The sequence below is a fragment of the Carassius gibelio genome, chromosome B21 (assembly GCF_023724105.1).
Source record: "Carassius gibelio isolate Cgi1373 ecotype wild population from Czech Republic chromosome B21, carGib1.2-hapl.c, whole genome shotgun sequence".
NCBI classification, from domain to species: domain Eukaryota; kingdom Metazoa; phylum Chordata; class Actinopteri; order Cypriniformes; family Cyprinidae; genus Carassius; species Carassius gibelio.
This window is the reverse complement of record NC_068416.1, coordinates 27,353,498-27,497,676: the sequence shown is the minus strand read 5'-3', so window position 1 is coordinate 27,497,676 and position 144,179 is coordinate 27,353,498. Positions and strand designations below refer to the sequence as shown.

Here is a 144,179-nt window from a genome sequence, read left to right as displayed (position 1 = left end):
AAAGTCATTATGAACATTAACAATAATTTGGGACAAATATAATGTGATTTTATGGTAAAAATATATATATATATAAGGTGCAGTCTGTGGTGCAGCAGGATTTGGAACAGCATCCTGAGCCGCCTCGGACAAATTTTAACTTTAAAATGATGTTGTTTAACAAATCAAATGTTTGCTGAAATATCCACAATAGAAAAACAACACTGCAATAAGAGTGTGTGGTTCAAGATGCGCATGAAAGTTGTGTTAGTTATTACAGCAGAGTATTCTTTCAGATTTATCCTGGGACCAATTTGATTAATATTCAAATAAAGTAATGTGTGATAAAGACAATCAGTACTCTGATGTTGTTGGTTTACAAAATAATTGTAATTTTTTATTTAATTTTTTTTTTGGTTGGGTAGCCTACTTGGGTTTATGTCCCCACCAATGTCAAAAGCAAACATACGCCGATGCACAAATGTTGTGATATTTAGATGAAATTACGAAAATTAGCGTTGCTATTACTCAAAACTGCGGAGATTAAATTTTGTGCCATCTACGATCAAGAGAAAAGCATACCCTCTTTCGATAACTTCCGCATTATCATCTAAAAACATAGGTAAACCAATTAATAATTTTCTGCACAATAAACGAAGATAGGTTATTCATGCATTGTGTTTTGTTTCCTACTGATGTGCGTTATCCACATAAACACGCTTTGATCGATTAAAGTCACTTTTATTTCTATATAGCTACAGCTCAATACATTGTTTCAAAACAGCTTTGCATTGATAAAGGACAATACTAATTCAATGATGCAAACAGAATAAATACTTACAGCTATGTAAATTAAAGTTGGCAAGCCAAAGTAATAAACAGCAGTACAACAATTATACACAAGGGGATATTTCTTCAAATAAACTAAATTTAACAGAAAAATGTATATAGGCCTACTTACGAAATACGATTAGGCTATTACTTGTAGGCCTATTAAATATAAAATACATTTATGATAGGCCTATAAGTATCTCCACCTACTGAGACAAAAATGTTATAATGCAGACGAAAATGAGATTATTAGATTATGATAGAAAATACAAATAATTTAACTAGGTAATGCACAAATAGCTTGTTAAACTCAAGTCTTACCTGATCTCTGCGCCATTCTCTCCAACTCCTTGAAGGTCAACCGAAAGGGAAGGTTAGAATGATGAGGAAATGAAGAAAAAAATAAAAAATAAATCACTACAGTCTCCTGCAGGGGGAGACATGGGCTGGAGCTGTGCTTTGCAGACAAGTCTTACATGTTCATGTAGTTCAAAAATTCATGTAGTTTTATTTTCCTAAAACATTTTGAAAGATTTCATCAAAAATATTATTGAAAATAATTATGTAGCTATGAATATTTATCTCCTTTAGCAAATGTGTAAATGCATAAACTAGATGTGTTTTCTGAATTAAATATATTAGCAACAGTATTATAAATAAAGTGTGTGCATTGTTCACATTATGAATAGACCAGTATTGAAAGTAATTCAAATCTTATGTGCATTTATCTGTACATGCCTGCTGACATTTAATGAACTAAACGCATGTTGTCTGTGCTAAACACCATCGTGAGTTTGGTTTAACACCATCAAAGTTGTTTAGTGTGTTGCTGTGTGTATGTACCATTTGAAGGCTTTTCAGTGATCATTTAGATGTAGTTATGAAACAAAACAATTCATGAAACACCAAAAATGGAGGTAACAGAAAATATCAAACGATTGTTTTAGACATTGTATATTGTGATTGACTTTCCCCGTCTTAACCGTGCCTTTTTGTTATCTGGTTATTAGTTTGTTTACTCCACATGTCATCCTTCATTATCCTTCTTATTTGATTCCCTATTTTTTTTTCTTGTGTTTCCAATCTTGTGCCAGATTGTTGTCTAATGTTCCTGTGTTGCCTGATTGTGCCCTGCCCTGCCCTTCTCTCCTTTTCCTTGTTGTGTTGGTGAACTTTGATTTCCCTTACAGGGTAGTCACGTCTTACAGGAGTCAGGTGGTTCCAAGTCTGGCAGTTATGGAGGTCCCAAGTCCACCCAGCCAGCAATGACATGTGTGGCCCAGATGGGTTAAGTACGGGTTGCATGGTTACTGTGCGGGCAGGGGCTTTGACTGGGTGAAATCAGCAGGTCCCATGTAGGTTTAGGAAGCCCATATGAGCTGATTACATGGGCCCAATAAGGGACAGGCATGGTCCAAGTGGGCATGGGTTTGAAATGAGAACACATATATGGGTCCTGCTTAGCATATTTATGTGCCAAGTTGGGTTTGAACTGGGAAACCATGGGTCCTGCAAGGCAGAGGCGCAAAGTTACTATGTAGGCCTATTGAGTTATGTAATTACTTACTGTACAATTTTTAGTAACTTGTAGTAACTCTACATGTAGGCTAATCAAGCATGTTGAGATTGAGTAATTGTAACTCAGTACATTTCAAGTCATGCTGGTCACCAAAGTCATTTTTGTTAGTCGTGCAGAAAATGAAAAATGTAACTTCCCCAAAATGTAAAAAACATCAAAATAGGTCAAAGTTTACACTGTGTTGAATTATGCTGATTAGTGGACTTTCAGAAAGGTTGCAGGCCTACCGTAACACTTCAAATAATAGTCCAGTCCCAGTCGCCTGTCCCTTGGGGGAGAAACACATATTTAGACAACTAGGGATGCTCGATATTATCGGCCGATATTGGCTTTAAAATTTAATATCGGTAAATATCGGTAACGGTTTTAAGATCCTTACAGAGCCCACTTTAAGCCCATAGGGGCACTCATGGTTGAATCCCGGTGCAGGCCCACTTTAAACCACTTTAAACTACTTTAAAATTTAGGGATCAAAAGAGCCAATGAGCGTTTGAAATCGCTGCCGTAAAACTTGTTGTAAAACTTCTTAACGGCACATTTCTTGTGAATGCAGAAAGTCAGTCTAATGAATCACTTTATGACAGGAGTGTGAGGTGATATCTAACATAAGCTCCATAATAAACAAATACTTACATTCTGGATTTATTCTATCCATAATGTTCTGTCTAACAAGTCTCTGTCTGCTTTTCTCTTGAGATCCACTGGTTTGTGTCTAATTTCCGGCCTCTATTTTTCTAGTTCTCTTGTTTTTTGCTCTTCTGTGGATTCTGATGCTCCAGCAGTTTTCATGTGTTTTCCTTTCAACCCTACATTCAAATCTATTATCACACAAATACAGTTCATTAAAGCCAGCAGTAATAAAGCAACATCATATCATTGACATCAAATCAAATCAATTCCTGATCAATCAGCTGCATGAACTCATTCCTAATAGCTCTGCTGAAGTATTGAATGAGAAGAATTGGATACAATTTTCTCTTCTCACCTCATGTTTGATCCAGTTTGATACATCAGAACGACACTATACAGCTTCGTCTAGATCAAGAGACACTGTAAATGAAGATAATTCTGTATAAAACTCTGATATAATTAGGTGTACATTTATAAAATTGTTAGTACAAAGATCCAAATTGATCAATTGTAAACACAGCAAGCCATTCTTTCTAAACATGCTCTGTGCTTTCATTAGAGCTATACACATTTTGTCATGTTGCTCACATCTGATTGGTCCAATTTCAGTTTGAGATCTAACTGATGTCTGTTGATTGCATCTCAATTTCTTATTCGCTCTGTATAGGTTGCAGCAATGAATAAGAATGAATTTGGGCTTAGTGGAGGGTGGAGGGTCCAGTGATGTCATCATATATAAATCTGAGGCTTTCCTGTCAGAAGACACCGAGCAATCAGAAAGTGAAGAACCACTGTCTGTATAGAGATTCATATACAGTTCAGATCAGATCATGGGGGTCAAAACTATCTTGTTGTCTACTATACTTCAGCATGCATTCACTGCCACCTTTAACGGTAAGAACATCAGTGCAGTTGTGCATGACAGAAGTTTGACTTTTAATTGGTTTTTAACTATGCAGATGAAACCTTGACTGTATTATATTGTGTGTGTAAGGAAGCTTGTTTTTTTTGTAGATTGCTGGTTTAAACTGTGTGATAATCTTTTTCATATAGGCATATTTTGGTATTACATTTACATTTATGCATTGCATTCAGGCTAACAATTTCCTCCTAACGTGTTCCCTGGGATTCGAACCCCCAACCCTGCGCTTGTTAATGCAGTACTCTACCACTTAATATACCCTCATGTCATTCCAAATATGTATGACTTTGTCCTCTGTTAAGTCTATGGTTGCTTAAACAGTTTGATTACCAACATTCTTAAAAACAAAAAACTTTGAATGTCCCACCATTGACAAGTAATGCATGCTATTTTAACTTTTTATGCATGCTAGAAGTTCAGTTCATCCACAAATTAATGTAAAGTCTTGCTGTTTCTGACATTATATTTTACATAATGAGACCATTGCATTTAGGTCACATAATATTTTAATTTCCTGTCAGCACTGGACTCTCAGCAATGCTTTCTATGAGCCTGCATGTCTTAGGGGTTTGCTTTCATCAATATGATCTACATGGAATGAACAGAGAACCAAATGCTATAAAATGGGCACACAGAAAGTGATTCAGCCTAACATTGCAAATGCGACCCAATTCCCTTTAGTAGCTTGTGTTTCACTGATGGTGTTTTGGCCTGTTTGGTTGCAGAGAGCTCTATAAGCAGTAATGAACAGACTGATGTGCCAACTGATGACATCAATTATTCAGTGAAGATTTTAAGGACTGAAGCACAAAGTAGAGGTGTTACACATTACACATTACAAACCCAAAAGATTGTTTAATCTGTGAAACGCAAAGTAAAACTATATTTATACTGTTAACTGAGGAGATTCTGTCCACACCTAAATACGAACACAACAGTTTCTTCATCATATACAGGGAATGTATCTCTTCCCAAGACTTGGATTAAACCGCTCAATTCATATGGATTAGTTGGTAGCACTTTATAATAACTTTCATTAATCATTACCAAGCATTATCTAATGCTTAATGGATCATTAGTTATTATATATTCACATAGAAACATGAAATAATGTGCTTGTTAATGTTTACTAATGTATTTCCATTTTATACTTCAACAAAGAAACTGAGATACATAAATCCTTAATGTGGCAGTGTTTATTCATACAGTATGTCAAGCCTTTGGTAGTTTTTGTTGTTTGTTTCACTTAAAGCCTGCATCAAAACTTTTTATACAGTATAATGTGCCTCACGAGAACTTTCACTGATGGTTTTTGTTATTTTTACAGGTTTTCATCCTCAACTTATAAAAGTACTACAACATTTTGGCAAGCTTTCCAACAGCACTCATCCGAATGTAGAAATATGCACTGTCCCGAACATATTTATTATCTCAGATGAGTCTGTTAACTTCCTCAAAGGCCTGCTGGTCACACGCATCATGCCCTCGTTCTACATCATCTTCCTCTTCATCGGTTTGCCCCTGAACGCTTTGGCCTTCGTCACGTTCACCTGTAAGATTCGAGAGAAGAAACCAGCAGTGATCTACATGACTCACCTGGCGTGTGTGGATCTGCTCTTCACCCTGCTGCTGCCTCTGAAGATCCACTACCAGATGAATGCTTCAGATTGGGTGTTCGGTGAGGCGGCGTGTCGCTTGATCACTGCAGCGTACTACTGCTACATGTACTGCTCCATACTGCTGATGATGTGCACGAGTTTGGACAGACTACTGGCCGTGGCATTTCCCATCGCATCTCTGACCTGGAGGAGTTCAAGGAAAGCCACATGCATATGCATCTTAGTCTGGCTGCTGGCGCTCGCTGGTACCATGCCGCTTCTCTTAGAGAGACAAACACTCAACATTGAGGATGTGGGCGTTACCTGCCATGATGTGCAATATCGCACACAACTGTATGCGTATCAATTCTCCATCCTCTCCTGCCTCTACTTCTTCTTGCCGCTTGTCGTCACCTTAGTGAGCTACTCAACCATCATATATGTGCTGAGTGTAAAATCTAATTCCTTTGCAACATCATCCTCATCTTCAGACATCCGAAGGAGAGCTGTGATTATGACTAGCGCCGTGCTGACAGAGTTTCTCACATGCTTTGCACCAACCAATGGCATCCTGTTGTACCACTGTGTTTATTTAGCTACTGAAAGCCACAGCGGGGATTCTTCATATATTGCTTACCTGTTGTCTGTGTGTGTAGGAAGCTCAAGTGTTTTCCTGGATCCTCTGCTGTACTACTACGGATCGTCTCACTTCAGGAAGAACTTCTGGATTCTAATAAGGTATAGATAGAAAGATACAAAAACCGCAGTGAAGCTTTAAGACAAAACCGTAGGTGTTCTTGCATGTTTCAGGAAGTAGTTCTTCTGAATAACAAACTCAAAAATGTGTATGTGTTTTTGTTCCAGTGCAGCACAAACACCTCTAATCTCATCTCAGTGATTGACTGCAGGTTTGAAATCTTTAGTTTAGGGATTCACATACTTTTTCCGGCTTGCATTGTGAATGTTTACATTTACAGATGTCTCATTGTTTGATTTTTCTTGTCTTAGTCTGTATTTTTGTTATGCATTTCCAGGTTGTTGAACACATTGATAGAATTGAATTATTTCTCTTAACCCAGAGTGTTTGCCAAATTGATTTAATGTTTAACTATAAACCTAAATGAACTTTGTAGTAAATCATCCTTTTGGTCATGATAAAATAATTCCTGGGTAAAATAACAAAATATTTTCCAAAATGCATTATGTTTGTTAATCCATGTCATATTTCACTCTGCAGTTAGCTCTGACGTGATTACAAAAATGTTAAAATTGTTATCTGAAACTCTATGTGATCTACTGATATTATTCATTTCTCATATCTTCTGAATATGACATAAGGCTCCTGAAAAAGTGATCATAAAATTGTGTTATGAAATTAAAATTTTGGACACACCCAAAACATTGTCTCTTTCTAAACTTTCTGACTACAGTATCTCATCCATTGGGCATTGTGGGTTTAATAATGGCACCAAATAGACTCCAAATGGGGGCTGAAGGGTCCTACATACAGAAGATGCTGAACATTTAGAGAGTGAAGACGCACTGTACTGGGGTTCTGTCTGTCTATAGATGGCTTGCAGACGTTAGAAAGGGATTATTTATTAACCTCAAATATTATTAAACCCTGGATGGTTCAATGTTTCAGAAAAAGAAAAAAAAGAGGAACACCATGATTATTGATTGTACTCAAGTCTTTATTTTACATTTGCACACTGAAAAAGTGAAGTGACATACATCCAAGTACGGTGAACCATACTCAGAATTCATGCTCTGAATTTAACCCATCCAAAGTGCACACACACACCTCTTACAATCCTCTCACAAACACAAGGAGTAAGTAAATGTGTTTGTTTTTCCAGATGAAAAATGAAAATAGTACATAGAGATCTTCAGGAGTCACACCCAAACAACCACCATCATTAATAATGTATCTCTTAATAATTTCAATCGATTGAGGCTGAAGGCTTCAGTGATGTCATCATTTTCACACTCACAAATCAAGAACAACACTGCAGCTGTGCTCCATCTTAGGTTCTCAAATTTTACCATTTTAAGTTGTTTTAATGTAACAAAACATCAATCCTATGTAATAAGACAGGGGTAATGTATGTCCTCACCATCCATTTGTATTGTAGTATTCTACACCTAGTATTAATAGATTGGGTTTGAGCTGAAAGACCTGCCCCCATTCCTCCACAGTGATATCCACCTGGAGGTCTCTTTTCCATGCTAAAAGATATGATTGGGAGCCCTCCTTTAGTCCAGATAATAATGCCTTATAAAACAAGGATACCATAGAGTGTTGGGGTTCTGAATAGGTTTTAATTCTTGAATATATGTAACTTCTAATTTTAAGGTATTTAAAAAAGGTTTTTTTTTGTGGAAGATTATATTTTGTAACCAACTGCTGAAAGGTCATGGGTGTTAAAAAAAAAAAGCTGACATAGTATCTTTTTTTATATATTGCGGTTGAATGTGTCTGACCTCTACATAACTTTGGGAAGTTTTAATCGCCTTCCTGATATTAATGATCTTCTCAGAAAATAAGAAAGCAAATTCATTACTTGCTGTATATACATTATTTGCTGTCGAAGAGCATGTTTTCATGGTATGTTTTCAGTCTCTCAACAGTAGCGAAAAGAGTGTTGTTTAAATTGCCGCTGATGAGGTTTGAGAAGAAGGTCTGTCCACATTCAAAGCACGAAGACTGTCTTTATAGATTCTATAGTGAATTTCAAGTTTTTGTCTTCCTCCACATCCGCTCAGCTTTTTTTTTATTGTCTTTTCATACTCTGAACTGCTGTTGATTTTCTCCAAGCTGATTTTTGTCCGCCAGTCTTCTTGCTAATTTTCACTGGAGCTATGTCATCAATAATATCCATAACTTTTGAGTTAAAAGAATCAAGGAGAAGAACAACAGAGTCTGCATAAATTCTTGGTGTTGAAAATATAGTCTTCATAAACAGCACCCTAGTGCAATCATTAATGCATCTCCTTCTGACAAAGACCGATCTAGATTCATTGGCAGCAGAGATCAATATATCAAAGAAAATACAGAAGTGATCAGATAGTGCTACATCCTTAATAACAATGGATGAAATGTTTAGACCCCTACTGATGATTAAATCTAAAGGGTGTTCACATTCGTGTGTGGGTTCATACACATGCTGAATCAGGTCAAAGGTGTTTAAAACAGTTATCATTTATTTTGTAGTTTTGTTTTCTGCATTATCTATGTGAATATTAAAATACCCTGCAATAACAAAACAGTCAAACTCTGAGGAAATCATTGATAACATTTTTGGAGGCCTGTAAATAATGATAAACAGAATGCGTGGAGAACCTTTCAGTACAATCCCTAGATATTCAAAAGACAAGTACTGACTAAATGACACTTGCTTGCATTGATAGACATCTTTAAATAGAGCAGCTACACCTCCACCTCTCCTAAAGTCCTGCAGACACTTAGGAGGGGCTGCTTCATTAAGGACTGTTGCACTGCAGCTGTCTTCTAGCCATGTGTCGTTTCACTAGTTCACGCTTACATATAATTAGCTGAGGTATGGTATGCGTATTTGGCGTGCTGTCCGGGGAAGGGCTCCGAGCTCGGGAATGGCCCGAACCTAGAGTACCCCCCCTTCCCCGTCTATTTATAAAGTGAACTTGAAGTGAGGAGATGGGGTGGAGGAGGGATGGTGATAAACCGTCAATGGATAGAGGTAAGTCAGCGATATTTATACTATGGGATTGATTACTTGATTATGGTCCACCTGTGTTGGTCAGGCTAAATATCTGACGCGCTCCTCCCGAATCTTATTAATAAATTACATTTCACTAGTTCACGCTTACATATAATTGGCTGAGGTATGGTATGCGTATTTGGCGTGCTGTCCGGGGAAGGGCTCCGAGCTCGGGAATGGCCCGAACCTAGAGTACCCCCCAAAAAGGCAAATGTACAAGAGGACAGCCGCCAGTTTAAAGAATGCCCCCCCAAAAGCAGAGTACTGGCGGGGGCTGATTTGGTTTCTGAGAAGTCATCTCATTGGCAGGCTGGAAGGGCCTACGTACTCCGGAGGGAGCGACTTGGGCGTTGGGAGAGTAGGCCCTACCGGCTGCAGCTAGTAAACTATGTGGTTGTTGGCGTCCGGTCGGTAGGGCTCGAGCCGATGCTCAACTGGAGCTTTTTGGCGTTGGAATGGTGAGCCCTACCGGCCGATGAGGAGGAGCAGCGTGGTTGTGGTGCCCGTCGGGTCCTACTGGCTGATAGCCCCTGCTATTCAGTGGGTGAAGGGCCTAACGCTGACCGAGAGGGCCCATGAAGCCTCCGACAGGAGATTGAGACTCAGGATGACGGACGTCTGGGTCCTCTTGGTTTGGCAGATAAAAAGCTTTGGGCTGGCCGACAAGGAGGACTCTGGCGACATTCGAAAGGAGATCCCGATTCACAGCATCGGATGGATGAGACTCACTTGCGGCCTGCAAGCATAGGCCCGGCCGGGAGAACTCTCGTCAGACGTCTGAAGGGAGCACACGCATCAGACGGGTAAGCCTCGCCGGACGGGGAGAGTTGGAAAGGAAACCCGACTGGGAGGACTCTCGCGGCATCCGATGGGGCATTAAACTCAGAACATCGAACGGGTAAGCCTCGCCAGGCGGGGTTAAAAGATGTGAGAGTAGCTGAGGGTAGCTGAGAGTTTTTTTTTTTTTTTTTGCAGGATTTGGCGAGAGGACGAGACTCGTAGCGTCGGACAGTTAAGCCTCGCCTACCGTCAAATGGAAAGGTAAGTTGCGTGGCCGAGAGACTGTTACCGACGTCCGAAGGGAGCACACACATCGAACGGGTAAGCCTCGCCGACCGTAGAGTGGAAACGTAAAGCAAGTCTGTCCAGGAGGCTCCTGCGGGAGCAGACACTGCGTAGCAGTGAGGAGGTATAGGAAAGGCTCCTGCGGGAGCAGACACTGCTGTGGCAGTGAGGAGATATAGGAAAGGCTCCTGCAGAAGCAGACACTGCTACGGCAGTGTGGAGGTACAGGAAAGGCTCCTGTGGGAGCAGACACTGCTGCGGCAGTGAGGAGGTACAGGAAAGGCTACTTGCTTCGGCTGCTGTAGATGTTGGCTGTGGGAAGAGTAAAAAAGGGTTAGTAACATTTGATGGGCAAGCTAAAAATGAATGAGTAGCCTACTGTGTTACCAGCTTAGCAATTGGTTTCCTGATTTGACAATTCCTCAAGCCTTGTCCACATTATTATGTTCCTGTTGGAAAAGCATCTTTCCTCTCATTTGGTCTCTGGGCTCTTGAGACGGTCTCCCGAGCGGATACGTTTCAAATGCTGTTTTCACGTTGTAGTAAGGACTGTGGAAACGGAGGCTTTTGGAAACGATGAAGCATGTTTAGTCTTGTAAGACGTTGTACCGAAAGACATGATTATAGCAGTAACGTTAACCCCTTACCAGTCACCCCCCATTTTTGGCATGGAGACAGAAATTACATACCCAAAATAAAGTTTTTCTGCTCATGACTCTTTCTGACTAGATCCATGATCAACATTTGTCCACGAGCTAACACTTTCGACGTTTACCGTTCAGGAATAGGAATCGTTTTCCTGACATAATTACTAAATAACTGTTGCTGAAATGATGTTTTATCGAAATATTGGTCAAATATCGAAGCCAAAGTCTTTAGACTTTCAATTGATGCACGGTTTATCTAGATCGAGTAAGAGAGTGATGTTTAAAGTGCTGTGAAAGTGAAATGATAATAAACTGGGGCCTTAGGCGATGCTTGCAAGCAAATGGGTTAATAGCAGTTATGTGCTATTCGCTTCTAAGTGGTTTCTAAAGATATTTACTTTAGAGTGTTTTTTTTTTGTATAGTACGGTCCTTAAAAGGCGACAGTAATTTTACTCACACTTGCTATCCTGCGTCAAAACACGAGGGCAGATGCGTTTAGATGAATTTTGAGTGAATGGTGAAATAGGTCCCTAAATGATTTGGTCCTACCAGAAAACTTTCATGGAGATTAACATTTTAAATTAAATTAAGCATTTAGCAGACGCTTTTATCCAGAGATTTACAAGCATTTTTTTTTTTAATCATGGAACTTATGTCTGTATCGTTTCAGTGAGGTTTAAACGTGAGCGGTAAGGGGAATGTAATGCCTTGGCTTCATGGTTAAAGGTGGCATCATCATCCGACGGAACGTTGTATCTGTAGTCCAAATATATGCGCAATCCACACTCCAGATCAGCAGGTGGGGTTTGGGCCCTGGCGTTGTGGAAGTGGCCAGAGAGCTCTTACTGGAGGTGGAGGACCAGCTGGGCCCACAGGCTTTGGTGGTTGTGGGCCTGTCATTTTTTAGTTGATATCTTGGGACTTGCAGCAAAAGAGTGGGAGAGTTTGGTCCCAGCATAAATCAGTTCCTCCATTTTCTGTGAGAAGCTCCGGTGACATGGGCTGTGTCCTTGGTGTTTCCGGTGGCTGTGATATGTTGTCATGGCTTCTCTGGCTGTTTTCCAGAAAGTCTGGAAAAGGACTCAATGCTCTCAATGTCAAATGCAGAAATATTAATCCATACATTTATGACATCAAGGTTGTAATGCTTTATTGGGTGGTTGTTCTGCACGCTTAGTAAACAAACTACAGCTAGTCCAAAATGCAGCAGCAAGAGTTCTTACTAGAACCAGGAAGTATGACCATATTAGCCCGGTCCTGTCAACACTGCACTGGCTCCCTATCAAACATCGTATAGATTTTAAAATATTGCTTATTACTTATAAAGCCCTGAATGGTTTAGCACCTCAGTATTTGAACAAGCTCTTGTTACATTATAGTCCTCCACATCCGCTACGTTCTCAAAACTCTTTGATAATACCTAGAATATCAAAATCAACTGCGGGCGGCAGATCCTTTTCCTACTTGGCGCCTAAATTGTTCGGGAGGCAGACACACTCTAGTGGTTTAAATCTAGATTAAAGACCCATCTCTTTAACCTGGCGTACACATAACACTACTAATATGCTTCTAATATCCAAATCCGTTAAAGGATATTTAGGCTGCATTAATTAGGTAAACCGGAACCGGGAACACTTCCCATAACACCCTATGTCCTTGCTACATCATTCGAAGAATGGCATCTACGCTAATATTAGTCTGTTTCTCTCTTATTCCGAGGTCACTGTGGCCACCAGATCCAGTCTGTATCCAGCTCAGAGGGTCACTGCAGTCACCTGGATCCAGTACGTATCCAGACCAGATGGTGGATCAGCACCTAGAAAGGATCTCTACTGCCCTGAAAGACAGCGGAGACCAGGACAACTAGAGCCCCAGATACAGATCCCCTGTAAAGACCTTGTCTCAGAGGACCACCAGGACAAGACCACAGGAAACAGATGATTCTTCTGCACAATCTGACTTTGCTGCAGCCTGGAATTGAACTACTGGTTTCGTCTGGTCAGAGGAGAACTGGCCCCCAACTGAGCCTGGTTTCTCCCAAGGTTTTTTTCTCCATTCTGTCACCGATGGAGTTTCGGTTCCTTGCCGCTGTCGCCTCTGGCTTGCTTAGTTGGGGTCACTTCATTTACAGCAATATCATTGACTTGATTGCAAATAAATGCAGAAATACTATTTAAACTGAACAGAAATGACATCACTGAATTCAATGATGAACTGCCTTTAACTGTCATTTTGCATTATTGACACACTGTTTTCCTGTGTTTTTCAGTTGCTTTGACAAAATCGGTTTTGATTAAAGCGCTATTTAAATAAAGGTGACTTGACTTGACTTAAATGTTACACTTTTTTTTAGTATGGGAAGCCCCGTTACAAAACTTTCAATTGCTGAATACTGTAAATCAATCATAAACAATGAACATAACAAATTTAGATTTTAATTTTTAAACTATTATTTACAGTATATATTGCAATATCAAACAAGCTGTCAAAATGATCCGTAAAGAGATGAAAAATCAATTTATGTTGTTTGTGGCATAGAGAGCACACTTTCCCTTTTAGCAATCACAGACCTTTCAAATGAATCAATAACCTTTAGTCATATTCTATTTATTTTATTAATTCTTTTTCATTTTAAAGGTCATTTTATGTTTTGTTTTGAAGCCAAATTCAGACCAGACTAATGAAACTCAAGTTTAGACTGACGTCTCATCAGCGTTGGGTTCTGTGTGTGTTTGTGGCGTCTGAACATCTCTGAGATTTTCTCTACAGACCAAAACACACAGAATAGAGTCTGAAAACACTCTCAAACTAATCAAACAGTAAGATATTAACAACCATGGATAGACATATGCATATAAATAAAAGAAATCCACACAGATGATGAACATGAAAGGTAAGTACATCAAAACAAATGTAAGAATAGCAACAGTGAGCACTGAACGGTTTTTTCTGACAGGAGTGGAAGAGGCTTTACAGCTGATTATAGATGATACAGACAATACGATCAGAGGAACAACACTTGTGCTGAGACTGAATAATGACATGTTTGTATTTTGTGAATGCAGGGAACGAAATAATGCACTAACTATAGAAAAAAAAAGCACAAGGATGGAGATTATGATGTAAGAGGGCAGTGAGAAAATACGAGCAGACCAAAGCGGATATTTCAGAGTCAAAATCCCCTCCAGAGCCACCAGCTGATGCAGATGAAAACCACACCAATGTAATCCCAACCAAAACTCACCAAGCGGAATGATAAAGGATCTAAATCTTGTCAGTATACCTGCCAGTATATATAGATGAAGGGGTAATTGTATCAGGTCATTGAGGAGGAGGAGGAGGATGAAGACTGAGATTCGGCCTCTGATCTTTCTATGCAGGTGCAGAAGACGAAAAGCCCAAACCAGAGCTGGAAAACCCACACAAACACTAGTGATGAAGAAGATAATTCTTCTGATATCTGAATCATTAGGGACACTGTTGTCATAATTATCCGTAGGATGATCACTGTATTCATCCACCAAGGTCTGATTTTCACCGTTCATGTTGCTGAAAGAAAAACAGTTTTATATTGGGTGAATGAGTCAGATATTGAGTAATGGTGTGAATAATTGAAAACATAGCTGTTTCATACATTTACAGCATCTTTAATGGAAATGATTTGCTCTAATTAATCTGTCATAGTTAAATCAGAGCTCAGTGAATTTATGTTTTTTAGATTCGATTAAATCTTTTAAAGAAATGTTGAAACTGGCTGAATAGTTCATGTTGAATAGTTCATGAGATATTTTTTGTTTAACCCGTTTCTATTTTCATTTTCACATTATGAGAGAAAAAAAAAACGAAGTCCAGAAACCTACAACACAGCACTGATAAACCTGGCAGATCTTCATTAAGAGAAGTTCTTGTAATATTACTTTCACATTAAAATCTGCATTAAATCAGACAGACGAGAGCTTACCAGAATGAAACTGAAATGTGTTACAGTCGCTGTCTTCAGTTCAGATCACTGTGGTTCAGTTTGTCTCTGTCTCTCAGGAGCTAATGATGTTTCCTCATCAGTCAGCAGTTGGTCGATGGTTAGTGGTTAAAGCTCAGTGTGTCTCTGTTCTCATCTCACAGCACACACTGTTGTTCCAGAATAAGTTTTCCTTGTGAAAAATAAAGACATCAATTGTACATAAAATGTGTACAGGGTACTCGCAGTTAATATAATATTATTAAAATACTTGAGTGTACCTAAAGAGAGACATTTCCATGACTGTTTCTTAACACTCAAAAAAGTTTTCAAACATCAAATTTTCAAACATCAAATTAGGAATATTTCTTTTATAATTTTGTTGTGCCTTATGCCAAGAACACACTACACAGCTGTCAGGCCAATTATCAATGTAATTTGGTCGGTCTGGGTCTGTTTAAGTTGGGCTCAGTTGCTGTTTGCAATAGATGAAGTCCTAGAGCCCTATAATACACTCGGCGCAATGTGACACAAGGTGCAGCACAAGTGTGTTTGCTAGTCTCAGTCCAGTGCCGTTCGCATTTCCCCGTTCAGCATGACGTCATTTAATTAGCAAATGCATTAGCGCCATTTGTGCGGCAATTGGCGTGCTGGTCTAAAAAAGAGGTGTGTTCAGGTGCATTGCTGGCACAATGCTATTTTAAGGAGCAACTCAAACCTGGTCTAAAGTCTGGTGCAATTTTTTTCTTTGTTATTTCAAGAGCGTGTTAGCATAGGCAGCTCCGCAACGCACGCACATGCTGCTTATTAAACACAGGGATGCACAGCAGCACACAAACATGCCAATATTAAAATTTAACCTGTTAACGTGACCCCCCATTATGGGACTCACAGCTGAAAGTGCTCTACCTAACTTATAATTGTAATAGTTTCCTACTTCAGTGGAAAGTCCTGGAGCAATCTAGAAAAGTAATGGGTTAAAAGTCACATCTCATAAGTTTCTATTTCAAATCTGAATAAGATATCATGAAAAATGCTAGAAATGCAGCATTTACAATGAATTACAATGCAAATAAGTGCTGATGTGCTGATGGCCACTTATACAGATGGTAATAACACAAATGTGCCATACAGTAAATAACCCACTCTCTCTATTCATATAGACGCGTTCACTTTGATAGCCGTGATCATGCGGTAATGGCGAGCTGATTTGGGCTGATTTGCACTCAAACAGATGGTAATCATGCAGATACATTCACATTCAACATAAAACACACTCTCACATATATAAAAACGGTTGAAAAATAAAACAAACAAAGAAAAAGGCGATCGCTGTAAGTTCCGCCTCCATCAGCTGACAGGTGCGTCAGAGCACATCACGTCAGGAGAGAGTGCCAAAACTCAAATATACTATCTTTCGCCTATCTTTCATTCACTTTTTTTTCCCGGTGGATCATCTCATTCTGTTTGTGACACTGTACGCTGCAAAACAATGCCATTTTTTACCAACCAAGACGCAGTTTCTGACCGTGAGTTATTCCATGACGGACACAAACAGTTCTGTCGCTGAAGAACTGCAACGTAAACAAAGGAATTATGATCCATATTACAACGTTATTGCTTCGTTGGACTAAACGTGCTTCATGAGATATAGTTCAGTGGACCCTTACCTTTCTAACTAAACCGGGATTTACAGCTTTGGATGTGTTCATGACTCGTTATTACGACGGATCTGGTATGTATAGTTTCCATTGCTCATGTTTTGATGTGTACTGCTTACACAAATGTAGCAAATACAGTCTTTATAAGCTTTATGATATATAGTTTGTCAAGATTAATCTCCAAGATTTAATCTATTCATAAACACTGACATATGTGAGTTGAGGGGCGTTGAGGACGCCCGCGTCGGGTGCTGGCTAACAGTGGATCGCAATGCATACAAATTTTTTGTAGGCTAATTAAATATATATATTTTTCTGTGAATACAAGCCTCTCCGAGGCCTGACACCATGCCCACTGTGTCTGTCGTTTGCTCCTCCCACCACACTGGTGGAGAATGCGGGCAAGGCGGAGCCTAGACAGTGCATTTGGGAAACACCTGATGATGTCACTCCCTCTCGCTCGCAAAAGTTTGCGCAAACCCAGACTGGGACAGAGGAATAACGGAGACGGCCTCCCAGCCACACCAGGGGTAAGTGACTTCTCTTTAATTGTCATTTTACCCTGTGGTTGGTTGAGGCTGTCGACTTAAACCCGGTTTCTCTGTCCCTGTTCCGGCACGGTGCAAGAGGGAGGACTGCCCGGAGAGGAATCCCTGCCCCGCCCACTCCAACTGTTTGGAGCCTGGTTGAGGAAGGTAGCACTCCTGTGTGGGTGGCGCCCTGATGACGGGGATGTCATTAGGGGGTGGAATGTGACAAGTCAGCTGCCTCCTCCCTGATTATCATCGGCACCCCGTCCTAAATTGCCGCCCTTCACCAGGCTCCCAATTGGAGTGGGTGTGTGAGAGAGGAGGGGTGCTGAAGGAGTCAGGACTGGCGGCGTGTGATAGGGCACACCTGAAGGAAATGGAGCCTCATCACTGCCTCTGTTTAAAAGCCCAAGGCGACTCTCCTCGGGAAACCGGTCTCTTCCCCCTGCATGCACACTGGTGTCCTCGTGGGTCCAGGAAGGGTGCGGTCCGGATGAGAACCCCACCCGTTTACACGTCCGTTGTGCCAGGATGCCGGGCCGTCCATCCCCTGCAAGCGCTGCGACCAACAAGAAGGGTGCGGCCACTAGAAGAAGCAGCCACCCCTCAATCCGTCTTGGCACGAGCTCAACTGGCTCTTAAAGAGAATGGAAGGTGGACTCTGATTGGTTTATTGCATGTTACGCCCAAAAAACACCCATTAATCATTTAGAGAATAGGGGCAACCTGTTTAGACCATGCACCTAGGTGCGCTAACTGTTTTTCCGGGTTTCTGGTTCTGTTTTGCGCTTTACACTTTGCGTTTAGATCATTAAAATAGGGCCCCTGTAGTGTGGTGTCTAAAAGATTAGAATCTAAGAAACCATTCAAGAACCAGTCATTGCCATTCATGTTTAACATTTGTGACTGATGCCAATGATTGTATACAGTATGTGTTAACTGTCAAATAACTGTCAAATATCAACTGTCATTATATTTTTTTTTTCTTGATTACATCTTGTGTTTTTTTTTTTGTGTTTTTTTTTTTTGTACATTTTAAGAAACTGTATTTAATAATGAAGTGAGTAATCTACATTATTATTATTTTATGTAGGTACTGTACCAGTGGAGCAGAAGTGGAGAGATTCACTTTTCCAGTGAATGGAAAATTCTTTTTGAAGAATAGCTATGATTTTTATGTCTGTTTTGATGATTCATTTTGAAGAATATTTATGAAGCTAATTATTCTTCATAATGAATTTTAAGAAAAACAAAAAGATTAGAAAAGTATAATTAGACTGCAGTCTATATAGGCCAATAGTTAATAATAATTATATATTTTTAATTTTTATGAGACTTCAGATAAAAATAAAATAATTATTGATAACATCTTTAAAATGAGAGAAATCCCTGACATTTTCATTTATTTTACTTTCTTTGACTGCAGAAAAAACAAAAACAAATATTAAAAACATTTAAATATAGCCATAAATATACTGAATACCTCTGATGTAAACTCATCCCAGAACAAAACCTGCTCCAGTGTGACAGCAGTATATGCATTAAAGAATAAAATAAACAGTATTTACTCCACATTATTCTGAAATAACTTAATGACTTAATGAATTTCCTCGAAAATGAATTTTCCAATAAAATTGAGTATATTCAAACTCCAGACACATGTTGGAGTAAATGAAAAAAATTGTTTGGATAGATGGTTGTTCACACACATATTTTATCTTATAGATCATAAACAGATTTCTTTACCTGTGAGAATGATCAGTCCAAGCAGACACATGTGACACTTATCTGTCAGTCTTTCTCTCGTTCTGTATTTAGAGCTCTTCATTAAAAAACGTCATCAGCTCATCCTGTGGGTGTTAACTTCCTCAAATCTCACCAACTGACCATTTAGCTGCACTTCTCCACACTACACTGAAACTCAACACTGCTATTTTCAAAATTATTCTATTTCACGACCCACCAAAACATTTGAGAAAAACAAAACGGTTACTTAAAAGTTTGATGACAGAAATTAAGTATTTAAGAAAAATAACCATTTTATTTTAGATTTTTATTTTATTTTAAAATTTCACTACTAGTATTTAAGTAAATTTTAGTTTAGAGACATTAAAATATGAAATCTCCACAAAAACGTGAAACAGGCTGACTCCAGTGTACTGTAACTGTTTTGTTGCAGAAAATGCATTCACGATTTATCTGTGTGTTTCGGCGAGAATGGAGCACAGTCCAACACTTTAAAAAAAAAAAAAAAAGCATAAGAAGCAAAGCAGAACTATCTAAAACAGTTTGGAAATAAAAATAATTGAGAAATAGGTTTAAAAAAAATTATAATAAATGAATGTCTCGTTTAAAAAAAAACACTGCATGACATTAAGTTCAGACAGAAATTAATTTTTGCAATGGTTAAATAAATGTTCAGCAATATCTTCAAAATATTTCTGAACTCTGGCAAATTTTTCTCTAAATAGAGATAATACGTCAAGGATTTATTGCAAAATGTTGTACATTTTGTTATGTGGAAATGTTTAGATCTTGTAGTATTACAATTAACCCTGCGTGTGTGCCCTGATGTGCTCACCCTGTACATGTGAAATGCTTTTTTCAAACCGTTTCCCAAACAAAAACAGTGCAGAGTTCAAACAGATGATGGAAATTAATGAACATGGCCTACATGAAAACATTTTCATAACATTCGAATTTTCTGGTGTATGCAATCTCATGCAGAATAGTGTATAGAAGTGAGCAAGTTTTGTCTTTTTAATAATGCGGACCAATTGAAACTTTTAACGACATTGCTCTGACACTGTTATTACCACTCGTGCATGCCCAAGTGACTTTGTGCGACCCAACTTGTTCCATTCTGTGACCCACGAGTGTGTGGGGACTCACAGTTTGAAACCCCCTGCTCTAAAGCATTCAGACTTCCTTTCAAATGCCTCCTCCCACTCCTCTTCCCATGACACTGTTAGCTCCACTAGGATGATCTTCTTTCCTTCTGTGGAGAAAAAAGAGTGGCATCAGATCTTTAGGTAGTATGGAAGACATCTGGGAACTGAAGGCTTCTCTTCAAGTCTAACCTATGATCCCATGCTTGGGCAGACTGCAGGAGGCTTACCTTGGATTTATTGGGTTCTGGTGGCTTTGTCCCCTCCTTGACAAATGTTATACCAGGTGGCAGCTTTCTTTTATGTTGCCATTTCCTGGTCCTCTTCTGCTCTAGGATGTCAGCATTGTCAGTACTCTGTCATGATGCCATCTGTATCTGCCCTGGGCAAGCACAGTCTTACAACATTACAAGATGTGTGCCATTGTACCATTTTGACCACAATTTTGGAAAACAAGTGGAACTAAAATGTAAACCAACAACAGATTTGTGCAAATTTAGATATGTCTGTCAAAATCTGCTCTGCCTCTGTTTGCATACAATCACAGGATTCTCAAGAGGTTGCTGTGTGATGTCTACAGAGAAAATATGTTTTCATGGTAAATATACTTATGTTTGACATCATACATTTATTTCTTTCAAATTAAATAAAATGCTACAAGCCTTAGTAAAAATAGCTGCTCAGGCAGCTCAAACAACAAATTATTATTTCTTACATTAACACATCATCAAGTGTCTTTGCCTATTTTCTTATTTAGCACAAACTGACAGTTAATTAGTCTGTAGTCAACACTCAGGAAAAAGGATAATTTTACAATAAAGGTGGTTCAAAAGGTTCACAACGATGCAATAGAAGAACCATTTTTGGTTCCACAAAGAACTATTCAGTCAAAGTTTCTTAAACAACCATCTCTTTCTACCTTTTCATAATCTGAAGAACCTTCTTTCACTACAAGGAACATTTTGTGACGCAGAAAGATTCTTCAGATGTTAAAGGTTCTTTATGGAACTATTTAGACAACATGGTTCTTCTAAGGCAGCACTATTTTTGGCATCACCTTTGTTTTTAAGAGTGTAGGCCTAGAAATAGAAAGAAGCTGTAGAATCTCTTAAATCACAGCAGATCTGTTTTACATACATAACATAACAGTAATAGTATTAGTTTTAAGAATGCATTTGAACAAACATAAGAATGTAAACATATAAAAATGAATCATCTGGAGTGGAAAATCATGTTCATGATTCTGACTCAAACACTGAAGGTCGGACCCTGAGAGCCGCTAATCACCGCCGAGTCAAAAGCCCTAGATGCATTAGCGGTCAGAAGTTTTGGCACCCTACTCTTAACCTGCCCCTCCAGTCAGTCTCCCGTAAGCTGTCCCCCATTTCATTGGTCCATTTCGCATTTCTAGAGTTATCAGTCCTGTCGTGGTCTGCCTTCATCTCCCTCCTTACCTCCTAATGCTCTCCCTTCTCCCTAAATTAACTCACCTGCTTCTTTCCCCCTTCTTTGCCAGATTATTCCAATATTCTCACGAGCATCCAAGATGTAGGTGTCTTTGTTTCCACAGTAGTTCCCATTTCGATTTGTTTAGGTCAATCCGTTCTTGTCTGTGACTTATATAATGGAGGTCTATGGTCACCACCTCTAAGAGCATGCACAGAGGAGTCCAAATTAAACAATTCCCATCGTAAGTACACATTGATGACCTAAGACACAAAACAAGCGGTTTGTGTAAGAAAACAAACAGTATTTATATCGTTTTTTACCTCTTGTACACAACCACGTCCAACTGATCTGAGGGCGTGATCTGACATTGACAGTATAGCATCTGACTGAAGATCCTGAGTTTTTTCACCCGTTGAAAGGCCAGTCACCTTTCTTTAATCCTGAATCCATTCATTCTTACTTAGTAAGGTTAGCTAGATCTTTGTGTCTGTCAAAACTCTTTTTATTAGCAGTGCGGAAATGCTTAGAACAGAAGTACTTATGCGCACTCATACTCCAGTTGACAAGTTGATAGTCACTATTTTGTGCACATAGTCCATAAAACTGTTTGTTTCAAAGCACTTCAGGGGACCTTTAAAATAGGCAACTTAACTGGTTTTATGTGAGCGTGTGATTAGGGCGAAGTGTATTGTGGGAGCTGAAGTCCAGTGTAAGTGTAACGGTCTGTGTAGTGTGAAAGTCAATGTAACTGAAGAGGGACCTCTGCTGGGGAGTGAAATGAAGGGCAGGCACAGGATTCGTAACAGATAAACTGTGAAAAGAGTGTGTGAGGATAGGTAGAATAAGGTGTTAAATGTAAAAATAGTTAAATGCAACCGCAGGAATAAGTTTGTGGTCCGATCATACGTTAACTATTACAGACAAACGCATTAGACTAATAATAATAATAATATAATAATTCTTTCCACATTTTTATTGAATACATGGAGTAATCATTAAAAGTGCAGCATGGAGAAAGTAAGTGAGCTTTGATTTTACTAACTTGTAGATTCAGCAGCAAAACCATAAAAAATTTTTTTCCGTCGCTGCTTTTAAGACATCTGACCAATTTTGGTTTATCTCTCTCTACAGATCTTTTCAGTCTTGATAGCACAGTTCTTGTTAAGTTATGGCAGCATCTCATTTGGCTCAAGATCAGGACATAATAAAGACGTCCACAGTTTCTTCCACAGTTTCTCCGTGTCATGACTTCCACAGTCTGTCATGACACTGATGCATCTTTACCATATATTTATTATTTTATGATTTCCATCTGTGTAAATAACCATTCATGTTTTTTGACAGTCAAATGTTGCTGTTTTTAATCAATCTCAAATTCATATCACATTTAAAGTCTTTGGAGCACTTGAAAATGATACTGAAAGCTGTCCAAATTTATAAAATATCCATAACATGAAGATAAATCTTGCCTGATATTTGTAGAGAGTATTTTATTCTAAAATTGCAGGTATTTCTATTCCCTCTGTAGAGTCCTTCCTCACTACAACATAAATAAATACAAAATAACCCACTGACCTCTCATTTTACATTTCATTACATACATTGAAATTCATTTTATTTTTTATTTTATTTGTATTTTATGTTATTTTATATACAAATCTTAATTTAGATTGTTTAGAGTGGTACTTGGTTTTGTGTTGGTGCTGTAGTTGACTCTATGGAGATATATTTATAGCTTTAGATTTATGTGGCAGATTGTGGAAATACCAAGATAGTATCTGAACGTGTGAAAACATCAAGTTGCAGTTTAGATTTCAGTGATAGTTATCTCCCGCAGCTCTGAATAGCAAAAACAACCTCATAACAAACAAACTAAATTAAATGAAAGCAGTTTGTGAGAGCAACTGCACACCACTGAAGTGAGAGACTGATGATGTGTGTCAGTGATCATGGACCTTGTTTTGTAGGTTTTCTTCCCAGAGTTTGAGCTGCAAAAGATGAATGTTCAGATGCACCATACTATTAAACAATGATATCATGTTTTCAAACTTAATAATTACATCACATCACATACAGTCTGTGTTAATTTTTCACAGAGTTATTTATCTCCATCATACGTGAGTAAAACCTTCAGTTGGTTGTGAATGAATGACATTATTAATCATCATGTCATGTGTCTGTATCAGAGAGTCTGCAGAAACTGATTAAAGAAATGTAGTTTCTTATCTGAGCACATGTCAGTGTATCTGACTGAGGTCTTCAGTTAGCAGTAAACATTGACCTTAACAGCTGATTATGTACTTGCTTGTGTAGGAGCTGCAGATTTAGAGCTGGTGACTGGAGACGGTGTCTTTGTTTTAGTTGTAAATGATGAAGGGTCAGATACGTCATAGACTACAATCATATTTACTGATTATTATTTAAATATAAATAATTTACTTGGATACTTAATTCAGAATTAGATGTTAACTTTGTTAAACTTGAGCGTATTGTCATGAATCTGATCCAGCCTAAGGACGTCTAGGCTCTGCTACTGCGATGCAATCTTTCTGGCAAAGCCCATGAGGTCTCTTCTGCCTTCTGCCAAACAGACTTATGTCAAGTTCGGTCAGGAGAAGTACACACTTTCTGAGAACCAAGTCACCACATTCAAACAACTTCAAAGGTTGAGAAGTTAAAAAATTGCATCCCTGAAAGTGTGGTAGTTCACTTGAATTAATAAAAAGTAATCTCTGTTGATGATGCTGCTGCGGTATTGGCTGATGAATTTGTACTGACACATAAACATTTTAATAATTCTCTGCATAATGTACACTGTAAAAAATTTCTTGTTGTTTTTACAAAAACTTTTTGGCAGCTGTGGTTGCCAGAATAATTTTGTAAAAATACAGAAAACTGTAAACACATTTACGTCAAAAACTGTTAATTTTACAATATAAAGCTGTAATTTACAAACAAGAAAATGTGAATATAAACCAGTAAATTCAACAACACACAAAATTAAATCTGTTTTGTACCTTGAAAATACTGACAACCACCATAATAATAAAGATGGTACTGTATAAGAGAAAGCCACATGAAGTATCAAAGCTCATCACAAGTAGCTTCACCACAAGCAGAAGTATATATTAACATATAGAAGGTGCACATTTATGGAAACACAAAACACCATCATGGTAACACACGTGATACTTAAATAATGCAAAAAACTTTCATTAAGCAACAGAAGATGTAACATAAAGCTCAAATGTACATAACTGATAACAAGAACTATTTAAAAACATGATTATTTAAACAAAATACTTTCAAACGTGGAGTGTCACGCAGGGAATTCTGGGAATATCAGTTTACAGTTTTAGACTGTAAATTATACATTGATTTGTTCTTTTTTTTACTTCTAAAAGCTGTATAATTAACATAATTTTACTGTAAATTTACATTAAATGCTTTGTTAGATCTTTTACAGTTTTTCCCTGTATATAGTACGGGAACTTACTGTTAACCTATTATCAGTTTTTTTCCGTAGCGTTTTTACAAAATTTTACAGTTAAAATTACACTTATTTTTTACAGTGTAATGTATTCTCAAAATGTTAGTTCTGATAAAGGTACGACCCCTAACTCATCACGCACCAAACCTGTGAAAAAAATAAAGGCAAGAAAGTTTTTTTTTGTTTCTTTATACCCGAGTCACATGATGGCTTGGAAACAGAAAATGGCTGGTGTGAAGCTTAAAACTGCAGCTTTGGTGCACACACACTGTTACTAGTGTGTATCAGCCGTTCTTGTTGGATGGCACTATGTCTCTTTCACCTGACGAAGTGGGAAAGTCACTGAAGATTTTGAGAAACACGGGATCAGTCCAATCTCTGATTTGTGAGAAAGTAACATGGGAGCAAATGTTTTAGTGCACGGAATAGGCAATGAATGTCTTAACCTGCCATTGCAGGTTAAGACTGTAAGATTGGAAGTTTGTGCACAATTACCCGTGGAAGATGTGTCAACCTTATTTTAGGAAATGATCTTGCAGGAGGAGAGGTTTTTCCTAGACCTTTGGTGAGCAGCAATCAGAATGAATGCCCAAAGAAAGAAGTTTGATCTTGTTGATCTCTCCAAGAGTTTTTATTTTATTTTATTTTTTTATTGATTTTAATGTTCAAAGCAGGCGAAAGGAAATACTGCAGAGCCCTGCAAAACAGTTGCTCCTGGGCTGCAGGGCACAGTTAAGAGCTGAGTTTGTGATGACGTGCAATCGGTCTGAAACAAATCATCAACTTGATGACTTTGCAGAATAAACATAACATAATCCTGATCCTAAACTTAACCTTAACCTCAAAGAGAACCTTAAAATTAAAATCCTGCCATCATATACTCTCCCTCAGGTTTGCCCAAACCTGTATGAATGTTTTATTTATTTTTATTTTTATTTTTATTTATTTTTAGGATTAGGGTATTAAGTTATTAAGATATTCTAAAGAATATTGGCATCCAGCAGTTGACAGCAGCCATTGTCTTCTATAGTATGGAGTAAATACAGTGCAAATGCAAGACAGTAACTCATTGGCTGCGTATGCAACATGAACCAATCAGCTTTTGCCGAGTCATTTAACTCTCTGAATATCATCAGATACCATTTCAGGTCCAAATGTGAATGATCTGTGTGCACATCATTTGCTGGGCAGAACTGCATTGTGTTAGATGTTTTATTCTAATATATGGATGATTGACAGCTGAAATCACATTGAATGTTACACTTTTTTATATGGGAAGCCCCGTACAATACTTTAAATTGCTGAATATTGAAATCAATCATAAACAACAAACATGACCATTTAGATTTGACTTTTTTTACATATTATTCATATATTACAATATTAAACAAACTGTCAGAATGATCATTAAAGAGATGGAAACTCAGTTTGTGTTGTTTGTGGCATAGAGAGCACACTTTCACTTTTAGCAATCACAAACCTTTCGAATTAATCAATCTTTAAGTCATATATTATTTATTTTATTAATTCCTTTTCATTATACAGGTCATTTTATGTTTTGTTATGAAGCCAGATTCAGACCTGAGGACTAATGAAACTCAAGTTCAGACTGACGTCTCATCAGCGTTGGGTTCTGTGTGTGTTTGTGGCGTCTGAACATCTCTGAGATTTTGTCTGCAGACCAAAACACACAGAATAGAGTCTGAAATCACTCTCAAACTAATCAAACAGTAAGATATTAACAACCAAGATGGGTCGACATACGGATGTAAAGAAAACAAATCCACCCAGATGATGAACATGAAAGGTAAGTACATCATAACAAATGTAAGAATAGCAACAGTGAGCACTGAACTGCTTTTTCTGACAGGAGTGGAAGAGGCTTTACAGCTGATTGTAGATGATACAGACAATACGATCAGAGGAACAACACTTGTGCTGAGACTGAATAATGACATGTTTGTATCTTGTGAATGCGGGAAAAGAAATAATGCACTCACTATAGAAAAAAAAAGCACAAGGATGGATATTATGATGTAACAGGGCATTGAGAAAATACGAGCAGACCAAAGCTGATATTTCAGAGTCAAGATCCCCTCCAGAGCCACCAGCTGATGCAGATGAAAACCACACCAATATAATCCCAACCAAAACTCGTCAAGCTCATGGATAAAGGATCTGAATTTTGTCAGTATACCTATCGCTATATATAGATGAAGGGGCAGTTGTATCAGGTCATTGAGGAGGAGGAGGAAGATGAAGACTGAGATTCGGCCTCTGATCTCTCTGTGAAGGTGCAGAAGATGAAAAGCCCAAACCAGAGCTGGAAGACCCACACAAACACTAGTGATGAGGAAGATAATCCTTCTGATATCTGAAGAATCACATTGAGTTTCATTAGGGATATTATTGTCATGATAAACAGTAATATTGTAATAATAACCAGTATCAAAATAATAACCCTCAATATCATCCATCAAGGTCTGATTTTCACCGTTTAGGTTGCTGAAAGAAAAAAAAAAGTTTTATTTGATTTAATATTGAGTGATAGTGTGAATTATTCAAAACATAGATGTTTCATACATTTACAGCATCTTTAATGGAAATGACTTGCTCTAGTAATCATGGTTACACTGTCATAGTTAAATCAGAGGTCAGTGAATTTATATTGTTTTAATTAGATTGAACCTTTAAAGAAATGTTGAAATTGGCTGGTAACTAGGAAATACATAATACGAATTTAAATAGAAAAATAGTAAACATCAGTGGTCATCTGTTTCTCTGTGTTTTGCGAGTCAGGTCGAGTCTGAGAATGGTAACATAAATCTGTCTTGAGTATCCAACTATTTTAAGTGTTTTCCATCATTCAGAGAGATAATAGTAAAATAAATTATGTTGTGTTTCACTGCTTTCAATTATTCTCACAGTAGTCCTTTCAGTGGAATAGTTCATGAGATATTTTTCATTTAACCAGATATAACCTATTTTTATTTTCACATTATGAGAGCAAAAAAAAAAAAAAAATTACATTAAATCAGACAGATGAGAGCTTACCTGAATGAAACTGAAATGTGTTACAGTCGCTGTCTTCAGTTCAGATCACTGTGGTTCAGTTTGTCTTTGTCTCTCACAAGCTAATGATGTTTTCTCATCAGTCAGCAGTTGGTCGATGGTTAGTGGTTAAAGCTCAAAGTGTCTCTGTTCTCATCTCACAGCACACACTGTTGTTCCAGAATAAGTTTTCCTTGTGAAAAATAAATACATTAATTTTATTGAATGTGCACTTGTATTGTAGGCCCTACTTATAATCTTAAAAGTATAAAAAATGTGTAGAGGGTACTCGCAGATAATATAATATTATTAAAATACTTGAGTGTACCTAAAGAGAGACACTTCCATGACTGTTTCTTAACACTCTTAAAAAGTGCAGATTTTCAAACATCAAATTGAGGTTAAAAGAATATTTTAAATCACAATGTTTTAATCATTTTGAATCTGAGAATTCAATTACCAGTCGTTGCCAGTCATGTTTAACATTTGTGACTGATGCCAGCGATTGTATATGTGTTAACTGTCTAATATCATTGTCATGATCGGTGATACAGGAAACACGGAGAGAGAACCAATTGCAGGTATGACATTTATTGAAGGGTAATCCAAAGGGGTAAACAGTCCAGGCAGGGGTCAAAACCAAACATAATCCAAACATGAAAACATGAAAACAAGACAAGAAGACAAGGGCAAGACTGATTTGACGGACATGAATAATCATAAGACATTAAACAAGGACTCCGTAACACAGACTAAGACAGACCGGGTATAAATACACAGAAGGTGATGAGGGAACTGGAGACAGGTGGGGAACAATCAATTAACTCAAACAAGGAGGAAGGTGACCAAATAAGGGAACAGGAAGTTGATAAGGTGACAGACACCGTGGGAAGGAGGAGACCTAGTGGAACCCCAGGGAACACCACCCAGACACTGTGACAGTACCCCCCCTCTACGGAGCGGCTCCCAGACGCTCCACGGCAGACACAAAACAGAGACCAGGAGGCAGCCGGACAGGTGGAGGCTCAGGGGGAGGGACGGAGTCCTCCAGGGCGGAGCGGAAGACCACCACAACCGTGTGGTCAGGGTGGAAGGCCCCCCGGGCGGAGCAGAAGACCAAAACAGCCATGTGGTCAGGACCAGAGCCCCCAAAGGCGGAGCAGACCTCCATGCGGCCGGACCAACAGGACGACGAAACTCTGGTAATCCCCTGGTGTCCTTACTAGACTCCAGAAGATTGGTGCTGGCCTGACACTGCTCATGAAGATCATTGGTGACTTGTATTTGTACATGAAGATAATTGGTGACTTGCCTTTTTTCATGAAGATCAGAGGTGACTTGCCTTTGTTCATGAAGATCAGAGGTGACTTGACTCAGTCCTTGAAGATCACCGGTGACTTGACTCAGTCCTTGAAGATCACCGGTGACATGACTCTGAAAGGTCAACGGTGACCAGCCTAGTCTCTGGAAAGTCCATGGTACCTAGCTCTGGCTCTGGCAGGTCATCGGTGACTAGCCCTGACTCTGGAGGGTCAGCGGTGACTAGCCCGGACTCTGGAGGGTCATTGGTCACTAGCCTCGACTCTGGAAGGTCATTGGTCACTAGCCTCGACTCCGGAGAGTTCACTGGAACCTGACTCGACTCCACAGAGTTCACTGGAACCTGACTCGACTCCGCAGAGTTCACTGGAACCTGACTCGACTCAACTTGAGCTTGGTTAGCGGCCATCTTGTGCTGTGGCGCTAGGCTGGCGGCCATCTTGGGCTGTGGTGCTGGACCGGTGGCCAATTTGGGCATTGGCGCTGGGTTGGCGGCCATCTGGTGATGTGGTACTGGGCTGGCGGCCCTCTTGGGTTGTGGTGCTGGACTGGCGGCCATCTTGTCTCGTGACGTTGGGCTGGCGGCCATCTTATGCAACAGGGCGGGGCTGGTAGCCATCCAGGGCAGTGGTGCTGGACTGACGACCACCCCAACGGAAGAGACTGGAGTGGCTGGGGCATCCCACGGAAGCCGATGCTGTAAGTAGCGCACAAATTGCCAGAATTCCAGTGTCTCTAACTGCGCCATCTCCTCCTGAGACACTGGATCACCCAGCCTGCCATTGAAATAGTCCTTAAGGGCCGCATCGTTGTAGCCCATGCCTTCGGCCAGGGACCAGAACACCTGACCCAGGGCACACACTTCATTGCCCTCTTGGCGGAGGGCGGTCAACCGAAGGTACTTGGTTTGCTGCTCCGCCATCTTGGCTGGGGAACGGAAAAACGACATACCGCTGGTTCCTACTGTGACGGAGTCCTGTCCCGATCGGTGATACAAGAAACACGGAGAGAGAACCAATTGCAGGTATGACATTTATTGAAGGGTAATCCAAAGGGGTAAACAGTCCAGGCAGGGGTTAAAACCAAACATAATCCAAACATGAAAACAAGACAAGAAGACAAGGCAAGGGCAAGACTGATTTGACGGACATGAATAATCATAACACATTAAACAAGGACTCCATAACACCGACTAAGACAGACCGGGTATAAATACACAGAAGGTGATGAGGGAACTGGAGACAGGTGGGGAACAATCAATTAACTCAAACAAGGAGGAAGGTGACCAAATAAGGGAACAGGAAGTTGATAAGGTGACAGACACTGTGGGAAGGAGGAAACCTAGTGGAACCCCAGGGAACACCACCCAGACACTGTGACAATCATTCATCCATTTTGTAATTTTTTTCTCATTTATAGCTTGTGTTGTTTTCTTTTTTTTTTCTTTCTTTTTTTTTTTTTTATTAAAAGTTAAATGGTTTTACTATTTGTTTTTTCTGCAGTCAAAGAAAGAAAAAAAAAATATGTCAGGGATTTCTCTCATTTTAAAGATGTTATCGAGAATTATTTTATTTTAATCTGCAGTGTAATCAAAACGTAAAAAAATTAATTAACCTATTGGCCTATACAGAATACAATCTATATTTTTAATACAGTCTTTTTCTTTTTTCTTATGACGAATAATTAACTTTATAAATATTCTTCACAATGAATCATCATAACAGATATACTATCAAATAGCTATTCTTTAAAATGAAGGTTCCGTTAAAAAAATTCAAATATGACACCTCTAAATGTATTTTAATTTGTATTAATCAGTTCATCTGCCTCTGAATGTCTGTCATAACTCTGTGTAGTTGATGTGCAGCCAGAAATATTTTGTAATTTAGCTTCATTTGTTATTAGGTAAGATGTATGATGTTGTTGTTTTATTTTTTCTATTACTTATTTATTCTAGAAATTACAGGAGTTGTTCAGTTACAAAAATCATTTTGAATGCAGATACACAAAGTGAGATGATAATAAATAAATTAAATAACAATAAATTAAAAATAAATTAAAAACAAATAAGCATTGCTTTATGTTACAATTGTGCTTTATAATTAAAAGGCTCAAGACTCGAACCCACAACCTTAGGGTTAGGAGTCAAACTCTCTAACTATTAGTATATGACTTCCTCGCACATGTCTCACATTCCCAACATTAAAGCATATTGTATATAAAATAATTATAAAAACATATAATATAATGTGTAACATCGGTCACATCACCTGGGCCCTCATTAACAGGGGACACATGTGCTGAATACCTCAAGTAAATATAATTAAACTAAATTCTTTGGATAGATGGTTGTTCACACACATCTTTTATCTTATAGATCATAATCAGATTTCTTTACCTGTGAGAATGATCAGTCCAAGCAGACACATGTGACACTGATAAGTCCTTTTTTTTTGTTTCTGTCAGTCTTTCTCTCATTCTGTATTTATAGCTCTTCATTTAAACATCATCACCTCATCCTGTGGCTATTAACTTCCTCAAATCTCACCAACTGACCAATTAGCTGCATTTCACCCAAACCACACTGAAACTCAACTGCTATTTTCAAAATCCCCCCCTCCCCCAATCACTAATGGCTTTTAGAGCTTTAGAGAAGTTTAGAGAAGAAACTCTGCGGAATCAGGAATGATGAACCTGATGTAAAGAGTGATTCTGTATGCATGTACCTTTTTATTTTCTACTTTTTGGCAAATTTGAGTAGTGATTTTCCCAACAGTGCACACTTTGAATATGAAACATCAATTTCTTGGAGTCTTTATTAATGAGCTAATGTATTTAGTAAGAGTGGTAACATACATCTTTGGTTGCATCTCCTTCAGTCATTTTGCAATGACTGGAGTCTTTAGCCAGGAGGTTGTGTCATCAGTAGGTTACCTAGTGTTTCAACCCTTAACCATAACACTCTTCTGTTGGTGGATCATCAGTGGCTGTTCACTTCCTCCTGACAGCCAGCTCAACTCCTCACTCCTGCTCTAAATCCATCAAGAGTCTCTCACTGCTGCCTCCCCCAGTCTTCACACTGCCTTCTTTCTCTCAGTCTCTCTCCGACTAAAGTCTGTCATCAGCTTTCAGACTAACTGGCCTGGGAAGCCCCTGCATCCCATCTCAACTGGGTACAACCATGTCTGACACTTCTAACTCAAATTCTGGAAAACCAGAGCTTTTGGAGTGGCCCATAACTGGATTAAAGACTCGGGCCACACATGGGCAATAACCGGCCTTAATCTCAGCCAGTTAATCAGCCTTAGCTGGCCCTGAACTGGGCCAGAACAGGTTTTATTATTGGTGCCAATTTTCAGCTAAAAGTAAACCAGAATCCCCAAATCTGAGCTACACCTGAACCTTATATAGCCCAGACCCAGCAAGCAGTGATGGCCCAGATCCGGCCCGAATGGACTTCACACAGGCCAGATGTGGGCCGGATCTGGGCCAACACTATATTTCTGTCTGGGAATTTTAATAACATGGACAGTATAACACATTTTCATTTTCAATGGCTCTCGGACTAAATCTAAAATATCTTAAACTGTGTTCTGAAGATGAACGGAGGTCTCACGGGTTTGGAACGACATGAGGGTGAGTCATTAGTGACACAATTTTTATATTTGGGTGAACTAACCCTTTAAGCCACTTTGTTACTAATTTGGAGGTATGCTTGGGGTCATTGTCCAGTTGGAAGACCCATTTGTGCCCAAGATTTAACTTCCTGGTTGATGTCTTCAGATGTTGCTTCAAAATATTCACTTTTTTTTTCTCATAATGCCATCTATTTTGTGAAGTGCACCAGTCCCTTCTGCAGAAAAGCAGCCCCACAACATTATACTACCAACCCCATACTTCACAGTTGGGATGGTGTTCTGGGGATGATTCACACATTTTGCACCAAAAAATGTTCCTCTCTGGGACCCAGAATCTCCTACCTGAGTGGTACGATGGTTGAACATTCCCATGTTTTTATACTTTCGTATTATGTATGAACGTGGGACCTTCAGGTATCTGGAAATTGTACCTAAAAAGATACAAAAGATAGTTGAACTGGAATCACAGCTCCAGAATCTGACTAGGGCAATCAACGTAGTTTCTCAGACAATACACTCAGCAAAATTATGGCGGTTAGGTCCGAACTCAATTCATTAATGAGATCCAGGGCAGAATTCCCGATTCAAAGATCCAGGCAGTATTACCATTTTTCAAGGCAGACCAAGCCACCTTTTAGCTCTTAGATGACGCAACAGTGAAATGTTTGCTAATATCTCAGCAGTGAAATGCCAATCGGGGCTCATTATCACAGACCCAAAAGATATTAATATCACCTTCCAATCTTTTGGTTGCACTTTATTTTACAGTACGTGTACTAACATGTACTTATAGTTAACTTACAGTGTATTTATCTAAGAAAGTTCTGGTAACACAAGGTTACTACATGGGGTAGGGTTAGGTTTAGGGGTAGGTTCAGGGTTAGTTCCTAGTTATTACATAGTTATTGTAATTACTATAATAAGTACATAGTATGTACATGAGGAACAGGACTGTAAAATAAAGTGCTACCACTCTTTTTATTCTAACCTTTATACCTCTTTTGCTGATGTTGACCCTGACTCTTTTGCATCTTTTCTGTCCAACCTTGATTTACCAGGGCTGTCAGATGCAGATTTGGATTGTCTGGCTGAGCCGATCACTCTTGGAGCTGGAGTCAGAAATCCGATCTATGAACAAGGGGAAATCCCAAGGCATAGATGGTATTCCAATCGAATTGTATACTACTTTTTGGTCAGATTTAGGCCCACTCATGTTAGATATGATACATTTTTCAGTATTTCATTGCTCATTTCACCCATCTATTAATATAGCTGTTATTTCTCTCCGGTTAAAAAAAGAATGATCTGACTTCCTGTTCTTGTTACTGGCCACCTTGTTACATGAATGTTCTCCCACGTATTAATTTATTTTCTTCCATGATTCCTTTCACTCCACCAGTTGGCTACTGGCACAAACTTGATGCATGTGTTTCACAGTACATATGGGATGGGAAACATCTCGTATTAAACTGATTACCTTACAACGAAGTAGATGGACCTGGACATTACTTGAGGTCTTTCCCTAACTTTAGCCATATCCCTCCACCCTTTATCAGTTTGGTTTGTTCCTTGAATCGCAATTGAGGACTCTATTTTTTATTTTATTTTTTTTTATAAATTGAAGCATTTGGTTTTTTGGGGGGGGGGGGGGGGGGGGGTTCCACTTAGACCGTGTAAATCTCCATTTGATCCTATTGTAACCCTGCTCCTCTCCACATGGATGGATGTTGAAAGATGTTCACGACTAGTTACAATATGGCATGGGCATTTGCCTATTTTCCACAATAATAATATTTTGTCAGGCAGTCCTCCATTTCATTGTCTGCAATGGAGATATCTATAATGATTGTGGTTTAAAATCCTTCCAGAAACTTCAAACTCAGTATAATCTGCCAGGCAACTCCCTTTTTTTATGTATTTGTGCATTAGATTGGCCCTATGGTCATATGGAGTTCCCTGGACCTCTCAACTGCATGTTTACCCTTTATACAAACTAATCCTTCCCTCCGAGGAATCTCCATCCTCTGTTTCAGTTATCTATCACTTTCTTCTTGAGCATTCATACATACCTGTTTGGGCTAAGGATCTTATAATCTTAATAAGGATGTGCATGTTTTATTTTCGGATCAGGTATGGGATATGTTTAAATTGTCTTCTAAAAATCCTAATCACCAAAGGATTCATTGGAAATTGCTGCATAGGGTTTACTTGACTCCAAAGAACGTTTTTATATGAATCTGTCATCTTCTCCTAAGTGTAATCTCTGTTTGCAAGGATCTTTAGGCATGGTTAAATTATCTTGTTTTTTCTGAGTGTCCCTCTCTTACCTTTTTGGACTCTACCAGGACTCTAACAGGAACGATCATATGTGTTGGGTACTGAGATATGACACAAAGCCATGTTTTTCATAAATTACTTTTGGGGACTTTTTTAAGTCTACCAGGAGTGGGATGGGATGGGCTGGGTTCTAAATTTGCACAGCTGCTTTTTGTTTTATATTACTGTTCTCAGAAATAAATAAATAAATAAATAAACAGTTGTTAACAAAATTATTAAAATATTTTTGTATATTATAGTTTTCCTTTTATCCACATGTGCAAGGTTGGATTAAAACACAAACGCAATTAACTTACAATTACTTGCTTGCTTCGAACATATGAGGTATTTTATATTAGAATAATTCAGAAACTGGAACCTGGAAATCAGTTTGACATTAAAAATGGCATGGGAAGTGAAACCAGCTTTACTCAGCCTTTTCTTAATGAACCTATTTATTTCATAGTTTTAATTTCATCAAATCATTGCATTATGTCTTGGAATATCTATAGGTCATGTTTTAGTTAATTCTTTCCTTGCCAGTCACCATCAACATTGCATGAATTCCATCAAAATGTTTTATATCACATTTCCTCAGATATTGGCCACGGGATCAGTTCACTCTTTATGGTTTTTCAAACCTGTATGTATTTTTTTTCTGTGGTAAAACTTTTCAAACTTATAAATTAAATTGTTCAAACAACTGTTTATCGTGAGCATGTCTGCTGATTATCTGATAGCTTAACGTGTTTTCCATCTGCAAAAATCTGTTCTGCTTTTCTATACTTCCCCAACTGTTTTTAGACAAGGACTCTGAATGCATAAATATCTGATGGCTTACTGTAAACTTACCCTAAATTATGCTGCTAAAGCATTCCTGTACGATCATCTGGAGTGTCATTGTGTTTGTCTGTGCAAATTATTAGATGAACACATGATGTCTCATTAACAATAATATCTAAAACAACTGCATGATACTGTATAATACTAAAAGTTATAAAACTATTAAATGACTATTGCAAAAGGTGGTACCCTTTCAAAAGGTAAACTTTTGTACTGTTTATACTATACAGTATGAATAAAATAAACAGCTGGAGGACAGTAATGCTTCAGTGTGTGGTGATGATGATGTCATCTCTGTTTTCTCCAGAGCTTATTTATAGATGAATTAAACTCATTCCATAATTGATGATCCTCAAAGTTATTAAACTCAACTGAAGTCACTTTTTGCATTGCTGAAATATTTTCCTGTTCAACACTGTAAAGCTGCTGTAACACAAACTGTTTTGTATCAAGTGCTCAACCTGGTCTCATAAAAACGTACCAATGTTGTACGTACCTTACTGCATGTTTCGCTGCAGTTTCAAAGAGAAGTGTCCTCTGAGTGCTGCTAAAACACAGGTTAAATATGTGAATATATGTGAACATAGATATATGTATAGGTACGTATTGGTGTGTTTTTTTATTACATTGTTACAGGTATGTATTGCTGCAGTTCAGAGTTCAAATGTTGGAAATATGCCATACACTAAACCTACCTTATAGTGTTTTGCGTTATCGAACCGTGATTACACAGGATTCGTACAAGAGCTCCTCGCCACATACATGTAGTCTATCGCCATGATTTCCTGTGAGCTACCAAACAAACTTACCGTCTTTAAAAACTCATAGATATGAAGCTAGATATGTTCAGTGCTAACATTCAAAATCATCAGTTTTCAAATCTCCCAGCGTATTAATATTGTTTCGAAGTTGTAACATAATATTCTATTCAAGTAATTGTGCGAAAATTATGCTTTATCAATCAAAAGGAGTAAAAGGTGTTTTACTGCCTCAAGTGTTAATTTATTTTGGAAACTGTAGTGATATGTACTTATTGGTATGTATTTAGTGTCTTGCTTAAAAGTGCACCCAGGTACGTAAATGCCATGAGACCAGGTAGTTCTAGACTGTTGGTCTGATTTTAAGCTAATTTGACTCAGATCATCTTCAGACCATGCTGGCAAAAAAAGAAAACAACAACTTAGATTTCAAGTTGGTAGAGGAAATGGTTTTCATTTACCGTATCTAAAAAATTAGGCTGTATCTCTTCAAAACTTTATGTGTGCCATTGTGACCTCACACTGAACACACCACATAAATTAGATCATAGCTTAAGTGATACTCTTCAATCAAATGACTGATGATTGAGTTTATTATTTTTCAGTTTGAGTCAAATCACCTTAAAATGTCTTTAATTACTCGTTGTGGTTGTTTTAATGCTTGATGTCATTTGTGCTTGACTTCTCTTTTGCTGCTTGCAGCTGGATTTAATATGTCCATTAGCATTTAGGTTTGATAAATATTGAATTGATTATCATAGTAAACACTAACAAAATATTTCAGTGCATTATGTTTTGTTGAGAAAGAGACAAAAAATCTATTAAAACATCAGTGACCAAGAAATAAATTGGAGATTTTGCATTTTGAATCAATTTTGAATCCAGGTTGAGAAAGATGGTTTATCTCAAACATTTGTTTAATGGGTGTGTCGTAATGTTGACAGATTGACCTTGATGATCATGTTACAGAGATTATCTATTTGCTTATTATGAATCATCATCAGTCAACAGGTAACTTCCAGATAAAGTCCCCGGTGAGAACAGAAATTATGTTCTTTGTTTACTGCTTCCTATTTCTAAATGTGAAGTAGGTGAGATAAAGTGATTGCATATGTGGTTTGGTGAAATGAGAATAAACACTGCATCCCTCTTCAGCATAATTATGTCATTGACATTACTAAATGGGCCCAGAAATACTTCCAGAGACCACAATCTATCGTGTCATCTGCAGATGCCAACTAAAGCTCTATTATGCAAAAGGAAGCCATATGTGAACATGGTCCAGAAGTGCTATCATGTTCTGTGGGTCAAGGGTCATTTAAAATGGACTGTTAATGTTCTTACCCATGTCTGTTATTAGCCCAGAGACTATAAATGCATCAGATTTTAAACCTTTCCAGCTTCAGTCAGTTATCCTGGTTATTAACTGTCACCCTGTCCAGTCTGCTGGTCCAGTCTCAGTCAGTGAACCCACTGATGATTTTTTTTGTGTGTGTGTGTGTGTTTTCTGCCTTGGTCCTGGGGTTGTGAATGCTCTGTCTGTGATTTTTGTCTCTGCTTCCTCTAGGTCTCAGTCTCTAGCATGGTGTCCCAATCAGTATGGCCCACCAAATAGATTGATGCTTATTAAAGCTATAACGTTATTTATGTCAAGTCAAGTCAAATACAGCTTTATTGTCACTTCGCTACATGTGTGCACATACAGTGGAACGAAATGTTGTGCCTCACAGGACCATGATGCTACATAAATACAGACATACAACAATTAAGTATAACAGTATAAACCTATGCACAACTAACTTACTGAGAGATTTTTGCTTTACGCTGCTCTTTACGCTGGGTCAGCAGCGTAAAGAGCAGAGGGCTGAACACACAGCCTTGTGGGGCACCTGTGCTCAGTGTGGTAGTGCTCGAGGTGTTGTGGCCAACACGGACTGACTGAGGTCTTCCAGTTAGAAAGTCCATTGTGTCATTATCACAGGCCTGTGGTGGGGGCTTGTAGTCAGTGATGGTCTGAATGGCGTGTGTCTCTGCTGTCTGTGAAGTGATTGTTGATTTTATGAGCATGTGACTGTTTTGCATTTTTGATACCACAAGACAGATTGGGTCTTGCTGTTCTGCTCTCATCCACGGCTTCTGGTTTGACATATGACATGTTCAGATTAAGAGCAATTTTCTCTTTGCATTTTGTTGTTTGATTTACATTGATGGCCCAAGCGCCAGTCTGTCACTTTAAGACAATATATTTATACACTTTGGATTTTTTCTCGAATTAAGACATAAACTCTCTTTGAGTGAATACTCTCCAAGCCTGCCCTTTTGACATATTTTGTGTGTATTTCATCGTTTGAACATATATCCGAATCTGAAAATGTAATTAGCTTGTCTGTTTTGGAGTGTGTGCACACATTTCAGCCTGGGGGAACAGTGCCTCTTGTGTGGATGGTGTTTTCCACGTTTTATTATCAAACATGTCCCATAATTTAGCAACAGTAAAGATGGTATTTTTGAATGGAAAGAAATCCTTGGAAGCCAAATTCGGAAAAAAATAAATAAATAAAAATAGCTTAATAAATCAGCCATAGGCCTATAAGTAGATGTTTGAATGTTTAGTTCTCTCTTCTATCATAATTAAATAGGGCTTTCATGTTGCACATGCTGAAGGTCGTCCACATGAGTGGATCTCACTTCTGAATTGTCAACAGCAAAAATGCATCATAGACAAATGTTTGAATATTGTTGCATATAAAAATAGCTGGTGACTCTGGTGCAATAGAATTTGCAAGATAATGTATATTTAGGAATAATAAATGTATGTGTATTTAATTAATTTCTCCAGTACCGATAGCAGAACGGTTAACATCAAAGCTTATCGATACTCCAGTCTTTCATAATTTAGCCCTTGGACAGATTAAATACCAGGTTTTGGTACCCATCCATACTTAGGATAGTGATTCCCTATTCATCCCTCAAGATTTATGTTTGTGTTTTATATTTATTATATGCACACTTTATGTATGTACTATACCTATACCAATATTCAAATATAGCCACATTCAGTAGAAATAGTTAAAAAAAGGCAAAGTACTGTAAAAAATACAATACTGTTTTGTAGTTATACAGTACTCTTTTAAATTACTGTAAATTACGGTAAATTGCTGTAAAACCAAAAATTCAGTCACTTCCTGGCAACCATGCTGCCACAGAAAAATGGTTAACAGTGTGGGTGTGTGTTCAATGCTGTATTTGTGAAACAGAAGCAGAGCAGAAACTGTTTTGCATAGGACTAATCATCTGTTTTGCATAAAACCCATGATATGTTTTTCATAGTGCATTATTTAAAGTGAAAAAGAGAGGCAGCGATAAAAATAACAATAACACAAGGTATGGTACTTGCCCAAAGTATATGTACATGGTAACAAACAAGAAACACGACTGTACTTACTAGAACAGTCGTGCGCGCATGGTAAATCATTTGTACATACAGAGAAGTGTGGGTAAGAATGGTCACTTAGAGGTATTGCCTGTACATATTAACTGGACCCACTTTATATTAGACACTTTACTGTTCTTTATAATGTATATACATGGTAAATATGCAGGTCTTATGGACAAGTGGGTACAAACAGGCATGATAACCAATAAGACACATTACTGTATAAACATGATTAAGTTTAACAAAGTTTGAAAAACTTCCGTAAATGGTGCACCTTAAAGTTCTGCATAATTAAGGGTGTGGCTACTTAAGTGATAGGTGGATTGACGCTCTGCTGTAGAGTGTGAAACTCGCTAGACTGTAAAACTTTAATGAATTAAACGTCTCCAGTTGTGTTCATTGCAATGGATTTTATCAAGTTACAAGAAAAAGTAGGAAAATGATTTAATTGTGAAAAGTTATATATAAGCCAGGCTAGAAAAATGACCCCAACGAATTACAACCGGTCCATACTCTCTGACACAAATAACCGGCCTGGTGGGCATCTGGGCAGAGGCATTACCTCTTCTAAGGCTGTGCAGACCTTTGCCTCGACTTCCCATATGATTGTGGAGACAACGAGTCTCTCAGGTATAATACATTTGGGTGCTCAGAGTAGACAGGTGCTCAGAAAGTTCAAAAATGCAAGACAATGCATCGGGTTTGATGTTCTTGGAATCCAGATAGTAGGAAAAATAGGAAAGTAGGAAAGTCAAAATGACCAAAAAACAGTGCCCACCGAGCGTGCCTGAAGTTAAGTCATTAAGTCATCTGTGACACATGAAGCGACCATGAACTGACGTGTGGAATCAGGGGACACGAGAATGGGAGCACGAGAATGAACACACTTGACCACCTGAATGTCGTATTAGTGGAGTTCAAGGCAGTCAGATGAGTGGATAGTTGGCTGAAATTGCAAATGAAACGCCGGTAGAAATTGGCGAATCCCAGGAACCTTTGCAGGCCCTTATGGTAATCCGGGGTTGGCCAATCCACCACAGCCTTATCCTTATTGGGATCCATACACATTCCCTTGGACAAGATGATGTACCCCAAAAACGGAACTGACTGTGCTTGAAACGCGCACTTCTCTACCTTAATAAAATACCCATTCTCGAGCAGGTTCTGGAGCACTCAACTGACGGGCTGAACATGTTCCTGAAGAGAAGAGGAAAATATCAATATGTCATCCAGGTAGACATATATAATCTGACTGACCATGTCTATCAGCACTTCATTGACTAGTGCTTGGAAGACCGCAGGGGAGTTAGATAACCCGAAGGACATAACAAGATATTCAAAGTGAAGAGTAAGAGCAAGCCTTAAATAAGACAGAACTGCCAACGGTCACTCTTGGCAGTGCAGTAAATAAATAAGCAGCCAATTCCTTGGTGTTCCAAGCGGCGAAATCCACAAAATGGGAGAGATGGAATCCACAGGAATATCCAAGGCAAGAGAAACTCGAGTACACTCAGTAACAACACCAAACGATCTGACAACACAGGACGGAAAGCACAGATATTAAATAGCTGGGCTGATAGGCCACAGCCGGTGCTAGTCAGGTGATGACACTGATCACCGGCAACATCCACATCCACACATACATCCCCTAAATGATCATTAACTCATTTTTGACAAAAAATAAAGTTATGGCATGTTGGCTTTGCGCAGCAGCACTGCTATCACTATCGTCAAGCTAGGTGAGCGTGGTTACATTCATGCATTTAGCAGACACTTTTATCCAAAGCCACTTACAGTGCATTCAGGTTAACAATTTTTACCTATCATGTGTTCCCTGGGAAGCGAACCCCAACACTGCGCTTGTTAAAGTAATGCTCTACCACTTCAGCTACAGGAACACACTGGTTTCAGCAACCAGGCACCTCAGCTTCACCTATGTCCCGCCTTTTTGTCCATTTTCGATTATCCAGGAGGGATATGCAGTGACGCACTGCAAAGATGGCTGTGGTTGGCTCTGCCCACTTTAGGCTTCAAAAACGCTCTACAGAATTTTACGAGTGACGACACAGACACTACATCCATGTTTTTTTACAGTCTATGGTGCGGCTCATGGTTGCTTAGCAATGCCAGTCACCAAGAGAGTGCATGCTCCAGTGCACTTTAAAAAAGAAAGTGGGACAACTCACGTTTCCATGCGTTTTTAGATGCAAATTGTAAATGCTCCATGTTTTTCAATTGCATGTAGTCTTTAATTTGTACAGTGGCATAGCCAGGATGTTTTCATAGAGCTTGCCAGGGAGGGGCCAACAACCGGCTTTGTTGGGTACAGAAATCTTCATTCTTTCAATATAAAATGTGTTTATAAAGTACTACAATATTTTAGTTCCTGAAACACAACTGAATACAATTGATTTATATTTAACTGTAATTGAAAAGTTTGTGAATTATTAGGCCTATATCACATAATACTGAGTGAATATGACATTTTAGTATTATTCCTCACCTCCAACCATTAAAAAATAAAGTTGGTGACTATTGCTTTAGTACTCACTCTTTTTGGTTCTTATTCTCAAAACCCTCAAAAGCTTGTTCTCCAACATTCCATACTCAAGGATGAGACATGCAGATAGTTATAAGAATGTAAAAAAAGAAATCGACAGCACATAAATACCAGGATATAAAATGTGTTATTTTATGCATTTGAATGGTTCCATTTCTTTTTGTACTTTTCAAATAAAAAAAAACACACATATTTTCTAGTATAAGTGTACTGTGCTCATATTTACTTGTGCATTCAATTAGAAAATTAAAAAATACATTTCAGCTTGCGCATTTTACTGTGATCTGGAAATGCAGACTATATTTTAGTGCATTTGAGAGACATTCTGAAATGTAATGGATGCATGCAAAGTTTGCAGCTTTAATCCCCTTTTTGGTAGATGGTAATTTAAGATGGTTGACAGGGCAGGAAAGTTTGTTTTACTGACATGCATCCTAACAACATCTCATCATACCACAGTTCATTGTTGTTGTATTGAAGCTCATTTGGCTGCTGAGCCTTTTCTGCGTTCATTTGAATCACACCTGGCCATGAGTTAAAGCTGAAATGCACGTCTGAAATGTCTCCCGTTTGACGAAGATGCAAACAAATGTGGCGGTTCCGCATCTTAAACAATGCTAATAAATGGACAAAAAACTTTGGGTGGGGGGAGGGGGTCAGAGCACTTGGGGTATTTCTTGAAAAATTAGCTGAAAAATAAGTAGCTTCAGAAAAAAAGAAATTACTGCAGCAATGCGGCGTGGCATGGAGTGGATCAGTCTGTGGCACTGCTCAGGTGTTATGAGAGCCCAGGTTGCTCTGATAGTGGCCTTCAGCTATTCTGAATGGTTGGGTCTGGCATATTGCATCTTCCTCTTCACAATACCCCATAGATTTTCTACAAGGTTAAGGTCAGGTGAGTTTGCTGGCCAATTAAGAACAGGGATACCATGGACCTTAAACCAGGCACTGGTAGCTTTAGCACTGTGTGCAGGGGCCTGTTGGAAAATGAAATCTGCATCTCCATAAAGTTGTTCAGCAGCAGGAAGCAGGAAGTGCTCTAAAACTTCCTGGTATACGGCTGTGTTGACCTTTGACCTCATAAAACACAGTGGACCAACACCAGCAGATGACATGGCACCCAAACCATCACTGACTGTGGAAACTTTACACTGGACCTCAAACAATGTGGATTGTGTGCCTCTCCTCTCTTTCTCCAGACTCGGGGACCCGGATATCCAAAGTGAATGCAAAATTTACTTTCATCAGAGAACATACCTTTGGACCATTTGGCAGGAGTCCAGTCCTTTTTGAAGCGAGACACTTCTGACGCTGTTTGTTGTTCAAGAGTGGCTTGACACAAGGAATGCGACAGCTGAAACCCAAGAACCACTACACACAGACATATACAAGACGTATATGTCTGTGTGTAGTAGTTCTTGAAGCACTGACTCCAGCTGCAGTCCACTCTTTCTGTATCTCCCCCACATTTTTGAATGGATTTTGTTGCCATATAGTGAGACAACATCTGTGTTACAAAGTGTATTGCTAATGTTGCTTGCAGTGTAGGAATACCGATGCAACATTGCTGTAATACAAACCAATACAGATTTAGTTAAATGAAAGATGTAAACCCAGACACAAATTAGTTAATTGGCGGTCCAAAGGGGAATCAAATCATTTTACTATATTTACCTATGTAATTAATTTTGGTGAACCACCATTTTAAAAACTCTTTGGGACTTAAATATTACTGAATCCCAGGAATGGCCCATATAAATCTGAGCATCTCCTCACAGAAGAGAATGAGCACTGTTTGTGCAGAGATTGTACAGTTAGGAAATGGACCCTGATTGGTCCTCATGGGGGTCAAAATCTTGGTTTCCATTATCCTTCTGCATGCGTTTTGTATTATTTAATTTGTGACTTGTCAAAGTGACTTATTTTTTGCTCTGAGATCTACTAGTAAAAACAATAATGACATTACGTCAATAATGTAATTGACCCCCTGAGGGTTTTCTGAAGCACCTCCTTTCACTGAATAGTTTAAAATGTCCTGTATCACACCCTGGCATAGCCACACAGAAGAGAAGCAGCACAGGTGTTTGTCCATCTGAATCTGACGTTTGACAAATTTAAAGTCTTAGTTCGATTTGATCAGTGCTCATGGAGCTCAAAGTTCTCTTGCTTTCTATTATATATGTGCATACATGTGGTAAGTACATCTGTAATTAAAAGTGATATGATTTTCATGGCTTGTTCATTTGCTTTAATTCACATTGTATGACTTTTTGTCCATTTTAAAGTCTGAAACAGACTAATTAAGTTTTTAAATTTGCACAGGAAGATAAAAACAATCAAACCTGTATTTGATAAATCACAACTGACAGGTTGTTACAACTGTCGCCTTTATTTGCCTGGCAATGAAACAAAAACCCAATGTTTTGTATAATAATAATAATAATAATAATAATAATAATAATAATAATAATAATAATAATAATTCCTTACATTTATATAGCACTTTCCTAGACACTCAAAGCGCTTGTATGTTTGGTTACAGATGCCTCTGAACTCAATTTCACTGTTACGACACAGCCTAATAAGACAACAGAAAACTCCAGTACGGGATGGAAAAACTCTTCAGAAAAAGCAGCCACAACCAGTTACCCAAAAATAACTCCAGGTAAAGTTTCCAGACTATATTCCAAATTGAGGAGCTCATTTGTTGAGTGTATAAAATGGTAGAGTGGGGGGGAAAAGATGACAGGAATGTTAACAAAAATGTATACAAGACGTAGTCAGCAAGATGATGAACATTATTAACAGCAATTATTATATGATGCAGTCACACTTGTAGCAATATTTGTTAGTTCTGTTGTTGATTCAGGGTTAGCATCATCTGGGGTCCTCTGAGGGTCAGCATCATCTCTTCTCAGATGTTCTGGATCCAGACTTGAGCTTGTGTAAATCCTAGTTACCAAAACAGAGAAACAGATAGAGACATCATTAGCGTAGCTGCTGTTCCAACAAAGTAAAATTAATTAGTTTAACCCAAGCTAAAGAATAAGAATGTGCATTTGATCAGATACAACTGCAGTCAAAAATTAAGAGATGCATTATTCAATTGCTTGGTGAAAGAGATGTGTTTTTAATCTAGATTTAAACAGAGAGAGTGTGTCTGAACCCCGAACATTATCAGGAATGCTATTCCAGAGTTTGGAAGCCATGTTTCTGAAAGAAAACAGTGTTTGTTATAGGAAAACCTGCAACTTGATGGACAGAACCGCACGCTTGTATTTCAGCGTTACTGTTAATGTTATGGTTATTTTAGCAAATAGTCTGCTCCAGAAATTCAGTTCAACAGCCTTACGTTGAAAAGGGTAGATTTTATCACTCGATGGAATCTACACATGCATTTTAGTACAAGTCAAGTCAAGTCACCTTTATTTATGTAGCGCTTTAAACAAAAAGGATTGTGTCAAAGCAACTGAACATCATTAATTAGGAAAACAGTGTCTCAATAATGCAAAATGACAGTTAAAGGCAGTTCATCATTGAATTCAGTGATGTCAACTCAGTTCAGTTTAAATAGTGTTTGTCCATTAATTTGCAATCAAGTCAACGATATTACTATAAATGAAGTGACCCCAACTAAGCAAGCTAGAGGCGACGGCGCCTGAAATAGCCCTGATTGGTTCTCATGGGGGTCAAAATCTTGGTTTCCATTATCCTTCTGCATGCATTTTGTATTATTTAATTTGTGACTTGTCAAAGTGACTTATTTTTTGTTCTGAGATCTACTAGTAAAAACAATAACGACATTACATCAATAATGTCATTGACCCCCTGAGGGTTTTCTGAAGCGCCTCCTTTCACTGAATAGTTTAAAATGTCCTGTATCACACCCTGGCATAACCACACAGAAGAGAAGCAGCACAGGTGTTTGTCCATCTGATTCTGACGTTTGACAAATTTAAAGTCTTAGTTCGATTTGATCAGTGCTCATGGAGCTCAAAGTTCTCTTGCTTTCTATTATATATGTGCATACATGTGGTAAGTACATCTGTAATTAAAAGTGATATGACTTTCATGGCTTGTTAATTTGCTTTAATTCACATTGTATGACTTTTTGTTCATTTTAAAGTCTGAGACTAATTAAGTTTTTAAATCTACACAGTAAGATAAAAACAATCAAACCTTCATTTGATAAATTACAATAGACAGGTTGCTAACTGTACAATTTACAGTAGACGGCCATGTGTTTTGAGATTTTGAGATAAACATATTTTTCATGGTCTCTGAACAAATGTGTTACAACAGTCACTTTATTTGCCTGGCAATGAAATAAAAACCCAATGTTTTGTATGTTTGGTTACAGATGCCTCTGAACTCAATTCCACTGTTACGACACAGCCTAATAAGACAACAGAAAACTCCAGTACGGGATGGAAAAACTCTTCAGAAAAAGCAGCCACAACCAGTTACCCAAAAATAACTCCAGGTAAAGTTTCCAGATCTCCAGAAGCAATTTGTAACATCATTTACATTTACATTTAATCATTTAGCAGACGCTTTTATCCAAAGCGACTTACAAATGAGAACAATAGAAGCAGTCAGGTCAACAAGAGAACAACAACAGTATACAAGTGCCATGACAAGTCTCAGTTAGTCTAATATAGAACGCATAGCCAGGTATTTTGTTTTTTTTTTAATTAAATGAAAAAGACAAGAAAAGGAAAAGTGCTGGTGTTAGTTGGTTACAGAGTTACAGAGCGAGCAGTCGGGGAAGTGGGTAGGGCATGCCAGATTGAGAAAGTCCCTGGTGTGGTCCTCCAGTGAATGGTCCGACTGCTCCAGGCACAGGAGTTGGACTGCTGGTAAGGCCATTCCGGGAGAGGGAGGAAAACAAAACAAAAAGAAAGAAAACCGCTGCTAAATAAACTGTTTGGTCTGTGATTCTGTTACGTCTGCTGGTGTGTAATGACAGCGCACAAGGAAGAAGATATACAAAAGGGGTTCTTATAATGATCACGGGAGAGTAAGGGCACATCTAACATAATACATTACAATACATTACTACATCAATCACAGACAAGGAGGAACTAAAAAGACAGGGTATTTAAACACGAGGGAAGTAATCAGGTAAATGGAGACAGGTGGGGATTAATCAAATAACCAAACAAGAACAGGAAAATAACCAAATAAGGAAACTCAAAGTCCATGAATGTAACACATATTATAATAAAGGCATTCTAACATCCTGTGTTTCTGCTGCTTCGTCAAAGTCTAATTTAATTTAGTGTGATGGCAACATGTTGCCATGTAATAAGACAACATCTGTATTACAAACTGTATTGCTATTGTAGGAATACCGATGCAACATTGCTGTAATACAAACAAATACAGATTAAAGGGGGGGTGAAATGCTATTTCATGCATACTGAGTTTTTTACACTGTTAAAGAGTTGGATTCCCATGCTAAACATGGACAAAGTTTCAAAAATTAAGTTGTACGTTTGAAGGAGTATTTTTGTTCCCAAAATACTCCTTCCGGTTTGTCACAACTTTTGGAAAGTTTTTTTCGAGTATGGCTCTGTGTGACGTTAGATTGAGCGTAATTTCCTTATATGGGTTCTAAGGGCACGTCTGCCGGAAGAGCGCGCGCTCCTGTATAGAAGAGCACTGAGAGGCTGAGCACAGACATTCACTGATCAGAGCGAGATCGTCGCAAAAAGTCACAAAAGAAGTGTGTTTTTGGTTGCCAGGGCAAGACAACCCTGTACAGATTACCAAAAAAAAAAAAAAACAGCATTAAGGGACCAGTGGATGGAGTTTATTTTTACAGAGCATCAACGGAGTTGTGCAAGTGTTTTTGTTTGTTCCCTGCATTTCGAAGATGCTTGTTTTACAAACAAGGCCCAGTTTGACGACGGATTTGCATATCGTTTATTTCTTAAGGATGATGCAATCCCAACGAAAAAGGTTCACGATCGTGTGTTGGAACCGCAGGCGGTGAGTAAAACTGCTTAAAATATCTCTGCCTCCTTGTTAGTGCGTCCGCCTCCCATGCCGGAGACCCGGGTTCGAGCCCTGCTCGGAGCGAGTCGTTGCTGCTGCTGCTCTCGTTCAGTTTCAGCCTCGGGATCTGATTCTGGATCATAAATAAACGGCTGAATCTGACTGTTAGCCATGGTTTGTTTTGGATGATGTTTTTTTTTCCTCACGGTAATGTCACAACTTCCAAACGCTCTCAACGCAAAAGCCTACTGGCGCTCGTGATTCTTTAGCTCCGCCCACACGTCACGCCTTCAGCCGGTCGTGTTTTTCTGGGAAAAATCGGTACAGACTATCTTTCTCTTATAAATATAATAAAACTAAAGAATTTTTGGAGTTATGAAGGATGCAGTACTACTCTATAGGTACTCAAGATTAACAGGATATTGAGTGAAAACGAGCATTTCACCCCCCCCCCCCCCTTTAAGTAAAATGAAATATGTAAACCCAGACTCAAATTATTTAATTGGGGGTCCAAGGGGTGGTCCAGTTAGGAAATGGACCCTGATTGGTCCTCATGGGGGTCAAAATCTTGGTGTCCATTATCCTTCTGCATGCATTTTGTATTATTTAATTTGTGACTTGTCAAAGTGACTTATTTTTTGCTCTAAGATCTACTAGTAAAAACAATAATGACATTACGTCAATAATGTCATTGACCCCCTGAGGGTTTTCTGAAGCACCTCCTTTCACTGAATAGTTTAAAATATCCTGTATCACACCCTGGCATAGCCACACAGAAGAGAAGCAGCACAGGTGTTTGTCCATCTGATTCTGACGTTTGACAAATTTAAAGTCTTAGTTCGATTTGATCAGTGCTCATGGAGGTCAAATTTCTCTTGCTTTCTATTGTATATGTGCATACATGTGGTAAGTACATCTGTAATTAAAAGTGATATGACTTTCATGGCTTGTTAATTTGCTTTAATTCACATTGTATGACTTTTTGTTCATTTTAAAGTGTTAAATAAACTAATTAAGTTTTTAAATTTACACAGTAAGATAAAAACAATCAAACCTGCATTTGATAAATTACAATAGACAGGTTGCTAACTGTAAAATTTACAGTAGACAGCCCTGTGTTTTGAAATATTAAGATAAACATATTCTTCATGGCCTCTGAACAAATGTGTTACAACAGTCACCTTTATTTGCCTGCCAATGCAATAAAAACCCAATGTTTTGTATGTTTGGTTACAGATGCCTCTATACGCAATTTCACTGTTACGACACAGCCTAATAAGACAACAGAAAACTCCAGTACGGGAGGGAAAAACTCTTCAGAAAAAGCAGCCACAACCAGTTACCCAAAAATAACTCCAGGTAAAGTTTCCAGACCTCCAGAAGCAATTTTTAACATCATGTAACATGAAATCATAGCTACAGTACATAATCCAATATTCCAAGTTGAGGAGCTCATATGTTGAGTGTATAAAATGATATACAGTGTGATATACAAATGTGACGTCCTAGTTTTTGATACGCGACGCGCCAATGCACGCAATACTATGCGTTGTCGGTGGGGGCGACATTGCAAGTATTGTACAATAATTCAAGTATATTGTGTTTACAGAAGAAGAAGGTCTGAATACAATGGCGGGCGAAGATGAAAAATTATGCGAACTTATACGTATTCATCCACATTTATCTCTGCATTGCCTTTGTTGCCACCGATGTAAAATCAGCAACAGAATACACTCCTCTTCAGTTGCCATTGTGATTAGAATATCATGTGACCCGACTCTACTAATATCACCCGACTCTACTACCCCCTGTTGCGTGAGCGGTGTATTGCATACACGCATCGCCCGTGACGCTTGCGTCCACTGTTTAGACTATGAAAGGGAGCGCGTCGCTCGCGTTGCTTGCTCGCGTTGCTTGCTCGCGTTTCTCGTGTTGACTATGAAACGGCCCTTAGTCACAATGTGACATAAATTATAAACCAAGTATGACATAAAACATGAAAGGATGCTATTAGTATTTTTACTGTAAATGAAATGTTTGTTGTAGCATGAATTGTTTAGCTCAACACCATCATCTTAAAAACCTTTTCACACTGCGCTTTTACTTCGAGCTATGAAACTTTGCCCCGAAGAACGACTTAGCATCGATTCTGCAGTTAACACTGCGTCAATTTTTTTTAGGTGAAATCCATTATGTAGTCTAATCTAGTTTTGTCTTTCTACTAGCCAGTGATGTTCAATTCGATTCCATTCATTTCAATTCAAGTTTATTTGTATAGCGCTTTTTACGATACAAATCATTACAAAGCAACTTTACAGAAAACTACGTTTCTGCAATATTTAGTAGTAGCTTATAAGTAGTGACTGTCAGTTTATCTGCATATGACAGGATTTTTAAGAAAAATTAATACAAGACGTAGTCAGCCAGACGATGAACATTATTAACAGCAATTATTATATGATGCAGTCACACTTGTAGCAATATTTGTTAGTTCTGTTGTTGATTCAGGGTTAGCATCATCTGGGGTCCTCTGAGGGTCAGCATCATCTCTTCTCAGATGTTCTGGATCCAGACTGGAGCTTGTGTAAATCCTAGTTACCAAAACAGAGAAACAAATAGAGACATCATTAGCGTAGCTGCTGTTCAGTAAAATTAATTAGTTTAACCCAAGCTAAAGAATAAGAATGTGCATTTGATCAGATACAACTGCAGTCACAAATTATGATATTAATTATTCAATTGATTGGCGAAAAAGATGTGTTTTTAATCTAGATTTAAACAGAGAGCGTGTCTGAACCCCGAACATTATCAGGAACGCTATACCATAGTTTGGGAGCCATGTTTCTGAAAGAAAACAGTGTGTGTTATAGGAACACATGCAACTTGATGGACAGAACCGCACGCTTGTATTTCAGCGTTACTGTTAATGTTATGGTTATTTTAGCAAATAGTTTGTTCCATAAATTCAGTTCAACAGCCTTACGTTGAAAAGGGTAGATTTTATCACTCGATGGAATCTACACATGCATTTTAGGTCAAGTCAAGTCAAGTCACCTTTATTTATATAGCACTTTAAAGAAAAAGGATTGTGTCAAAGCAACTGAACATCATTAATTAGGAAAACAGTGTGTCAATAATGCAAAATGACAATTAAAGGCAGTTCATCATTGAATTCAGTGATATCAGCTCAGTATAGTTTAAATAGTTTCTGTCCAATCATTTGCAATCAAGTCAACGATATCGCTGTAGATGAAGTGACCCCAACCAAGTAAGCCAGAGGAGACGGCGGCAAGGAACCGAAACTCCATCGGTGACAGAATGGAGAAAAAAACCTTTGGAGAAACCAGGCTCTGTTGGGGGGCCAGTTCTCCTCTGACCAGACAAAACCAGTAGTTCAATTCCACGCTGCAGCAAAGTCAGATTGGGTATTCTTGCTCTGTCCAAGCAATAAATTAATGAACCACAATTTTAAAAACTCTGGGGGATTTAAATATTACTGAATCCCATATAAATCTGAGCATCTCCTCACAGAAGAGACTGAGCACTGTTTGTGCAGAGATTGTACATTTGTGAAATGCCCCATGATTGGTCCTCATGGGGGTCAAAATCTTGGTTTCCATTATCCTTCTGCATGCATTTTGTATTATTTAATTTGTGACTTGTCAAAGTGACTTATTTTTTGCTCTGAGATCTACTAGTAAAAACAATAACGACATTACATCAATAATGTAATTGACCCCCTGAGGGTTTTCTGAAGCACCTCCTTTCACTGAATAGTTTAAAATGTCCTGTATCACACCCTGGCATAACCACACAGAAGAGAAGCAGCACAGGTGTTTGTCCATCTGATTCTGACGTTTGACAAATTTAAAGTCTTAGTTCGATTTGATCAGTGCTCATGGAGCTCAAAGTTCTCTTGCTTTCTATTATATATGTGCATACATGTGGTACGTACATCTGTAATTAAAAGTGATATGATTTTCATGGCTTGTTAATTTGCTTTAATTCAAATTGTATGACTTTTTGTTCATTTTAAAGTGTGAAACAGACTAATTAAGTTTTTAAATCTACACAGTAAGATAAAAACAATCAAACCTGCATTTGATAAATTACAATAGACAGGTTGCTAACTGTACTATTTACAGTAGACGGCCATGTGTTTTGAGATATTAAGATAAACATATTCTTCATGGCCTCTGAACAAATGTGTTACAACAGCCACCTTTATTTGCCTGGCAGTGCAATAAAAACCCAATGTTTCGTTTGGTTACAGATGCCTCTGAACTCAATTCCACTGTTACGACACAGCCTAATAAGACAACAGAAAACTCCATTACGGGAGGGAAAAACTCTTCAGAAAAAGCAACCACAACCAGTTACCCAAAAATAACTCCAGGTAAAGTTTCCAGATCTCCAGAAGCAATTTGTAACATCATTTACATTTACATTTAATCATATAGCAGACGCTTTTATCCAAAGCGACTTACAAATGAGAACAATAGAAGCAGTCAGGTCAACAAGAGAACAACAACAGTATACAAGTGCCATGACAAGTCTCAGTTAGTCTAGTACAGAACGCATAGCCAGGTATTTTTTTTTTTTTTTTTTTTAGTTAAATGAAAAAGACAAGAAAAGGAAAAGTGCTGGTGTTAGTTGGTTAAGTGCAGGCGAAAAAGATGAGTCTTTAGATGTTTCTTGAAAATAAGTAAAGACTCAGCTGTACGAATTGAGATTGGGAGGTCATTCCACCAGCTGGGCACAGTCCAGGAAAAGGTCCGTGAGAGTGATTTTGAACTTCTTTGGGATGGCACCACAAGGCATCGTTCACTTGCAGAGCGCAAACTTCTGGAGGGCACATAAGATTTAACCAGTGAGTTTAGATAAGTCGGTGCCGTGCCAGTGGTCGTCTTGTAGGCAAGCATCAGTACCTTGAATTTGATGCGAGCAGCTACTGGATCCAGTGTAACCTGATGAGGAGAGGAGTAACATGAGCTTTTTTTGGCTCATTGAAGACAACCCTCGCTGCTGCATTCTGGATCATTTGCAGAGGCTTGACAGTACATGCAGGAAGGCCCATCAGGAAAGCATTACAATAGTCCAGTCTGGAGAGAACAAGAGCTTGGACAAGAAGTTGGGTTGCTTGCTCTGACAGGAAGGGTCTAATCTTCCTAATGTTGTATAAGGCAAACCTGCAGGACCGGGTCGTTGTAGCAATGTGGTCAGTGAAGCTTAACTGATGATCCATCACAACTCCTAGGTTTCTGGCTGTCCTCGAAGGAGTTATGGTTGACGAGCCCAGCTGTATAGAGAAGTTGTGATGAAGCAATGGGTTAGCTGGAATCACCAGGAGTTCAGTCTTTGTAAGGTTAAGCTGAAGGTCATTCATCCAGCTAGAAATGTCACTCAGACAGGCTGAAATGCGAGCAGCTACCGTTGGGTCATCTGGCTGGAATGAGAAGTAGAGTTGGGTGTCATCAGCGTAGCAATGATAAGAAAAGCCATGCTTCTGAATGACAGATCCTAAAGATGTCATGTAGATGGAGAAGAGAAGTGGTCCAAGTACTGAGCCTTGAGGAACCCCAGCAGCAAGGTGGTGTGACTTTGAAACATCACCCCTCCAAGACACACTGAAGGATCTGTCAGAGAGGTAGGACTTAACCCACAGGAGAGCACTTCCAGAGATGCCCATCTTTCTGAGGGTGGACAGGAGAAACTGGTGATTCTCCTGATGATTCTCATGTAACATGAAATCATAACTACAGTACATAATCCAATATTCCAAGTTAAGGAGCTCATATGTTGAGTGTATAAAATGGTAGAGTCTGGGAAATGATGTTCAACCCCCCCCCCACACACACACACCATGAGGACTGTGTATTTTTTTCTGTGAAACTAAAGTTAAATGTGATCAGAAAAGTTATTGTAGTTTTATTGACAATGTGACAAATTATAAATCAAGCATGCTATCAGTAGTTTTACTGTAAATGAAATGTTTGTTGTAGCATGAATTATTTAGCTCAACATAATCATCTTAAAAATCTTTTCACACTGCACTTTTACTTCGAGTTATGAAACTTTGCCCCGGAGAAGGACTTAGCATCGATACTGCTGTTAACACCGGGTCAAACATTTTTAGGTGAAATCCATTATGTAGCCTAATCTAGTTCCTCTTCAGGAACTCGAGCTGTGTCAAACAACGCTTTGGGGAACGCGCTTATCATGTGCGACTCTGAATATCGTGTGTAATCAGTCCAATGGAAGAGCGTGAAATCACATGCCGGTGACGTAAGCGATCAGGAAGCTTCGCATCTTTCAGCAAGCGCTCTGTGTGTGAATTTCACTTGTCTTGTGAGTCTTATTTACTGTTGTCTGTCCAGTTAGAGCTCCAAGTCATGTCGAAGAGCAAGGCGAAATCTAAACATATTGAAGGCGAATCCAGATCGCGTTATAGGTTTTGTGTTCCTCCCTGCCCACGATATATAACAAGCTGGGATACACACATATGGTCTGCCTGGGAGCGAAGCACGCTGAGTCGGCTCTCCACATTCCGCACTGTGAGAGAATTTTGGTGCAGCTGCTTTGTTCTGGGAGGGCCCTCTTCGAGGAGTTGGCCTTTGCCAGCATTCCCGCGGTGCTGGTACCGCTTCTGCCGACGCAGAACGGCAGCTGCACTCATGGGGTTCGCAAGTGGATTTGGTGGAGGGAATGGAGACGGGCGAGTCCCTATCTCCTTCCACTTCCGCCAGATCTGGCGCCCAATCTCTGGAGTCGGAAGCACGCTCTGCGGTTCCTTCCACCCAGGGAGAGGGATCAACACTCCGCCTCTCTTCCTCCGAGGAGGTTGATGTGGAGTCTGTCGACAGGGATTCGCCACCCCACTCGCCACAGTATGAGGAGCTCTTGGAGGTGGTGACTTGCGTGGTGGCCAAATTGAGTATTGATTTGCCCGTTGAGAAAACAACTGAACCGCAGAGAAGCAAGCTTGATGAACGCTTCCTGCGCAAGAGTCAACCACCTCCTAGCGGGGGCCTTCCAATCTTTCCTTACCTGCATGAAGAGATCGCCAGGTGGAAACGCCCATTTTCAGCCCACCTCTACATCCCCTCATCTGATTATTATGGCAATGTGGTGGGGATGGGAGAGTATGGCTATAGAGCGATGCCCCGGGTGGAACAGATGCTCGCGAGCTATCTGTCCCCCGGTGCTGCATCGTCTCTGAAGGCCCCCGGCATTTCCCTCCAAACCGCTCAGAACAACATCGGCTTTGGTGGGCGAAGGGTATGCGGCTGCAGGTCTGGCTGGCGCGTGTCTGCACACCATGGCGGTATTACAGGCGTACCAAGCTGACCTGTTGAAAGAGCTAGACGAGGTAGAGGAGATCAAGTCCCATGATATCTCAGAACTTAGAAGGACCACTGATCTCTCCCTCTACGCCACCAAGGAGACCGCCCGAGCGATTGGGCGGTCCACGACAGCGATGGTGGCTGCAGAGAGGAACTTATGGTTGACCCTGTCTGAAATGAAAGAGCGGGACAGGGTCTGCCTCATGGATGCCCCGATTGAGCCTTCTGGCCTGTTCAGCGACGCATTCAATTCTGTCGTCGACAGGTTTCAGGAGGCCTGCAAACAGGCGGCGGCGTTCCATAAGTTCCATCGTCGCTCTCTAGGGGCATCTGGGTGGGAGATGCCCCAGCCGCACCCTAGCTCCTCGTACCACGAGGCCCAAAAACAGAGCGTCGCCTCTCATGCTCCTCTGCGTTGGGAACGAGAGTCTCAGCTCTCGACCGAGGTCTTCTAAGCCCAAGCAAGATCTGAGGGCAGTCACTGAAGCTAAGAAGTCCTCGGCCAAGAAGCCCTGACGCCAGAAGCCCACGGTGCCCGTCTCCCCTCAGCGCCTTCTGGGGGCCGATCTGCCAACCCTGCCAGTGTTCCCGGGTGCAGCGCTCCCCAGCAAGCTTCGTTCTCAGTATTAGAGCCCAACAAGTACATTTTGATTGACAGCTTTTTTAAAGCCAGAACCCGTTTACAGCCCGACATTATTCAAATGTGCGCACGCACACAGCTCTTTTGCCTTTTGCCAACAATGAGTAATTTATTCATGTTTTAACATAATTTACTCATAACTAACGTAGACTAGACCACTTGGAAGTTGGAATAAAGAAATAAAATAAGTCCTGTGTCACATCGTAACATCTCAGCATTCTAGACATAGGCTCATTTAACCTATAAATAGACCAACGCACCAATAAAAACGAGTCTTTAAAAAAAATTAAATTAAGATAAATTTTAAATTAAGATGGGTATTTGGCAATAACGAAATTAAAATAAAGGCTGCGCCGGATTTGCTTTATTTAATAAAAGAATAATGCCAACATTAGCGTAAATACTCTGTCAACATTATGCATTTAAGACTCAATGAATATTTAGTTATCATTTGAAAAACCTTTACTCACAGAGATTAGGCTAGGTCTACATGTTTTTGTGGAGGAAAATGAATGAATCCCCTGTACATGTCTTCAGCGCGCTCCTGCACTCACTGATGGTGCGTCATTATTCACTCATTATTCTCATTATAAGCATGGTCAAAACTTTTCCACACCTCAGACTTTGCTTTAGTTGCTGGTGCAACCAAAACGTAATCACCAGAGGCAAGCCTCCGTTACACCTGCTCAGCATTCATTTTCGCATCTTTCTCGCGCTAATCAAAACACATCACATGACCGCTCATTTACCTCGCAAACCAGAGCACAAGCCCGAGCCTGGCCCGAGCCCGCGTAAGATGATAGAAATTAAGCCCCGTCGGGTTCAGGCAAAGATCTTCAGCTCTACTCAGTATCTTCCACTCATGCGGCTCGTCACCGCTGTTATTCAAAGGGGTCATTCCGATGATAGTCTGCCCCAGGCAGGGTCTGGTTATGGAACAGGAAGTGGAAACCCTATTAGAGAAGGACGCCATCGAGGTGGTCCCTCCTCAAGACAGGGAGTTCGGGTTCTACAGCCGATATTTCATAGTTCCAAAGAAGGATGGGGGGTTACGTCTGTTTATAGACTTGAGGGTCTTAAATCGTTCAGTTATGAGATTGAAGTTCAAAATGCTTACGATCAAGCATGGTGTAGCTCAGATCAGGTCCAAGGACTGGTTTGTCACAATAGATCTCAAAGATGCATACTTCCACATATCCATACTTCCACAACACAGTAAGTTTCTGAGGTTCGCTTTCGTGGGCGAAGTCTACCAATATCGAGTACTTCCCTACAGCCTTGCACTCTCACCCCGCACATTCACAAAATCTGTAGACGCATGCAGGGCATCCGCATTCTCAACTATATTGACAATTGGTTGATTTTAGCTCAGTCAAAGCAGGTTGCGGCTCGACATCGAGATGTCATTCTCACACATATGGGAGCTGGGTTTGAGACTGAACGCCAAGAAGAGTGTACTTTCTCCGGTTCAGAGAACCACCTATGTAGGCGTAGTATGGTATTCGACCGCGATGCAGGCACGATTGTCCCCTGCTCATATCGTGTCGATCCTCATCTCAGTCGAGAGAGTCAAAGAAGGCCAGTCACTCACTGTCAAACAATTTCAAAGATTGTTGGGTCTGATGGCAGCTGCGTCCAACGTGATACCTCTTGGCCTGCTGTACATGAGACCCGTACAGTGGTGGCTCAAGACCAAGGGACTTTCCCCGAGAGGCAATCCACTTCGCACTATCAAGCTCACGCAGCGCTGCCTCCGTGCCTTAGACATGTGGAAGAAACCTTGGTTCTTGAATCAGGGACTGGTGCTGGGAGCTTTTTGTCGCCGTGTAATACTAGCAACGGATGCATCCCTCACTCATGAGTGGCCACCCTGCCCGTGGTCTGTTGAGCGGTCGCCATCTGACATGGCATATCAATTGTCTAGAAATGCTAGCAGTTTATCATGCACTGAAGCACTTCCTCCCAGACCTAAGGGGTTCACCATGTGTTGGTGCGCACCGACAACACATCGGTGGTCTCTTACATCAGCCACCAGGGAGGTCTGTGTTCGCGCCTCTTGTCCTTAGATCCTTGTGTGGTCCCAGAGCAAGCTCCTCTCATTAAGTAGTATATATTCCTGGCAAACTAAATATGGGAGCAGACATACTGTCGAGACCCTGCCTCGGCCCGGGGAATGGAGGCTTCACCCCGAGGTGCTGAAGCAGATATGGAGAGTTTTTGGCAGGGCTCAAGTAGACCTTTTTGTGACTCAAGATACATCTCAATGTTCCCTTTGGTTCTCTCTAGTTCATCCAGCTCCTCTGGGACTGGACGCTATGGTACAGACCTGGCCGAGGCTTCTTCTGTACGCCTTTCCCACTATTGCTCTGCTCCCGGGAGTTCTGGCGAGAGTACGCCGGGACAGGGTCCGTCTGTTATTAGTAGCCCCATTCTGGCCGGGCCGAGTATGGTTCGTAGACCTGGTCTCGCTCCTCGACGGCTCTCCATGGGAGATACAGATCAGGACAGACCTACTCTCACAGGTGCAGGGCACAATAATTCACCCTTTACCGGAGTTGTGGAAGCTGTGGGTGTGGCCCCTGAGGGGGCACAACTATTAGCAGCTGGTTTCTCAATCAAGGTTGTTGAGACCCTCCTCCAATCCAGAGCTCCCTCAATGAGGAAACTGTATGCCCTGAGGTGGAAACTCTTCACCTCATGGTGCAAAGACTGCCAGCTAGACCCTCTCTGCAGGGTTGACCCACTCCACGCTGAAGGTTTACGTGGCGGCCATTGCGGCCTACCACACCCTTCTCGATTGCCAGTCTTTGGGAAGACACCCCTTAGTTACACATTTCCTCAGCAGTACGCTGAGGCGGAGACCTCCAATACAGTCCCGTATTCCCCCGTGGAACGTTTATTTGTATAGCGCTTTTTACGATACAAATCATTACAAAGCAACTTTACAGAAAATTACATTCCTACAATATTTAGTAGTAGCTTATTAGTGGTGACTGTCAGTTTGTGTGCGTATGACATGATTTTTCAGGAAAATTAATACAAGACGTGGTCAGCCAGACGATGAACATTATTAACAGCAATTATTATATGATGCAGTCACACTTGTAGCAATATTTGTTAGTTCTGTTGTTGATTCAGGGTTAGCATCTTCTGGGGTCCTCTGAGGGTCAGCATCATCTCTTCTCAGATGTTCTGGATCCAGACTGGAGCTTGAGTAAATCCTAGTTACCAAAACAGAGAAACAGATAGAGACATCATTAGCATAGCTGCTGTTCCAACAAAGTAAAATTAATTAGTTTAACCCAAGCTAAAGAATAAGAATGCGTATTTGATCAGATACAACTGCAGTCACAAATTAAGAGATGCATTATTCAAATGATTGGCGAAAGAGATGCGTTTTTAATCTAGATTTAAACAGAGAGAGTGTGTCTGAACCCCGAACATTATCAGGAACGCTATTCCAGAGTTTGGAAGCCATGTTTCTGAAAGAAAACAGTGTTTGTTATAGGAACACATGCAACTTGATGGACAGAACCGCACGCTTGTATTTCAGCCTTACTGTTAATGTTATGGTTATTTTAGCAAATAGTTTGCTCCAGAAATTCAGTTCAACAGCCTTACCTTAGAAAGGGTAGATTTTATCACTCAACGGAATCTACACATGCATTTTAGTTCAAGTCAAGTCACCTTTATTTATGTAGCGCTTTAAACAAAAAGGATTGTGTCAAAGCAACTGAACATCATTAATTAGGAAAACAGTGTGTCAATAATGCAAAATGACAGTTAAAGGCAGTTCATCATTGAATTCAGTGATTTCATCTCCGTTCAGATTAAATAGTGTCTGAGCATTAATTTGCAATCAAGTCAACGATATCGTTGTAGATGAAGTGACCCCAACTAAGCAAGCCAGAGGCGACAGTGGCTAGGAACCGAAACTCGATGTGTGACAGAATGGAAGAAAAACCTTGGGAGAAACCAGGCTCAGTTGGGGGGCCAGTTCTCTTCCAGTTCAATTCCAGACTGCAGCAAAGTCAGACTGGGTGTTTTTGCTCCCATGTAAACTCAGACTCAAATTATTTAATTGGGGGTCCAAGGGGTGGTCCAGTTAGGAAATGGACCCTGATTGGTCCTCATGGGGGTCAAAATCTTGGTTTCCATTATCCTTCTGCATGCCTTTTGAATTATTTAATTTGTGACTTGTCAAAGTGACTTATTTTTTGCTCTGAGATCTACTAGTAAAAACAATAATGACATTACGTCAATAATGTCATTGACCCCCTGAGGGTTTTCTGAAGCACCTCCTTTCACTGAATAGTTTAAAATGTCCTGTATCACACCCTGGCATAACCACACAGAAGAGAAGCAGCACAGGTGTTTGTCCATCTGAATCTGACGTTTGACAAATTTAATGTCTTAGTTCGATTTGATCAGTGCTCATGGAGGTCAAAGTTCTCTTGCTTTCTATTATATATGTGCATACATGTGGTAAGTACATCTGTAATTAAAAGTGACATGACTTGCTTAAATTCACATTGTATGACTTTTTGTTCATTTTAAAGTGTTAAACAGACTAATTAAGGTCATAAATTTACACAGGAAGATAAAAACAATCAAACCTGCATTTGATAAATCACAATAGACAGGTTGCTAACTGTATAATTTACAGTAGACAGCCATGTGTTTTGAGATATTGAGATAAACATATTCTTCATGGCCTCTGAACAAATGTGTTACAACAGTCACTTTATTTGCCTGGCAATGCAATAAAAACCCAATGTTTTGTATGTTTGGTTACAGATGCCTCTATACGCAATTTCACTGTTACGACACAGCCTAATAAGACAACAGAAAACTCCAGTATGGGAGGGAAAAACTCAGCCACAACCAGTTACCCAAAAATAACTCCAGGTAAAGTTTCCAGACCTCCAGAAGCAATTTTTAACATCATGTAACATGAAATCATAGCTACAGTACATAATCCAATATTCCAAGTTGAGGAGCTCATATGTTGAGTGTATAAAATGATAGAGTGGGGGGAAACACCCCCCCCCACACACACACACACACACACACCATGAGGACGGTGTATTTTTTTCTGTGAAACTAAAGTTAAATGTGATCAGAAAAGTTATTATAGTATTAGTCACAATGTGACATAAATTATAAACCAAGTATGAAATAAAACATGAAAGGATGCTATCAGTATTTTTACTGTAAATGAAATGTTTGTTGTAGCATCAATTTTTAGCTCAACGCCATCATCTTAAAAACCTTTTCACACTGCGCTTTTACTTCGAGCTATGAAACTTTGCCCCGAAGAACGACTTAGCATCGATTCTGCTGTTAACACTGCGTCAAACATTTTTAGGTGAAATCCATTATGTAGTCTAATCTAGTTTTGTCTTTCTACCAGCAAGTGATGTTCAATTAGATTCAATTCAAGTTTATTTGTATAGCGCTTTTTACGATACAAATCATTACAAAGCAACTTTACAGAAAACTACGTTTCTACAATAGTTAGTAGTAGTTTATGAGTGGTGACTGTCAGTTTATCTGCATATGACAGGATTTTTAAGAAAATGTAATACAAGACGTAGTCAGCCAGACGATGAACATTATAAACAGCAATTATTATATGATGCAGTCACACTTGTAGCAATATTTGTTAGTTCTGTTGTTGATTCAGGGTTAGCATCATCTGGGGTCCTCTGAGGGTCAGCATCATCTCTTCTCAGGTGTTCTGGATCCAGACTGGAGCTTGTGTAAATCCTAGTTCCCAAAACAGAGAAACAAATAGAGACATCATTAGCATAGCTGCTGTTCCAACAAAGTAAAATTAATTAGTTTAACCCAAGCTAAAGAATAAGAATGTTTATTTGATCAGATACAACTGCAGTCACAAATTATGAGATGCATTATTCAAATGCTTGGTGAAAGAGATGTGTTTTTAATCTAGATTTAAACAGAGAGAGTGTGTCTGAACCCCGAACATTATCAGGAATGCTATTCCAGAGTTTGGGAGCCATGTTTCTGAAAGAAAACAGTGTTTGTTATAGGAAAACCTGCAACTTGATGGACAGAACCACACGCTTGTATTTCAGCGTTGCTGTTAATGTTATGGTTATTTTAGCAAATAGTTTGCTCCAGAAATTCAGTTCAACAGCCTTACGTTGAAAAGGGTAGATTTTATCACTCGACGGAATCTACACATGCATTTTAGGTCAAGTCAAGTCAAGTCAAGTCACCTTTATTTATATAGCGCTTTAAACAAAAAGGATTGTGTCAAAGCAACTGAACATCATTAATTAGGAAAACAGTGTGTCAATAATGCAGAATGACAGTTAAAGGCAGTTCATCATTGAATTCAGTGATTTCATCTCCGTTCAGATTAAATAGTGTCTGAGCATTAATTTGCAATCAAGTCAACGATATCGTTGTAGATGAAGTGACCCCAACTAAGCAAGCCAGAGGCGACAGTGGCTAGGAACCGAAACTCGATGTGTGACAGAATGGAAGAAAAACCTTGGGAGAAACCAGGCTCAGTTGGGGGGCCAGTTCTCTTCCAGTTCAATTCCAGACTGCAGCAAAGTCAGATTGGGTGTTCTTGCTCTGTCCAAGCAATAAATTCATGTCTTTGAATATGTTTATATCATTTTTCAACCAATCAGTTAATGTCAAAGTGACCCATTTCAGGAGCTGACAATTAAAAAATAATCAGTCAAATACATCGTTATATTTAGAGGTAAATCTGCATATTATAATAAAGCCATTCTAACATCCTGTGTTTCTGCTGCTTCGTCAAAGTCTAATATAATTTAGTGTGATGGCAACATGTTGCCATGTAGTAAGACAACATCTGTGTTACAAACTGTATTTGCTATTGTAGGAATACCGATGCAACATTGCTGTAACACAAACGAATACAGATTAAGTAAAATGAAAGATGTAAACCCAGACTCAAATTAGTTAATTGGCGGTCCAAGGGGGGGGGGGGGGGGGGGGGGTAACATCATTTTACAATATTTACCTATGTAATTCAATTTTGGTGAACCACCATTTTAAAAACTCTGGGGGACCTAAATATTACTGAATCCCAGGAATGGCCCATATAAATCTGAGCGTCTCCTCACAGAAGAGACTGAGCACTGTTTGTGCAGAGATTGTACAGTTAGGAAATGCCCCCTGATTGGTCCTCATTGGGGTCAAAATCTTGGTTTCCATTATCCTTCTGCATGCATTTTGTATTATTTAATTTGTGACTTGTCAAAGTGACTTATTTTTTGCTCTGAGATCTACTAGTAAAAACAATAATGATATTAGGTCAATAATGTCATTGACCCCCTGAGGGTTTTCTGAAGCACCTCCTTTCACTGAATAGTTTAAAATATCCTGTATCACACCCTGGCATAACCACACAGAAGAGAAGCAGCACAGGTGTTTGTCCATCTGATTCTGACGTTTGACAAATTTAAAGTCTTAGTTCGATTTGATCAGTGCTCATGGAGCTCAAAGTTCTCTTGCTTTCTATTATATATGTGCATACATGTGGTAAGTACATCTGTAATTAAAAGTGATATGACTTGCTTAAATTCACATTGTATGACTTTTTGTTCAGTTTAAAGTGTGAAACAGACTAATTAAGTTGATAAATTTACACAGGAAGATAAAAACAAACAAACCTGCATTTGATAAATTACAATAGACAGGTTGCTAACTGTACAATTTACAGTAGACGGCCATGTGTTTTGAGATATTGAGATAAACATATTCTTCATGGCCTCTGAGCAAATGTGTTACAACAGTCACCTTTATTTGCCTGGCTCTGCAATAAAAACCCAATTTTATGTATGTTTGGTTACAGATCCCTCTATACGCAATTTCACTGTTACGACACAGCCTAATAAGACAACAGAAAACTCCAGTACTGGATGGAAAAACTCTTCAGAAAAAGCAGCCACAACCAGTTACCCAAAAATAACTCCAGGTAAAGTTTCCAGACCTGCAGAAGCAATTTTTAACATCATGTAACATGAAATCATAACTACAGTACATAATCCAATATTCCAAGTTGAGGAGCTCATATGTTGAGTGTATAAAATGATAGAGTGGGGGGAAACACCCCCCCCCCACACACACACACACACCATGAGGACGGTGTATTTTTTTCTGTGAAACTAAAGTTCAATGTGATCAGAAAAGTTATTATAGTTTTAGTCACAATGTGACATAAATTATAAACCAAGTATGAAATAAAACATGAAAGGATGCTATCAATATTTTTACTGTAAATGAAATGTTTGTTGTAGCATAAATTTGTTTAGCTCAACACCATCATCTTAAAAACCTTTTCACACTGCGCTTTTACTTCGAGCTATGAAACTTTGCCCCGAAGAACGACTTAGCATCGATTCTGCTGTTAACACTGCGTCAAACAGTTTTAGGTGAAATCCATTATGTAGCCTAATCTAGTTTTGTCTTTCTACCAGCCAGTGATGTTCAATTCAATTCAATTCAGGTTTATTTGTATAGCGATTTTTACGATACAAATCATTACAAAGCAACTTTACAGAAAACTAAGTTTCTACAATATTTAGTAGTAGTTTATGAGTGGTGACTGTCAGTTTATCTGCATATGACAGGATTTTTCTGAAAATTAATACAAGACGTGGTCAGCCAGACGATGAACATTATTAACAGCAATTATTATATGATGCAGTCACACTTGTAGCAATATTTGTTAGTTCTGTTGTTGATTCAGGGTTAGCATCATCTGGGGTCCTCTGAGGGTCAGCATCATCTCTTCTCAGATGTTCTGGATCCAGACTGGAGCTTGTGTAAATCCTAGTTCCCAAAACAGAGAAACAAATAGAGACATCATTAGCGTAGCTGCTGTTCCAACAAAGTAAAATTAATTAGTTTAACCCAAGCTAAAGAATAAGAATGTGCATTTGATCAGATACAACTGCAGTCACAAATTAAGAGACGCATTATTCAAATGCTTGGTGAAAGAGATGCGTTTTTAATCTAGATTTAAACAGAGAGAGTGTGTCTGAACCCCGAACATTATCAGGAATGCTATTCCAGAGTTTGGGAGCCATGTTTCTGAAAGAAAACAGTGTTTGTTATAGGAAAACGTGCACTTGATGGACCGAACCGCACGCTTGTATTTCAGCGTTGCTGTTAATGTTATGGTTATTTTAGCAAATAGTTTGTTCCATAAATTCAGTTCAACAGCCTTACGTTGAAAAGGGTAGATTTTATCACTCAACGGAATCTACACATGCATTTTAGGTCAAGTCAAATCACCTTTATTTATGTAGTGCTTTAAACAAAAAGGATTGTGGGCGTTATATTTATTGTGTTTCTGCTGCTTCGTCAAAGTCTAATATAATTTAGTGTGATGGCAACATGTTGCCATGTAGTAAGACAACATCTGTGTTACAAACTGTATTTGCTATTGTAGGAATACCGATGCAACATTGCTGTCATACAAACCAATAAGAATAAGTAAAATGAAAGATGTAAACCCAGACTCAAATTAGTTAATTGACAGTCCAAGGGGGGATAACATCATTTTACAATATTTACCTATGTAATTCAATTTGGTGAACCACCATTTTAAAAACTCTGGGGGACTTAAATATTACTCAATCCCAGGAATGGCCCATATAAATCTGAGCGTCTCCTCACAGAAGAGAATGAGCACTGTTTGTGCAGAGATTGTACAGTTATGAAATGGCCCCTGATTGGTCCTCATGGGAGTCAAAATCTTGGTTTCCATTATCCTTCTGCATGCATTTTGTATTATTTAATTTGTGACTTGTCAAAGTGACTTATTTTTTGCTCTGAGATCTACTAGTAAAAACAATAATGACATTACGTCAATAATGTCATTGACCCCCTGAGGGTTTTCTGAAGCACCTCCTTTCACTGAATAGTTTAAAATGTCCTGTATCACACCCTGGCATAACCACACAGAAGAGAAGCAGCACAGGTGTTTGTCCATCTGATTCTGACGTTTGACAAATTTAAAGTCTTAGTTCGATTTGATCAGTGCTCATGGAGGTCAAAGTTCTCTTGCTTTCTATTATATATGTGCATACATGTGGTAAGTACAACTGTAATTAAAAGTGATATGATTTTCATGGCTTGTTCATTTGCTTTAATTCACATTATATGACTTTTTGTTCATTTTAAAGTGTGAAACAGACTAATTAAGTTTTTAAATTTGCACAGGAAGATAAAAACAATCAAACCTGCATTTGATAAATCACAATAGACAGGTTGCTAACTGTATAATTTACAGTAGACGGCCCTGTGTTTTGAGATATTGAGATAAACATATTCTTCATGGTCTCTGAGCAAATGTGTTACAACTGCCGCCTTTATTTGCCTGGCAATGAAATAAAAACCCAATGTTTTGTATAATAATAATAATAATAATAATAATAATAATAATAATAATTCCTTACATTTATATAGCACTTTTCTAGACACTCAAAGCGCTTGTATGTTTGGTTACAGATGCCTCTGAACTCAATTTCACTGTTACGACACAGCCTAATAAGACAACAGAAAACTCCAGTACGGGATGGAAAAACTCTTCAGAAAAAGCAACCACAACCAGTTACCCAAAAATAACTCCAGGTAAAGTTTCCAGACTATATTCCAAATTGAGGAGCTCATTTGTTGAGTGTATAAAATGGTAGAGTGGGGGGGAAAAGATGACAGGAATGTTAAGAAAAATGTATACAAGACGTAGTCAGCCAGACGATGAACATTATTAACAGCAATTATTATATGATGCAGTCACACTTGTAGCAATATTTGTTAGTTCTGTTGTTGATTCAGGGTTAGCATCATCTGGGGTCCTCTGAGGGTCAGCATCATCTCTTCTCAGATGTTCTGGATCCAGACTTGAGCTTGTGTAAATCCTAGTTCCCAAAACAGAGAAACAAATAGAGACATCATTAGCATAGCTGCTGTTCCAACAAAGTAAAAATAATTAGTTTAACCTAAGCTAAAGAATAAGAATGTGCATTTGATCAGATACAACTGCAGTCACAAATTAAGAGATGCATTATTCAAATGCTTGGTGAAAGAGATGCGTTTTTAATCTAGATTTAAACAGAGAGAGTGTGTCTGAACCCCGAACATTATCAGGAATGCTATTCCAGAGTTTGGGAGCCATGTTTCTGAAAGAAAACAGTGTTTGTTATAGGAACACCTGCAACTTGATGGAAAGAACCGCACGCTTGTATTTCAGCCTTACTGTTAATGTTATGGTTATTTTAGCAAATAGTTTGCTCCAGAAATTCAGTTCAACAGCCTTACGTTGAAAAGGGTAGATTTTATCACTCAACGGAATCTACACATGCATTTTAGTTCAAGTCAAGTCAAGTCACCTTTATTTATGTAGCTGAACATCATTAATTAGGAAAACAGTGTCTCAATTATGCAAAATGACAGTTAAAGGGCAGTTGATCATTGAATTCAGTGATGTCAACTCAGTTCAGTTTAAATAGTGTTTGTCCATTAATTTGCAATCAAGTCAACGATATCGCTATAAATGAAGTGACCCCAACTAAGCAAGCTAGAGGCGACGGCGCCTGAAATAGCCCTGATTGGTCCTCACTGGGGTCAAAATCTTGGTTTCCATTATCCTTCTGCATGCATTTTGTATTATTTAATTTGTGACTTGTGAAAGTGACTTATTTTTTGCTCTGAGATCTACTAGTAAAAACAATAATGACATTAGGTCAATAATGTCATTGACCCCCTGAGGGTTTTCTGAAGCACCTCCTTTCACTGAATAGTTTAAAATGTCCTGTATCACACCCTGGCATAACCACACAGAAGAGAAGCAGCACAGGTGTTTGTCCATCTGATTCTGACATTTGACAAATTTAAAGTCTTAGTTCGATTTGATCAGTGCTCATGGAGCTCAAAGTTCTCTTGCTTTCTATTATATATGTGCATACATGTGGTAAGTACATCTTTAATTAAAAGTGATATGACTTTCATGACTTGTTCATTTGCTTTAATTCACATTGTATGACTTTTTGTTCGTTTTAAAGTCTGAGACTAATTAAGTTTTTAAATTTACACAGTAAGATAAAAACAATCAAACATGCATTTGATAAATCACAATAGACAGGTTGCTAACTGTACTATTTACAGTAGATGGCCATGTGTTTTGAGATATTGAGATAAACATATTTTTCATGGCCTCTGAACAAATGTGTTACAACAGTCACCTTTATTTGCCTGGCAATGAAATAAAAACCCAATGTTTTGTATGTTTGGTTACAGATGCCTCTATACGCAATTTCACTGTTACGACACAGCCTAATAAGACAACAGAAAACTCCAGTACGGGATGGAAAAACTCTTCAGAAGAAGCAGCCACAACCAGTTACCCAAAAATAACTCCAGGTAAAGTTTCCAGACCTCCAGAAGCAGTTTGTATCATCTTGTAACATGAAATCATAACTACAGTTAATAATCCAATGCTCCAAGTTGAGGAGCTCATATGTTGAGTGTATACAATGATAGTGTGTGTGAATGTCACTTGTTTGTCTTGTGAGTCTTATTTACTGTTGTCTGTCCAGTTAAAGCTCCAAGTCATGTCGAAGAGCAAGGTGAAATCTAAACATATTGAAGGCGAATCCAGATCGCGTTATAGGTTTTGTGTTCCTCCCTGCCAACGATATATAATGAGCTGGGATACACACAGCCTATGCGTGGTCTGCCTGGGAGCGAAGAATGCTGAGTCGGCCCTCGACTGTCCGTGAGAGAATGTTGGTGCGGCTGCTTCGTTCCGGGAGGGCCCTCTTCGAGGAGGTGGCCTTTGCCAGCGTTCAGCACGGTGCTGGTCCCGCTTCTGTCGAGGCAGAACGGCGGCTGCACTCATGGGGTTCGCAAGTGGATTTGGTGGAGGAAATGGAGACGGGCCCTATCTCCTTCCACTTCCGCCCAGTTCTGGCGCCCAATCTCTGGAGTCGGAAGCACGCTCTGCGGCTCCTTCCACCCAGGGAGAGGGATCGACACTCCACCTCTCTTCCTCCGAGGAGGTAGATGTGGAGTCTGTCGACAGGGATTCGCCACCCCACTCGCCACAGTATGAGGAGCTCTTGGAGGTGGTGACTCGCGCGGTGGCCAAATTGAGTATTGATTGGCCCGCTGAGAAAACAACTGAACCGCAGCGAAGCAAGCTCGATGATCGCTTCCTGCGCGAGAGTCAACCACCTCCTAGCCGGGGCCTTCCATTCTTTCCCGACCGGCATGAAGAGATAGCCAGGTTGTGGAAACACCCATTTTCAGCCCGCCTCTACATCCCCTCATCTGATTATTATGGCAACGTGGTGGGGATGGGAGAGCACGGCTATAGAGCGATGCCCCTGGTGGAACAGACACTCGCGAGCTATCTGTCCCCCGGTGCTGCATCATCTCTGAAGGCCCCGGCATGTGTTTTGAAATATTAAGATAAACATTTTCTTCATGGCCTCTGAGCAAATGTGTTACAACAGCCACCTTTATGTGCCTGGCTATGCAATAAAAACCCAATGTTTTGTATGTTTGGTAACAGATGCCTCTGATACATCATTATATTTAGAGGTAAATTTGCATATTGCTACGGCTGCTTCTGTGTAATGAAGGCGCATGAGGAAGAAGATTTACAAAAGGGGTTCTTTTAATGATTGCGGGAGAGTAAGGGCACATCCAACATAAAAGATTCAGAGTCAGAGCAACTGAGGACGGAGGTGGAGCCGGAGGGAAGGAGGAGCCTGACAGAGCCAGAGGGATGCAAAGATGAGGCAAAGCTATAGGAGTGGAGTCCCGAGGTGGCGGATGGTCGATGACTGACCTAGGTGGAGCCGGAGGGACTAGGGAGCCCAGTGGAGCTGGTGGGATGACGGGCCACGGTGAAGACGAGGGAGCAGGGTGCCAAGGGAGAGCCACAGGGTCGAAGGACCGAGGTGGAGTCCAGGGCTCGGAGGCTGGAGGCAGAGACAGGGAATCCACACCCCAAAGCGGAGCTGGAGACTGGAAGTCCCGCTGCGAACCATCACACCCAGATGGTGCCGACTGAGGGTGAGCTGTGGGACTGACTGGCACCAGCGGAGATGAGGTCGAGGAACTGGCTGGTCTAGGAGGAGATGATGGAGGGAGGCCGAGAGGAAACATAGGAGAATCAGGGCTGGACAGAGCCGGCAGAGAAACAGGAGATATGGGGCTGGATTGAACCAGAGGAAGTGGAGCAGAGGAACAGACTGGTCTAGGAGGAGGTGGGAGTGGGAAGCTGGGAGGGAATACAGGAGGATCAGGGCTGCCAGCGGAGAAACAGGAAATTCAGGATTTACCTCCACAAACCAGTCTATAAGGTCCATTAATTCCTCCATTTAATTCACAGAAACCGAATGCAGCTCACCCTCAGTCGCAGTAGTGTGGGCAGGGCTTTCCTCCATGCCCTCGATCTCCACCAATAATCCCACGACGCACGGTGTTGCCGGCTCACACACCTGGTCAGTCGTGCTCTCGAGTCCTTGCTCTCCGACAGTGATTGGCTCGGGCTCTGCGGCTACGGCGGGCTCTGGCTTTCACTCCGTGCAGCGGGATAGCAGCTGGCTGGTCCCTGGTTTGGGAGTGGGGCTGGAGATATCCTCTTCAGCGGTGCAGATGGTAAATGAAGATCCATTTTTCTCCTGCACCCATTCCACGAAAGCGGCAAAATATTCTCTGGGACCGTTTGCTGGCAGGCGTGCCTTACACCGCTCGCTCAGGCCGGTGTAATAAAAGTTAATGAGTGAGCAGTCAGGGAAGTGGTTAAGGCACGCCAGATCGAGAAAGTCCCTGGTATGGTCCTCCAATCAACGGTCCAGTTGCTCCAGACACAGGAGTTGGACTGCTGGTAAGGCCATTCCGGGAAAGGGAGGAAAACAAAACAAAAAGAAAGAAAACCGCCGCTAAATTAACTGTTTGGTCCGTGATTCTGTTACGGTTGCTGCTGTGTAATGACAGCGCACGAGGAAGAAGATATACAAAAGGTTTTTTTTTTAATGATCACGGGAGAGTGATCCACATCCAACATAATACTTTACAATAAAATAACTACATCAACTAAAAAGTCAGGGTATTTAAACACGAGGGAAGTAATCAGGTAAATGGAGACAGGTGGGGATTAATCAAATAACCAAACAAGAACAGGAAAATAATGTACTAAGACAACATCTGTGTTACAAACTGTATTGCTATTGTAGGAATACTGATGCAACATTGCTGTAAAACAAACCAATACAGATTTAGTAAAATGAAAGATGTAAACCAGAATCAAATTAGTTAATTGGCGGTCAAGGGGGGATAACATTATTTTACTATATTTACCGATGTAATTCATTTTGGTAAACCACCATTTTAAAAACTCTGGGGGACTTAAATATTACTGAATCCCAGGAATGGGCCCATATAAATCTGAGCATCTCCTCACAGAAGAGACTGAGCAATGTTTGTGCAGCGATTGTACAGTTAGGAAATGGCCCCTGATAGGTCCTCATGGGGGTCAAAATCTTGGTTTCTATTATCTTTCTGCATGCATCTTGTATTATTTAATTATTTAAATATTATTTATAAAAAAAAAATTACTTATTTTTTGCTCTGAGATCTGCTAGTAAAATCAATAACCACACAGAAGAGACGCGGCACAGGTGTTTGTCCATCTGATTCTGACGTTTGACAAATTTAAAGTCTTAGTTAGTTCGATTTGATCAGTGCTCATGGAGCTCAAAGTTCTCTTGCTTTCTATTATATATGTGCATACATTTGGTAAGTACATCTGTAATTAAAAGTGATATGACTTTCATGGCTTGTTAATTTGCTTTAATTCACATTGTATGACTTTTTGTTCATTTTAAAGTGTAAGACTAAGTGTTTAAATTTACACAGGAAAATAAAAACAATCACACCTGGATTTGATAAATTACAATAGACAGGTTGCTAACCGTACTATTTACAGTAGATGGCCATGTGTTTTGAGTTATTAATATAAACATATTCTTCATGGCCTCTGTGCAAATGTGTTACAACAGTCATCTTTATTTGCCTGGCAATGCAATAAAAACCTAATGTTTTGTATGTTTGGTTACAGATGCCTTTATACGCAATTTCACTGTTACGACACAGCCTAATAAGACAATAGAAAACTCCAGTACAGGAGGGAAAAACTCTTCAGAAAAAGCAGTCACAACCAGTTACCCCAAAATAACTCCAGGTAAAGTTTCCAGACCTCCAGAAGCAATTTGTAACATCATGTAACATGAAATCATAACTACAGTTCATAATCCAATATTCCAAGTTGAGGAGCACACACACACACACAGACACACACATACCATGAGGACTGTGCATTTTTTTTCTGTGAAACTAAAGTTAAATGTGATCAGAATGGTTGTTATAGTTTTAGTGACCATATGACATAAATTATAAACAAAGTATGAAAAAACATGAAAGGATGCTATCAGTATTTTTACTGTAAATTAAATGTTTGTTGTAGCATGAATTGTTTAGCTCAAGACCATCTTAAAAACCTTTTCACACTTCACTTTTACTTTGAGCTATGAAAATTTCCCCCGGAGAAGGACTTAGCATCGATTCTGCAGTTAACACCGTGTCAAACAGTTTTAGGTGAAATCCATTATGTATCCTAATCTAGTTTTATCTTTCTACCAGCCAGTGATGTTCAATTCAATTCACGTTTATTTGTATAGCGCTTTTTTATGATACAAATCATTGCAAAGCACCTTTATGGAAAATTATGTTTCTACAATATTTAGTAGTAGCTTATTAGTGTTGACTGTCAGTTTGTGTGCATATGATAGGATTTTTCATAAAATGAAATACAAGATGTAGTCAGCCAGACGATGAACATTATTATCAGCAATTATTATATGATACAGTCACACTTGTAGCAATATTTGTTAGTTCTTTTTGTTGAGTCAGGGTTAGCATCATCTGCATAAATACATAGCATAAATCCTAGTTACCAAAACAGAGAAACAAATAGAGACATCATTAGCATAGCTGCTGTTCCAACAAAGTAAAATTAATTAGTTTAACCCAAGCTAAAGAATAAGAATGTGCATTTGATCAGATACAACTGCAGTCACAAATTATTATATGCATTATCAGGGACGCTTTTCCAGAGTTTGGGAGCCATGTTTCTGAAAGAAAACAGTGTTTGTTATAGGAACACATGCAACTTGATGGACAAAACCGCACATTTGTATTTCAGCGTTGCTACTAATGTTATGGATATTTTAGCAAATAATTTGCTCCAGAAATTCAGTTCAACAGCCTTACGTTGAAAAGGGTAGATTTTATCACTCGGTGGAATCTACACATGCATTTTAGGTTAAGGCAAGTCAAGTCACCTTTATTTATATATTAATTCTTTTAATGATTGATGGAGAGTAAGGGCACATCCAACATAAAACATTACTACATCGATCACGGATGAGGAGGAACTAAAAAGACAGGGTATTTAAACACGAGGGAAGTAATCAGGTAAATGGAGACAGGTGGGGATTAATCAAATAACCAAACAAGAACAGGAAAATAACCAAATAAGGAAACTCAAAGAACATGAATGTAACAGTTTGCCCCCTCCTGGAACGGTGTGTCCTCGCACCGAAAGAGGAATACCAGCGGAGGGAGGGTGGGGGTTTTGGAGGCGGGCGTGGGGCAGGCAATGGAGAGGACCCAGGGTGGAGTAGGAGGGAGGAGCCAAGGAGGAGCCCGGAGCAGGAAGAGCCAGACGGTGCTCCAGAGACCAGGATGACGATCCAAGGTTGAGTTGACAGTGGGAGGTGCCATGGTGGAGGAGGAGCCAAAGAAGCCAGGGGGCCGACAGATGGAGACTGTGCTGGTGGGTGAGGAGCCCATGATGGAGCGGAGCAGTCGCAGAGCCAGGGTGACGCAGAGGGTCCGGAAGTCCAAGGCAGCGCTGAAGGCACCGGCGACCAAGGCGGAAAGGGGTCCAGAAACCCACTGTGGAGCTGGAGCGACTGAAGACTGAGGTGGAGCTGGAGGGAAGGAGGAGCCTGACAGAGCTGGAGGGATGGAAAGATGAGGCGAAGCCATAAGAGTGGAGTGCCAAGGCGGCGGATGGCCGATGACTGACCAAGGTGGAGCCGGAGGGACTAGGGAGCCCAGTGGAGCTGGTGGGATAATGGGCCACGGTGAAGATGAGGGAGCAGGGTGCCAAGTCGGAGTCGCAGGATCGAAGGACCGAGGTGGAGTCCAGGGACTCGGAGGCTGGAGGCAGAGACAGGGAATCCACACGCCAAGGCAGAGCTGGAGACTGGAAGTCCCTCTGCTAACCATCGCACCCAGATGGCACTCACTGAGGGTGAGCTGCGGGACTGACTGGCACCAGCGGAGATGAGGTAGAGGAACTGGCTGGTCTAGGAGGAGATGAGAGAGGGAGGCCGGGAGGAAACATAGGAGAATAAGGGCTGGACAGAGCCAGCAGAGAAACAGGAGATACGGGACTGGATTGAACCAGCGGAAGTGGATCAGAGGAACAGACTGGTCTAGGAGGAGGTGGGAAGCTGGGAGGGAATACAGGAGGATCAGGGCTGCCAGTGGAGAAACAGGGAATTCAGGATTTACCTCCACAAACCAGTCTATAAGGTCCATTAATTCCTCCATATAATTTACAGAAACCGAATGCAGCTCACCCTCAGTCGCAGGAGTGTGGGCACGAAAGCTGCAAACTATTCTCTGGGACCGTTCGCTGGCAGGCGTGCCTTACACCACTCGCTCAGGCAGGTGTAATAAAAGTTACAGCGCGAGCAGTTGGGGAAGTGGGTAGGGCACACCAGATTGAGAAAGTCCCTGGTGTGGTCCTCCAGTGAACGGTCCGACTGCTCCAGGCACAGGAGTTGGACTGCTGGTAAGGCCATTCCGGGAGAGAGAGGAAAACAAAACAAAAAGAAAGAAAACCGCTGCTAAATAAACTGTTTGGTCTGTGATTCTGTTACGTCTGCTGGTGTGTAATGACAGCGCACAAGGAAGAAGATATACAAAAGGGGTTCTTATAATGATCACGGGAGAGTAAGGGCACATCCAACATAATACATTACAATACATTCCTACATCAATCACAGACAAGGAGGAACTAAAAAGAAGTAATCAGATAAATGGAGACAGGTGGGGATTAATCAAATAACCAAAAAAGAACAGGAAAATAACCAAATAAGGAAACTCAAAGTCCATGAATGTAACACATATTATAATAAAGGCATTCTAACATCCTGTGTTTCTGCTGCTTCGTCAAAGTCTAATTTAATTTAGTGTGATGGCAACATGTTACCATGTAATAAGACAACATCTGTATTACAAACTGTATTGCTATTGTAGGAATACCGATGCAACATTGCTGTAATACAAATGAATATAGATTAAAGGGGGGGTGAAATGCTATTTCATGCATACTGAGTTTTTTACTCTGTTAAAGAGTTGGATTCCCATGCTAAACATGGACAAAGTTTCAAAAATTAAGTTGTACGTTTGAAGGAGTATTTTTGTTCCCAAAATACTCCTTCCGGTTTGTCACAAGTTTCGGAAAGTTTTTTTCGAGTATGGCTCTGTGTGACATTAGATGGAGCGGAATTTCCTTATATGGGTCCTAAGGGCACATCTGCCGGAAGAGCGCGCGCTCCCGTATAGCAGAGCACTGAGAGGCTGAGCACAGACATTCACTGATCAGATCGAGAGCGTCGCGAAAAGTCACAAAAGAAGTGTGTTTTTGGTTGCCAGGGCAAGACAACCCTGCACAGATTACCAAAAAAAAAAAAACAGCATTAAGGGACCAGTGGATGGAGTTTATTTTTACAGAGCATCAATGGAGTTGTGCAAGTGTTTTTGTTTGTTCCCTGCATTTCGAAGATGCTTGTTTTATAAACAAGGCCCAGTTTGACGATGGATTTGCATATCGTTTATTTCTTAAGGATGATGCAATCCCAACGAAAAAGGGTCACGATCCTGTGTTGGAACCGCAGGCGGTGAGTAAAACTGCTTAAAATATCTCTGCCTCCTTGTTAGTGCGTCTGCGTCCCATGCCGGAGACCCGGGTTCGAGCCCCGCTCAGAGCGAGTCGTTGCTGCTGCTGCCCTCGTTCAGCTTCAGCCTCGGGATCTGATTCTGGATCATAAATAAACGGCTGAATCTGACTGTTAGCCATGGTTTGTTTTGGATGATGGTTTTTTTTCCTCATGGTAATGTCACAACTTCCAAACGCTCTCAACGCAAAAGCCTACTGGCGCTTGTGATTCTTTAGCTCCGCCCACACGTCACGCCTCCAGCTGGTCGTGTTTTTCCGGGAAAAATCGGTACAGACTATCTTTCTCTTATGAATATAATAAAACTAAAGACTTTTTGGAGTTATGAAGGATGCAGTACTACTCTATAGGTACTCAAGATTAACAGGATATTGAGTGAAAACGAGCATTTCATCCCCCCCCCTTTAAGTAAAATGAAATATGTAAACCCAGACTCAAATTATTTAATTGGGGGTCCAAGGGGTGGTCCAGTTAGGAAATGGACCCTGATTGGTCCTCATGGGGGTCAAAATCTTGGTTTCCATTATCCTTCTGCATGCATTTTGTATTATTTAATTTGTGACTTGTCAAAGTGACTTATTTTTTGCTCTAAGATCTACTAGTAAAAACAATAATGACATTACGTCAATAATGTCATTGACCCCCTGAGGGTTTTCTGAAGCACCTTCTTTCACTGAATAGTTTAAAATGTCCTGTATCACACCCTGGCATAACCACACAGAAGAGAAGCAGCACAGGTGTTTGTCCATCTGATTCTGACGTTTGACAAATTTAAAGTCTTAGTTCGATTTGATCAGTGCTCATGGAGGTCAAATTTCTCTTGCTTTCTATTGTATATGTGCATACATGTGGTAAGTACATCTGTAATTAAAAGTGATATGACTTTCATGGCTTGTTAATTTGCTTTAATTCACATTGTATGACTTTTTGTTCATTTTAAAGTGTTAAATAAACGAATTAAGTTTTTAAATTTACACAGTAAGATAAAAACAATCAAACCTGCATTTGATAAATTACAATAGACAGGTTGCTAACTGTAAAATTTACAGTAGACAGCCCTGTGTTTTGAAATATTAAGATAAACATATTCTTCATGGCCTCTGAACAAATGTGTTACAACAGTCACCTTTATTTGCCTGCCAATGCAATAAAAACCCAATGTTTTGTATGTTTGGTTACAGATGCCTCTATACGCAATTTCACTGTTACGACACAGCCTAATAAGACAACAGAAAACTCCAGTACGGGATGGAAAAACTCTTCAGAAAAAGCAGCCACAACCAGTTACCCAAAAATAACTCCAGGTAAAGTTTCCAGACCTCCAGAAGCAATTTTTAACATCATGTAACATGAAATCATAGCTACAGTACATAATCCAATATTCCAAGTTGAGGAGCTCATATGTTGAGTGTATAAAATGATATACAGTGTGATATACAAATGTGTCGTCCTAGTTTTTGATACGCGACGCGCCAATGCACGCAATACTATGCGTTGTCGGTGGGGGCGACATTGCAAGTATTGTACAATAATTCAAGTATATTGTGTTTACAGAAGAAGAAGGTCTGAATACAATGGCGGGCGAAGATGAAAAATTATGCGAACTTATACGTATTCATCCACATTTATCTCTGCATTGCCTTTGTTGCCACCGATGTAAAATCAGCAACAGAATACACTCCTCTTCAGTTGCCATTGTGATTAGAATATCATGTGACCCGACTCTACTAATATCACCCGACTCTACTACCCCCTGTTGCGTGAGCGGTGTATTGCATACACGCATCGCCCGTGACGCTTGTGTCCACTGTTTAGACTATGAAAGGGAGCGCGTCGCTCACGTTGCTTGCTCGCATTGCTTGCTCGCGTTTCTCGTGTTGACTATGAAACGGCCCTTAGTCACAATGTGACATAAATTATAAACCAAGTATGACATAAAACATGAAAGGATGCTATCAGTATTTTTACTGTAAATGAAATGTTTGTTGTAGCATGAATTGTTTAGCTCAACACCATCATCTTAAAAACCTTTTCACACTGCGCTTTTACTTCGAGCTATGAAACTTTGCCCCGAAGAACGACTTAGCATCGATTCTGCAGTTAACACTGCGTCAAATTTTTTTAGGTGAAATCCATTATGTAGCCTAATCTAGTTTTGTCTTTCTACTAGCCAGTGATGTTCAATTCGATTCCATTCATTTCAATTCAAGTTTATTTGTATAGCGCTTTTTACGATACAAATCATTACAAAGCAACTTTACAGAAAACTACGTTTCTGCAATATTTAGTAGTAGCTTATAAGTAGTGACTGTCAGTTTATCTGCATATGACAGGATTTTTAAGAAAAATTAATACAAGACGTAGTCAGCCAGACGATGAACATTATTAACAGCAATTATTATATGATGCAGTCACACTTGTAGCAATATTTGTTAGTTCTGTTGTTGATTCAGGTTTAGCATCATCTGGGGTCCTCTGAGGGTCAGCAACATCTCTTCTCAGGTGTTCTGGATCCAGACTGGAGCTTGTGTAAATCCTAGTTCCCAAAACAGAGAAACAAATAGAGACATCATTAGCGTAGCTGCTGTTCAGTAAAATTAATTAGTTTCACCCAAGCTAAAGAATAAGAATGTGCATTTGATCAGATACAACTGCAGTCACAAATTATGATATTAATTATTCAATTGATTGGCGAAAAAGATGTGTTTTTAATCTAGATTTAAACAGAGAGCGTGTCTGAACCCCGAACATTATCAGGAACGCTATACCATAGTTTGGGAGCCATGTTTCTGAAAGAAAACAGTGTTTGTTATAGGAACACATGCAACTTGATGGACAGAACCGCACGCTTGTATTTCAGCGTTACTGTTAATGTTATGGTTATTTTAGCAAATAGTTTGCTCCATAAATTCAGTTCAACAGCCTTACGTTGAAAAGGGTAGATTTTATCACTCGATGGAATCTACACATGCATTTTAGGTCAAGTCAAGTCAAGTCACCTTTATTTATATAGCACTTTAAAGAAAAAGGATTGTGTCAAAGCAACTGAACATCATTAATTAGGAAATCAGTGTGTCAATAATGCAAAATGACAATTAAAGGCAGTTCATCATTCAATTCAGTGATATCAGCTCAGTATAGTTTAAATAGTTTCTGTCCAATCATTTGCAATCAAGTCAACGATATCGCTGTAGATGAAGTGACCCCAACCAAGTAAGCCAGAGGAGACGGCGGCAAGGAACCGAAACTCCATCGGTGACAGAATGGAGAAAAAAACCTTTGGAGAAACCAGGCTCTGTTGGGGGGCCAGTTCTCCTCTGACCAGACAAAACCAGTAGTTCAATTCCACGCTGCAGCAAAGTCAGATTGGGTATTCTTGCTCTGTCCAAGCAATAAATTAATGTCTTTGAATGAGTGCATTTCATTCTTCAACCAATCAGTTAATGTCAGAGCGACCCATTTCAGGAGCTGACAATAAAAAAAAGAACATCCAAGGCTATAGAAATACATCATTATATTTAGAAGTAAATTTTATTATAATAAAGACATTCTAACATCCTGTGTTTCAGCTGCTTCTAGTCTAATATAATTTAGTGTGATGGCAACATGGAAGACAACATCTGTGTTACAAACTGTATTGCTATTGTAAGAATACCGATGCAACATTGCTGCCATACAAACCAATACAGATTTAATAAAATTAAATATGTAAACCACTCTCAAATTAATTACTCGGCAGTCCAGTGTGTGTGTGCGGGCGGGGGGGGGGGGTTGGTGAACCACAATTTTAAAAACTCTGGGGGATTTAAATACTACTGAATCCCATATAAATCTGAGCATCTCCTCACAGAAGAGACTGAGCACTGTTTGTGCAGAGATTGTACATTTGTGAAATGCCCCATGATTGGTCCTCATGGGGGTCAAAATCTTGGTTTCCATTATCCTTCTGCATGCATTTTGTATTATTTAATTTGTGACTTGTCAAAGTGACTTATTTTTTGCTCTGAGATCTACTAGTAAAAACAATAATGACATTACGTCAATAATGTCATTGACCCCCTGAGGGTTTTCTGAAGCACCTCCTTTCACTGAATAGTTTAAAATGTCCTGTATCACACCCTGGCATAACCACACAGAAGAGACGCAGCACAGGTGTTTGTCCATCTGATTCTGACGTTTGACAAATTTAAAGTCTTAGTTCGATTTGATCAGTGCTCATGGAGGTCAAAGTTCTCTTGCTTTCTATTGTATATGTGCATGCATGTGGTAAGTACATCTGCAATTAAAAGTGATATGATTTTCATGGCTTGTTAATTTGCTTTAATTCAAATTGTATGACTTTTTGTTCATTTTAAAGTGTGAAACAGACTAATTAAGTTTTTAAATCTACACAGTAAGATAAAAACAATCAAACCTGCATTTGATAAATTACAATAGACAGGTTGCTAAGTAGACGGCCATGTGTTTTGAGATATTAAGATAAACATATTCTGCATGGCCTCTGAACAAATGTGTTACAACAGTCACCTTTATTTGCCTGGCAGTGCAATAAAAACCCAATGTTTCATTTGGTTACAGATGCCTCTGAACTCAATTCCACTGTTACGACACAGCCTAATAAGACAACAGAAAACTCCAGTACGGGAGGGAAAAACTCTTCAGAAAAAGCAACCACAACCAGTTACCCAAAAATAACTCCAGGTAAAGTTTCCAGATCTCCAGAAGCAATTTGTAACATCATTTACATTTACATTTAATCATTTAGCAGACGCTTTTATCCAAAGCGATTTACAAATGAGAACAATAGAAGCAGTCAGGTCAACAAGAGAACAACAACAGTATACAAGTGCCATGACAAGTCTCAGTTAGTCTAGTACAGAACGCATAGCCAGGTATTTTTTTTTTTTTTTTAGTTAAATGAAAAAGACAAGAAAAGGAAAAGTGCTGGTGTTAGTTGGTTAAGTGCAGGCGAAAAAGATGAGTCTTTAGATGTTTCTTGAAAATGAGTAAAGACTCAGCTGTACGAATTGAGATTGGGAGGTCATTCCACCAGCTGGGCACAGTCCAGGAAAAGGTCCGTGAGAGTGATTTTGAACTTCTTTGGGATGGCACCACAAGGCATCGTTCACTTGCAGAGCGCAAACTTCTGGAGGGCACATAAGATTTAACCAGTGAGTTTAGATAAGTCGGTGCCGTGCCAGTGGTCGTCTTGTAGGCAAGCATCAGTACCTTGAATTTGATGCGAGCAGCTACTGGATCCAGTGTAACCTGATGAGGAGAGGAGTAACATGAGCTTTTTTTGGCTCATTGAAGACAACCCTCGCTGCTGCATTCTGGATCATTTGCAGAGGCTTGACAGTACATGCAGGAAGGCCCATCAGGAAAGCATTACAATAGTCCAGTCTGGAGAGAACAAGAGCTTGGACAAGAAGTTGGGTTGCTTGCTCTGACAGGAAGGGTCTAATCTTCCTAATGTTGTATAAGGCAAACCTGAAGGACCGGGTCGTTGTAGCAATGTGGTCAGTGAAGCTTAACTGATGATCCATAACAACTCCTAGGTTTCTGGCTGTCCTCGAAGGAGTTATGGTTGACGAGCCCAGCTGTATAGAGAAGTTGTGATGAAGCAATGGGTTAGCTGGAATCACCAGGATTTCAGTCTTTGTAAGGTTAAGCTGAAGGTGATGGTCATTCATCCAGCTAGAAATGTCACTCAGACAGGCTGAAATGCGAGCAGCTACCGTCGGGTCATCTGGCTGGAATGAGAAGTAGAGTTGGGTGTCATCAGCGTAGCAATGATAAGAAAAGCCATGCTTCTGAATGACAGATCCTAAAGATGTCATGTAGATGGAGAAGAGAAGTGGTCCAAGTACTGAGCCTTGAGGAACCCCAGCAGCAAGGTGGTGTGACTTTGAAACATCACCCCTCCAAGACACACTGAAGGATCTGTCAGAGAGGTAGGACTTAACCCACAGGAGAGCACTTCCAGAGATGCCCATCTTTCTGAGGGTGGACAGGAGAATCTGGTGATTCTCCTGATGATTCTCATGTAACATGAAATCATAACTACAGTACATAATCCAATATTCCAAGTTAAGGAGCTCATATGTTGAGTGTATAAAATGGTAGAGTCTGGGGAATGATGTTCCATGAGGACTGTGTATTTTTTTCTGTGAAACTAAAGTTAAATGTGATCAGAAAAGTTATTGTAGTTTTATTGACAATGTGACAAATTATAAATCAAGCATGCTATCAGTAGTTTTACTGTAAATGAAATGTTTGTTGTAGCATGAATTATTTAGCTCAACATAATCATCTTAAAAATCTTTTCACACTGCACTTTTACTTCGAGTTATGAAACTTTGCCCCGGAGAAGGACTTAGCATCGATACTGCTGTTAACACCGGGTCAAACATTTTTAGGTGAAATCCATTATGTAGCCTAATCTAGTTCCTCTTCAGGAACTCGAGCTGTGTCAAACAACGCTTTGGGGAACGCGCTTATCATGTGCGACTCTGAATATCGTGTGTAATCAGTCCAATGGAAGAGCGTGACATCACATGCAGGTGACGTAAGCGATCAGGAAGCTATAAAAGCATGTGCAGCACAGCTGGCGTTAGCTTCGCATCTTTCAGCAAGCGCTCTGTGTGTGAATTTCACTTGTCTTGTGAGTCTTATTTACTGTTGTCTGTCCAGTTAGAGCTCCAAGTCATGTCGAAGAGCAAGGCGAAATCTAAACATATTGAAGGCGAATCCAGATCGCATTATAGGTTTTGTGTTCCTCCCTGCCCACGATATATAACGAGCTGGGATACACACATATGGTCTGCCTGGGAGCGAAGCACGCTGAGTCGGCTCTCCACATTCCGCACTGTGAGAGAATTTTGGTGCAGCTGCTTTGTTCTGGGAGGGCCCTCTTCGAGGAGGTGGCCTTTGCCAGCATTCCCGCGGTGCTGGTCCCGCTTCTGCCGAGGCAGAACGGCAGCTGCACTCATGGGGTTCGCAAGTGGATTTGGTGGAGGGAATGGAGACGGGCGAGTCTCTATCTCCTTCCACTTCCGCCAGATCTGGCGCCCAATCTCTGGAGTCGGAAGCACGCTCTGCGGTTCCTTCCACCCAGGGAGAGGGATCATCACTCCGCCTCTCTTCCTCCGAGGAGGTTGATGTGGAGTCTGTCGACAGGGATTCGCCACCCCACTCGCCACAGTATGAGGAGCTTTTGGAGGTGGTGACTTGCGTGGTGGCCAAATTGAGTATTGATTTGCCCGTTGAGAAAACAACTGAACCGCAGCGAAGCAAGCTTGATGAACGCTTCCTGCGCAAGAGTCAACCACCTCCTAGCGGGGGCCTTCCAATCTTTCTTTACCTGCATGAAGAGATCGCCAGGTGGAAACGCCCATTTTCAGCCCACCTCTACATCCCCTCATCTGATTATTATGGCAATGTGGTGGGGATGGGAGAGTATGGCTATAGAGCGATGCCCCGGGTGGAACAGATGCTCGCAAGCTATCTGTCCCCCGGTGCTGCATTTCCCTCCAAACCGCTCAGAACAACATCGGCTTTGGTGGGCGAAGGGTATGCGGCTGCAGGTCTGGCTGGCGCGTGTCTGCACACCATGGCGGTATTACAGGCGTACCAAGCTGACCTGTTGAAAGAGCTAGACGAGGTAGAGGAGATCAAGTCCCATGATATCTCAGAACTTAGAAGGACCACTGATCTCTCCCTCTGCGCCACCAAGGAGACCGCCCGAGCGATTGGGCGGTCCACGACAGCGATGGTGGCTGCAGAGAGGAACTTATGGTTGACCCTGTCTGAAATGAAAGAGCGGGACAGGGTCTGCCTCATGGATGCCCCGATTGAGCCTTCTGGCCTGTTCAGCGACGCATTCAATTCTGTCGTCGACAGGTTTCAGGAGGCCTGCAAACAGGCGGCGGCATTCCATAAGTTCCATCGTCGCTCTCTAGGGGCATCTGGGTGGGAGATGCCCCAGCCGCACCCTAGCTCTTCGTACCACGAGGCCCAAAAACAGAGCGTCGCCTCTCATGCTCCTCTGCGTTGGGAACGAGAGTCTCAGCTCTCGACCGAGGTCTTCTAAGCCCAAGCAAGATCTGAGGGCAGTCATTGAAGCTAAGAAGTCCTCGGCCAAGAAGCCCTGACACCAGAAGCCCACGGTGCCCGTCTCCCCTCAGCGCCCTCTGGGGGCCGATCTGCCAACCCTGCCAGTGTTCCCGGGTGCAGCGCTCCCCAGCAAGCATCGTTCTCAGTATTAGAGCTGTAATCGGGCCTTAAAAGTTAGGCCTGACAGGACCCGAGCCCGACAGGTTTCGGCCCGAGCCCAACAAGTACATTTTGATTGACAGCTTTTTTAAAGCCCGAACCCGTTTACAGCCCGACATTATTCAAATGTGCGCACGCACACAGCTCTTTTGCCTTTTACCAACAATGAGTAATTTATTCATGTTTTAACATAATTTACTCATAACTAACGTAGACTAGACCACTTGGAAGTTGGAATAAAGAAATAAAATAAGTCCTGTGTCACATCGTAACATCTCAGCATTCTAGACATAGGCTCATTTAACCTATAAATAGACCAACGCACCAATAAAAACGAGTCTTTAAAAAAAAAAAAAAATTAAGATAAATTTTAAATTAAGATGGGTATTTGGCAATAACGAAATTAAGATAAAGGCTGCGCCGGATTTGCTTTAGTTAATAAAAGAATAATGCCAACATTAGCGTAAATACTCTGTCAACATTATGCATTTAAGACTCAATGAATATTTAGTTATCATTTGAAAAACCTTTACTCACAGAGATTAGGCTAGGTCTACATGTTTTTGTGGAGGAAAATGAATGAATCCCCTGTATATGTCTTCAGCGCGCTCCTGCGCTCACTGAAGGTGCGTCATTATTCACTCATTATTTTCATTATAAGCATGGTCAAAACTTTTCCACACCTCAGACTTTGCTTTAGTTGCTGGTGCAACCAAAACGTAATCACCAGAGGCAAGCCTCCGTTACACCTGCTCAGCATTCATTTTCGCATCTTTCTCGCGCTAATCAAAACACATCACATGACCGCTCGTTTACCTCGCAAACCGGAGCGCAAGCCCGAGCCCGGCCCGAGCCCGCGTAAGATGATAGAAATTAAGCCCCGTCGGGTTCAGGCAAAGATCTTCAGCTCTACTCAGTATCTTCCACTCGTGCGGCTCGTCACCGCTGTTATTCAAAGGGGTCATTCCGATGATAGTCTGCCCCAGGCAGGGTCTGGTTATGGAACAGGAAGTGGAAACCCTATTAGAGAAGGACGCCATCGAGGTGGTCCCTCCTCAAGACAGGGAGTTCGGGTTCTACAGCCGATATTTCATAGTTCCAAAGAAGGATGGGGTGTTACGTCTGTTTATAGACTTGAGGGTCTTAAATCGTTCAGTTATGAGATTGAAGTTCAAAATGCTCACGATCAAGCATGGTGTAGCTCAGATCAGGTCCGAGGACTGGTTTGTCACAATAGATCTCAAAGATGCATACTTCCACATATACATACTTCCACAACACAGGAAGTTTCTGAGGTTCGCTTTCGTGGGCGAAGTCTACCAATATCGAGTACTTCCCTACAGCCTTGCACTCTCACCCCGCACATTCACAAAATCTGTAGACGCATGCAGGGCATCCGCATTCTCAACTATATCGACAATTGGTTGATTTTAGCTCAGTCAAAGCAGGTTGCGGCTCGACATCGAGATGTCGTTCTCACACATATTTGGGAGCTGGGTTTGAGACTGAACGCCAAGAAGAGTGTACTTTCTCTGGTTCAGAGAACCACCTATGTAGGCGTAGTATGGTATTCGACCGCGATGCAGGCACGATTGTCCCCTGCTCATATCGAGTCGATCCTCATCTCAGTCGAGAGAGTCAAAGAAGGCCAGTCACTCACTGTCAAACAATTTCAAAGATTGTTGGGTCTGATGGCAGCTGCGTCCAACGTGATACCTCTTGGCCTGCTGTACATGAGACCCGTACAGTGGTGGCTCAAGACCAAGGGACTTTCCCCGAGAGGCAATCCACTTCGCACTATCAAGCTCACGCAGCGCTGCCTCCGTGCCTTAGACATGTGGAAGAAACCTTGGTTCTTGAATCAGGGACCGGTGCTGGGAGTTTTTTGTCGCCGTGTAATACTAGCAACGGATGCATCCCTCACTCGCTGGGGTGCAGTCATGAGTGGCCACCCTGCCCGTGGTCTGTTGAGCGGTCGCCATCTGACATGGCATATCAATTGTCTAGAAATGCTAGCAGTTTATCATGCACTGAAGCACTTCCTCCCAGACCTAAGGGGTTCACCATGTGTTGGTGCGCACCGACAACACATCGGTGGTCTCTTACATCAGCCACCAGGGAGGTCTGTGTTCGCGCCTCTTGTCCTTAGATCCTTGTGTGGTCCCAGAGCAAGCTCCTCTCATTAAGTAGTATATATTCCTGGCAAACTAAATATGGGAGCAGACATACTGTCGAGACCCTGCCTCGGCCCGGGGAATGGAGGCTTCACCCCGAGGTGCTGAAGCAGATATGGAGAGTTTTTGGCAGGGCTCAAGTAGACCTTTTTGTGACTCAAGATACATCTCAATGTTCCCTTTGGTTCTCTCTAGTTCATCCAGCTCCTCTGGGACTGGACGCTATGGTACAGACCTGGCCGAGGCTTCTTCTGTACGCCTTTCCCACTATTGCTCTGCTCCCGGGAGTTCTGGCGAGAGTACGCCGGGACGGGGTCCGTCTGTTATTAGTAGCCCCATTCTGGCCGGGCCGAGTATGGTTCGTAGACCTGGTCTCGCTCCTCGACGGCTCTCCATGGGAGATACAGATCAGGACAGACCTACTCTCACAGGTGCAGGGCACAATAATTCACCCTTTACCGGAGTTGTGGAAGCTGTGGGTGTGGCCCCTGAGGGGGCACAACTATTAGCAGCTGGTTTCTCAATCAAGGTTGTTGAGACCCTCCTCCAATCCAGAGCTCCCTCAATGAGGAAACTGTATGCCCTGAGGTGGAAACTCTTCACCTCATGGTGCAAAGACTGCCAGCTAGACCCTCTCTGCAGGGTTGACCCACTCCACGCTGAAGGTTTACGTGGCGGCCATTGCGGCCTACCACACCCTTCTCGATTGCCAGTCTTTGGGAAGACACCCCTTAGTTACACATTTCCTCAGCAGTACGCTGAGGCGGAGACCTCCAGTACAGTCCCGTATTCCCCCGTGGAACGTTTATTTGTATAGCGCTTTTTACGATACAAATCATTACAAAGCAACTTTACAGAAAATTACATTCCTACAATATTTAGTAGTAGCTTATAAGTGGTGACTGTCAGTTTGTGTGCGTATGTAGCGGTTGTTCCTCTGCGTTGTGTTTTATGGATGTTAAATAAAAGGATTGTCCACACAAAGCTGGTTTTTAACTGATGAGGATTTACTTGTAGTGCCTGTGTAGTAAAACAAGCAAACAGACAGGCACTGTTATCTGCAACAGCTCTTAATTATGCCTCTCCTCTCTGATGGCATTGAAGCAAAGAGAAACATACACACACTTTACAACACACATAATATATAGAATATATATAATAATAGTATGAGTAATAAAAATAATAAACTAAGTCATATAATATAATAATACATTCACAAACATGTCCTTCTTATATACCAATAATTCAAAACAGCATTATAGTGTTTCTTGCATACTATTTGACATACCTGTGTAGTAAAACAAGCAAACAGACAGGCACTGTTATCTGCAACAGCTCTTAATTATGCCTGTTAACCACAAAATACATGTTAAGTACCCCAGGCAATTAACCACAGATCACACAATGAATGCAATATACAATATATATAAAATATATCTCCTAAGTGTACAAAATACAAAATATATTAAAGACTAAAACATATATTTAATATTGTTTACAAAATATAATTATACATATACATCTTTTTAATTAAACATCTCGATCTATTATTTATCAATTTCTATTCATTTATATATATATAAATATTCCTTAATTGCGATGTTAGCCGCATAGCCGCTAACATATGCTTCACACACGCAACGCACACACTTTGCCGCCATCTCACGCAATGCACTATTCACCAGTAAAGAGCACTCAAATGAACTACATTTACCAAGTTAATAACACAAACTAATGGTCAAATATAACATTACCCAGAATACTTTCTCGTATTGGCCACACAGACATGACATGAACACTTATAACACATTTTAACATTTAATGAACGGAGCTCATGAAAATCGTACCTCTCCTCTCTGATGGCATTGAAGCAAAGAGGACGAACTTCCGATTGCGCTGCGTTTTGAACGCCTTACCTACGTATGACATCAGCCGACGTACATACTATATTCAATAAAAGCACGCAACATTTTCAAAATAAAATGCCCCAAAACAATTAATAATAAAAACAAATTATATATATATATATATATATATATATATATAAAATGAATTATAATCTGGTGTAACAACATATCCCTGCTACACGTATGACATGATTTTTCAGGAAAATTAATACAAGACGTGGTCAGCCAGACGATGAACATTATTAACAGCAATTATTATATGATGCAGTCACACTTGTAGCAATATTTGTTCGTTCTGTTTGTTTATTCAGGGTTAGCATCTTCTGGGGTCCTCTGAGGGTCAGCATCATCTCTTCTCAGATGTTCTGGATCCAGACTGGAGCTTGTGTAAATCCTAGTTACCAAAACAGAGAAACAGATAGAGACATCATTAGCATAGCCGCTGTTCCAACAAAGTAAAATTAATTAGTTTAACCCAAGCTAAAGAATAAGAATGCGTATTTGATCAGATACAACTGCAGTCACAAATTAAGAGATGCATTATTCAAATGATTGGCGAAAGAGATGCGTTTTTAATCTAGATTTAAACAGAGAGAGTGTGTCTGAACCCCGAACATTATCAGGAATGCTATTCCAGAGTTTGGAAGCCATGTTTCTGAAAGAAAACAGTGTTTGTTATAGGAACACATGCAACTTGATGGACAGAACCGCACTCTTGTATTTCAGCCTTACTGTTAATGTTATGGTTATTTTAGCAAATAGTTTGCTCCAGAAATTCAGTTCAACAGCCTTACCTTTGAAAGGGTAGATTTTATCACTCAACGGAATCTACACATGCATTTTAGTTCAAGTCAAGTCAAGTCACCTTTATTTATGTAGCGCTTTAAACAAAAAGGATTGTGTCAAAGCAACTGAACATCATTAATTAGGAAAACAGTGTGTCAATAATGCAAAATGACAGTTAAAGGCAGTTCATCATTGAATTCAGTGATTTCATCTCCGTTCAGATTAAATAGTGTCTGTGCATTAATTTGCAATCAAGTCAACGATATCGTTGTAGATGAAGTGACCCCAACTAAGCAAGCCAGAGGCGACAGTGGCTAGGAACCGAAACTCGATGTGTGACAGAATGGAAGAAAAACCTTGGGAGAAACCAGGCTCTGTTGGGGGGCCAGTTCTCTTCCAGTTCAATTCCAGACTGCAGCAAAGTCAGACTGGGTGTTTTTGCTCCCATGTAAACCCAGACTCAAATTATTTAAATGGGGGTCCAAGGGGTGGTCCAGTTAGGAAATGCCCCATGATTGGTCCTCACTGGGGTCAAAATCTTGGTTTCCATTATCCTTCTGCATGCCTTTTGAATTATTTAATTTGTGACTTGTCAAAGTGACTTATTTTTTGCTCTGAGATCTACTAGTAAAAACAATAATGGCATCAATGTCAATAATGTCATTGACCCCCTGAGGGTTTTCTGAAGCACCTCCTTTCACTGAATAGTTTAAAATGTCCTGTATCACACCCTGGCATAACCACACAGAAGAGAAGCAGCACAGGTGTTTGTCCATCTGATTCTGACGTTTGACAAATTTAAAGTCTTAGTTCGATTTGATCAGTGCTCATGGAGGTCAAAGTTCTCTTGCTTTCTATTATATATGTGCATACATGTGGTAAGTACATCTGTAATTAAAAGTGATATGACTTGCTTAAATTCACATTGTATGACTTTTTGTTCATTTTAAAGTGTTAAACAGACTAATTAAGGTCATAAATTTACACAGGAAGATAAAAACAATCAAACCTGCATTTGATAAATCACAATAGACAGGTTGCTAACTGTATAATTTACAGTAGACAGCCCTGTGTTTTGAGATATTGAGATAAACATATTCTTCATGGCCTCTGAACAAATGTGTTACAACAGTCACTTTATTTGCCTGGCAATGCAATAAAAACCCAATGTTTTGTATGTTTGGTTACAGATGCGTCTATACGCAATTTCACTGTTACCACACAGCCTAATAAGACAACAGAAAACTCCAGTACGGGAGGGAAAAACTCAGCCACAACCAGTTACCCAAAAATAACTCCAGGTAAAGTTTCCAGACCTCCAGAAGCAATTTTTAACATCATGTAACATGAAATCATAGCTACAGTACATAATCCAATATTCCAAGTTGAGGAGCTCATATGTTGAGTGTATAAAATGATAGAGTGGGGGGAAACAACCCCCCCACACACACATACACACACACCATGAGGACTGTGTATTTTTCTCAGTGAAACTAAAATTAAATGTGATCAGAAAGGTTATCATAGCCATTGTATTCAAACCTTCTTCTTCTGTAAACACAATATACGTAAATTAATGTACAATACTTGCAATGTCGCCCCCACCGACAACGCATAGTATGTGTTATGTGTTACAACAGTCACCTTTATTTGCCTGCCAATGCAATAAAAACCCAATTTTATGTATGTTTGGTTACAGATCCCTCTATACGCAATTTCACTGTTACGACACAGCCTAATAAGACAACAGAAAACTCCAGTACTGGATGGAAAAACTCTTCAGAAAAAGCAGCCACAACCAGTTACCCAAAAATAACTCCAGGTAAAGTTTCCAGACCTCCAGAAGCAATTTTTAACATCATGTAACATGAAATCATATCTACAGTACATAATCCAATATTCCAAGTTGAGGAGCTCATATGTTGAGTGTATAAAATGATAGAGTGGGGGGAATCACCCCCCCCCCCCCCCACACACACACACACACACCATGAGGACTGTTTATTTTTTTCTGTGAAACTAAAGTTAAATGTGATCAGAAAAGTTATTATAGTTTTAGTCACAATGTGACATAAATTATAAACCAAGTATGAAATAAAACATGAAAGGATTCTATCAATATTTTTACTGTAAATGAAATGTTTGTTGTAGCATGAATTGTTTAGCTCAACACCATCATCTTAAAAACCTTTTCACACTGCGCTTTTACTTCAAGCTATGAAACTTTGCCCCGAAGAACGACTTAGCATCGATTCTGCAGTTAACACTGCGTCAAACATTTTTAGGTGAAATCCATTATGTAGTCTAATCTAGTTTTGTCTTTCTACCAGCAAGTGATGTTCAATTAGATTCAATTCAAGTTTATTTGTATAGCGCTTTTTACGATACAAATCATTACAAAGCAACTTTACAGAAAACTAAGTTTCTACAATATTTAGTAGTAGTTTATGAGTGGTGACTGTCAGTTTATCTGCATATGACAGGATTTTTCAGAAAATGTAATACAAGACGTAGTCAGCCAGACGATGAACATTATTAACAGCAATTATTATATGATGCAGTCACACTTGTAGCAATATTTGTTAGTTCTGTTGTTGATTCAGGGTTAGCATCATCTGGGGTCCTCTGAGGGTCAGCATCATCTCTTCTCAGATGTTCTGGATCCAGACTGGAGCTTGTGTAAATCCTAGTTCCCAAAACAGAGAAACAAATAGAGACATCATTAGCGTAGCTGCTGTTCCAACAAAGTAAAATTAATTAGTTTAACCCAAGCTAAAGAATAAGAATGTGCATTTGATCAGATGCAACTACACTCACAATTTAAGAGATGCATTATTCAAATGCTTGGTGAAAGAGATGCGTTTTTAATCTAGATTTAAACAGAGAGAGTGTGTCTGAACCCCGAACATTATCAGGAATGCTATTCCAGAGTTTGGGAGCCATGTTTCTGAAAGAAAACAGTGTTTGGTATAGGAACACCTGCAACTTGATGGAAAGAACCACACGCTTGTATTTCAGCCTTACTGTTAATGTTATGGTTATTTTAGCAAATAGTTTGCTCTAGAAATTCAGTTCAACAGCCTTACATTGAAAAGGGTAGATTTTATCACTCGATGGAATCTACACATGCATTTTAGGTCAAGTCAAGTCACCTTTATTTATGTAGTGCTTTAAACAAAAAGGATTGTGTCAAAGCAACTGAACATCATTAATTAGGAAAACAGTGTGTCAATAATGCAAAATGACAGTTAAAGGCAGTTCATCATTGAATTCAGTGATTTCATCTCTGTTTAGTTTAAATAGTTTCTGTGCATTAATTTGCAATCAAGTCAACGATATCGTTGTAGATGAAGTGACCCCAACTAAGCAAGCCAGAGGCGACAGTGGCTAGGAACCGAAACTCCATCGGTGACAGAATGGAAGAAAAACCTTGGGAGAAACCAGGCTCAGTTGGGGGGCCAGTTCTCTTCCAGTTCAATTCCAGACTGCAGCAAAGTCAGATTGGGTGTTTTTGCTCTGTCCAAGCAATAAATTCATGTCTTTAAATATGTTCATATCATTTTTCAACCAATCAGTTAATGTCAAAGTGACCCATTTCAGGAGCTGACAATTTAAAAAAAATCAGTCAAATACATCGTTATATTTAGAGGTAAATCTGCATATTATAATAAAGCCATTCTAACATCCTGTGTTTCTGCTGCTTCGTCAAAGTCTAATATAATTTAGTGTGATGGCAACATGTTGCCATGTAGTAAGACAACATCTGTGTTACAAACTGTATTTGCTATTGTAGGAATACCGATGCAACATTGCTGTAACACAAACCAATACAGATTAAGTAAAATGAAAGATGTAAACCCAGACTCAAATTAGTTAATTGACAGTCCAAGGGGGGATAACATCATTTTACAATATTTACCTATGTAATTCAATTTGGTGAACCACCATTTTAAAAACTCTGGGGAACTTAAATATTACTGAATCCCAGGAATGGCCCATATAAATCTGAGCATCTCCTCACAGAAGAGACTGAGCACTGTTTGTGCAGAGATTGTACAGTTAGGAAATAGCCCTGATTGGTCCTCATGGGAGTCAAAATCTTGGTTTCCATTATCTTTCTGCATGCATTTTGAATTATTTAATTTGTGACTTGTCAAAGTGACTTATTTTTTGCTCTAAGATCTACTAGTAAAAACAATAATGAAATTACGTCAATAATGTCATTGACCCCCTGAGGGTTTTCTGAAGCACCTCCTTTCACTGAATAGTTTAAAATGTCCTGTATCACACCCTGGCATAACCACACAGAAGAGACGCAGCACAGGTGTTTGTCCATCTGATTCTGACGTTTGACAAATTTAAAGTCTTAGTTCGATTTGATCAGTGCTCATGGAGGTCAAAGTTCTCTTGCTTTCTATTATATATGTGCATACATGTGGTAAGTACATCTGTAATTAAAACTGATATGACTTGCTTAAATTCACATTGTATGACTTTTTGTTCAGTTTAAAGTGTGAAACAGACTAATTAAGGTCATAAATTTACACAGGAAGATAAAAACAATCAAACCTGCATTTGTTAAATTACAATAGACAGGTTGCTAACCGTACTATTTACAGTAGATGGCCATGTGTTTTGAGACATTAAGATAAACACATTCTTCATGGCCTCTGAGCAAATGTGTTACAACAGTCACCTTTATTTGCCTGGCAATGCAATAAAAACCCAATGTTTTGTATGTTTGGTTACAGATGCGTCTATACGCAATTTCACTGTTACGACACAGCCTAATAAGACAACAGAAAACTCCAGTACTGGATGGAAAAACTCTTCAGAAAAAGCAGCCACAACCAGTTACCCAAAAATAACTCCAGGTAAAGTTTCCAGACCTCCAGAAGCAATTTTTAATTGCCCCCCCCCCCCCCCCCCCACACACACCCCATGAGGACTGTGGTTATTACAGTTTTAGTCACAATGTAACATAAATTATAAACCAAGTATGAAATAAAACATGAAAGGATGCTATCAGTATTTTTACTGTAAATGAAATGTTTGTTGTAGCATGAATTGTTTAGCTCAACACCATCATCTTAAAAACCTTTTCACACTGCGCTTTTACTTCGAGCTATGAAACTTTGCCCCGGAGAAGGACTTAGCATCGATCAAACATTTTTAGGTGAAATCCATTATGTAGTCTAATCTAGTTTTGTCTTTCTACCAGCCAGTGTTGTTCAATTCAATTCAATTCAAGTTTATTTGTATAGCGCTTTTTACGATACAAATTATTACAAAGCAACTTTACAGAAAACTAAGTTTCTACAATATTTAGTAGTAGTTTATGAGTGGTGACTGTCAGTTTATCTGCATATGACAGGATTTTTCAGAAAATGTAATACAAGACGTGGTCAGCCAGACGATGAACATTATTAACAGCAATTATTATATGATGCAGTCACACTTGTAGCAATATTTGTTAGTTCTGTTGTTGATTCAGGGTTAGCATCATCTGGGGTCCTCTGAGGGTCAGCATCATCTCTTCTCAGATGTTCTGGATCCAGACTGGAGCTTGTGTAAATCCTAGTTCCCAAAACAGAGAAACAAATGGAGACATCATTAGCGTAGCTGCTTTTCAAACAAAGTAAAATTAATTAGTTTAACCCAAGCTAAAGAATAAGAATGCGTATTTGATCAGATACAACTGCAGTCACAAATTATGAGATGCATTATTCAAATGATTGGCGAAAGAGATGCGTTTTTAATCTAGATTTAAACAGAGAGAGTGTGTCTGAACCCCGAACATTATCAGGAATGCTATTCCAGAGTTTGGGAGCCATGTTTCTGAAAGAAAACAGTGTTTGTTATAGGAACACATGCAACTTGATGGACAGAACCACACGCTTGTATTTCAACGTTGCTGTTAATGTTATGCTTATTTTAGCAAATAGTTTTGCTCCATAAATTCAGTTCAACAGCCTTACGTTGAAAAGGGTAGATTTTATCACTTTACAGAATCTACACATGCATTTTAGGTCAAGTCAAATCAAGTCACCTTTATTTATATAGTGCTTTAAAGAAAAAGGATTGTGTCAAAGCAACTGAACATCTTTAATTAGGAAAACAGTGTGTCAATAATGCAAAATGACAATTAAAGGCAGTTCATCATTGAATTCAGTGATTTCATCTCCGTTCAGATTAAATAGTGTCTGTGCATTAATTTGCAACCAAGTCAACGATATCGCTATAAATGAAGTGACCCCAACTAAGCAAGCTAGAGGCGACAGTGGCAAGGAACCAAAACTCGAGAAGCAGCACAGGTGTTTGTCCATCTGATTCTGACGTTTGACAAATTTAAAGTCTTAGTTCGATTTGATCAGTGCTCATGGAGGTCAAAGTTCTCTTGCTTTCTATTGTATATGTGCATACATGTGGTAAGTACATCTGTAATTAAAAGTGATATGACTTTCATGGCTTGTTCATTTGCTTTAAATCACATTGTATGACTTTTTGTTCATTTTAAAGTGTGAAACAGACTAATTAAGTTTTTAAATTTACACAGTAAGACAAAAACAATCAAACCTGTATTTGATAAATTACAATAGACAGGTTGCTAACTGTACAATTTACAGTAGACAGCCCTGTGTTTTGAGATATTGAGATAAACATATTCTTCATGGCCTCTGAACAAATGTGTTACAACAGTCACCTTTATTTGCCTGGCAATGCAATAAAAACCCAATGTTTTGTATGTTTGGTTACAGATGCGTCTATACGCAATTTCACTGTTACGACACAGCCTAATAAGACAACAGAAAACTCCAGTACGGGAGGAAAAAACTCAGCCACAACCAGTTACCTAAACATAACTCCAGGTAAAGTTTCCAGACCTGCAGAAGCAATTTTAACATCATGTAACATGAAATCATAGCTACAGTACATAATCCAATATTCCAAGTTGAGGAGCTCATATGTTGAGTGTATAAAATGATAGAGTGGGGGGAAACAACCCCCCCACACACACATACACACACACCATGAGGACTGTGTATTTTTCTCTGTGAAACTAAAATTAAATGTGATCAGAAAGGTTATCATAGCCATTGTATTCAAACCTTCTTCTTCTGTAAACACAATATACGTAAATTAATGTACAATACTTGCAATGTCGCCCCCACCGACAACGCATAGTATGTGTTATGTGTTACAACAGTCACCTTTATTTGCCTGCCAATGCAATAAAAATCCAATTTTATGTATGTTTGGTTATAGATCCCTCTATACGCAATTTCACTGTTACGACACAGCCTAATAAGACAACAGAAAACTCCAGTACTGGATGGAAAAACTCTTCAGAAAAAGCAGCCACAACCAGTTACCCAAAAATAACTCCAGGTAAAGTTTCCAGACCTCCAGAACCAATTTTTAACATCATGTAACATGAAATCATATCTACAGTACATAATCCAATATTCCAAGTTGAGGAGCTCATATGTTGAGTGTATAAAATGATAGAGTGGGGGGAAACACCCCCCCCCCACACACACACACACACCATGAGGACGGTGTATTTTTTTCTGTGAAACTAAAGTTAAATGTGATCAGAAAAGTTATTATAGTTTTAGTCACAATGTGACATAAATTATAAACCAAGTATGAAATAAAACATGAAAGGATGCTATCAATATTTTTACTGTAAATGAAATGTTTGTTGTAGCATCAATTTTTAGCTCAACGCCATCATCTTAAAAACCTTTTCACACTGCGCTTTTACTTCGAGCTATGAAACTTTGCCCCGAAGAACGACTTAGCATCGATTCTGCAGTTAACACTGCGTCAAACATTTTTAGGTGAAATCCATTATGTAGTCTAATCTAGTTTTGTCTTTCTACCAGCCAGTGATGTTCAATTAGATTCAATTCAAGTTTATTTGTATAGCGCTGTTTATGATACAAATCATTACAAAGCAACTTTACAGAAAACTAAGTTTCTACAATATTTAGTAGTAGTTTATGAGTGGTGACTGTCAGTTTATCTGCATATGACAGGATTTTTCAGAAAATTTAATACAAGACGTGGTCAGCCAGACGATGAAAAGTAAAATTAATTAGTTTAACCCAAGCTAAAGCATAAGAATGTGCATTTGATCAGATACAACTGCAGTCACAAATTATGAGATACATTATTCAATTGATTGGCAAAAGAGATGCGTTTTTAATCTAGATTTAAACAGAGAGAGTGTGTCTGAACCCCGAACATTATCAGGAATGCTATTCCAGAGTTTGGGAGCCATGTTTCTGAAAGAAAACAGTGTTTGTTATAGGAAAACGTGCAACTTGATGGACAGAACCACACGCTTGTATTTCAGTGTTGCTGTTAATGTTATGGTTATTTTAGCAAATGGTTTGCTCCAGAAATTCAGTTCAACAGCCTTACATTGAAAAGGGTAGATTTTATCACTCGATGGAATCTACACATGCATTTTAGGTCAAGTCAAGTCAAGTCAAGTCACCTTTATTTATATAGCGCTTTAAACAAAAAGGATAGTGTCAGCAACTGAACATCATTAATTAGGAAAACAGTGTGTCAATAATGCAAAATGACAATTAAAGGCAGTTCATTATTGAATTCAGTGATGTCAACTCAGTTCAGATTAAATAGTGTCTGTGCATTAATTTGCAATCAAGTCAACGATATCGCTATAAATGAAGTGACCCCAACTAAGCAAGCTAGAGGCGACAGTGGCAAGGAACCAAAACTCCATCGGTGACAGAATGGAGAAAAAAACATTATATGACTTTTTGTTCATTTTAAAGTGTGAAAGGGACTAATTAAGTTTTTAAATGTACACAGTAAGATAAAAACAATCAAACCTGCATTTGATAAATTACAATAGACATGTTGCTAACTGTACAATTTACAGTAGACAGCCCTGTGTTTTGAGATATTAAGATAAAACATATTCTTCATGGCCTCTGAACAAATGTGTTACAACAGTCACCTTTATTTGCCTGGCAATGCAATAAAAACCCAATTTTATGTATGTTTGGTTACAGATGCCTCTATACGCAATTTCACTGTTACGACACAGCCTAATAAGACAACAGAAAACTCCAGTACGGGATGGAAAAACTCTTCAGAAAAAGCAGCCACAACCAGTTACCCAAAAATAACTCCAGGTAAAGTTTCCAGACCTCCAGAAGTAATTTTTAACATCATGTAACATGAAATCATAGCTACAGTACATAATCCAATATTCCAAGTTGAGGAGCTCACATGTTGAGTGTATAAAATGGTAGAGGGGGGGGAAACACCCCCCCCCCCTCCACACACACACACACCATTAGGACTGTGTATTTTTTCTGTGAAACTAAAGTTAAATGTGATCAGAAAGGTTATCGTAGTTTTAGTGAAAATATGACAAATTATAAACCAAGTATGAAAAAACATGAAAGGATGCTATCAGTATTTTTACTGTAAATGAAATGTTTGTTGTAGCATGAATTGTTTAGCTCAACACCATCATCTTAAAAACCTTTTCACATTGTATGACTTTTTGTTCAGTTTAAAGTGTGAAACAGACTAATTAAATTCATAAATTTACACAGGAAGATAAAAACAAACCTGCATTTGATAAATTACAATAGATAGGTTGCTAACTGTACTATTTACAGTAGACGGCCATGTGTTTTCAGATATTAAGATAAACGTTATTCATGTACTCTGAGCAAATGTGTTACAACAGTCACCTTTATTTGCCTGCCAATGCAATAAAAACCCAATTTTATGTATGTTTGGTTACAGATCCCTCTACACGCAATTTCACTGTTACGACACAGCCTAATAAAACAACAGAAAACTCCAGTACTGGATGGAAAAACTCTTCGGAAAAAGCAGCCACAACCAGTTACCCAAAATTAACTCCAGGTAACCCCCCCTGGAGTATTTTTTTTCTGTGAAACTAAAGTTAAATGTGATCAGAAAAGTTATTATTAGGGCTGTGAATCTTTGGCAAGGCAGCGATTCGATTCGATTACGATTCATAGGTTTTCGATTCGATTCAAGAACGATTTTTGCAAATTTAGAACGATTCAATTCGATTCGATTCACAATTAAATTCGATTCGATTCTATTATAACGATTCGATTCTGCATTCTTTAAGTGCATTCACAGGATTATTTAAATGCTTCTCTTTTTAAAAAAGAGCTTAAAGAGTATTATGTATAAGCTAACATTTTGTCACACCAGGGGCGTAGCCATAATTTCAGAAGTGACAGGAATGTCAAATACAATCATTTTATGTATGTAGCCTATATAATAATAATAATTATAATAATAATAATTATTATTATTATTATTATTATTATTTTACAAGGAATTATCTTCTTTTTTAATTATCTGTAATAAATCAAATACACTGCTGGACAAAAATCAATCATTTGTAATCGATATTTTTTTCCTAATGGCAATTTTATGATTGTTTTATATACTAGGCTACATTTAATTAGCAATTATTTACATTTTCTGCACAGAATAAGGTAGAAAATATACTTTATAGTTTCTGTACTGTAATAAATGTCAATTAGCACTGCATCATTCATAAATTTTTTGTGTTTTTTTTTTTTAGTTTCATCAGTTCATTCTGCTTTTATTCAGTTTAGCTGCAGATATAGCCTGGCACGTCTATGAGAGCGAGATCGCTTCTCTTTCAGTGTGAAAACGTCTTCACCTCTATTTAACTTTTCCTCTCCATCAGTGAATGATTCAGAGAGAAAACGCGCCAGATGTCTGTTTGCTAATGAAACAAACGCTACTTTCATGCATCTGATTATCAGATAAATCTCGCACTCTTATTTCAAGGTCGTTGTTAATGCTGTGGTTAATTTTAAAAGTTACCTTCGTATATTCGGTTAATCCGCATTGTTTAAAAACATTTATCATTCAATGGATCTGTGCGTATGATTTAGACACTTACATTTCTGCTCCGTCCATGCAATAAATACAACTGTCGACGGCTCCGGCAACTCCGTCGGTAAGATGCATAGAGCCATTGACAAACTACAGAAAAGTAAAACTACTTCACGTTAGTATTAGGCTACTGGCCACGAGTCCTATAGATCACACGTCAGCTGCATCAGAGATGAACGGAGCACAAGCGCAATCCTGTGACAGTCTCAGGCGGTAAACAGTGGAGCGCATGAAGGATAGATAAGAGGCACGATTCACAAACACTCTTCAAGGTCTCCATTAATTTGTGCGTGTAGTAATTTAATGTTGTATACATTTTGAAAGCATTGAATCGCTATAGAAATCGCGATTCATTCGATTCTTAGCATTTTGAATCGATTACGGTCCAAGATCGGCAATTCACGATTCAAAAATCATGTTTCAAGATCGATGCATATGAATTGACAGGGTTTATAATCAATGCATCGAGAAAACAAGTGAATCGTTACACCCCTAGTTATTATAGTTTTAGTCACAATATGACATAAATTATAAACCAAGTATGACAAAAACGAAAGGATGCTATCAGTATTTTTACTGTAAATGAGATGTTTGTTTTAGCATGAATTGTTTAGCTCAACACCATCATCTTAAAAACCTTTTCACACTTCGCTTTTACTTCAAGCTATGAAACTTTGCCCCGGAGAAGGACTTAGCATCGTTTCTGCGGTTAACACTGTCAAACCTTTTTAGGTGAAATCTATTATGTAGCCTAATCTAGTTTTGTCTTTCTACCAGCCAGTGATGTTTCTGAAAAAAAACTGTCTCAGGTTACGTTTGTAACCATAGTTCCCTGAGTAGGGAACGAAACACTGCATCCTCTAGGGGGCGCTTTGGGGAACACCTCGTCGTGACCCGTGTCTGAAGCATACATTGTAAAAACACCAACTTGTTGGCCGGCGACAGCCTCCGACATCACTACCGGCCAGGGCCGTCGCCAGAACAAACCAAATGGGGGGGCATTTAATTTTCATAGGGGGGCACACTTTTTTTAATGATCTGAGACAGACCATAACATAAACCCATATTAGGCTATAACTAAAATAGACCACAATAGTCTTGTTTTGTTCAATTATTCAAATAAAATACTTCACTGTTTGATATCAACGTCTTTGTTTATTGTCTCTTAACATTTCCAAAACCGCCAAAAATTTATTCTGAGATCGCATGCAACGCGCAGCTCAGCTGCGCAAAGGAATTGCGTATAAACAATACTGTATGCTTACTAAATGAATTGCATGATTTATATATACATATACTTACACACAAACTGCATATTGTAATTTGAATTAATAAAACTACTAACACAAAAATAACATATTGAAAGGTCTGCTGCTGGAGACTTGCCATTGGCTGTTGTATTTGAATAATTAATGAGGTAGGTCTTTGCAAGGTTTGGGTGCTGTTTTGGGATGTTTTAACAGTCATTTATGAATATAATTATATTTAAATTTATGTTCTGTGTAATAATGCGTTGAATAATGAATCGTCTGAATCATTTCTGAAGGTAATGTGTTATGCATTTCTAGTGTTACCGTTGTAGTGATTACTGTTCCTGTGAGGCAAGTTCTGCTGAAACAACGTCATTAGTGTAATAATCTAAATCAATAACATTCAACATCAAATGTCTTACTGCGCGTTCATACCGGCGGTGTCAGGGGCGTCAAAAATCGCTCTTGCCGTTCTCCTCACGACGCTGTAGAAAGATTCGTGAACGCTCAGACGTTCTGACGTAGACCTTATGCTTATTTCGTATTAAAAGTGGAAGCAAAGCAAACAGACTTGTTGATCTTATGCAGACTAACCACAAGGAGATTAACGTTATAAGCTGATCTCTTTAAATGTTGTTATGGACGAAATATTAAGATCCTTTACTTAAAATGAACGATCTCTGACACCTTGGTCCACGTATCACTTTTAATTATTTTTTTATGTCCCTGTACGCAAACAGGGACACATCATAGATTACTGCAAACGCGAAACAGCAATAATCAACCTGTCCTCTCTTTTGCTTGGGAACTAATGTGATCGGAGCTGCGTCCTCTGGAATCCTCTCAAGCGGTTGACTTCTACGTTCCGATTGATTGCTGCCCAACCGCGTCATAGCTCATTACCATAAAGTTGCCTTGATTTAAACTCTGCTCGACGCTCTGAAAGGCCAAGTCGCGCCGCGCCGCTCCTCGCTGGTTTACATTGAAATGAATGACTTCCGGCCACTTTGACGCTCTCGACGCCGGCGGTGTGAATGCACAGTAATACAAGTTTGGTTAATTGTTCTGTGCGTTACGTTTAGGGGGGCACAAAAAGTCATTTGGGGGGGCACTGCCCCCCGATGCCCCCCCTTGACGACGGGCCTGCTACCGGCGCTACTATAAATCAGCACCGGGAGAGCACGTCATTATCTTCTTTGTCTGAAGCTTGCGTCCGAAGCATGGCAGGGACCTACTCAGGAAACTATGGTTACATACGTAACCTGAGACAGTTCCCTTTCGAGGGAACTTCGAACTGCGTCCTCTAGGGGGCGCTTTGGGGAACAGTATACCCATGCCGCCATGCTGAGGGGAGTGCAGGCTAGCAGGGGTGTAGCAAGCTTTTCAAAAGTGTGGGGGATGGATGTGGTTTGTTTATAAACAATAAAAACTATGAATAGAGTGACAGAGGGGTACAAATGCAGGGCTAAAAGTTCTCCGGCACTGTGCCGGATTTTCGGCTTGCAGCGTTTGGCTGGGGAAATTTTGTTTCCTACATTTAAAAGAAAAAAAAATCAGAAAAGGGGAGAAAAAAAAAAACGCCCACACAAAGCTTTTTCTCTGGTGGTATAAATAATGTAACAATATACTGTTTTTAATCATTAAAATAATATACACCTTTCTTTCATAGTTCTTCAACAGGTATGCAAACAATGTCATCATTTCTCATTTTCTTCTTATCAACAATTAACGTTACAATCAAACACAACAGGTAAGTATCCACAAAAGTATTCAGCTTATCAACAAACAATGCTCAAAATATCAAAATCAGTTGCACTGGCAATGAACCCATAAATACACTGCTTAACAATGGCAGTTTGTCCCCCCTCCTCGTCAATTCCCTTCTTCATCACAGTTATGTTATACATTGCATGCCACATAACGTTACATAACTGAATTTAGCTAGCTGCTTAAAAATATCCCAATAACATCAATTAGCATTAGTCTAAAAATGAAATATAATACCAAGAAACACTCAACATGTCAACAAAATGATAACAGAGTATCTTCCCAAACACATATCAAGCTTATTTAAAATACCATATAAATAACCATAACCATAAGTTCCCGCCTCCTCAGCACGAGCTGACCGATAACACCCCAAATGAGGCGGGACTTACGGCAGAACAGCCAATCATCAGCCGGTCACACTCAAAACCGGTGTCATGTTTGAGAGGGAGGGGGAGAGGAGGCAGCCGCAGTGAGCGCAGACACAGAGCGGCCAGGGGAACGGAGGAGCGACTGTAGTAAGGCGTTTGTGCAAAACTGTGGAAAAACTGCAGAATACGTGGGGGTGTTGAACCCTCTCACCGGGAAACGTGTGGGTGTTAAATTACCCACATCCCTACGGGTGCGACGCCCCTGCAGGCCAGAATCATGGCGAGCACTAAGTACCAACTCAACAATTTCCATGGGAGTTGCCCCTGGGACGTTTAGACGGCTGTCTGTGACAGTACCCCTTACGGCCAAAAGGCCTAAGCTACATACCCAACTTAATTGTTAGGGCCTCAGCCCAGGATAGAGCTGAAGGCTTGGAATCAGGAAAAATTCCTTTAAAGGGATACGGCTAAGAACCTAGCATTTGTACCAAGTCTTGCCTGTCACACAGGGGCTACCACTAGCTTACGCATAAGCTTGCTGAAAGAGCTGTCTCAACAGTTCTCTAGTAGCAACACCCTGTTTAGATGGGTATCCGAGGATACATAGGTGGATTGGCGACCAAGATGAATGGGGCTTTTTCCAACTCAAGAAAGGGCACGAAGCAACCACACGAAGCCCTCACCATATAGGATTTTAGGAAGAACGCAGAATATTAGCGTGCAAACTTACCACAGTGTGGACTTCAGAAAGTGTGCAAACACTTCACGTGCACACTTACCATAGCATGGATTTTCAAATACTGTTCTAAGGAGGGGCTCTCGTGGCACTCTGATAGAGCAGCTCATAGATGGAATAGTGTATCTCAAAACAGTATGATTGAGAGTCATCAACTCGATCTATGGAAACAATACTGGAGCGCTCTGGGGAAAAAAACAGAGAACTCAGTCTCATATGAGAGGGGAACTCCGGGCTCAGAGTAGCGCAGGTGACCCTTTTTTGGAAAAGGGGAGAGCTGCTAAATTACCACGAGAATCACCCAAATAGCCCCTCATGTCAAGGGAAGCAATGTTTAAGGTGTATAAACAAATACACACTGGCTGAATGGAGCCCAAGGAACCAAGGTCTAATAATCACAAGAAAGGGAATGAAGCACAGCGCGTAACCCTTATCGTACAAGATTTCAGAAAGTTTGCAGAGTTTTGCGTGCAAACTTACCACTTGTGTTTACGTGCACACTGACCACCATGTGGTTTTGAGAAAGTACACAAAGCTTAGCGTGTGTACTTAAAGGTTCCTAAGCATCGCAGAGGTGCTGAATCTCACGGGAGAGGCAAGCTCAATATTACAAACCACGGGCGAGGGGAGCATCACCTGAGGCAGCATATACAAGACTTCTGTAACTGCCACCTCCACTTCCCGGTAGATGCGACAGCACCCCTAAGCGGCCAGGAGATCCCTCGGGGTGACCTGGCTGGACATCCATGAAATTCCCTGCAGTGCTGTGCCAGGCCTGATGATCAAGGAGGCTCCCTCAGAAACCTGTGATCTCAGCCGCCTAATACCGGAATATGAAGCCGGATGGCTGCTGCTGGCGAATGTTTAGTAAACACTGTAACTGAGCAGTGCAAAGGAAACTCACAGAGTTTATTAGTAGACACGTAACCACCAGCAATTAAATACACATAAGTATATACAGAGAGGGTTACATTTACTCACCCACCCTCCTGCGCTGGAACCCCACTCAAGGGGCACCTCCTTTTAGTCTGTACCATCAGTCAGGTGGTTGCTATGAACATAGAACCATAAAAACATTATAGGTCAAGCATAGGAGACTGTTATGCGAGAGGTTTCCAACTAACCTCAATCAGGTGGCGAGCTGGTGGTTACAGGGGAATTAGGAAGGGGAGGATAAAAGCAGAAGTTAAAAATCCCCAAAGGGAACGAGTAGATACCTCGGTATCACTCCAATTTGGACGAGAACGCTGCCTCGTCTAGAACATACCCCTTAGGTTCTGCTTACCTCCTCGTGACCCACTATTCCTCTAACCCCTGCCCGCAGGTGGGGGAGGAGCACGAGTTGAGATACTAGCCTTCTGTGCCCATCTTTGATCCTTAGATCGAGACAGGCCAGGACCCCTGTGTTGTTCAGGCTCAGACCTGGACCTTCGTGGAACGAAGGATCTGAAAGCAACAAAGCGCCTTTGTCTCCCTGAACTTCTCAAATCGCCGTCTCAATGGAAATATCGAAAAGTTCAGAAGGCGAAACCTGAGCATAAAGCAGAAAACATTTTCTTTCCTCCCAATGTCTGCCAGGTTAATCCACAGATGTCTCTCCGCTGCCACCATGGCTGCCATAGTCCTGCCCATGGTGGAGGCGGCCTGCTTGGTAGCACGAAGAGAGATCCGTGGTGCAGCGCAGCTCAGCTACCTGATCAGAAAAAGGCCCCTGCCTCTATCCAGGTCTCTTAGCAGATCAGTCTGACATGCTTGAAGTAGCAGCATTGTGTGTAATAAAGCCACAGCCTGACCTGCTACTGCGTATGCCTTGCCATTTAAGCGAGATGATTTTCTGAAGGGGCTTAGATGGCAAGGAGGGAGATTAAGAGAGGATGTTTCCCCTGCAGAAAGAAAAAAATTTCACAGATAAAAATTATTAATAAATTATTTATAAAATTTTTAGCTCTTTCTACTGGGGGCATTCCCTCCTAGCCCCTTCCGCGCATCACCTCGATGTCGGCAGATTACTTTCATGACGAAACCGATGGATGCGAGAAGAAAACGGCATCTTTCATTTCTTTTTAATCTCTGTATGGAGATCATGCAAAAATGAAAGGCTCGCCTGAGCTGGAGGGCTATGGTCAAAAGGTAATTTTCGCTCAATAACCTCCAACAGCTCTACATACGCAGGGCAGGAGAATTGAGAAGGCTCAGCCTCAGCTTCTTCACTATCCTCAAATATCTCCTGCTTTTCCTGGATAAAAACACATCAGAGCACTAACCTCAGTCTCAGAAAGTGTTAAAGATATAACATCATCCTCCCGAGGCTCTCTCTCATCCTTTTTTTTTTTTTTCACGAGCGCGAAAGGGAAAGTCCCTCTTTAAACCGTTCAGACAGATCCACCGGTATTCTCATGCGCTAATTTTCTTCCACGCCTCAGCGCGGACACATCCTGAACCGCGGGAAGCAGATGGCTTGCTTTTTTTTTTTTTTTTTTTTTTTTTCAGAGAGACACGAACAAGAGCGGAGCTTTTTCCATTGAAAAAACGCTCACAATGCACGCAGATTGCCTCCTCAAAGACATCGCGTGCGTGCTCTTCACCCAAACAAATGGCAGAAGGATTGCGTGTGTCATCGGGTGTCAAATAACGGCAACACGGATGCACACATTGTCTAAACACTTGCTAGTTGTCGCCATGATAAACTGAGAAAGATTGCCCTTACCGGTTCTTTCAGATGCACCCTTCAAACAAAACAGTCAGTGAAGATGAAGAAGATAATGACGTGCTCTCCCGAGGCTGATTTATAGTCGCGCCGGTAGTGACGTCGGAGGCTGTTGCCGGCCAACAAGTTGGTGTTTTTTCAATGTATGCTTCAGGCACGGGTCACGACGAGGTGTTCGCCAAAGCGCCCCCTAGAGGACGCAGTTCGAAGTTCCCTGGAAAGGGAACAGTGTTTGTTTATAAGCAGGGGCGGATCCTCCAGGGTTCTACCAGGGATCTACCCCTGCTGCCACCCCAGTTGGCAGCAACAAATTAAAAGTTATGGCCAATTAGAAAATTTATGAGGGTGAATCTCCAATGTCAGACTGCAGTGAACGCAGCAGCATGAGAGGACAGAGCGACAAGAGACTTAAGACAGTATGCAAGAGACTGATTTGTTTGGAAAACTTTCTCAGTGTGCGCGAAGCGAGGGAACAATGAGACACAGGAGGAAAGAGGTAAAAATTTATTATCTATCTATCAATAAATGAAGCATTAATGAAAGCACAGACTTTGAGATGATAAATAACTAACGTTACAGTGGTGTAGTCTACTACGTGATACCATTTTTAAAAAACGTGAGGATAAGTAAAAACGTCACACTTTCATTCAAATTCACCCCGTCTGAGTTTGCAAAGCGACAGGAATTGAATCGCGAAATTCATTCACAAATGGAACTTGCTGTATAAAGCAGAATGTCATGGAATTCTGCCATTTTTGAATGAATAAATCAAAAGTAGAGCTGTACGTTTAATCAAATCTCGATATGGACTAGTGTCTGTGAATATTAAAGGTGTTCAGTACTGTCGCTCCCGACACGCAGTCTGCGTAGGGCACCAACTCCCAGAGGGGGCACCATCCAAGTTGCTCAAAAAAAAAAAAAAGCTTGCGACCGCTCGCACCTCATGTTTTCAGCTGAATGTTCATAATTGATGGATGAACATCTTTGCCCGGGTAAAGGACATCAGCAATCCGTCGCAGAGAAAAGAAAACTAAAGACAGTTAAAAAAAAAATCTAAAGAAGCCCAGGAATGGCCCATATAAATCTGAGCATCTCCTCACAGAAGAGACTGAGCACTGTTTGTGCAGAGCATGTACAGTTAGGAAATGCCCCCTGATTGGTCCTCATGGGGGTCAAAATCTTGGTTTCTATTATCCTTCTGCATGCATTTTGTATTATTTAATTTGTGACTTGTCAAAGTGACTTATTTTTTGCTCTGAGATCTACCAGTAAAAACAATAATGACATTACGTCAATAATGTCATTGACCCCCTGAGGGTTTTCTGAAGCACCTCCTTTCACTGAATAGTTTAAAATGTCCTGTATCACACCCTGGCATAACCACACAGAAGAGAAGCAGCACAGGTGTTTGTCCATCTGATTCTGACGTTTGACAAATTTAATGTCTTAGTTCGATTTGATCAGTGCTCATGGAGGTCAAAGTTCTCTTGCTTTCTATTATATATGTGCATACATGTGGTACGTACATCTGTAATTAAAAGTGGTATGATTTTCATGGCTTATTGATTTGCTTTAATTCACATTGTATGACTTTTTGTTCATTTTAAAGTGTGAAACAGACTAATTAAGTTTTTAGATTTACACATGAAGATGAAAACAATCAAACCTGCATTTGATAAATTACAAGAGACAGGTTGCTAACCCAATGTTTTGTATGTTTGGTTACAGGTGCCTCTATACGCAATTTCACTGTTACGACACAGCCTAATAAGACAACAGAAAACTCCAGAACGGGAGGAAAAGAATTACCCACAACCGGTTCCCCAGATATACCTCCAGGTAAAGTTTCCAGACCTCCAGAAGAAATTTTTAACATCATGTAACATGAAATCATAGCTACAGTACATAATCCAATATTCCAAGTTGAGGAGCTCATATGTTGAGTGTATAAAATGATAGAGTGGGGCAGGGGGCTATGTATTTTTCTCTGTGAAACTAAAATTAAATGTGATCAGAAAGGTTATCATAGTTTTAGTGACAATAAGACATGAATAATAAACCAAGTATGAAAAAACATGAAAGGATGCTATCAATATTTTTACTGCAAATGAAATGTTTGTTGTAGCATGAATTGTTTAGCTCAACACCATCATCTTAAAAAAAAACCTTTTCACACTGCGCTTTTACTTCTAGCTATGAAACTTTGCCCCAAAGAAGGACTTAGCATCAATTCTGCAGTTAACACTGCATCAAACTTGTACAGTTTGAAATGAAGCTATGTTAAAAGATGCTTGTCAACACCAGATCGCGTGCCTAATAAGACTGGACAGTCACAGAAATGCACGCATTGTATGGACAGTTGAGTCAGCATCCGAAGGGAAAAGGTCAAATAGTAATGTAAAATCTTGTGAATAAAATAGTGTTTCGTTATTATAAGTCCAAAACATCTGTTGTGGACAACTTGATAGTACATTCTGCAATAAGTATATGAGGATGTGCAATGCTAGAGCTGTTATGTAAACAGGTCGCGAGTTTCGTCCATCTAATGACACAGACACCGTGAATATGCAAGTAAGAACCTTAACCCAGGGCTTAGGAAGTGTGAAACTTGAAGCGAGGTAGAAAATGTGGTGCATGCGACAATTACTTCACTGACCTGTTTAGTGGAATTTCCTGAAGATACTCCCATCGTCGAAGATGCACCAGAAGATACTTAAACTTCTTCATTGCATCTGATGGCACCTTGTGTCGACTTGTCACCTAGCTGTGGCTGCACTCTGAGTCCAACTGCGTGCTCTAGTTTAGAATGACTTAAGAGTTAGGCCTAATTATTTCAAGAGTGAAACGCCCTCTGTTCACCTGTATTTGTCTAGTGGTGTTGAGAAGTTTTAAAGTTTTTGTTATTTATTTATTTTTTGTTTTCTAGATGATATCATTGAGCTCATTGTCATCACTGAAGCATTTAATACATTTAGAGAGCCAAGTAACTGCACCGATCTGAATTGCAACAAGACTCAACAGAACTCATACAGCCTATCAGAGAAGTCTGTTAACTTCCTCAAAGGCCTGCTGGTCACACGCATCATGCCCTCGTTCTACATCATCTTCCTCTTCATCGGTTTGCCCCTGAACGCTTTGGCCTTCATCACGTTCACCTGTAAGATTCGAGAGAAGAAACCAGCTGTGATCTACATGACTCACCTGGCGTGTGTGGATCTGCTCTTCACCCTGCTGCTGCCTCTGAAGATCCACTACCAGATGAATGCTTCAGATTGGGTGTTCGGTGAGGCGGCGTGTCGCTTGATCACTGCAGCGTACTACTGCTACATGTACTGCTCCATACTGCTGATGATGTGCACGAGTTTGGACAGACTACTGGCCGTGGCGTTTCCCATTCCTTCTTTATCCTGGAGGAGCGCACGGAAAGCCACATACATATGTGTGCTGGTCTGGCTGCTGTCGCTCGCTGGTACCGTGCCGCTTCTCACCATAACACAAACATTCAAGATAAAGGATGTGGGGGTCACTTGCCACGATGTGTTGTATCAAAAAGAGATGTATATGTACCTGTTCTCCTTCCTCTCCTCTTTCTACTTCTTCTTGCCGCTAGTCGTCACCTTAGTGAGTTACACTACCATCATATATGTGCTCACTAACAAGCCTGATCACTTGGCATCATCATCTTCAGGAATGGAAAGGAGAGCTGTGATTATGGCTATAGCTGTGCTGAGTGTGTTTGTAATGTGCTTTGCACCAACCAATATCATCTTGTTTTATCACTGTGTTAGTTTAACCACCGGGGGCAGCTCTGAGGGGCAATATTACGTGATTGCTCTGTGTTTGGGGAGTGCAAGTGTTTTTCTGGATCCTCTTCTCTACTACTATGGCTCATCTCAATGCAGAGAGAAGATCAGCTCTCTGATCTGGTGGAGGAAGACTAAAAACCCCACCACACTATCAAACACATAAAGTCAAACAAAATCGCCCGAATTGAGCTGCAAGTGCACTCAAGCTCACATTCACGATTAGCATCTAAATTTAACATCTGTGAACAAGCTGTGCAAAAGTGCATGCACACATTGATTTATCTTCTGAAGGTTTAATGGTCCTTTACCCACTTGTAAACTCTTGTATGCTTTACTAAAGATTTATTTATAAATGCACATTCTTTATTGCTTTGATAATTGCTTTTTTTCCAGGTTAAGTCAACTGCATTTAATTGCAAGTTTTAAATGACTGGAATGATATGATTATTTTTAATGTTAGTTGCAAATGTATAAACATATAACGTGTAGCATGTATACAACTATATTGCATCTTTAAAGCTTTAAAACATTGTATTTTTAACACAAAAATTGAAATGCATTTAGCTTGCATCTCAAGGTGTCTGTAAAATATATATAGTCTTGATTTTTGTTGCATGATCATTGAAGCATGTATCAATGCTGACAATTGTAACTTTCCTATTTATAATCTACTGTACTATATAAATAAAAAATAAAAATAAATAAAAACATAAATTCCATAAAAGTCATTTTTAAGAACAGTCAACAAAAGTGCACTTAGTAGTGTAATATTTCCTTACAGCCATCACATCATATTGGTTGCCAATGATAAAGAAGGTTTAAGGATAAAAATAAAGATAAATTGTATCTATCCTCCAAGAGCATACACCACACAACATTTTCTTTATTTCTTTAGCTCCAAAATTGGCAGTGTTCACATTCAACTCATTCAAGCTGCACCTGTTTTAATCCTGTTTTCATGGCACGTTGTGTAAAATGTTTTCTCAAATTAACTCTGAACTGCTTACTAGAGAGGTATCACGTATAAAAAGCTATCATTTGCATGCTTGATCTCCTCCCTAAAAGCTTATTTTAGCCTTGTTTTGTCTCTGTGCCCAGCTGTTTTCACCATTTCATCTGGCCCACATACAGTGCACTTGGGCAGTCTGCTCCTGTTTGCAAAATTCGGGCCACAAGCAAGCCATAGGAAGGCCGCATGTCAGCCATGAATAAACCAAAAGTAAAAGAAAAAGCAGAGCTAGGCTAAATCTGGGCCACATTGACTTTAATTCTGTACCAGATCTAACACCTTGCTCTGGCCCACAAACTGTGAAGAATGATGGCACTTGGTTCATGGACGGCTGGATAGAATACAACAATTCCCATCATTCCACGCTCCTTCTTATCGTCATCAAACCACGCGATTGTTATTGTTTTGGTAGTGTGCCTTCTCGTGGCTGGTTCTACAGCCTGTACCTTTAAGTGAGTTATGCATTAACAATACTCAAATTTTAAAGAGAGATTTAAAAATGTAATAAAAAAATAAAAAAATCCTACTTGGTAAAAACATCCTGACCCAGGTTTTGCACAAGCACCAATTCAAATGTCATAGATAAATATTCAAAGACACATTCCTGTACTTTAAAATAAGTTATTCACAAGTTTCTCATTCAGACTCACAGACTGCAGTAAGTCTGTAACTCTCATGGCTATGTTGTGTTAAAGGGCATGTTTACATCTGGTCACTTCATGTGCTTTCTCTGATCACATATCTGATTTGTTATAACGTTTTCATTTACATTTGGCCACATAAATGTCTGTTCGCAAAACTGATCAGTTCTTCAATTCCCTCACTATATGCAAATTTAATGGAGTTCACATCAATGAAACAGCAGATGCTTATGTGGAGAAGTGAAAACGTGTAATAACTGAGTGTGTTGTTCATCAAACTGCAACAATCAACATGTTTTCTGAGCTGTTGGAACCTGGAATTTCATTTTTATCTCTTAAATAAATTCTTATTAACATGGAACATAAAACAACGAAGGCTGTTATAAAATGTTTACACTTCACTGGACTTTATGAGAGCATTTAACCTCTAGGAGGAGTTCTTCAGATGGCCTGAGGAGGGCAGCAGTACGCCTTTGATGCGTCGAGTCTGCCGCAACTCTTAGAAAAAGAAGACGAAGAAGAAGAAATAACTTTGTGCTGCCTCTGGTTGTAAACTGCAGAGATTTAATTCCTTGAATAAATTGAAGAAACTTTCGCAGGTAAGAATGTGTTAATTTGTTGTTGTTGGTTTTTTTTTTAATGTATTAACTCAACATTATCGGTTTTTGAACTATAGTGCCTTTTAAATGTCGTGTTAGCTGATGGCTTCGGGGTCTTGTGTTTAACAAAATGAACTAACGTTACTGAAATAGATATTTATACAACCAAATTCCATTTATACAACCATTTTCTTTGGTATAACTAGGGTTGAAGAAATACTCGCTCTTAAGTGTTCACGGACCTGCTTTGACCGTTTCTAGCGGATGTCCACAGAAAAAAACGTATCAAATGTTTACTCCTCTAAAACGACTCTGAACCTGCTGTTTTATAGACTGTGAGTACATTCATTTGATTATTTAGAGGATAAAACGAAATCTATCTACTTTTGTAGTCATAAATTAAACTGCTGACTCTAAAAAAAAATGATCTGGTTTGTTTTAGTGAATCTAAAACGCTTCGAGCAGTCATAAATGAATCCTTAATTATTAATTGTTTCATGTCCATTTTATAAAATAACTTTGAAATGTTTGTACTTGTTCATGAATCGTATGACTGTTGCTGTGTCTGAAATAGTTCGCTCATTCACTAATCCCTATATAGTGTATGGCTGTATAGTGCCGATCTGAATCAACAGAGTCGCGAACAGGGTCCGAAGTGCCGATCTGAATCAACCCCGAGTCGCGAACAAGGTCCGAAGTGCCGATCTGAATCAACCGAGTCGCGAACAGGGTCCGAAGTGCCGATCTGAATCAACCCCGAGTCGCGAACAAGGTCCGAAGTGCCGATCTGAATCAACCCCGAGTCGCGAACAGGCTCCGAAGTGCCGATCTGAATCAACCGAGTCGCGAACAGGCTCCGAAGTGCCGATCTGAATATATTATAAATATTACCATATATTATACTTAAGGAGATCATTAATTAAACACAATTTGGAACTCATGTCCACAATATTTTTGTGTTGTCTTAATTTGATTAATTATTAGTATTTAAAAATTACATTAAAAATTTTTTATTTTACTCTTTATTTTACTATTAATTTATTCTTCATTTTTATCTATTCTGTATTATACCACCCTTTATATTACATATTCTTCTTGTTATTATTAACCTATTGTTGTTCAGTTATTTATTATGCTATTATTCATATTATACATAGAATTTAATAAATCTATTATATATCATATGTTATTGTACCGTTGTACTCGCTTTTCATATTATTCACTTTACTTTAAGTTGTAATACATTTACTTTTTAATATAACATCACATTTACTATATTTCTACTGTGCACTGTGTCAGTGCATATTTTCATTTTCACTGGATCCATAGCCTCATCAGTTACATGTGTTATTATTTGTTGTATTCTTCTGTAGGCTAAAGTGCTATCAAAATGAAAAGCAGACTTCAAGTGTGTGATTTGTATTTACTTGTTTTATTAAATTTTCTCAACGATAGTAAATTATTAGTGTTTAAAGATGTATTATTTAGGTTTTATCCCAGTACTTCAAAGGGAATGGGCTGTGTTCTGACCTGAGACACAAGAAAGAGAGAAAAAAAAAGAAAGAAAAATGCTGCGATTGAACACAGAGAAAGCAATAAAACAACTACATATCATGTAATGTACATTCAAATTACATTACGTGAATATGTCACAGTTATACTAAATTAACAGATTTGTAAACTGAAAAAATCAACGAAATCATCAAGTGAGACAAATGTGAGCTTTCAATTAATAATTTTCCAAACCTAAATGAATAACTGGAGGCAAAGTTTTTTTTAACTGTTTTTTAACCTCTGAAATTGGTTGGTAAGTGAGAACGTTATGGTGTTTTTATTCAGTAAAAACCGCAGCTCCCCCGTTTACTTTCATTTGTTTTAAGGCAGTCATGCCCTCACTAACATGGCGGAGGCGTTGACGTATCGCAGCAACGGCTCAAAGCGGCCAATGAGGCGTCTAGGTATTTATATGTCTATGCTCAGAATTCGGATAGCATACAAAATGGCTGACACCCCATATAGAGCTTGGGAAACTACGTCACTGCGCATTGCATTCTGGGTAGTCGCGGCCGTGTTTGGGGACACGCTCATCAGTAAAAGTGAAAGTGACATGACATACAGATCAAGTGTAAGATTATATATAAAGAAAAACTCAACAAGGAAGCAAAGATGCGGTATTTAGAAAAAAATCAAGACAATAAACAAAGTCAATCTGCACGAACGCAAAGAGTATGTTAATTGCTGGTTTCTTCCATATTAAGGATTATGGGTTATATATCATTGAATGGTGTTTTATCTAAATTAACACATTTTTGTTCGTCTGACATACCATAGTAATGCTCTAGATGTTCTAGTTTTATTTTCAAAACATTGTTTCCTTTTCAAGGGAACTTCGAACTGCGTTCTCTAGGGGTCACTATAGGGAACGCTAAATGTTGATTGCTTGTGTTTCAGACGGTTGCATATTTTACAAGTAAACAGATGAGTTAACGTCTCAGTTTTCTTATGTAACCATGGTTCCCTGAGTAGGGAACGAGCCACTGTGTCCTCTAGGGGACGCTATAGGGAATGTCCACTGATCTGTGGGAATGCCTCATCATTATCCGTATCTGAACCTGCGTCGAAGAACACCAACAACATGTTTTCCAGGATTTCTGTGGTAATGTAGCGAGTGGGCAGAGCGTGTTTAGCTCCTGCAGGAACATGGAAAGTATCTGATGAGAAATTTCTCCCTATCAGTAATTTCCCTTTGTTTATTCTTCACTCTGGCTTGATTTTTTTTTTTTATATATAAAACATAAAACACCATTCTCATCCGCATCCACAGATTCCAGCATATTAGTTATTCCAAAATCAAGGGGATGCATGAAAAGGGTTATGAGATTATTCCACCTGTTGAAGAAAAGCTGCCATGTATTTTCATCTGCCATGGATCTGAGGAAATCACACAAGTCTCGGGGTTTTGTTTCCAGAAGATAGACTTTATTTCAGAGAGAAATGAAGCCAAGATGTTCTCTGCGAGATCGAATGTTATGTGGTATCTCCTTATATACCCTATAGGGCGTTTCCAAATAGTCAAACTTTTCTTTATGTTTACAATTTTAATATCTCCCTAGAGGGAAGAGGCCCCCTCCTTAATTTGGTATAGACAAAGGCCCTGTCTGTATGTGTGACCACATGTTTCTCGTCTGGTCTGTACAATTGGGCCACGTGGGCATATTCCTTTCTATACTTAATCTATAGGATTATAATGGAATAATAGCTAGCAACAAAAAATGGCAAGATTCACATTGATTATACTTGATTAATTAAAATCTTATTAATAAAAATCTTCCACAGCTGCCATGCTACTCTCCATGGGGGAAGCATCTTCTCTTAATATGCAAGTCTTTTAGGATACATCTTGCCTTTTAAACTCAGATACCTCTGTCGAGACAGTGGTTGAGAAGTTCAGGGAGGCAGATTTTGCCAAATTTTAAATGAATGAATCAAAAATAGGTCACTGCACTTAAATCAAATCACGATATGGACTAATATCTGTAAATATTAAGCTGGAACAATCTATTTAAATACGAATCCTGATTAATGAATGGAGCAGAAGCGTGACTTCCTTTAATAACACACACTGAAGCGCGCGTGACGCTCGCGGTGATTTCAGCATCACATACACCGAACTGTAAAGGTACGTCAACCCGTCAAAATAAAAGTCCGGTTAAAGACAATTGTTCAGCAGAATGTACATAGCCTACTACTTTTTTTTTAAAAGGTTTAATCACACAACATTTCTTCAATGTTTTATTTTTAATAGTAAACCAGCTTTGTTTACCAAAAAGTTAATTTTAAATTACTAAAAGTTAAATTGAATTAATGTTTTATGTGTTTAATTTGCGTCTCAGAAAATGCTTTATTTAAAACCCCAACTGAATGGCACTTCATTCATCTTTCAACTTTGTCATTGTTCACAGTACAAGTACAGACAGAGAAACAGTGGGTAATAATGAAATGTTTATTTTTGATGTAAGCATTGCATTCTATGCATTTAAAAAATACAAATATGCCAGATATTACATGTTTAGGGCCCTATAATGTGTTTTATTTTTTCTTCATCATAGGTTTTATTGTTACGTAATTCTGTGTTTTAGCATGTGTAATTATTTAAATGCATTAAAACAACTTAATTTGTTAACTTTTTTTTTCTTAAAATAGCCTTATGTGAAATATTTTTTCCCCTCTGAAATTCTGCGCATTTAAATTTTTCTGGTTAATAAAATAAAGGCATAAAACATTCATTTAATGTGTCTTTTAATTATTGAAAATTAAGCAAACTTTATTTTTGGTTAACAAAGGGGATTCAAAATAAAACATGGAGGAAATGTTGTGAATATTCCTAAATTGTTTGTTTAATTTTAATAGTAGTAGTAGTAGTCTATGTACATTCTGCTGAACAATAGTAATAGATTTCTAGCAAATACTTGTCTTTAAACTAAACCAGACTTTTATTTTGACGGGTTACTGTACCTTTACAGCTCTGTGTATGTAATACTACAGTATATGATGTGATATATGATGCTAGTTTTACTCAAAGCAAATGGTCAAATGCTCATGAAGTGACTCACTGATGTATTCACTTCCTCATTTAGTGAGAGGAATAGACTTTTCCGTCTTAATATTTACAGATATTAGTCCATATCACGATTTGATGTGACTGCAATGAACTACTTTTAATTCATTCAAAATTTGACAAATTCCGTGACATTCCATGTTAAACTGTAACATTGCAGAAATCATAGGGCCCTGCAGTAGACATCTGCCTGCTGTTCGTCTGACTCCTTAAAACCGAAGTATCTCCATATAATAGTTGTCCTGTTTTTGATACTAGTTCTGTAGCTTCTGGCCTGGTTGCGGATGCCGTCATGTTTAATGAGACAACACGCGAGGGGAGGGGGAACAAAATCAAGGAGGCGGGGGCGAGCACAGCACAGAGAAGGCAAACAAGGAAAGTGCCGGAATCAGAATTATATTACTAATGTGCTGAATGGTTATGTGTATAATCCTTCTGTGAGATTTCTTTGCAGTTTTTTTTCCGGGGTCTGTGGGTGTCTTTTCTAAGGTAGGTCCTCTGTGAGCACCACCTTGGCTGGATTCAGAACCAGGTGCTCTACTTGCAATGTTACTTCACTCATCGATACTTCACCAGCCAATATGACAGCCCTGGTTCTGGCTTCATGCTTCCTGGATCATGTGGCCAGGTCGTAGGCTTCTGCGGAAACTTTCTTGATCATCAGACCCCCGGCCCGATACTGCAAAATTTCCTGGAGGCTTCCTTGTCACCTGAATATCCCCTCTCGCTGACACATCGAGCGGGAAGTATAGGTAGCATTTGCAAGAACCTTTTTGTGTAATGCTGTCTCTGGCAGTGCTCACCTCGCCTTTGAGGGTTGTTTTTGAGCTTGCCTCTCCCTTTCGGTTCAGCACCTCTATTATGCTTGTTTCGTTTTGTGTATACTTTCTGATCCCACATGATGGTAAGTGTGCACGTTGAACACCTTGCACACTTTCTAAAACAAAGGTGGTGTGTGTGCACACAAGACTCTGTGCACTTTCTGAAATCCTGCACAGTGAGGGTTACGCTCTCCGCTTCGTTCCCTTTCTCCGAGTTGGTTAGACCCCAGTACCTTAGCCCAGAGTCCTGCACGGGTCCATTTTTGGAGACCTGCGCACGCCCATACCTACAAAGGTCAGCACCAGATCCGATCCCACATCGACCCATTAATATTTGGCCAGTTACCCGATCTGTGCCTGCGATAAATCACACACACGCTAAAATCATTCCAATTAAAGTGCTTTATTTTTTATCTCACACCTTTCTCAACATCACAACAGTGTCATTAATGTGCTAATGAAATAGGCTAAAGTGCGCTTTGTTTTGTAGCCTACCATCGGCATCTAGATAGGCTATGGAACCTGATAACTATACGCAAATAGACATATTAATGAAAAAAAAGAACAATAAAAAAATACAACCTGATCCTGTCGCTCACAAACTATGCATTTACTTTCCTTTAAGGTTACTGTGCAGGAAAATGATATCGTCCACAGTCCCAAGTTTAAATTGCGTTCTCCGTTCTTGAATTACAAATTCAGCTGTGGAAAAGTCTCTCACTCACAGCGCTGTCGCACTGTCGCAGTGGTGTTGACATGATGGGTCAAATGTCTTACCGTTGTTGCATATGTATGATGGTAATTTAGACATACAAATATGGCACACATTTTTTGTCCGCGCTACAACCCACCCGCAAGGAATTAATTATCCACCCGCATTTCCGCCCGTTAATTTTAGGAATGTCACAATCCACCCGTTTTAGTCACTTTTATGCGGGTACCCACTGGAGGACTCTACCTTAGCCTACAGTCAACCAGTGTGTTTCTAGTAACACACTTACAAGCATCACTCCCCTCATTGTTGTAAAACTAAGGGTATAGGTATAGGAAGTATAGGTGGCATTTGCGAGAATCTTCTTGTATGATGCTGTCTCAGGCAGTGCTCCCCTCTCCTCAGAGGATTGTATTTAAGCTTGCCTCTCCCATTCGGTTCAGCACCTACTGCGATGCTTAGGAAGCTTTAATTACACATGCTAAGCTCTGTGTACTTTCTGAAATGCATATGGTGGTAAGTGTGCACATTGAACACTTTCTAAAATCCATGTAAGTGGTTAGTGTGCATACAAGACACTTTCTGAAATCCTGTATGGTAAAGTTACGTGCTCCGCTTTATTCCCTTTCTTTGAATTGGTTAGACCTTGTTTCCTTGGAATGCAATCAGCCAGTGTGTCTTAATTAATACACTTCAAGTTTCGCTTCCATCAACATGAAGGGGTATTTGGGCGGTTCTCGTAGTAGTTTAGCAGTGCTCCCCTTTACCCAAAAGGGTTGACTATGAGTGCGCTAATCTCTTTCTGGATTCAGAGTTCTCCTCTCATGTGAGATTGAGTCCTCTGTTTTTGCACCAGAGCGCTCCAGCATTATAACCGTAGATCGAGTTGATGACTGTCAAACATATTGTTTTGGGATGCACCATTCCATCTATGAGCTGCTTTATCAGAGTGCCATGAAAGCCGCCCCTAGAACAGTATTTAAAATCCATGTTATGGTAAGTGTGCACGTGAAGTGTACAGGTAACTTAGGTTTGTAGCCTAGGCCTTTGGCCATTAGGGATTATGTCACGGACAGCCATCTAATGTCCCAGGGGCAACTCGCATGGGAATGGTAGATTTGATACTTATCGTTCACCAAGGTTCTGGCCTGCACTCCCCTCAGCATGGTGGCATGGGTATACTGTTGCCCATAGTGACCCCTAGAGGACACAGTTCAAAGGGAATGTCTCAGGATAAGAGTAGAGAGCAAGACACCGTGCCCTCTAGGTTTCTTGCCATGCTTTGGACGAAAGAAGTGAATGACTTGTTCTCCTGGTACCTATTTATACAATATTTGCACCAGTAGTGACGTCATAGGCTGTCGCCAGTCAACATATTGTTGGTGTTTTTCAATGAATGCTTCAGACACGGGTCACAACGAGGCGTTCCCCATAGCGACCCCTGAGGACGCAGTGTTTTATTCCCTACTCAGGGAACCATTGTTACATAAGTAAGCTGAGACGTTTGTAACTCATCTGTGCAACAGTCTGAAACACAAGCAATCAACCCTCAAAAATAATCTTTTAGCTTCATCTGTTAAAAGAGCTTAATTGACACCTTCAGAGTTTAAATGCTGGGGAATATTCCCATCTCCCCACAGCTGAAGAAGAAGCAAGCAGGAGGAATTACTCCAGGAGAAACTTCTGACATACTATTGGAAAGATGGAGTTTGAGGAAGAAACCTGCAGAATTAAAGATAAAGATACAGAGGAACAAACAGGTTGTGTTTTCCTTCATTCTCTTTAATGACTGAATATTAAGATGAAAACTGATATATAACAATACATTTAAAACTAAATATGAGTAGACTCTGCAGTAAACTAGATTTGTGCCAAATTTAGGCTGATGTAGGGCTGCACGATGTGTCGTTTAAGCATCTGTATCGCGATGTATGAATCAACGATAGTCACATCGCAGGATGTGTGATGTAGGCTGTTATAGTTGATCCGTTATTCATTAACTGTACGGGCCAGCTGCTCCCCGGCCCTTGAAGAATGTGATTCGCGGATTAATTGCACAGCTTAACCATCATGGAGTGAAAGTTTTGACAGGGCAGAGAGAGCGAGAGAGAGAGAGAGAGCGCGAGAGGGCAGAGAGAGAGCGAGCGAGAGGGGGCAGAGAGCGCGAGAGGGCAGAGAGCGCGAGAGGGCAGAGAGCGCGAGAGGGCAGAGAGCGCGAGAGGGCAGAGAGCGCGAGAGGGCAGAGAGCGCGAGAGAGAGAGAGCGCGAGAGGGCAGAGAGCGTGAGAGGGCAGAGAGCGCGAGAGAGAGAGAGCGCGAGAGAGAGAGAGCGCGAGAGGGCAGAGAGCGCGAGAGGGCAGAGAGCGAGAGGGCAGAGAGCGCGAGAGGGCAGAGAGCGCGAGAGAGCGAGAGGGCAGAGAGCGCGAGAGGGCAGAGAGAGAGAGAGCGAGAGAGAGAGCGCGAGAGGGCAGAGAGAGAGAGCGAGAGGGCAGATAGCGAGCGAGAGGGCAGAGAGAGAGAGCGAGAGGGCAGATAGCGAGCGAGAGGGCAGAGAGAGCGCGAGAGAGAGATTAGAGAGAGCGAGAGGGCAGAGAGCGCGAGAGGGCAGAGAGCGCGAGAGGGCAGAGAGAGAGAGAGCGAGAGAGAGAGCGCGAGAGGGCAGAGAGAGAGAGCGAGAGGGCAGAGAGAGAGAGCGAGAGGGCAGATAGCGAGCGAGAGGGCAGAGAGAGCGCGAGAGAGAGATTAGAGAGAGCGCGAGAGAGAGATTAGAGAGAGCGCGAGAGAGAGATTAGAGAGAGAGATATTTTAACTATTATTATAATTTTGGTGTACTTAATGTTCAAAATCAATTTCTATGTTGTTTTTTGATGCTTTGGCAATACAAAATGTATTTTTTTGTCATGCCAATAAAGCTTTCTGAATTCTGAAGCGAGAGAGAGAGAGCGCGAGAGGGCAGAGAGAGCGCGAGAGAGAGAGAGGGAGGGAGGGAGAGAGAGTGAGATTGAGCAAGCGAGCCCCGGCCGCATGCTCACCGATTTCAACACGAGCGCTGTCTTGCTCTCTCTCCCTCGCGCATATTAATTAATTCACACAATGGTGTCGATATTTAAATCATTTAAAATGAAAATGTAAGTGTGCTCACCCCATTTTTATTTGTAAGAAAGAATTTGATTAGATTTCATATCACAATATATATCGCAATGTAATTTTTTCCCAATATCGTGCAGCCCTAGGCTGAAGTATAGATTTTTTTTCTCATTTGTGTTGCTTTAATATTTTGATTTCAGACTCCGTGGAAGCGAATGAAGACAAACAGCATCAGTTTCAAAAACCTTATCATTTCATAAACGAAGATGAAAATGCCACCGTTTTACAGTCTGAAAAGAATTTCACACAAAAACAAACTGGAACAACTGCAGTCAAAGGATCTTTCAGCTGCTCCGAGTGTGGAAAGAGTTTCAAACTTAAATCAAAACTACAAATACACCTGAGAGTTCACACTGGAGAGAGGCCTTATGCATGCACTCAGTGTGAAAAGAGTTTTATTGATAAAGGAGGCCTAAATGAGCACATGCGAGCTCACAGTGCAGAAAAACCCTTCACATGCACTCAGTGTGGAAAGAGTTACAAACATAAATCAAATCACAAAATACACATGAGAGTTCACACAGGGGAGAGGCCTTATGCATGCACTCAGTGTGAAAAGAGTTTTGGTAGTAAAGCAAGCCTAAATATACACATGCGAGCTCACAGTGCAGAAAAACCCTTCACATGCACTCAGTGCGGAAAGAGTTACAAACATAAATCAAAACTACAAATGCACATGAGAGTTCACACTGGACAGACGCTTTATACATGCACTCAGTGTGGAAAGAGTTTTGTTGTTAAAGGATACCTAAATGAGCACATGAGAATTCACACTGGAGAAAAACCCTTCACATGCACTCAGTGCGGAAAGAGTTTTGTATCCAAACATATTCTGAGAAAACATCAGCTCTCTCACACTGGAGTGAAATCATTCAGCTGTGATCAGTGTGATAAAACATTTGCTTCTGCGTGGAGCATGAGACAACATCTTAATAGTCATGCTGGTGTGAAGCCTTACATTTGCTCTGATTGTGGAAAGAGTTTTACACTACTAACAACTTTACAACATCACCGGCTTATTCATACTGGAGTGAGATCTCATATGTGCTTTGACTGTGGAAAGACATTTCTTACATCTAGTAGTTTAAAAAAACACCAGTGGATTCACACTGGAGAGAAACCGTACAAGTGCTCGCTCTGTGGAAAGAGTTTCACTCGCTTCGAAGGCTGGAAAATTCACGAGAGAGTTCATACTGGAGAGAAGCCCTACCAGTGCTCTTCATGTGGGAAGAGTTTTGCCACATCATCTACTCTACGGACTCATAAGAAAAAGCATTGCCCAAAGTTGTCTAAGTGAGCAAAGTTCATGTTCATATCCATCACTTACAAGCAGTGGCCGCTGGTTTAAGTTAGCCTGGGAAGATACATTTAAATGTACATTGCAAAATAATTAAGAAATTGTATTATTTAGTCATACTATTCGACTGGTAGTCATGTTAGCAGTTATTAAAAATCAATGTTTTTTTGTGTGTGCGGGGCACCGAACAAATTGGTCATTTAGGTCTGTAAACTTTTGAAACCCATGTGTCTTGAGGCTGAGCTCTAATTGGCTTGTACCAAATTGTCCTCAGATCCTCCCACTTTAGATCTTAGCGAAATAATTTAGTTTGTATGTTTTTTGGCCTTGTGTGACTTGACCGTTCTTGACTTTCAAATTTGCGCAGGATCTCTTCTGAGGTTAATGAACATTTTATTTTATCTTTAAAAAAAAAAATCCTTTCACAAGGCATTCAAATGAAGAAGAAGAAAAAGCTAGGACCGAGTTGGCTAGCTGGATGTGATGCAAGTTATGCCTTTTGTTTTCTCTGTTTGTTATGTCAAAGTCTTGTCACCGAACGTTGTGGGCAACGACACAGAAGCAAACTGAAACAATGCAGTTTAACTCCAGGCGATCATCTGAGGCCAAGCACAATTGCTTGTGTAGGTGATGCAGTTAAACTATGTCCCTTTTCAAGTAAAATATGAGTCTTTAAGTAATTATCATTATATGCACAATATTAAAATATATAAATAATATAGTGCACCTTCTTTAGTTGGACATACATTCAGTTATGTCTGAATACTTGACATATATTGTCAATACCATTAAAAATGAATGGTCTAGAAGTATTTTATTAGATTAGTTTTTGCATACTTGTTATATTGGGCTTTATTAAACTTTTACAAATATAATGTCTTTATATATGCAATTTTTTTTTAACTACAAGTCTATGTATTGAACAATTCTCGCAGTCTTTAAACTGAGATCTTAAAGGGTTTGCCATACTGTGGCTCTCTTGTGTGGACAACATGAGAATGATTGCCTTCATGACTAAATCACATTAATATAATTATTGATTTTTTTTTTAATTATTATTATTACAAATGTTCAGTGTTTACTTTACTGATACACTCACATTAAACAAACTCAAATTCACTGATTTGATGTCTTATTTCATGCTTTAACAGTTGAATTTTCAAAGAAATCATTCTTTAGGCAAAACATTCAATGCTAGACCCTGAAATGCATTGTGCAATTTCCAGTTCATAGTTTAATATTAATACAATTTTTTTCAGTGTCATCCTAATATGTCATTTCTTCAGCTAATATGAATGCTGGTGTTTAAGTGCTCTCGTAGGGGAAGTCAAAGGATAATGACGTCACTGAGCGCTGTTGGGGAATCCTGGAGTGTGATGTATGAGGGAAGCCCCAGTATTACAACTCTTAATGGAATATTAGTTCTGTATATTAGCGTCGGGTAAAATAGAATTGAAACGAGTAACAGCGAAGATGTTGAATTAAACAAACACAATCAGCGTTTCCTCATATAGGCTTACTTACTGGCCCTGATAATAACTTCTGCTTACCACTTGCTCCATTTATGCAAATCAGTTTTTGTGAATGAATGAATAGAATTTTTAAAGTCAAATAAAATGTGCCAAAAATTGCAAAAATGCCTAAACTGCAGCCCTAAAAATGCAAGCCTTAAAATTCAAGCACTGTTAATTAAAAATTAATTATTTTTTCAATTTTCAGTGCAATTAAATGTGCTTTTTTGTTTCAAAGACATTTGTCATTATTTTATTTCCAGGAATAAAGGCAGGTATTATTTTGCAATACAGCCAACACTAAAGAACTCTAAATAATTTAGAGAGGAGGGATTGTGTGGTGATTACCAGGTTACGGTTGGGGCATTGTGCACAGAATTATGGTCTATTGCAATTGTTGGAAAGGATTCGGAAAGCAGATGCTTATTTGGTGAAGTGGAAACTGGACCATGTAATAACGGAGTGTGTTATTCCTAGAACTACAACAATCATAATGTTTTCTGAGCTGTCGGAAGCTGGAGTTTCATCTTTATCTTTTATCTCTTGAATAAATTCTTAATAACAAGGAACATAAAACAATAAAATCTGTTATAAAATGTTTACACTTCACTGGACTTTCTGAGAGCATTTAACCTCTAGGAGGAGTTCTTCAGATGGCCTGAGGAGGGCAGCAGTAGCCTTTGATGCGTCGAGTCTGCCGCAACTCTTAGAAAAAAGAAGACGAAGAAGAAGAAGAAACAACATTGTGTTGCCTCTGGTTGTAAACTGCAGAGATTTAATTCCTTGAATAAATTGAAGAAACTTTCACAGGTAAGAATGTGTTAATTTGTTGTTGTTGTTGTTATCGTTGTTTATATGTATTAACTCAACATTATCGGTTTTTAAACTATATTGTCTTTTAATTGTCAAGTTAGCTGATGGCTTCAGCGTCTTGTGTTTAGCAAAATGAACTACTGAAGTCTATTGCAGAAATAGATATTTATACATTTATATTAACCAAAATCCTTAAAGTCTTCGGTATAACTAGGGTTGAAGAAATACTCGCTCTAAAGTGTTCACGGACCTGCTTTGACCGTTTCAATATAGCGGACGTCCACAGAAGAAAACGCTAATAATAATAAAGGTATAATACATATCTAATGTATATTCCTCTAGATGTCGCCATTTGTTTTCTTTTTAACCACGTGAGTTTATTAAAACGACTCTAAACCTGCTGTTTATCAGACAGTGAGTACATTCAGTTGATTATTTAGAGGATATAACTAAATCTAACTACTTTTGTAGTCATACATTTGACTACTGACTAGGCTACAAAAATAAAATAAACTGGTTTGTTTTAGTGAATCTAAAACGCTTCTCAGCAGTCATAAATGAATCCTTAATTATTATTTGTTTTATGTCCATTTATAAATAACATTCAAATCATTGTAGTTGATGCTCATGAATCGTAAGACTGTTAATGGCTGGTTTCTTCCATCACAGCGCTTAAAGATTATGGGTTATATCATTGAATGGATTTTTATATAAATTATTAACACATAGCACATACTGTAGTAATGTTCTAGATGTTCTAGTTTTGTTTTCAAAATATTGTTTCCCTTTCAAGGGAACTTCGAACTGCGTCCTCTAGGGGTCGCTACAGGGAATGCTAACGGTTGATTGCTTGTGTGTTTCAGACTGTTGCATATTTAAAAAGTAAGCAGATGAGTTAAAATGTCTTTTTACTTAGTTAACCATGGTTCCCTGAATAGGGAACGAGGCACTGCGTCCTCTAGGGGACGCTATAGGGAATGCCCACTGATCTGTGAGAATGCCTTATCGTTATCCGTTTCTGAAGCTGCATTGAAAAATGCCAACAACATGTTAGCCAGCCACAGCCCCTGACGTCATTACTGGTGTGACTGAAGTATAAAGAGAACACGTCATTCTTTTCTTCATCTTCATTGACTGTTTAGTTGGAAATGTATAGCATTTAGGAGTGCATGTTTCTCGCCAGAGGCTTTGCTCTGATACCTGCAGTTCACACAGCTCATATACTGTGGTGTGTGTGTGTATTTAAGAGCAAGCGCAAGTGTTTAGCTTTCGAGGGAGTTGGATGCGCTCTGCTGCGCTCATTAGACGTGTTTCCACCACAGGAACTTTACCCAGGAACTAGGGACTTTGGCCTGGTATTCGGTCTGTTTCCACCGCAGGAACCAGGAACTAAATAAAGTTTCGGGTAAAAAAAATGCCCCTCAGAAAGTCCCTGCTGGCGACTTTTGGGGGTGGGACTTGGGCGCTAAACATCCTGATTGGTTGAGTTCACGCAGCATTGGTTGAGTTCAACCACCATTTATTCGGATCATTTTCAAAATATTAGTGTTATTGTGTCATGAAATGTAATTTTAAAAGTATTTCAGGCGAGAATGTAGTTGTTTAAAACTCAAATCTGTGGTTTATTTAAAAAGACAGCACCTATTTAAAAATGTGTTTCGCCGATCCCGGAGAGGGTGAGCTCCATGAGATCAGCGGGAGCTCAGTGCTTATGTATCCGCTGTGAGCAGCCTCACCTCGGCTAGACCTGAAAATAAAAAAGGCAAATTTATATAATATTTCGTTTCATTGTAATGGCTGTATATACATTTCCCTGAACTAAGTACATTTCTGCAGCTGTTATTATGTTTAAATGAAAACGAAAGGAGGCAATGGTATTTGATATCCTATTTTGTTTTATTGTAAATGTACAGTGAGGAAAATAGCAGTAGTCAAGGCGAGCTGACTGAAGTTAAGGCCGGCGAGACACTGGATGCGTGGCGCAAGCTTCTCAGCTGCGTGCCGTGTCCGTTTTTAATTCGGCTCCCATGTTAACAGGTTAGAGCTTGCAGACTGCCTGCGTGAGACGCGCGGAAAACGCGTGCATGCTAGAAATAGAACAGACGCCTATTTTTCACGCGACACGCAAGCGTGTTGGAAGCATTTCCAGGCAAAATAAAATGTCATGTTGTACACAAATATATATTGATGCATGACATTTTGATGTTTGAAAATCTATAGGTTGACATAAATTCAGATGTAAATGTAATTAAAAAATTTAATAATTATCGATTTTCAAATATTGAAACCTGTCAAACATAGTCTATTTTGCCGTCAATACTGTTGACGGTGTAATTTGTCAGTAGGCGTAGGTGTAGGTGTGTAAAAAAAAAAAAAGTTTATATTGTTGTCATGAAGACGAGCCTGGTCTGTCGGCGGTCTCCCTCTATGTCCCCTACAGCAGCAGCAGCGCCGCTTCTGGTGTGTAAAGACACAGAAAAAGCGAAGCAGCCGCCACGCAACTGACGCAGCAGAAATGCCAAGCAGCCAGTGTGTCTCCGGCCTTAAGTTCACTGCTGTTTGCAGATTTACCAGACGTGCATTGTAACGTACATAACACTCACGAGTCGAATGTGCAAAGTCTGAACTACCGAGGAGGATGCACGTCCAAAATCAGCGTACTTTGTATTGAGAAATGCGTGCAGACCTACGTCACCAGTCTATTTGCCTAATCTTCCCAGTACTTTACACTGTGGTGGAAACGCAGGAAGCAACAGGTCTTGGGGGGGAAAAGTTCCTGGGGAAAAAAGTTCCTGGTACAAATGTTCCGGGGAATTTCAGTCGAAACGCGGCATTGGTGTGTTTCCACCGCAGGAACCAGGAACTAAATAAAGTTCCAGTTAAAAAAATGCCCCTCAGAAAGTCCCTTCTGGCGAGGTAGTACTTTTTCAAAGTTCTGGAACTTTTGAGGGCCGGACTTGGGCGCTAAATACGCTGATTAGTTGAGGTCACGCAGCATTGTGATTTCGACCTCCATTTATTTGGATTATTTTCAAAATATTACTGTTATTATGTCATGAAATGTAGTTTTAAAAATATGTTTCAAAGAGGTCAGAAATGGTCAGCTCCACGTGATCATCGGGATCTCAGTGATCATGTATCCGGCGAGAGCAGCCTCACCTCGGCTAGATCTTCTGACATTCGCTGCTGGCTCTGATGTCTCTTTAGTGGTTAAACAAAATAAAGTTCCTGGGGGAAAAAAGTTCCTGGTACAGATGTTCCGGGAAATTTCGTTGGAAACGCGGCAATTGTTATGCATTCGCGAGACTACTATTTCTTTGGCAATGTAGCGAGTGAGCGGAGCATGTTCTCCTGCGGGAATGCATGCTGTGCGTTGCGCCGCGTTGAGAACATGGAAAGTATCTGACGGGAAATTTCTGTTGAGACAGTGGTTGAGAAGTTCAGGGAGGCAAAGGCGTGCTCAGCAGCCTTCAAATCCTTCGTTCCATGAAGGTCCAGGTCTGAGCCCGTACAACCCCGGTGGGTCCTGGCCCTTCTCGATCTGAAGATCAGAAATGGGCACAGAAGGATAGTGTCACGGCTCGCTCCCCTCCCCTGGCTGTGGGTAGGAGGAATAGTGGGTCAAAAGGAGGTGGCAAGATAAGAGATATGATCCAGAAGAGGCATCAGCGCTTTCTGGAATAGAGTGATTTTTCATTCTGGGGTTTAACATCTTCCTTATCTTTCCCTTTGTAATTCCCCTGTAACCACCATCTCTCCACCTGACCGAGGTTAGGTAGGAACTTCCTGCATTAGTTTCCTATGCTTGACCTATTATGTTTTGTTGGTTCTATGACTTCATAGTAGCCACCTTACTGATGGTCCGGCCTGGAGGCTTGTCTGGGTCACTGCTCGAGCGGTGCTCCTGTGCATATATATATATATATATATATATATATATATATATATATATATATATATATATATATATATATATATATATTATATTAGTAATGTGCTGCATGGTTATGTGTTTAATCCTTGTGTGAGACTTCTTTGCAGTATTTTTGGGACCTGTGGGTTTCTGTCCTTTCTAAGGTAGGTCCTCTGTGAGCACCACCTTGGCTGGATTCAGAACCCTCGACTTGCAGTGTTACTTTACTCATCGATACTTCACCAGCCAGTATGATAGCCCTGGTTCCGGCTTCATGCGGCCAGGTCGTAGGCTTCTGCTGGAGCCTTCTTGATTATCAGGCCCCCAGCACGGAACTGCAAAATTTCCTGGATGTCCGGCAAGGTCGCCCTGAGGGGCTTCCTTGTCACCTGAATATCCCCTCTCGCTGACACATCGAGCGGGAAGTATAGGTAACATTTGCAAGTACCTTCTTGTGTAAAGCTGTCTCTGGCAGTGCTCCCCTCGCCTTAGAGGGTTGTATTTGAGCTTGCCTGTCCCGTTGGGTTAGGCACCTACTGCGATGCTTAGGAAGCTTTAAGTACACACGTTAAGCTCTGTGTACTTTCTGAAATCAACATAAGTGGTAAGTGCACGCTTATTTTCTGAAATCCTGTACGGCAAGGGTTACTTGCTCAGCTTCATTCCCTTTCTTTGAGTTGGTTATAGCTTGGTTCCTGCTCCATCTCCGTATCCTCAGGATACCTGTATAAATAGGGTGTTGCTACTAGGGACAGTTCCTTCAGCAAGCTAATGCAAGAGCAAGTGGCAGCCCCTGCTGCTGTCCATGGTTCTGGTCTGCACTCCCCTTAGCATGGTGGTGTGGGCATACTGTTCCCCATAGTGACCACTAGAGGTCCAATCTGAAGTTCCCTTCAAAGGGAACGTTTTAGGTTACTTATGTAACCATGGTTCCCTGAGTAGGGAACGAGACACTGTGTCCTCTGTTTCTTGCCATGCTTCGGACGCAAGCTTCAGACGAATAAGTAAATGACGTGTTCTCCTGGTGCCTATCTATACTATAGTCGCACCGGTAGTGACGTAATAGGCTTTTGCCCAATCAACATGTTGTTGGTGTTTTTCAATGTATGCTTCAGACACTGATCATGACGAGACATTCCCCATAGCGACCCCTAGAGTACGCCGTGTCTCATGTAACCATGTTTCCCTGATTAGGGAATAAGTAGCCTGAGACGTTTTTAACTCATCTGTTTACTTTTAAAATATTATGCAAAAGTCTGTAACACAAGCAATCAACCCTCAACAATATTCTTTCAGCTTTATCTGTTAAAAGAGCTTAATTGACACCTTCATTGAAGCAGCTCATGAGAGTTTAAATACTAGGGAATATTCCTGTCTTCCACAGCTGAAGAAGAAGCAAGCAGGAGGAATTACTCCAGGAGAATACTAAAATACTATTGGAAAGATGGAGTTTGAGGAAGAAACCTTCAAAATTAAAGATGAAGATACAGAGGAACAAACAGGTTGTGTTTTCCTTCATTCTCTTTAATGACTGATGAGGAACATTAAGATGAAAACAATACATTTAAAACTAAATATTAGTAGACTCAATAGTAAACAAATTGAGGCTGAAGTATATTTATTTTTTCTCATTTGTGTTGCTTTTATTGAATTTTGGGAATTTATTATTTTGATTTCAGAGTCAGTGGAAGCAAATGAAGACAAACAGCATCAGTTTCCAACACCTCATCATTTCATAAACAAAGCTGAAGACACCACCATTTTACAGAATGAAAAGAGTTTTGTGCAAAACCAAACTCAAATAATTGAAGTCAAAGGGTCTTTCAGCTGCTCCGAGTGTGGAAAGAGTTTCAAACTTAAATCAAAACTACAAATACACCTGAGAGTTCACACTGGAGAGAGGCCTTATGCATGCACTCAGTGTGAAAAGAGTTTTGGTGATAAAGGAGGCCTAAATGTACACATGAGAGTTCACACTGGAGTAAAACCCTTCACATGCACTCAGTGTGGAAAGAGTTACAAACATAATTCAAAACTCAAAGTTCACATGAGAGTTCACACTGGGGAGAGGCCTTATGCATGCACTCAGTGTGAAAAGAGCTTTGGTAGTAAAGGATGCCTAAATAGGCACCTGCGAGTTCACAGTGGAGAAAAACCCTTCACATGCACTCAGTGCGGAAAGAGTTACAAATATAAATCAAAACTACAAATGCACATGAGAGTTCACACTGGACAGACGCTTTATACATGCACTCAGTGTGGAAAGAGTTTTGTTGATAAAGGATACCTAAATGAGCACATGAGAATTCACACTGGAGAAAAACCCTTCACATGCACTCAGTGCGGAAAGAGTTTTGTATCCAAAATGTTTCTGAGAAAACATCAGTTCTGTCACACTGGAGTGAAATCATTCAGCTGTGATCAGTGTGATAAAACATTTGCTTCTGCGTGGAGCATGAGACAACATCTTAATAGTCATGCTGGTGTGAAGCCTCATGTTTGCTCTCATTGTGGAAAGAGTTTTACACTACTAACAACTTTACAAGTGCACGAGAGTATTCATAGTGGAGTGAGATCTCATATGTGCTTTGACTGTGGAAAGACCTTTCTTACATCTAACAGTTTAAAAAAACACCAGAGGATTCACACTGGAGAGAAACCGTACAAGTGCTCACACTGTGGAAAGAGTTTCACTCGCTTAGAAGGCTGGAAAATTCACGAGAGAGTTCATACTGGAGAGAAGCCCTACCAGTGCTCTTCATGTGGGAAGAGTTTTGCCACATCATGTAATCTACGGACTCATAAGAAAAAGCATTGCCCAAAGTTGTCTAAGTGAGCAGTTAATGTTCAAATCCATCACTTACAAGCAGTGGCAGCTGGTTTAAGTTAGCCTGGGAAGATACATTTAGTTCAAGTTCAAGTCTGCTTTATTGTCAATTTCCACATGTACAGTACATACATACAGAGAATCGAAATTGCGTTACTCTCAGACCCCGGTGCATACAGATAACATTAACATTAAAGCCTAAAAAAATAACTAGATCAAATATAAAATGTAGATACAATTATACAATAAGGGAATTATAAAAAAAGACATATAATAAAAATAAAAGTTAAAAATAAAGTTAAATAAAGCAGCGCAAGGTAAATGACAGATATAGTGCAAATCAATGAAGTGAACAACAGTGCAGTTAAAGATTTTTTAGTGCAAAAAAATCACTTATTAAAAATATCTTAAGTCTGATTAAAGTGACAAGTGACCAAGAGCAGTTATTTAACTGACTGATGAGGTGGTTCCATGCCGAATGAGGTAGTGAGCGGTGAGTGAGCAGACCAATGCTGCACAAGTGACTCGTGCATGTCATCATATAATTAGTGGGGGGGGGGGGGGGGTCATAGTTCAGTGGTGCCTGGGGAAGAAGAGGGGAGGGGGGGCAGGTTCGGGAGGGAGTTCAGCTTCCTGACAGCCTGGTGGATGAAGCTGTCCTTCAGTCTGCTGGTCCTGGCCTGGAGACTCCGCAGTCTCCTCCCTGATGGCAGCAGGCTGAAGAAGCTGTGTGATGGGTGGGATCACCTGTGATGCAGAGGGCTTTGCGGGTGAGACGTGTTCCATAAATGTCCTGGAGGGAGGGTAGAGAGACTCCAATGATCTTCTCAGCTGCTCTCACTATGCGTTGTAGAGTCTTTCGGCAGGACGCGTTGCAGGCGCCATACCACACAGTGATGCAGCTCGACAGGATGCTCTCGATGGTGCCTCTGTAGAAGGTGTACATGATGGGGGGTGGGGCTCTGGCTCTCCTCAGTTTGCGGAGGAAGTAGAGACGCTGTTGTGATTTCTTGGCCAGTGCTGCAGTGTTTTCAGTCCAGGAGAGGTCCTCTGTGATGTGCACACCCAGGAACTTGGTGCTGCTCACTCTCTCCACAGTCGCACCATTGATGGTCAGAGGAATGTGCTGAGTGTGTGCTCTCCTGAAGTCTACAACAATCTCCTTCATCTTCTTCACGTTCAGAGCGAGATTGTTGTCACTGCACCACCCAGCCAGGCGGCTCACCTCACTCCTGTAGTTTGTCTCATCTTTGTTGCCAATGAGACCCACCACTGTCGTGTCATCTGCAAACTTAATGAAGAGGTTGGAGCTGTGTGACGGTGTGCAGTCATGGGTCAGCAGAGTGAAGAGGAGGGGGCTCAGCACACATCCTTGGGGGGCCCCAGTGTTCAGTGTGATGGTGCTGGATGTGTTGCTGCCGACCCGTACTGCCTGAGGTCTTCCAGTCAGAAAGTCCAACAGCCAGTTGCACAGCGAAGTGTTGAGCCCCAGCTGACTCAGCTTGTAGATGAGCTGTTGAGGGATGATTGTGTTGAATGCTGAACTGAAGTCTGTGAACAGCATTCTGACATAAGAGTCCTTTTTTTCCAGATGGGTGAGTGCTGAGTGGACGGCAGTGGAGATGGCATCATCGGTCGACCGGTTGGACCGATATGCAAACTGGAAGGGGTCCAGGGGGGGGGTTGGGCAGACTTGATGTGGTGCATGACTAGCCGTTCAAAGCACTTCATGAGGATGGGGGTAAGTGCAACAGGACGGTAGTCATTGAAGCAGGATGGAGATGGCTTCTTCGGGACTGGGATGATGGTGGTAGTTTTAAAGCATGTGGGAACAACAGCCTGACTCAGTGAGATGTTAAAAATGTCTGTGAAGACATCAGTGAGTTCTGCTGCACAGTCTTTCAGTACACGCCCAGGGATGTTGTCAGGACCCGGAGCTTTGCGGGCATTGATCCTGCTGAAGGATCTCCTCACGCTGTCTGGGGTCAGAGTCATCACCTGGTCGCCGGGAGGAGGTGGAGTCTTCTGTGCAGTGGTGCTGTTTTGTTGCTCAAAGCGAGCGAAGAAGGTGTTCAGCTCGTTCAGCAGAGAGATGTTGTTGTCACAGGTCCGTGGTGGGGGCTTGTAGTCCGTAATGGTCTGTATTCCCTGCCACAGGTTCCTAGTGTCTCTGCTGTCGCTGAATTGGTGAGCTATCCTCCTGGAGTGCTGTCTCTTAGCCTCTCTGATGCCACGGGACAGGTTGGCCCAAGCTGTTCTCAGGCCCACCTCATCTGCAGCTCTGAAGGCAGCATTCCGTGTCTTCAGGAGTCTGTAGACCTCCCCCGTCATCCATGTCTTCTGGTTGGCCCGGACAGTGATAGTTTTTGTGATCGTTACATCATCAATACACTTATTGATGTAGGCAGTATCAGTCTCTGAGTACTCCTGGAGGTCAGTGGTGTTATTGCATGTGGCAGCCTGTTTAAACATGTCCCAGTCAGTTGTGTTGAAGCAGTCCTGAAGAATCTCTGATGATCCTTCTGGCCACACTTTAATCTGTTTGTAAACTGGTTTGGCGACTTTAATGAGTGGTCTGTATGCAGGCATTAGCATAACAGTGATGTGATCTGAGGCTCCGAGGTGGGGGAGGGGGAGGGCTTTGTAAGCTCCTCTCTGTGTGGTGTAAACAAAGTCCAAAATGTTATTACCTCGTGTTGGAAAGTTGATGTGCTGGTGTATTTTTGGAAACACACTCTTAAGGTCAGCATGGTTGAAATCCCCAGCTATGATGAGAAAAGCATCCGGGTGTGCTGTCTGCTGCTCACTGATGTGTTGGTACAGTTCATTAAGTGCGTCGTTCCTGTTGCTGGTGATGTTGAATGGGGGAATGTACACTGAAATGACCAGTATGGCAGTATATTCCCTCGGCAGATAGAACGGCCGGCACTTAATAATCATAAACTCCACCAGGGTTGAGCAGTGTTTGCTGATCACAACAGTATCGCGGCACCACGCGTCATTGATGTAAACACAAAGCCCGCCGCCGCGGGTTTTTCCTCCCGCGACGAGAGCTCTGTCCGCTCGATAGCACGTCAGCTGGTTGAGCTGAATAGCGCCATCTGGACCGCTGTTGCTGAACCATGTTTCCGTGAACACAAAAACACAACAGTCTCTTACAGTCCTCTGAGTTGAGCGTAGTAAGTGAATGTAGTCCAGTTTATTGTCCAACGAGCGTACGTTAGCCAGTACGATGGTGGGGACAGATGGCTTGTGTGGGTTAGCCGTTAGCCTAGCCCGGATACCTCCGCGCTTCCCCCTCTTCTGCTTCCTCTCACACCGCTTGTGGCGCCTCCGCTGCGGGCGAGATGCAGTAGTGGGAGTCGATTATGGTGAAGGCCTCCGTAGCAGATCGAGATCCCGCAGCTGTTCCGCTTGCGTGGAGTTTAACTGTAAAAATGCGGTTCTGCCGACATCGAGCAGAAACTAGCGACTGTATTTGCGCTTACAGACAGGTAGACGCGACGACAACGTGGAAAAACACTGCGACTCACAAGACAAAAAACACGAAAACACTTTTCTGTCGGGACAGAGAGAAGCCGCTGCGTGTGGACGCGCCGCCATCTTGGATTTTTCCCTTAAATATACATTTCAAAATAATTCTGAAATTGCATTATTTATTCATCATCATTATTTATTCATCGATTAATCGAATGGTAGTCATGTTAGCACCTATTAAAAATGTAATCTTTTTATGTGTGTCAGGGGCGCCGAACAATTGGTGTCTGTAAACTTTTAAAAAGCATGTGTCTTGAGGCTGAGCTATAAAAGGCTTGTTCCAGATTGTCCTCAGACCCTCCCACATTTGATCTTAGTGAATACATTTTGTTTTTATGTATTTTGGCGTCATGTGATTGGACCATTTGAAGGATGCAGTGCAGTATCTCTTCTGAGAAATGTGATTTTATCTTTACAAAAAAAAACTTTCACAAGGCGTTCAAAACAAGAAGAACCAAAGAAGCTTGGACGGAGCTGGATGCGATGCAAGTCATGCCTTTTGTTTTCCCTGTTTGGTATTTCAAAGTCTTGTCACTGAAGCATTGTGGGCAACGACACAGAAGGTAACGGAGACAAGCACAATGGCTTGTGTAGATGATGCAGTTATGGACGTGTCTCTTTTGCAGTAAAATACAAGTCTTTATGCAAGTATCGTTATATGCACAATATTAAAATAGATAAATAATACAACGGCCCTTCCTCAGTTGGACATACATTCAGACTGAAAACTTGACAAATATATTGTCAATACCATTCAAAATTAATGGACTAAGTATTTAGGAGATTAGTTTTAGTATGTATAGTGCAAATAGCTGCTGCCAGATGAAAATTAAGAAATAAATTACTTCTAGGTGTATATTACTATTTCATCGATTTGCTACTGAAGGCCTTTGTTCTAACCCTTTAATATAAATGGCTATTTTTTTAATGATTACAAATGTTCAGTGATTACTGATATACTCACATTAAACAAACACATTCACTGATTTGTGTCTTATTTCATGCTTTAGCAGTGGATTTTAAAAAGAAATCACTCTTTCAGAGACAAAACGTTTGTCTAAAGGTTAAATATAGTTTTACAAGAAAGAAAATCATGCCATTCTTTACAAGTTTAAGAGATTTTGTGAAGTCTTGTTCCTCAAAATAACTTCAAAGTGTTTCAATATGACATTATGATAATAGCTGGTCAGTGCCACAGATTTTCTAATAATTTTCACTATTTGTGTTGATTTCAACCACGTGGTCCATGAATTGTCTAGAAATCTGCTGCTAATATCAGATTGTGAGTACATTCATTTTTTTATTTATACAAACGTGTTCATAAAATAAGGTTTTTATGGATTTTCTATCTGTTGATGCTTTACTATAGGTGTTTAGCACATTGAAATTACTTTCTTGTATTGAAATCACTCAGTGTTCATGACTGTGTCAAAGCAGCTTTACAGTATCAAACTGGAAAATAGTGTCAATAATGCAATAAAAGCCAGATTGTCCCGTACATGTTCTCCCGCTCTTGCTTCAAGGTTGAGTGGTTCAGGTACGTCGTCATAGTCATAGTAGAAGTCTTCCATTGAGAAGAGCGAGATAGTGAAGCCTCATTCACAAAAGCAGGGCTCTTGTCGAAGGCCTTGAAGAAAACCGAGCTCCTGCAAGTTTTCAGCAGCCGAAGGCTCGCTTTACTACACTGCCTGCAAATATGTGATAGTTTCTTGAAATAAAGGTTCATTTAATGTGTTGTAAACCTGTGTGTATGTGTATTTATGTACTTTTATAATTCCCTCATGTTTCATTTACTCATTTGTATTCATGTTTTCCCTTGTTGTCAGAAAATAAAATATAATTATTACATTCATGCATTATTTCAATGACAAAAAAATTTATGAATTCACATCATGTTTGTTTTGTTTATGTGACATAACTCAGTTTACATTTTGCTTACGTTTTACTTAAATATATAATTATCATTTAGGTCCCTGGAGCACAAAAGCAGTAACACAATTATATTTGTAGCAATAGACAGTAATACATTGTATGAATCAAAATTATACATTTTTCTTTTATGCCAAAAATCATTAGAATATTAAATAAAGATATTTTGTAAATGTAAATATATTTTGTAAATTTCCTACTGTAAATATATCAAAACTTAATTTTTGATTGGTAATATGCATGGCTGAGTGCTTCATTTGAACAACTTTAAAGGCAATTTTCTCAATATTTAGATTTTTTTTTTCTCCATTCTCAGATTCCAGATTTTAACACACCATAATTACTGCTCAAATAGTATTTATTTAAAAATTTATATTAGAGAACTAAAATATTCAACTTATTTAACTGAAAAAAATTCAGCTGTGTGGTCACACTATAAGTAAGCAATGCATGACGGTTAAGAAAACAATATTAATGGTGCCTCTCCATCGCTCTCAGAATAAAATTATACTGTAAATGTCATCGACATAATCATGTATAATATGCTCAGATGTTTACCAAAAATTGCTGAAATACCTGTATAATGACGCTGTTGTATATCGTACCTAAACCCATTCAAATGTATCGTCAGTTTGTTTGGAGAGTTCCATGAATCACGTGACGCCGGCGAGATCAAAGAGAGACGTCACGCACATGGACCGTTGGCTAAACGTCTGATACATATGGACACGAAAGTGCAAACACTTCAAGAATGTCAAAGTCGTTATCGGATAGGATGCAAATGCAAATATTTCTTAAAAAAAGAAAATCCCAATTTAAAAATACTTTTAGGTATAATATTATTTTCCCAAACACATCTGAAAAAGTTTAAGAAAAAAAAAAACTGCACACGTTTAAAAAATAATTTATTGTTCATTATGTACAGGAAATAGAAAACAGCGTAGAAAAGTCATTGTCCAGGAAACTCTGTACACTGCATTGAGAAGACACTCTAAACTGTACAGAACTCAAGAGTACCGACACAAACCCACAGAAACCAGATCAAGACCCTCAGTCCACGTGAAACCACATCATCAGTCCTGTGACGTCAGAGGGATTGTGGGTAATCCGTACCGTGACTGCGTCCGTGAAGCTCTTTGGTTTGTGAACATGATCATCAGGAATACTGAGACAGGAGGAGAAGCCACTGAGACCTGCAGGTTTTACAGGGTTTGGGCTCTCGTCAGCTGGTTTGAGAGTCACTGAACCAGATTAAACCAGACCAGACCGGTCTAAGCTGCTCGTTTGAGCCGTTCGGGGGGAAATAAAACAATAAAATAAAGATGCATCTCATTAAAGCTGCTAAATACTCAGAGACGGTTGTCAATAATGCATAAGAACTACAAGAAGAAGAAGAATAACACAAAGGCATTGATGCGTGTAGATGGTTTGGTCCGGTGTGAAGGCAGCGCTAACGAGACGAACACTGAACACATTAATACTGACGATCTGTTCACGTCTCTGTCCTGCTGCTCAAATAAATACACAAACCTGCAATAATGCAATTCAGAAACAACACAAAATCATCACAAAAATAACAGTCCGCCGAGATCTAGTGGTGGAAAACTGCTTTTTTGAGATTAATATCATGGCTGTAAGATACGATTGGGGAATAAATAATGCATGTGTTTGTGTTGAAGAAAAGCTATGATGTTTGGTCAATGAACAGTCATCAGCTCATGACTTAAAAACCAATAAAACCTGTCAGGATCAGACCGGAGATGATCGCAAAGAAGCTGCATCCAGTAAAAATCATCATTAACATTCAAACACAAACTCAAAGCCATAAAAACACGCTGATCGATAATCACTGATTCCCACAGAACTCATGATTCTCACACACTGCAAAAAACACTTTCTTAGTATTTATCTTTAGAATTTTGTTTTATTCTTTCCAGTACAAATATCTAAATATTCTTAAATTGAGATCGATTTACCAGAGAAATGAAATTAAAAATGATTTTGCTCATTTTGATCGGATATTATTGTTTTCTTACAGAAATTAAGCAGGTTTAAGCTAATTTTTTTATTTATATAGAAAATGTAGTGAAAAAATAAAAGTACAAAATAAAAAGAACAGATACAGTGATGAATAACTGCATACTTTGATGTACAATAATGTTGACTATAAAAAAATAAATAATAATAAAAAAGAAAAGAAAAAAAAAAAAAAACTGTAAACTGCTTTTATGCCTTGATTTAAGATATAACATTTTGATTTTTATCAGTAGAATTATCAAAATGAAGCAAGTTCATGATAGGAAACAGAAAAATTAATTTTTCTCTGTAAGTATATATATATATATATATATATATATATATTTTAGAGAGAGAGAGAGACATGAAAATAGAAATAGCGATTAAAAAAGGCATGTTCAAGATTAATAACAAAAAAGATCACTATCAATAATGAATTTTTAGCATCTTGCATAATAAATTTGTCAAATAATGCATGTGTATGACTACATCACAAGTCTGAAAAATTATCAAAATTAAGAGTTTATGCTTAAAACAAGAACAAATATCTGGCAGTGTGTAAATTTTTTTTTGTAAAATACAAATAAACAATTTAAATGGAAACTTAATTCTTAAATATTATAAAGAAAATACAAAATGTTTAGCAAAAAAAAATCTAACTGATACTTGTACTTGTTTTAAGCATGAACTCGATTCACTTTGATGACTTTGATCAGAAACTGTATTTGTGAATGTATTGTGATGTCAGAATGATCAGATGTTTGTACTGGAAGAGCTAAAAACAACCAAAGACACAAATACTAATGAAGAAGCAGATGTTGTGCAGTGTGGAGGTGAAGAGAGGAGAAACATGATGCTGCTGGCCACAGGACGCTGAGAACACAGCAGACACACACACACACACACACACACACGTCAGGAGAGCGTGCAGTCGTACGACCCCTCCTCCAGCGGCTCCTGCTCCTCTGGCTGCGGCGGTGTGTCGTCCAGGGGTCGAGCGCTGGCTCCTGTGGGGCCGTCCGAGGGCAGCGGGTGAGCAGCGGTCAGTTCCTCGGCTCGGGGCAGCAGCAGAGGAGGATCGCTCAGTTTGGACGTTCCGGTCAGCTGGAAGGATTCGGCCTGGACCTGCTCCACAGGAACCTCCAGGAGCTTCAGCAGCTGAGGACCAATCAGATTCAGGAACGGCTTGTAGCCCAGACTGACCACAAACACAGAAACACACAGACACAGAGAGAGAGAGAGAGAAAGAGAAATTCATATTTTATTCATCAAGGATGCATTAAATTGATCAAAAGTGACAGTTAAAATATTGATAATGTTCCAAAATTGTTCTATTTATAAAATAAGCACTGTTCTTTGAACTTTCTATTCATCTGTGAATCCTGAAAAGTAAAGTAGTAGCACTGTTTCCACAGAAATATTGTGCAGCACAACTGTGTTCAACACTGATAATAATCAGAAATGTTTCTTGAGCAGTAAATCATCATCATATTCTGATTTCTGAAGATCATGTGACACTGAAGACTGGAGGAATGATGCTGAAAATACAGCTGTGCATCACAGAAATAAATTACACTTTAACACAGATTCACACAGAAAACAGATGATTAACATTAGAATAATATTTCACAATTTTAAAGATTTTTGATCAAATAAATGCAGCCTCGGTGAGCAGAAAAGACTTGATTAAAACCATTAAAAACTATTACAGATACAGTAGTGCATACATAAAAAAAGGGCATTTTTGATATTTAAATGATCTTTATTTTCTCATTAAATGTATATGGTTAGCACTTAACACATTAAACGAATAGATGAGTACTGCCAGTGATACTGACCAATCAGACGAGGCCCAGAGGTCGACAGCTTTCAGGCCGGCTCGGATGCTCTGGACCGTTTCTGCTGGGACTTCTGGACTGTCCAAAAAGCCCACGACCTGCTTAATGACAGCGGCGTCCCGTAAGATCAGCCCGATGACCACGCACCACTCCAGACAGCCGGCCTCCATGAAGACGTGCAGCAGATACCTGTCAATCACAGTCTCGTCAGCACCTCGTCATCAGACGCTGCACACACACACACACACACACACACACACACACACACACACACACGACTCCTCGATCATTCATCAGACTCACCGCAGCTGCACCTGACTCTTGTGAGGACCTTTATTGGCCAGCTCCATAGAGATGTGCTCCAGCTCTGATTGGCTGAGACTGAGGGTGGAGACATTCTCGTCGACCATCATCCAATCACCATCCACCATGGAGCTGGTCTCAGTGAGGTCTGTGGCTGAACCGATGCTGCACTCCTCTCCTGATGAACAGAAGCAACATGAGACAGAGACAGAGAAAGAGAGAAAAACACAGACAGGTTTAACACAAACCTTTGTTGATGAGAGGAGAGAGAAACGCCTCCTGCGTCTGTGGCCCTCCGTGAGAGGAGGCGGAGTCCAGTTCCTTTGAGACCGCCCCCAAACTATCCAGCCAGCTGTGATTGGCTGTGGTGTCCATGTCACTGTTCAGCAAACTGTCTGCAGACTGAGACTTCAGCAAACGAGGACTCAACACTAATGAGACAGAGAGAGAGAGAGAGAGAGAGAGAGATCACGTGATTGGTCAGCCATAACAGCTCATTTACATATAGTTACAAACACAGCCTGGGAAAAAAATACAGGTCAGTTAAACCCTAGTTTAAAGAAATACAGACCAAAATTACATTTTAAAATAAAACAATTGTAAACTTTCTATTTTTTTATTTATTTATTTATATATAACATTTAGATAAAATTAAAAATAAACAATAAAATTAACAATAATTTAATAATTTATACACACAGACACACACATCAAAACAAGTTTTATATAAAAATTAAAAAAATATTTTAAAAAATATAAAAATATTGAATTTGATATTAATTAAAAAATGTAAATAATAAATATCTAACAAATATCTAAATATGAATAATTTTATTTTTATTTTCCTTCATTAAAAAATGATATGAAATATGAATTTCAAATATGAAAAAAATAAAAATAATATATATATATATATATG

General features: G+C 39.9%; 6 protein-coding genes across 7 annotated transcripts in view; 4 read left to right on the top strand and 2 right to left on the bottom strand.

The window, feature by feature from the left end:
* Positions 1–1,182, bottom strand: part of LOC127986289 (GTPase IMAP family member 8-like) — a 12,160-nt gene extending 10,978 nt beyond the window's left edge. Inside the window, exon 1 of one of the 2 annotated variants that reach the window (XM_052588562.1) lies at positions 1,132–1,182. In XM_052588562.1, coding sequence (XP_052444522.1) covers positions 1,132–1,147 — 16 coding nt within the window. In that variant the 5' untranslated portion in view covers positions 1,148–1,182. The remainder of the gene's footprint in view (positions 1–1,131) is intronic. The other variant, XM_052588563.1, reaches the window with a different exon arrangement.
* Positions 1,183–5,131: 3,949 nt separating this feature from the next.
* LOC127985892 (proteinase-activated receptor 1-like) lies at positions 5,132–6,287 on the top strand. Its single transcript, XM_052588096.1, has one exon. The coding sequence runs from the start codon at positions 5,247–5,249 to the stop codon at positions 6,285–6,287; it is 1,041 nt and encodes a 346-aa protein (XP_052444056.1). The 5' UTR covers positions 5,132–5,246.
* A 40,454-nt stretch (positions 6,288–46,741) lies between these two features.
* Positions 46,742–112,433, top strand: LOC127986297 (uncharacterized). Its single transcript, XM_052588573.1, has 14 exons — positions 46,742–46,811; positions 49,683–49,796; positions 50,127–50,249; positions 61,671–61,781; positions 64,735–64,857; positions 69,186–69,308; positions 73,018–73,140; positions 78,172–78,294; positions 91,831–91,953; positions 97,398–97,520; positions 99,182–99,304; positions 99,930–100,052; positions 109,653–109,763; positions 110,851–112,433. The coding sequence occupies exons 2-14, from the start codon at positions 49,748–49,750 to the stop codon at positions 111,891–111,893; spliced, it is 2,421 nt and encodes an 806-aa protein (XP_052444533.1). The 5' UTR covers positions 46,742–46,811; positions 49,683–49,747; the 3' UTR covers positions 111,894–112,433.
* Positions 112,434–113,817: 1,384 nt separating this feature from the next.
* LOC127986616 (gastrula zinc finger protein XlCGF52.1) lies at positions 113,818–125,692 on the top strand. The gene is made up of 3 exons (XM_052588923.1): positions 113,818–113,979; positions 121,771–121,890; positions 123,417–125,692. The coding sequence occupies exons 2-3, from the start codon at positions 121,833–121,835 to the stop codon at positions 124,571–124,573; spliced, it is 1,215 nt and encodes a 404-aa protein (XP_052444883.1). The 5' UTR covers positions 113,818–113,979; positions 121,771–121,832; the 3' UTR covers positions 124,574–125,692.
* A 1,052-nt stretch (positions 125,693–126,744) lies between these two features.
* On the top strand, positions 126,745–134,183 carry LOC127986617 (gastrula zinc finger protein XlCGF57.1-like). Its single transcript, XM_052588924.1, has 3 exons — positions 126,745–126,894; positions 132,195–132,312; positions 132,490–134,183. The coding sequence occupies exons 2-3, from the start codon at positions 132,255–132,257 to the stop codon at positions 133,644–133,646; spliced, it is 1,215 nt and encodes a 404-aa protein (XP_052444884.1). The 5' UTR covers positions 126,745–126,894; positions 132,195–132,254; the 3' UTR covers positions 133,647–134,183.
* A 5,808-nt stretch (positions 134,184–139,991) lies between these two features.
* The window catches only part of LOC127985871 (guanine nucleotide exchange factor subunit RIC1), a 31,698-nt gene continuing 27,510 nt past the window's right edge, over positions 139,992–144,179 (bottom strand). The window contains exons 23-26 of the mRNA XM_052588076.1: positions 143,509–143,691; positions 143,261–143,438; positions 142,958–143,146; positions 139,992–142,317 (exon numbers count right to left, since the gene is read on the bottom strand). Coding sequence (XP_052444036.1) covers positions 142,035–142,317; positions 142,958–143,146; positions 143,261–143,438; positions 143,509–143,691 — 833 coding nt within the window. The 3' untranslated portion in view covers positions 139,992–142,034. The remainder of the gene's footprint in view (positions 142,318–142,957; positions 143,147–143,260; positions 143,439–143,508; positions 143,692–144,179) is intronic.

Bases quoted from the DNA above. Each gene is read 5' to 3' on its own strand.
- LOC127986297 (XM_052588573.1), top strand. From the start codon at position 49,748: ATGGAGGTCAAATTTCTCTTGCTTTCTATTGTATATGTGCATACATGT. The intron at 50,250-61,670 runs GTAAAGTTTCCA...GTTTGGTTACAG, and splicing joins TTACCCAAAAATAACTCCAG to ATGCCTCTATACGCAATTTC. The intron at 97,521-99,181 runs GTAAAGTTTCCA...GTTTGGTTACAG, and splicing joins TTACCCAAAAATAACTCCAG to ATGCCTCTATACGCAATTTC.
- LOC127986616 (XM_052588923.1), top strand. From the start codon at position 121,833: ATGGAGTTTGAGGAAGAAACCTGCAGAATTAAAGATAAAGATACAGAG. The intron at 121,891-123,416 runs GTTGTGTTTTCC...TTTTGATTTCAG, and splicing joins AGATACAGAGGAACAAACAG to ACTCCGTGGAAGCGAATGAA.
- LOC127986617 (XM_052588924.1), top strand. From the start codon at position 132,255: ATGGAGTTTGAGGAAGAAACCTTCAAAATTAAAGATGAAGATACAGAG. The intron at 132,313-132,489 runs GTTGTGTTTTCC...TTTTGATTTCAG, and splicing joins AGATACAGAGGAACAAACAG to AGTCAGTGGAAGCAAATGAA.
- LOC127985892 (XM_052588096.1), top strand. From the start codon at position 5,247: ATGGTTTTTGTTATTTTTACAGGTTTTCATCCTCAACTTATAAAAGTA.